This window comes from Eupeodes corollae, chromosome 1, assembly GCF_945859685.1.
Source record: "Eupeodes corollae chromosome 1, idEupCoro1.1, whole genome shotgun sequence".
In the NCBI taxonomy this organism is placed as follows: Eukaryota; Metazoa; Arthropoda; class Insecta; order Diptera; family Syrphidae; genus Eupeodes; species Eupeodes corollae.
The window spans coordinates 169987689-170131867 of record NC_079147.1 but is presented as its reverse complement, the minus strand read 5'-3'; the positions used below and the strand labels follow the sequence as shown (position 1 = coordinate 170131867).

Here is a 144179-nt window from a genome sequence, read left to right as displayed (position 1 = left end):
TAATTTGTGATGAGCTGGGTCGAAATTCTGTAATTTTACTTTTTGACTAATTTTTCGGAAAATAGAGATCGTATAACATTTTGGTTTGCAGTTGTGGGTAGAGCATTTAAATACCTTTCTTTTGATGTGTATTTTGATTGGGTGGGAAATAGTTTTGAAAATACTACTTTTTTCGGCAAGGGGTTAGCCCACGATTTTCTCGAAAAACTGAAAAAAAATCATTTTTGAGACTTATGCACCAATTGAAATGTGGGTCGATGCTCTGTATTTTAGTGAAAACCGCATCATGTTTGGAGGCTTGGTTGAGGAAATAGATCAATCAGAAGATTATTTGTGATGAGCTGGGTCGAAATTCTGTAATTTCACTTTTTGACTAATTTTTCGGAAACGAGAGATCCCAAACCATTTTGTTTTGCAGTTGTGGGTAGAGCATTTAAATACCTTTCTTTTGATGTGCATTTTGATTGGGTGGGAAATAGTTTTGAAAATACTACTTTTTTCGGCAATGGGTTAGCCCACGATTTTCTCGAAAAACTGAAAAAAAATCATTTTTGAGACTTATGCACCAATTGAAATGTGGGTCGATGCTCTGTATTTTAGTGAAAACCGCATCATGTTTCGAGGCTTGGTTGAGGAAATAGAGCAACCGAAAGATAATTTGTGATGAGCTGGGTCGAAATTCTGTAATTTAACTCGTACTTTTTGACTAATTTTTCGGAAACGAGAGATCGTATAACATTTTGGCTTGCAGTTGTGGGTAGAGCATTTAAATACCTATCTTTTGATGTGTATTTTGATTGGGTGGGAAATAGTTTTGAAAATACTACTTTTTCGGCAAGGGGTTAGCCCACGATTTTCTCGAAAAACTGAAAAAAAAATCATTTTTGTGATTTATGCATCAATTGAAAGGTGGGTCGATGCTCTGTATTTTAGTGAAAACCGCATCATGTTTCTAGGCTTGGTTGAGGAAATAGAGCAACCGAAAGATTATTTGTGATGAGCTGGGTCGAAATTCTGTTATTTTACTTTTTGACTAATTTTTCGGAAACTAGAGATCGTATAACATTTTGGCTTGCAGTTGTGGGTAGAGCATTTAAATACCTTTCTTTTGATGTGTATTTTGATTGGGTGGGAAATAGTTTTAAAAATACTACTTTTTTATGCAAGGGGTTAGCCCGCGATTTTCTCGAAAAACTGAAAAAAAAAAACATTTTTGAGATTTATGCATCAATTGAAAGGTGGGTCGATGCTCTGTATTTTAGTGAAAACCGCATCATGTTTGGAGGCTTGGTTGAGGAAATAGAGCAACCGAAAGATTATTTGTGATGAGGGTCGAAATTCTGTAATTTTACTTTTTGACTAATTTTTTGGAAACGAGAGATCGTATAACATTTTGGTTTGCAGTTGTGGGTAGAGCGTTTTAATACCTTTCTTTTGATGTGCATTTTGATTGGGTGGGAAATAGTTTTGAAAATACTACTTTTTTCGGCAAGGGGTTAGTTAGCCCACGATTTTATCGAAAAACTGAAAAAAATATCATTTTTGTGATTTATGCATCAATTGAAAGGTGGGTCGATGCTCTGTATTTTAGTGGAAACCGCATCATGTTTGGAGGCTTGGTTGAGGAAATAGAGCAACCGAAAGATAATTTGTGATGAGCTGGGTCGAAATTCTGTAATTTTACTCGTACTTTTTGACTAATTTTTCGGAAACGAGCGATCGTATAACATTTTGGTTTGCAGTTGTGGGTAGAGCATTCAAATACCTTTCTTTTGATGTGGATTTTGATTGGGTGGGAAATAGTTTTAAAAATACTACTTTTTTTCGGCAAGGGTATAGCCCACGATTTTCTCGAAAGACTGAAAAAAAATCATTTTTGAGACTTATGCATCAATTGAAAGGTGGGTCGATGCTCTGTATTTTAGTGAAAACCGCATCATGTTTGTTATTTATTTATTTATTTATTTATTTATTTATCAATGGACTATAGTCTGCTGATTACATTTAATATAATAAATAAGCTTACAAGATAATAATAGATATTAAAACACAGCTTTGATACAAACAATTAATTGATTAACTAACGGTATGATTATACAGATTTACATATGATAAGTTAAAAAGTCTAATACTTGTCGTTTAAATTGATCCCTACTCACCACAATGTCGACTTCATTGCAGACGGAATTAAACAATGTCAAGGATCGCGAGATAGGCTCATTTAAGCCATAGTTGGTTCTATGATTAGACACATAAAAAAGGACACGTCTGTTCCGAAGTAATCTTTCCGGGACATAGAACTTTATTAGAGACAATAATTCAATTGAATCGATACGATTACATAAAATATCTTTAATAAATATTATGCTTTGAGTATTTCTTCTAACTTCAAGCGTTTTCAAATCGATAAGTGCACATCTTGAAATATAGTTCGGCATATCATCGGTCCAATATAGATTTCGAAGTGCGAATCTGGTAAATCTTTTCTGAATTCGTTCTATTCTTTGTACACTATTCGCATAAAATGGACTCCAAATTATAGAACAATATTCAAGATAGGGGAGAACTAATGAATTAAATAAGGTTTTAAGTGTATATACGTCTCTAAATTCTTTCGAGTTTCGTCTTATAAAACCAAGCATTGAATTACCTTTGGATACAACAAAATCTATGTGCGCTCTGAAATCCAATTTTGAATCTACAAACACACCAAGATCTTTCACCAATTCGACCCTTGAAAGTGGTTCATGATTGAAGTTATATGAATAATTTATAGCATTAATTGACCTAGTTGCACTAAAAATCTTGCATTTTAAAGAATTTAACTCTAGGTGATTGTATTCGCACCAGTTTAAGAAAAGATCAATTTCCATCTGAAAACTTAAACAATCAGTTAAAGAGCGAATGGGATAAAACATTTTTACATCGTCAGCATACATTAAGCATTTAGATTTATGAAAGGTTAAGGGTAAGTCATTAATAAAAATGAGGAAGAGCAATGGACCAAGGTGACTTCCCTGAGGAAGACCTGAGTCAACACTAATAGGATTAGAGTAATACCCAGATATGTTAACGATTTGACTTCTATCAGATAGGTATGACTCTAACCATAAAAGAAAATATCTATCACAACCTAACAACTTAAGTTTTTGGAGTAGTAAACCGTGGTGGACTCGGTCAAAGGCTTTAATAAAATCCGTATAGAGTACATCTACTTGGAATCCCTTTTCGATTTCATTTAAACAAAAATTAGTGAAAAGAACGAGATTTGTGGCCGATGAGCGACCTTTAATAAAGCCATGTTGTCTAGGCGATAAAAACTGTTTCACGGATGCATAGAATTTATCAGTAATAATTTTTTCAAGAAGTTTTGGAATAGCTGAAATTTTCGAGATTGGCCTATAATTTTTAATTAATTGTTTGGGGCCACTTTTATAGATAGGGTTGATAAATGATATTTTCCACTCGTCCACAAACTCTCCTGACAAGAGTGATTTGTTATATAGGAGTGTGAGAGGAAAACAGATAGATGAGGAGCATTTTGATAAGAGAAGGGGCGGAATTTTATCATAGCCTGATTTTTTAGAAACATCCAATTCACATAAACCATCTAAGACTTCATTCACCGACAAATGCGGAAGAACAAAATTTATATCGGCATTAAAATTTGAATACTTAGAATTGAGATCCTCGATTATGTCTTTATTGTAAGATGATTTAAAAAATTTAGCAAAAAGGTCAGTAGAAGATTGTAAATCATTAGATTTTTCATTGCCATATTCCATACACTGTGGAAAATGAGACACATTTTTGCGCTTCGAATTTATAAAAATCCAAAAAGATTTACTATTTTTTCTTATATTTGATTCAGTAGAATTTATGTATTGTTTATATAAAAAACGATTTAAAAAATCAAATTCTCTTCTAAATTGAAGGAAACGAAATCTATCAAAATTTTGCCCCGTCAATTTGAAACGCTTGAAGGCTTTATTTTTTACATTTTCCAGATTTTTTAGTCTTTTGTTATGCCATGGCAGTTTTAATGATGTTTTTTTCTTTGAAATTGGGACAAAAAGTTCTAAGCCTTCAAAAAGAATACTTTTGAAAATTGTGTACATGTCCTTGAGGGAACCATTTTGAAAAATATTTTCCCAATCAAATGCACTATAAAAACTATTCAATGCAATGAAATCGGCATTCACAAAGTTGAAATTTCTGTCTTCAGTAGGTGAAAGAAGTGCAAATTCATAAAATTCAAAATTTAACTCAAAAGCAATATGGTGAACCGAGTTATTTAATAATGGACATTGAACAGTCTCTATACAATATTTTAAATCATTATTAATAAAAACGAGATCAAGTATTCTGCCTAGATAGTTTGTTATATGATTAATTTGAAATAAATTAAGTGAAGATAATGAATCGACAACTAAACTTTCAATTTCTTTGTATGTATTGAACGGAACTAATGTGAATTCATTTTCTATGAAGCACCAGTCGATTTCACCAAGATTGAAATCGCCTAGTACGCAAGGATACTGATCAGTTGTCAATTCACTAATTAAAGAATTTATATTAATAATATGAACAGAATATAAATCTATTGTACTACGTGGTCTTATATAGCTTGCAATAAAATAAAAATCCTTAGAACTAAGACCTTTAGAGCTGACACACACACAGATTTGCTCGATATCATCAGAATCATTTAACAATTTACATTGCTTACTGTTGAACTTCGAATTTACAGCAATCAACACACCTCCACCTCGGTCCATTCCTGTTGAGGTAGGTCGGTCTTTCCGGTATACTTGATAATAATTATCAAAGAATTCATTTGAGAAAAAATGTGGATTCAGCCAAGTCTCCACAATAACGATGACGTCAAACTCATGAAGTGATGATGAAGTAAATAATTGATGAGATTTAGTTCTTATACCTCCAGCATTTTGGAAATAAACTCTCAGTTTAGACGCAGATGGTGATGTACTGTAGTTTACTTGAGGTATGTCGATATTTGCTGGGTTTGCAGAGGTACAACTTATTTCACCTTGGAGTTGTCCTCCTTCTTGGGAAAATTTACAAATTTTTTGATTTGTACATGCACGGGCCAAATTTTTGGGTCTAAGGCCGAATCGAAGATATTAGCAGGAATACCCAACTTAAAATTGACATAACGAAGTGAACTAGAATCAGCATCTTTTTTAATAAGCTTCGTACAACGCAAATAGCTCTTTGGAATATTTAGCTTAAATGCAGCATAATCTATAACATTTTCCACAGTAACTTTGATCTCCAACCGAGAAAGATGTAGAAAACGAAGCCGGGGAACAGATTGCAGTGTAAATTCACCATCACTAACAGCAGCAGTACCAAACAATGTTTTTTTGGATCGATGATCATTTACATTTTTTGTTTGCTTTAAATTTTTGGTGAAAGTACCTTTTTCAACCTCCTTAAAGGCAACATTGGCAACCCCTTCATCATCTTCCATATCAACTTCCTCCACACTTTCAGCAGCATCAACACAACCATCCAGAGTCACAGCAACAGAGCCAGCAACGTTGGTAGCTGCAGCGGCATTAGCATCAACAACAGCGACATTAGTCTCATCGGAGCCGTCGGATAGTGATGTTGGGCCAGCAGCAACGGACGAAGCCACCGCATGTTTTGATGTAGATGGTTTAGCAAGATCATTACTTGTAGAAGAGTTTGAATTACTTGCTGCTTTTGAACTTTTCTTACATGAAACCGGTTTTTTTACTAGGGTTTTATTGTTGGAACCATACTTCGATGCAAGTGACGGAGATAGAGAAGATTTTGATAGCGGCGAGTAAACAAAACGAGGCGAGGAAGAAATGTTTTTTTCTTTTAAGAGTTGTTTGTTGTTTTTGTTTTGAACCGTAGGCACTGACTTAATTTGGGAGCGTGTCATGCGTATTGGTTTCACAATGTTATCAAAATCAGATTTGCGCTCAGTAAAAATGCGATAAAAATCTTTGACAATTTGAATGCAGCTTATAGAAGAAAAGTTAATGCATAAACCGCACTTCCAGAAAATATTTGCATTAGAATTAAGCGTATCACGATCGGAATTAGTCAATTTTGTACATTTAAAATGGAAACCGGATTGGCAAACTCCGCAAAATATTAAATCGCACTTAGAAGCCGAGAAATTACATTCGGAACATTGGATATCCATAATGAAAACAATGAAAATTGAATTATAAAGAAAAGCTTTTAGTCTGTAGTGAGAACCTTCTGTAATGAGAGACTATTGATGAATTATTGGCTATAAGACACAGCAGCCCGTAGATCAATGTTGGACTTTATTAGTCCAAAACCACACTGTTTGGAGGCTTTGTTGAGGAAATAGAGCAACCGAAAGATAAATTGTGATGAGCTGGGTCGAAATTCTGTAATTTTACTCGTACTTTTTGACTAATTTATCGGAAACGAGAGATCGTATAACATTTTGGTTTGCAGTTGTGGGTAGAGCATTTAAATACCTTTCTTTTGATGTGGATTTTGATTGGGTGGGAAATAGTTTTAAAAATACTACTTTTTTTCGGCTAGGGGTTAGCCCACGATTTTCTCGAAAATCTGAAAAAAAAATCATTTTTGTGATTTATGCATCAATTGAAAGGTGGGTCGATGCTCTGTATTTTAGTGAAAACCGCATCATGTTTGGAGGCTTGGTTGAGGAAATAGAGCAACCGAAAGATTATTTGTGATGAGGGTCGAAATTCTGTAATTTTACTTTTTGACTAATTTTTTGGAAACGAGAGATCGTATAACATTTTGGTTTGCAGTTGTGGGTAGAGCGTTTTAATACCTTTCTTTTGATGTGCATTTTGATTGGGTGGGAAATAGTTTTGAAAATACTACTTTTTTCGGCAAGGGGTTAGTTAGCCCACGATTTTATCGAAAAACTGAAAAAAATATCATTTTTGTGATTTATGCATCAATTGAAAGGTGGGTCGATGCTCTGTATTTTAGTGAAAACCGCATCATGTTTGGAGGCTTGGTTGAGGAAATAGAGCAACCGAAAGATAATTTGTGATGAGCTGGGTCGAAATTCTGTAATTTTACTCGTACTTTTTGACTAATTTTTCGGAAACGAGCGATCGTATAACATTTTGGTTTGCAGTTGTGGGTAGAGCATTCAAATACCTTTCTTTTGATGTGTATTTTGATTGGGTGGGAAATAGTTTTAAAAATACTACTTTTTTTTCGGCAAGGGTATAGCCCACGATTTTCTCGAAAGACTGAAAAAAAATCATTTTTGAGACTTATGCATCAATTGAAAGGTGGGTCGATGCTCTGTATTTTAGTGAAAACCGCATCATGTTTGGAGGCTTTGTTGAGGAAATAGAGCAACCGAAAGATAAATTGTGATGAGCTGGGTCGAAATTCTGTAATTTTACTTTTTGACTAATTTTTCGGAAACGAGAGATCGTATAACATTTTGGTTTGCAGTTGTGGGTAGAGCATTCAAATACCTTTCTTTTGATGTGGATTTTGATTGGGTGGGAAATAGTTTTAAAAATACTACTTTTTTTCGGCTAGGGGTTAGCCCACGATTTTCTCGAAAAACTGAAAAAAAATCGTTTTTGAGATTTATGCATCAATTGCAAGGTGGGTCGATGCTCTGTATCTTAGTGAAAACCGCATCATGTTTGGAGGCTTGGTTGAGGAAATAGAGCAACCGAAAGATAATTTGTGATGCGCTGGGTCGAAATTCTGTAATTTAACTTTTTGACTAATTTTTCGGAAACGAGAGATCGTATAACATTTTGGTTTGCAGTTGTGGGTAGAGCGTTTTAATACCTTTCTTTTGATGTGGATTTTGATTGGGTGGGAAATAGTTTTAAAAATACTACTTTTTTTCGGCAAGGGGTTAGCCCACGATTTTCTCGAAAAACTGAAAAAAAATCGTTTTTGAGATTTATGCATCAATTGAAAGGTGGGTCGATGCTCTGTATTTTAGTGAAAACCGCATCATGTTTGGAGGCTTGGTTGAGGAAATAGAGCAAAAATCATTTTTGCGATTTATGCATCAATTGAAAGGTGGGTCGATGCTCTGTATTTTAGTGAAAACCGCATCATGTTTGGAGGATTGGTTGAGGAAATAGAGCAACCGAAAGATTATTTGTGATGAGCTGTTTCGAAATTCTGTAATTTTACTTTTTGACTAATTATTCGGAAACGAGCTATCGTATAACATTTTGGCTTGCAGTTGTGGGTATAGAGCATTTAAATACCTTTCTTTTGATGTGTATTTTGATTGGGTGGGAAATAGTTTTGAAAATACTACTTTTTTCGGCAAGAAAAAAAATCATTTTTGTGATTTATGCATCAATTGAAAGGTGGGTCGATGCTCTGTATTTTAGTGAAAACCGCATCATGTTTCTAGGCTTGGTTGAGGAAATAGAGCAACCGAAAGATTATTTGTGATGAGCTGCATCGAAATTCTGTAATTTTACTTTTTGACTAATTTTTCGGAAATGGGAGATAGTATAACATTTTGGTTTGCAGTTGTGGGTAGAGCATTTAAATACCTTTCTTTTGATGTGTATTTTGATTGGGTGGGAAATAGTTTTGAAAATACTACTCAAATACCTTTCTTTTGATGTGGATTTTGATTGGGTGGGAAATAGTTTTAAAAATACTACTTTTTTTCGGCTAGAGGTTAGCCCACGATTTTCTCGAAAAACTGTAAAAAAATCATTTTTGAGATTTATGCATCAATTGAAAGGTGGGTCGATGCTCTGTATTTTAGTGAAAACCGCATCATGTTTGGAGGCTTGGTTGAGGAAATAGAGCAAAAATCATTTTTGCGATTTATGCATCAATTGAAAGGTGGGTCGATGCTCTGTATTTTAGTGAAAACCGCATCATGTTTGGAGGCTTGCTTGAGGAAATAGAGCAACCGAAAGATTATTTGTGATGAGCAGTTTCGAAATTCTGTTATTTTAGTTTTTGACTAATTTTTCGGAAACTAGAGATCGTAGAACATTTTGGCTTGCAGTTGTGGGTAGAGCATTTAAATACCTTTCTTTTGATGTGTATTTTGATTATGTGGGAAATAGTTTTGAAAATACTACTTTTTTCGGCAAGGGGTTAGCCCACGATTTTCTCGAAAAACTGAAAAAAAATCATTTTTGTGATTTATGCATCAATTGAAAGGTGGGTCGATGCTCTGTATTTTAGTGAAAACCGCATCATGTTTGGAGGCTTGGTTGAGGAAATAGAGCAACCGAAAGATAATTTGTGATGAGCTGGGTCGCAATTCTGTAATTTTACTCGTACTTTTTGACTAATTTATCGGAAACGAGAGATCGTATAACGTTTTGGTTTGCAGTTGTGGGTAGAGCATTTAAATACCTTTCTTTTGATGTGTATTTTGATTGGGTGGGAAATAGTTTTGAAAATACTACTTTTTTTGGCAAGGGGTTAGCCCAAAATTTTCACGAAAAACTGAAAAAAAAATCATTTTTGAGACTTATGCATCAATTGAAAGGTGGGTCGATGCTCTGTATTTTAGTGAAAACCGCATCATGTTTGGAGGCTTGGTTGAGGAAATAGAGCAACCGAAAGATAATTTGTGATGAGCTGGGTAGAAATTCTGTAATTTTACTTTTTGACTAATTTTTCGGAAAATAGAGATCGTATAACATTTTGGTTTGCAGTTGTGGGTAGAGCATTTAAATACCTTTCTTTTGATGTGTATTTTGATTGGGTGGGAAATAGTTTTGAAAATACTACTTTTTTCGGCAAGGGGTTAGCCCACGATTTTCTCGAAAAACTGAAAAAAAATCATTTTTGAGACTTATGCACCAATTGAAATGTGGGTCGATGCTCTGTATTTTAGTGAAAACCGCATCATGTTTGGAGGCTTGGTTGAGGAAATAGATCAATCAGAAGATTATTTGTGATGAGCTGGGTCGAAATTCTGTAATTTCACTTTTTGACTAATTTTTCGGAAACGAGAGATCCCAAACCATTTTGGTTTGCAGTTGTGGGTAGAGCATTTAAATACCTTTCTTTTGATGTGTATTTTGATTGGGTGGGAAATAGTTTTGAAAATACTACTTTTTTCGGCAAGGGGTTAGCCCACGATTTTCTCGAAAAACTGAAAAAAAAAATCATTTTTGTGATTTATGCATCAATTGAAAGGTGGGTCGATGCTCTGTATTTTAGTGAAAACCGCATCATGTTTCTAGGCTTGGTTGAGGAAATAGAGCAACCGAAAGATTATTTGTGATGAGCTGGGTCGAAATTCTGTTATTTTACTTTTTGACTAATTTTTCGGAAACGAGAGATCGTATAACATTTTGGCTTGCAGTTGTGGGTAGAGCATTTAAATACCTTTCTTTTGATGTGTATTTTGATTGGGTGGGAAATAGTTTTAAAAATACTACTTTTTTATGCAAGGGGTTAGCCCGCGATTTTCTCGAAAAACTGAAAAAAAAAACATTTTTGAGATTTATGCATCTATTGAAAGGTGGGTCGATGCTCTGTATTTTAGTGAAAACCGCATTATGTTTGGAGGCTTGGTTGAGGAAATAGAGCAACCGAAAGATAATTTGTGATGAGCTGGGTCGAAATTCTGTAATTTTACTTTTTGACTAATTTTTCGGAAAATAGAGATCGTATAACATTTTGGCTTGCAGTTGTGGGTAGAGCATTTAAATACCTTTCTTTTGATGTGTATTTTGATTGGGTGGGAAATAGTTTTGAAAATACTACTTTTTTCGGCAAGGGGTTAGCCCACGATTTTCTCGAAAAACTGAAAAAAAAATCATTTTTGTGATTTATGCATCAATTGAAAGGTGGGTCGATGCTCTGTATTTTAGTGAAAACCGCATCATGTTTCTAGGCTTGGTTGAGGAAATAGAGCAACCGAAAGATTATTTGTGATGAGCTGGGTCGAAATTCTGTTATTTTACTTTTTGACTAATTTTTCGGAAACGAGAGATCGTATAACATTTTGGCTTGCAGTTGTGGGTAGAGCATTTAAATACCTTTCTTTTGATGTGTATTTTGATTGGGTGGGAAATAGTTTTAAAAATACTACTTTTTTATGCAAGGGGTTAGCCCGCGATTTTCTCGAAAAACTGAAAAAAAAAAAACATTTTTGAGATTTATGCATCTATTGAAAGGTGGGTCGATGCTCTGTATTTTAGTGAAAACCGCATCATGTTTGGAGGCTTGGTTGAGGAAATAGAGCAACCGAAAGATAATTTGTGATGAGCTGGGTCGAAATTCTGTAATTTTACTTTTTGACTAATGACTAATTTTTCGGTAACGAGAGATCGTATAACATTTTGGCTTGCAGTTGTGGGTAGAGCATTTAAATACCTTTCTTTTAATGTGTATTTTGATTGGGTGGGAAATAGTTTTGAAAATACTACTTTTTTCGGCAAGGGGTTAGCCCACGATTTTCTCGAAAAACTGAAAAAAAAAATCATTTTTGAGACTTATGCACCAATTGAAAGGTGGGTCAATGCTCTGTATTTTAGTGAAAACCGCATGATGTTTGGAGGCGTTGAGGAAATAGAGCAATCAGAAGATTATTTGTGATGAGCTGGGTCGAAATTCTGTAATTTTACTTTTTGACTAATTTTTCGGAAACGAGAGATCCCAAACCATTTTGGTTTGCAGTTGTGGGTAGAGCATTTAAATACCTTTCTTTTGATGTGCATTTTGATTGGGTGGGAAATAGTTTTAAAAATACTACTTTTTTCGGCAATGGGTTAGCCCACGATTTTCTCGAAAAACTGAAAAAAAAATAATTTTTGAGACTTATGCACCAATTGAAAGGTGGGTCGATGCTCTGTATTTTAGTGAAAACCGCATCATGTTTCGAGGCTTGGTTGAGGAAATAGAGCAACCGAAAGATAATTTGTGATGAGCTGGGTCGAAATTCTGTAATTTAACTCGTACTTTTTGACTAATTTTTCGGAAACTATAGATCATAGAACATTTTGGCTTGCAGTTGTGGGTAGAGCATTTAAATACCTTTCTTTTGGTGTGTATTTTGATTGGGTGGGAAATAGTTTTAAAAATACTACTTTTTTCGGCAAGGGGTTGATGTATATTAAAACAAGTACTTTCCATATTTACAATAATGTTTATTCATCTAGAGTTCAAGATAGACTGAGAAGCAGAGATCAGCTAGCCACAAGTCGAACTTAATATTAATACATTAATATCTTCTATAATTATAGTTGTTATATAAAAGTGCATGTATATGCCATATACATTACATATATTCCAATACATCAGGGGTTAGCCCGCGATTTTCTCGAAAAACTGAAAAAAAAAAATCATGTTTGAGATTTATGCATCAATTGGAAGGTGGGTCGATGCTCTGTATTTTAGTGAAAACCGCATCATGTTTGGAGGCTTGGTTGAGGAAATAGAGCAACCGAAAGATAATTTGTGATGAGCTGGGTCGAAATTCTGTAATTTTACTCGTACTTTTTGACTAATTTATCGGAAACGAGAGATCGTATAACATTTTGGCTTGCAGTTGTGGGTAGAGCATTTAAATACCTTTCTTTTAATGTGTATTTTGATTGGGTGGGAAATAGTTTTAAAAATACTACTTTTTTCGGCAAGGGATTGATGTATATTAAAACAAGTACTTTCCATATTTACAATAATGTTTATTCATCTAGAGTTCAAGATAGACTGAGAAGCAGAGATCAGCTAGCCACAAGTCGAACTTAATATTAATACATTAATATCTTCTATAATTATAGTTGTTATATAAAAGTGCATGTATATGCCATATACATTACATATATTCCAATACATCATCTCCTTCCTTTAATTCAATACTCATAGGTAACTAAATGTTCAATTCAATTTTCAAGTAAACATAATGTACTTAAAATAAAGATTAATAATTCATTTTTAAATTACTTAAATATAATTATTATGTTATAGTAAACAACCTAAAATAAAAACAAATTCACTATAATATAATATGTATTATGTACCTATGTTACTTCTTAAGTTGGTCTATAGAAGTCTGGCCTTTTGATATTGCGTCCAAATCTAGTAGTGTATGGTGTTTCTTTTACATTTCGCTGCTCATTGATATTTTTTGTTTCGTTACCTCGTTCATTGACCTTTAGTGGTGAAGAAGTGGACTCGGACACATTTATAGGAACATTGGTATTCTTACTATTGTCTAGAGAAATAGGTTCATTAGTTGTTAATATCTGTGGAGCATTGGCTGACTTTCTTAAATGAACTGTACTTCGTCGAATGACATTATTATTTTCGTTGCGAATCCAATATGAGCGAGGTGTTTCATGTTGTGACACTACTTTTGCAGGCTCCCATTTTTTGTTGTGAAGATACACCACATTATCATCCTCTTTCAGCACAAGATCTTTTCTCGGTTGTTTAACATTTGTCATGCGGTCCTGTTTGGTCTTCAAATGTAATTGTAAATCTTTGGGTATCTTTTGAGCTAACTGTTTGGTGTTTATAGGCAACTTAGTTCTTAGCTTTCGAGACATAAGCATTTCTGCATTAGAATAACCTATACCTGGGATTGGGGTTGTACGATAGTTTAATAAAGCTAGATCTAAATCCTGAACTTGGTTTGATTTTCTTAGCATCATCTTAGTTATATGAACAGCTTTTTCCGCCATACCATTGGCCTGTGGGTACCTTGGGCTGGTATATTTAAAATCAAAATTCATTTCATTTGCAAATTTTTTCATAGAATATGAATTAAAAGGCTGATTGTCAGCTATAATTAGCTTTGGAATTCCATGCATTGAAAAAATGTTTGTTAAAAGTTTTATCATTGTATTTGCTGTTTTATCCCGAGCTGGATGTAATTCTATCCATTTAGAAAAATAATCTATTGCTACGAGATAATATCGACCCCCATACTCTAAAATATCAACACCTATTTTTTGGAAAGGTAGTTCAGGTATAGGGCTAGGGTTCAGTTTATGTTTTTTGTTTTGTGACCTATTCTTTTCGCAAATTTTACACTGTGATATATAATTTTCAATGTCTTTGTACATTTGTGGCCAATACATAATTTGCTTAGCTCGCATAATCGTTTTTGTTAAACCCAAATGTGACTCATGAAGTAAATGCAACATTTGGTTTATTAGATTTGTAGGTACAAAAACGCGGTCTTCAAAAAAAACTAAATCATCTTCTACGTAGAGCTTATCTTTAATTTGCCAAAAAGGCTTTAAATCATTGTCAAGTTTGTCTTTTGATATAGGCCAACCACTTATATAAATGTTTGTTAGTCGTTTTAGAATAAAATCTTTTTTAGTTTCCTCTTGAAATAAATGTTTTTTAGAATCACTCATATTAATCGTGTGAACTAGGTCTCTCAATGATTTTTCAGTATCGACAGTCTTATCAACCATTGAATTTCGTGAAAGTAGGTCCGCTACATGTAAAAATTTCCCTGGGACATACTGAAAATCTAGATCATATCTAGCGAGTTTTAATTTCATTCTTTGTAACCTATGCGAATGAACTTTATTAATTTCTTTTTTACTAATGGAGACTAACGGTTTGTGGTCCGTATGAACAACAACTTTGTGCCCGTAAATATATCTATGAAATTTTTCGCAGGCATAGACTATGGCTAGCATTTCCTTTTCAATTTGTGCATACCCAATTTCTGCTTTTGAAAGGCTTTTTGATGCGTATGTAACCGGCTTTTCGTTTTGGATTAGACAACACCCGAGACCGTTTTGTGAGGCATCTGTTTGTACTATTATGGGTTTAGTTGGATCAAACGTATGCAGAATTGCATTTTCTTTCAGAATATTTTTAATTGCTTCTAATATCTTAGAGTGACTGTCAAGCCACAAAAACTCGACATTTTTTACTAATAACTTACGCAAGGGAGCATTCAGTTCTGCAAAATGAGGAATGAAACTACGCAAGTAGTTTAAAGTACCCATAACTTTTTCTAAATCTTTTTTGTTTTCAGGATTTTTGATTTGCATAATAGCTTCAATGCGGTCAGGGTCAGCCGCAATAGTTTTCCCTGTAATAATGTGCCCTAAATACTTCACACTTTCTAATCGATACTGTAATTTTTCTTTATTAAATTTGACATTTATGCTACGCGCCCTGTCAATTACCCTTTGAACATTGGCATCATGTTCTTCTTTTGATCTGCCACCTACCAAGAAATCGTCAATATATATAGCCGTACCAGGCAGATCTCTAAAATACTTCTGATTTAATTTTTGAAATTTTTCTGGGGCTATTTTTAAACCGAAAGGGAGGACATTCCACTCCCAGGTACCAAAACCAGTGCTAAACGTCGTAAACTCTTTGGAATCTTCATCGAGTTTAACTTGCCAAAAACCTTCACGCATATCAAAAACTGTAAAATATTTCATCCCTGCTGTTGCCTGGCACATTTCTTCAACAGTAGGAATGAGGCAGTGCTCATCTTGTAAATGTTTATTTAGCTCACCCGGATCTATACACAAACGCAACGAACCATTCGATTTTTCAACTATAACCAATTGATGGCACCATGCAGATGGTTTATCTTTTCTGCGAATAAGGCCTCGTTTTTCCATTTCACTTAATGTAGTTTTAACTTTTTCATATAAACTATACGGGATACGTCGAGGAGGTTTGCTAATCGGTTCTGTCCCTGGCTTCAAAACTAATTTGCAAGCTTCGGGAAAACAGCCCGGACCCTCAAAAACATCTATATTTTCCGCGATAAATTTTTTCTTGTCATCTTTAGTCACCTCATGAACCTTGCGAATGAGATCAAACTCAATGCATGTTTTTAATCCTAATATTGGTTTCGAGGAACCTGACACTACTACATATTCAACATCTAATACTTTTGTATTAAATTCAGTGGGGATCTTAACTGACCCTAACGTTTTAATTGGAAACCCTCCATACGCCTCTATTTTGGTTCCGTTAGGCTTAATAATAGCTTTTTCCGCTACATTTTTTACTATTTCATGTGTAATAATGTTCACTTCCGCACCACTATCAAGCTTAAATTCAATGGACGATTTGTTAATTTTTAGTTTTTGATACCAACTATTAGTTTTGTTCGCAACGGAATGTAATTCTCCAACATACAACACTGATTCATCTTCAGATTCATGATCAACATCACTATCATAATTAACCTCATTGACTTTCTTTGCATACTTATTTCTATTGTTCTTACATACATTTGCATAATGATTTAGCTTACCACAGGCCAGACATCTTTTACCATGCGCTGGGCATTTCCCTTGCACGTGGTTAAAATTACACCTTGTACATTTATACTGATTTGTACCATGCTTTGTACTTAAACTTGTATGTGGCTGCTGATCCCCTTCCCTTTTAACAAATCTGAAATTAGAATTTACATTTTCAGCGGTTTTATGTCTTTTATTATTTCTAACACTTCCCGATTGTCTTCTTATAGCTGCAACACAACCCCGTTCACCTTCCATACGTTTAGCTTGTAAACCAGCTTCCTCAGCAACTCGACATGTCTCCTTTGTCTTCGCAAGGTCCAACTGATCTGTCTTGAGTAGTTGTAAACGCACAGCATGATCAGTTATGCCAATAACTATACGGTCCCGTATCATGGATTCTTTTTGTAATCCAAATTCACAGTTTTCTGCTTGTTTCGTTATGTCAGAGAAAAAATGCTCCACCGGTTCTCCTTCTTTCTGATAGCGGGAGAAGAACAGATAACGCTCATAAACGATATTACTTCTGGGAACACAGTAATTTTGGAATGCATTGATAACCGGTTCTATCTTCTGTCGACTTTCTGTAGATAACGCAAGAGTACTGAAGATTTCTATTGCCTGTTCCCCTGCACATGACAAAAATCTCGCAACTTGTACCTCTTCGCTTTCCTTGTTTGTTTTTGATGCCACTGTATAAATGTCCCACGTGTTTTTAAATTTTCTCCAATTTTCTTTAATGTTTCCATCCAATAATAATGAATTGGGTTTTATATAAAAATTTTCACTTTCAATTTTTTGTGTGGACATTTTGTTTTAATTATCTTCCAAAAAAAACTTTTTTATTTATAATTTTATAGTATATCACTATTTTTTTTCGTATAACTTTTATTTAGTCTTAAAATTAAACTTTGGCTGCGCCATGATGTATATTAAAACAAGTACTTTCCATATTTACAATAATGTTTATTCATCTAGAGTTCAAGATAGACTGAGAAGCAGAGATCAGCTAGCCACAAGTCGAACTTAATATTAATACATTAATATCTTCTATAATTATAGTTGTTATATAAAAGTGCATGTATATGCCATATACATTACATATATTCCAATACATCAGGGGTTAGCCCGCGATTTTCTCGAAAAACTGAAAAAAAAAATCATGTTTGAGATTTATGCATCAATTGGAAGGTGGGCCGATGCTCTGTATTTTAGTGAAAACCGCATCATGTTTGGAGGCTTGGTTGAGGAAATAGAGCAACCGAAAGATAATTTGTGATGAGCTGGGTCGAAATTCTGTAATTTTACTCGTACTTTTTGACTAATTTATCGGAAACGAGAGATCGTATAACATTTTGGTTTGCAGTTGTGGGTAGAGCATTTAAATACCTTTCTTTTGATGTGTATTTTGATTGGGTGGGAAATAGTTTTGAAAATACTACTTTTTTTGGCAAGGGGTTAGCCCAAAATTTTCACGAAAAACTGAAAAAAAAATCATTTTTGAGACTTATGCATCAATTGAAAGGTGGGTCGATGCTCTGTATTTTAGTGAAAACCGCATCATGTTTGGAGGCTTGGTTGAGGAAATAGAGCAACCGAAAGATAATTTGTGATGAGCTGGATCGAAATTCTGTAATTTTACTTTTTGACTAATTTTTCGGAAACGAGCGATCGTATAACATTTTGGTTTGCAGTTGTGGGTAGAGCATTTAAATACCTTTCTTTTGATGTGTATTTTGATTGGGTGGGAAATAGTTTTGAAAATACTACTTTTTTCGGCAAGGGGTTAGCCCACGATTTTCTCGAAAAACTGAAAAAAAAATCATTTTTGAGACTTATGCACCAATTGAAAGGTGGGTCGATGCTCTGTATTTTAGTGAAAACCGCATCATGTTTTTAGGCTTGGTTGAGGAAATAGAGCAACCGAAAGATTATTTGTGATGAGCTGGGTCGAAATTCTGTAATTTCACTTTTTGACTAATTTTTCGGAAACGAGAGATCCCAAACCATTTTGGTTTGCAGTTGTGGGTAGAGCATTTAAATACCTTTCTTTTGATGTGCATTTTGATTGGGTGGGAAATAGTTTTGAAAATACTACTTTTTTCGGCAATGGGTTAGCCCACGATTTTCTCGAAAAACTGAAAAAAAAATCATTTTTGAGACTTATGCACCAATTGAAAGGTGGGTCGATGCTCTGTATTTTAGTGAAAACCGCATCATGTTTCAAGGTTTGGTTGAAGAAATAGAGCAACCGAAAGATAATTTGTGATGAGCTGGGTCGAAATTCTGTAATTTTACTTTTTGACTAATTTTTCGGAAAATAGAGATCGTATAACATTTTGGTTTGCAGTTGTGGGTAGAGCATTTAAATACCTTTCTTTTGATGTGTATTTTGATTGGGTGGGAAATAGTTTTGAAAATACTACTTTTTTCGGCAAGGGGTTAGCCCACGATTTTCTCGAAAAACTGAAAAAAAATCATTTTTGAGACTTATGCACCAATTGAAATGTGGGTCGATGCTCTGTATTTTAGTGAAAACCGCATCATGTTTGGAGGCTTGGTTGTTGAAATAGATCAATCAGAAGATTATTTATGATGAGCTGGGTCGAAATTCTGTAATTTCACTTTTTGACTAATTTTTCGGAAACGAGAGATTCCAAACCATTTTGGTTTGCAGTTGTGGGTAGAGCATTTAAATACCTTTCTTTTGATGTGCATTTTGATTGGGTGGGAAATAGTTTTGAAAATACTACTTTTTTCGGCAATGGGTTAGCCCACGATTTTCTCGAAAAACTGAAAAAAAATCATTTTTGAGACTTATGCACCAATTGAAATGTGGGTCGATGCTCTGTATTTTAGTGAAAACCGCATCATGTTTCGAGGCTTGGTTGAGGAAATAGAGCAACCGAAAGATAATTTGTGATGAGCTGGGTCGAAATTCTGTTATTTTACTTTTTGACTAATTTTTCGGAAACTAGAGATCGTATAACATTTTGGCTTGCAGTTGTGGGTAGAGCATTTAAATACCTATCTTTTGATGGGTATTTTGATTGGGTGGGAAATAGTTTTGAAAATACTACTTTTTTCGGCAAGGGGTTAGCCCACGATTTTCTCGAAAAACTGAAAAAAAAAATCATTTTTGTGATTTATGCATCAATTGAAAGGTGGGTCGATGCTCTGTATTTTAGTGAAAACCGCATCATGTTTCTAGGCTTGGTTAAGGAAATAGAGCAACCGAAAGATTATTTGTGATGAGCTGGGTCGAAATTCTGTTATTTTACTTTTTGACTAATTTTTCGGAAACTAGAGATCGTATAACATTTTGGCTTGCAGTTGTGGGTAGAGCATTTAAATACCTTTCTTTTGATGTGTATTTTGATTGGGTGGGAAATAGTTTTAAAAATACTACTTTTTTATGCAAGGGGTTAGCCCGCGATTTTCTCGAAAAACTGAAAAAAAAAAACATTTTTGAGATTTATGCATCAATTGAAAGGTGGGTCGATGCTCTGTATTTTAGTGAAAACCGCATCATGTTTGGAGGCTTGGTTGAGGAAATAGAGCAACCGAAAGATAATTTGTGATGAGCTGGGTCGAAATTCTGTAATTTTACTCGTACTTTTTGACTAATTTATCGGAAACGAGAGATCGTATAACATTTTGGTTTGCAGTTGTGGGTAGAGCATTTAAATACCTTTCTTTTGATGTGTATTTTGATTGGGTGGGAAATAGTTTTGAAAATACTACTTTTTCGGCAAGGGTTAGCCCACGATTTTCTCGAAAAACTGAAAAAAAATCATCTTTGAGATTTATGCATCAATTGAAAGGTGGGTCGATGCTCTGTATTTTAGTGAAAACCGCATCATGTTTGGAGGCTTGGTTGAGGAAATAGAGCAACCGAAAGATAATTTGTGATGAGCTGGGTCGAAATTCTGTAATTTTACTTTTTGACTAATTTTTCGGAAACGAGCGATCGTATAACATTTTGGTTTGCAGTTGTGGGTAGAGCATTTAAATACCTTTCTTTTGATGTGTATTTTGATTGGTTGGGAAATAATTTTGAAAATACTACTTTTTTCGGAAAGGGTTAGCCCACGATTTTCTCGAAAAACTGAAAAAAAATCATTTATGTGATTTATGCATCAATTGAAAGGTGGGTCAATGCTCTGTATTTTAGTAAAAACCGCATCATGTTTGGAGGCTTGGTTGAGGAAATAGAGCAACCGAAAGATAATTTGTGATGAGCTGGGTCGAAATTCTGTAATTTTACTTTTTGACTAATTTTTCGGAAACGAGCGATCGTATAACATTTTGGTTTGCAGTTGTGGGTAGAGCATTTAAATACCTTTCTTTTGATGTGTATTTTGATTGGGTGGGAAATAATTTTGAAAATACTACTTTTTTCGGAAAGGGTTAGCCCACGATTTTCTCGAAAAACTGAAAAAAAATCATTTATGTGATTTATGCATCAATTGAAAGGTGGGTCAATGCTCTGTATTTTAGTGAAAACCGCATCATGTTTGGAGGCTTGGTTGAGGAAATAGAGCAACCGAAAGATAATTTGTGATGAGCTGGGTCGAAATTCTGTAATTTTACTTTTTGACTAATTTTTCGGAAACGAGCGATCGTATAACATTTTGGTTTGCAGTTGTGGGTAGAGCATTTAAATACCTTTCTTTTGATGTGTATTTTGATTGGGTGGGAAATAGTTTTGAAAATACTACTTTTTTCGGCAAGGGGTTAGCCCACGATTTTCTCGAAAAACTGAAAAAAAATCATTTTTGAGACTTATGCACCAATTGAAAGGTGGGTCGATGCTCTGTATTTTAGTGAAAACCGCATCATGTTTCTAGGCTTGGTTGAGGAAATAGAGCAACCGAAAGATTATTTGTGATGAGCTGGGTCGAAATTCTGTTATTTTACTTTTTGACTAATTTTTCGGAAACGAGAGATCGTATAACATTTTGGCTTGCAGTTGTGGGTAGAGCATTTAAATACCTTTCTTTTGATGTGTATTTTGATTGGGTGGGAAATAGTTTTGAAAATACTACTTTTTCCGGCAAGGGGTTAGCCCGCGATTTTCTCGAAAAACTGAAAAAAAAAAATCATGTTTGAGATTTATGCATCAATTGAAAGGTGGGTCGATGCTCTGTATTTTAGTGAAAACCGCATCATGTTTGGAGGCTTGGTTGAGGAAATAGAGCAACCGAAAGATAATTTGTGATGAGCTGGGTGGAAATTCTGTAATTTTACTCGTACTTTTTGACTAATTTATCGGAAACGAGAGATCGTATAACATTTTGGTTTGCAGTTGTGGGTAGAGCATTTAAATACCTTTCTTTTGATGTGCATTTTGATTGGGTGGGAAATAGTTTTGAAAATGCTACTTTTTTGGCAATGGGTTAGCCCACGATTTTTTCAAAAAACTGAAAAAAAATCATTTTTGTGATTTATGCATCAATTGAAAGGTGGGTCGATGCTCTGTATTTTAGTGAAAACCGCATCATGTTTGGAGGCTTGGTTGAGGAAATAGAGCAACCGAAAGATAATTTGTGATGAGCTGGGTCGAAATTCTGTAATTTTACTTTTTGACTAATTTTTCGGAAAATAGAGATCGTATAACATTTTGGTTTGCAGTTGTGGGTAGAGCATTTAAATACCTTTCTTTTGATGTGTATTTTGATTGGGTGGGAAATAGTTTTGAAAATACTACTTTTTTCGGCAAGGGGTTAGCCCGCGATTTTCTCGAAAAACTGAAAAAAAAAAAATCATGTTTGAGATTTATGCATCAATTGAAAGGTGGGTCGATGCTCTGTATTTTAGTGAAAACCGCATCATGTTTGGAGGCTTGGTTGAGGAAATAGAGCAACCGAAAGATAATTTGTGATGAGCTGGGTCGAAATTCTGTAATTTTACTCGTACTTTTTGACTAATTTATCGGAAACGAGAGATCGTATAACATTTTGGTTTGCAGTTGTGGGTAGAGCATTTAAATACCTTTCTTTTGATGTGCATTTTGATTGGGTGGAAAATAGTTTTGAAAATGCTACTTTTTTGGCAATGGGTTAGCCCACGATTTTTTCGAAAAACTGAAAAAAAATCATTTTTGTGATTTATGCATCAATTGAAAGGTGGGTCGATGCTCTGTATTTTAGTGAAAACCGCTTCATGTTTGGAGGCTTGGTTGAGGAAATAGAGCAACCGAAAGATAATTTGTGATGAGCTGGTACGAAATTCTGTAATTTTACTCGTACTTTTTGACTAATTTATCGGAAACGAGAGATCGTATAACATTTTGGTTTGCAGTTGTGGGTAGAGCATTTAAATACCTTTCTTTTGATGTGTATTTTGATTGGGTGGGAAATAGTTTTGAAAATACTACTTTTTTTGGCAAGGGGTTAGCCCGCGATTTTCTCGAAAACATGAAAAAAAAAAATCATGTTTGAGATTTATGCATCAATTGAAAGGTGGGTCGATGCTCTGTATTTTAGTGAAAACCGCATCATGTTTGGAGGCTTGGTTGAGGAAATAGAGCAACCGAAAGATAATTTGTGATGAGCTGGGTCGAAATTCTGTAATTTTACTCGTACTTTTTGACTAATTTATCGGAAACGAGAGATCGTATAACATTTTGGTTTGCAGTTGTGGGTAGAGCATTTAAATACCTTTCTTTTGATGTGTATTTTGATTGGGTGGGAAATAGTTTTGAAAATACTACTTTTTTTGGCAAGGGGTTAGCCCAAAATTTTCACGAAAAACTGAAAAAAAAATCATTTTTGAGACTTATGCATCAATTGAAAGGTGGGTCGATGCTCTGTATTTTAGTGAAAACCGCATCATGTTTGGAGGCTTGGTTGAGGAAATAGAGCAACCGAAAGATAATTTGTGATGAGCTGGGTCGAAATTCTGTAATTTTACTTTTTGACTAATTTTTCGGAAAATAGAGATCGTATAACATTTTGGTTTGCAGTTGTGGGTAGAGCATTTAAATACCTTTCTTTTGATGTGTATTTTGATTGGGTGGGAAATAGTTTTGAAAATACTACTTTTTTCGGCAAGGGGTTAGCCCACGATTTTCTCGAAAAACTGAAAAAAAAATCATTTTTGAGACTTATGCACCAATTGAAAGGTGGGTCGATGCTCTGTATTTTAGTGAAAACCGCATCATGTTTGGAGGCTTGGTTGAGGAAATAGAGCAATCAGAAGATTATTTGTGATGAGCTGGGTCGAAATTCTGTAATTTCACTTTTTGACTAATTTTTTGGAAACGAGAGATCCCAAACCATTTTGGTTTGCAGTTGTGGGTAGAGCATTTAAATACCTTTCTTTTGATGTGCATTTTGATTGGGTGGGAAATAGTTTTGAAAATACTACTTTTTTCGGCAATGGGCCCACGATTTTCTCGAAAAACTGAAAAAAAATCATTTTTGAGACTTATGCACCAATTGAAAGGTGGGTCGATGCTCTGTATTTTAGTGAAAACCGCATCATGTTTCGAGGCTTGGTTGAGGAAATAGAGCAACCGAAAGATAATTTGTGATGAGCTGGGTCGAAATTCTGTAATTTAACTCGTACTTTTTGACTAATTTTTCGGAAACTATAGATCGTAGAACATTTTGGCTTGCAGTTGTGGGTAGAGCATTTAAATACCTTTCTTTTGATGTGTATTTTGATTGGGTGGGAAATAGTTTTGAAAATACTACTTTTTTCGGCAAGGGGTTAGCCCACGATTTTCTCGAAAAACTGAAAAAAAAATCATTTTTGAGACTTATGCACCAATTGAAAGGTGGGTCGATGCTCTGTATTTTAGTGAAAACCGCATCATGTTTCTAGGCTTGGTTGAGGAAATAGAGCAACCGAAAGATTATTTGTGATGAGCTGGGTCGAAATTCTGTTATTTTACTTTTTGACTAATTTTTCGGAAACGAGAGATCGTATAACATTTTGGCTTGCAGTTGTGGGTAGAGCATTTAAATACCTTTCTTTTGATGTGTATTTTGATTGGGTGGGAAATAGTTTTGAAAATACTACTTTTTTATGCAAGGGGTTAGCCCGCGATTTTCTCGAAAAACTGAAAAAAAAAATCATGTTTGAGATTTATGCATCAATTGAAAGGTGGGTCGATGCTCTGTATTTTAGTGAAAACCGCATCATGTTTCTAGGCTTGGTTGAGGAAATAGAGCAACCGAAAGATTATTTGTGATGAGCTGGGTCGAAATTCTGTTATTTTACTTTTTGACTAATTTTTCGGAAACGAGAGATCGTATAACATTTTGGCTTGCAGTTGTGGGTAGAGCATTTAAATACCTTTCTTTTGATGTGTATTTTGATTGGGTGGGAAATAGTTTTGAAAATACTACTTTTTTATGCAAGGGGTTAGCCCGCGATTTTCTCGAAAAACTGAAAAAAAAATCATGTTTGAGATTTATGCATCAATTGAAAGGTGGGTCGATGCTCTGTATTTTAGTGAAAACCGCATCATGTTTGGAGGCTTGGTTGAGGAAATAGAGCAACCGAAAGATAATTTGTGATGAGCTGGGTCGAAATTCTGTAATTTTACTCGTACTTTTTGACTAATTTATCGGAAACCAGAGATCGTATAACATTTTGGTTTGCAGTTGTGGGTAGAGCATTTAAATACCTTTCTTTTGATGTGCATTTTGATTGGGTGGGAAATAGTTTTGAAAATGCTACTTTTTTAGCAATGGGTTAGCCCACGATCTTTTCGAAAAACTGAAAAAAAATCATTTTTGTGATTTATGCATCAATTGAAAGGTGGGTCGATGCTCTGTATTTTAGTGAAAACCGCATCATGTTTGGAGGCTTGGTTGAGGAAATAGAGCAACCGAAAGATAATTTGTGATGAGCTGGGTCGAAATTCTGTAATTTTACTTTTTGACTAATTTTTCGGAAAATAGAGATCGTATAACATTTTGGTTTGCAGTTGTGGGTAGAGCATTTAAATACCTTTCTTTTGATGTGTATTTTGATTGGGTGGGAAATAGTTTTGAAAATACTACTTTTTTCGGCAAGGGGTTAGCCCACGATTTTCTCGAAAAACTGAAAAAAAAAAATCATGTTTGAGATTTATGCATCAATTGAAAGGTGGGTCGATGCTCTGTATTTTAGTGAAAACCGCATCATGTTTGGAGGCTTGGTTGAGGAAATAGAGCAACCGAAAGATAATTTGTGATGAGCTGGGTCGAAATTCTGTAATTTTACTCGTACTTTTTGACTAATTTATCGGAAACGAGCGATCGTATAACATTTTGGTTTGCAGTTGTGGGTAGAGCATTTAAATACCTTTCTTTTGATGTGCATTTTGATTGGGTGGAAAATAGTTTTGAAAATGCTACTTTTTTGGCAATGGGTTAGCCCACGATTTTTTCGAAAAACTGAAAAAAAAATCATTTTTGTGATTTATGCATCAATTGAAAGGTGGGTCGATGCTCTGTATTTTAGTGAAAACCGCATCATGTTTGGAGGCTTAGTTGAGGAAATAGAGCAACCGAAAGATAATTTGTGATGAGCTGGGTCGAAATTCTGTAATTTTACTTTTTGACTAATTTTTCGGAAACGAGCGATCGTATAACATTTTGGTTTGCAGTTGTGGGTAGAGCATTTAAATACCTTTCTTTTGATGTGCATTTTGATTGGGTGGGAAATAGATTTGAAAATGCTACTTTTTCGGCAGCCCACGATTTTCTCGAAAAACTGAAATAAAATCATTTTTGTGATTTATGCATCAATTGAAAGGTGGGTCGATGCTCTGTATTTTAGTGAAAACCGCATCATGTTTGGAGGCTTGGTTGAGGAAATAGAGCAACCGAAAGATAATTTGTGATGAGCTGGGTCGAAATTCTGTAATTTAACTCGTACTTTTTGACTAATTTTTCGGAAACTATAGATCGTAGAACATTTTGGCTTGCAGTTGTGGGTAGAGCATTTAAATACCTTTCTTTTGATGTGTATTTTGATTGGGTGGGAAATAGTTTTGAAAATACTACTTTTTTCGGCAAGGGGTTAGCCCACGATTTTCTCGAAAAACTGAAAAAAAATCATTTTTGAGACTTATGCACCAATTGAAAGGTGGGTCGATGCTCTGTATTTTAGTGAAAACCGCATCATGTTTCTAGGCTTGGTTGAGGAAATAGAGCAACCGAAAGATTATTTGTGATGAGCTGGGTCGAAATTCTGTTATTTTACTTTTTGACTAATTTTTCGGAAACGAGAGATCGTATAACATTTTGGCTTGCAGTTGTGGGTAGAGCATTTAAATACCTTTCTTTTGATGTGTATTTTGATTGGGTGGGAAATAGTTTTGAAAATACTACTTTTTCCGGCAAGGGGTTAGCCCGCGATTTTCTCGAAAAACTGAAAAAAAAAAAATCATGTTTGAGATTTATGCATCAATTGAAAGGTGGGTCGATGCTCTGTATTTTAGTGAAAACCGCATCATGTTTGGAGGCTTGGTTGAGGAAATAGAGCAACCGAAAGATAATTTGTGATGAGCTGGGTGGAAATTCTGTAATTTTACTCGTACTTTTTGACTAATTTATCGGAAACGAGAGATCGTATAACATTTTGGTTTGCAGTTGTGGGTAGAGCATTTAAATACCTTTCTTTTGATGTGCATTTTGATTGGGTGGGAAATAGTTTTGAAAATGCTACTTTTTTGGCAATGGGTTAGCCCACGATTTTTTCAAAAAACTGAAAAAAAATCATTTTTGTGATTTATGCATCAATTGAAAGGTGGGTCGATGCTCTGTATTTTAGTGAAAACCGCATCATGTTTGGAGGCTTGGTTGAGGAAATAGAGCAACCGAAAGATAATTTGTGATGAGCTGGGTCGAAATTCTGTAATTTTACTTTTTGACTAATTTTTCGGAAAATAGAGATCGTATAACATTTTGGTTTGCAGTTGTGGGTAGAGCATTTAAATACCTTTCTTTTGATGTGTATTTTGATTGGGTGGGAAATAGTTTTGAAAATACTACTTTTTTCGGCAAGGGGTTAGCCCGCGATTTTCTCGAAAAACTGAAAAAAAAAAAATCATGTTTGAGATTTATGCATCAATTGAAAGGTGGGTCGATGCTCTGTATTTTAGTGAAAACCGCATCATGTTTGGAGGCTTGGTTGAGGAAATAGAGCAACCGAAAGATAATTTGTGATGAGCTGGGTCGAAATTCTGTAATTTTACTTTTTGACTAATTTTTCGGAAAATAGAGATCGTATAACATTTTGGTTTGCAGTTGTGGGTAGAGCATTTAAATACCTTTCTTTTGATGTGTATTTTGATTGGGTGGGAAATAGTTTTGAAAATACTACTTTTTTCGGCAAGGGGTTAGCCCACGATTTTCTCGAAAAACTGAAAAAAAAAATCATGTTTGAGATTTATGCATCAATTGAAAGGTGGGTCGATGCTCTGTATTTTAGTGAAAACCGCATCATGTTTGGAGGCTTGGTTGAGGAAATAGAGCAACCGAAAGATAATTTGTGATGAGCTGGGTCGAAATTCTGTAATTTTACTTTTTGACTAATTTTTCGGAAAATAGAGATCGTATAACATTTTGGTTTGCAGTTGTGGGTAGAGCATTTAAATACCTTTCTTTTGATGTGTATTTTGATTGGGTGGGAAATAGTTTTGAAAATACTACTTTTTTCGGCAAGGGGTTAGCCCACGATTTTCTCGAAAAACTGAAAAAAAAAAACATGTTTGAGATTTATGCATCAATTGAAAGGTGGGTCGATGCTCTGTATTTTAGTGAAAACCGCATCATGTTTGGAGGCTTGGTTGAGGAAATAGAGCAACCGAAAGATAATTTGTGATGAGCTGGGTCGAAATTCTGTAATTTTACTCGTACTTTTTGACTAATTTATCGGAAACCAGAGATCGTATAACATTTTGGTTTGCAGTTGTGGGTAGAGCATTTAAATACCTTTCTTTTGATGTGCATTTTGATTGGGTGGGAAATAGTTTTGAAAATGCTACTTTTTTGGCAATGGGTTAGCCCACGATTTTTTCGAAAAACTGAAAAAAAATCATTTTTGTGATTTATGCATCAATTGAAAGGTGGGTCGATGCTCTGTATTTTAGTGAAAACCGCATCATGTTTGGAGGCTTGGTTGAGGAAATAGAGCAACCGAAAGATAATTTGTGATGAGCTGGGTCGAAATTCTGTAATTTTACTTTTTGACTAATTTTTCGGAAAATAGAGATCGTATAACATTTTGGTTTGCAGTTGTGGGTAGAGCATTTAAATACCTTTCTTTTGATGTGTATTTTGATTGGGTGGGAAATAGTTTTGAAAATACTACTTTTTTCGGCAAGGGGTTAGCCCACGATTTTCTCGAAAAACTGAAAAAAAAAAACATGTTTGAGATTTATGCATCAATTGAAAGGTGGGTCGATGCTCTGTATTTTAGTGAAAACCGCATCATGTTTGGAGGCTTGGTTGAGGAAATAGAGCAACCGAAAGATAATTTGTGATGAGCTGGGTCGAAATTCTGTAATTTTACCCGTACTTTTTGACTAATTTATCGGAAACCAGAGATCGTATAACATTTTGGTTTGCAGTTGTGGGTAGAGCATTTAAATACCTTTCTTTTGATGTGCATTTTGATTGGGTGGGAAATAGTTTTGAAAATGCTACTTTTTTGGCAATGGGTTAGCCCACGATTTTTTCGAAAAACTGAAAAAAAATCATTTTTGTGATTTATGCATCAATTGAAAGGTGGGTCGATGCTCTGTATTTTAGTGAAAACCGCATCATGTTTGGAGGCTTGGTTGAGGAAATAGAGCAACCGAAAGATAATTTGTGATGAGCTGGGTCGAAATTCTGTAATTTTACTTTTTGACTAATTTTTCGGAAAATAGAGATCGTATAACATTTTGGTTTGCAGTTGTGGGTAGAGCATTTAAATACCTTTCTTTTGATGTGTATTTTGATTGGGTGGGAAATAGTTTTGAAAATACTACTTTTTTCGGCAAGGGGTTAGCCCACGATTTTCTCGAAAAACTGAAAAAAAAAAATCATGTTTGAGATTTATGCATCAATTGAAAGGTGGGTCGATGCTCTGTATTTTAGTGAAAACCGCATCATGTTTGGAGGCTTGGTTGAGGAAATAGAGCAACCGAAAGATAATTTGTGATGAGCTGGGTCGAAATTCTGTAATTTTACTCGTACTTTTTGACTAATTTATCGGAAACCAGAGATCGTATAACATTTTGGTTTGCAGTTGTGGGTAGAGCATTTAAATACCTTTCTTTTGATGTGCATTTTGATTGGGTGGGAAATAGTTTTGAAAATGCTACTTTTTTGGCAATGGGTTAGCCCACGATTTTTTCAAAAAACTGAAAAAAAATCATTTTTGTGATTTATGCATCAATTGAAAGGTGGGTCGATGCTCTGTATTTTAGTGAAAACCGCATCATGTTTGGAGGCTTGGTTGAGGAAATAGAGCAACCGAAAGATAATTTGTGATGAGCTGGGTCGAAATTCTGTAATTTTACTCGTATTTTTGACTAATTTATCGGAAACGAGAGATCGTATAACATTTTGGTTTGCAGTTGTGGGTAGAGCATTTAAATACCTTTCTTTTGATGTGTATTTTGATTGGGTGGGAAATAGTTTTGAAAATACTACTTTTTTCGGCAAGGGGTTAGCCCGCGATTTTCTCGAAAAACTGAAAAAAAAAAATCATGTTTGAGATTTATGCATCAATTGAAAGGTGGGTCGATGCTCTGTATTTTAGTGAAAACCGCATCATGTTTGGAGGCTTGGTTGAGGAAATAGAGCAACCGAAAGATAATTTGTGATGAGCTGGGTCGAAATTCTGTAATTTTACTCGTACTTTTTGACTAATTTATCGGAAACGAGAGATCGTATAACATTTTGGTTTGCAGTTGTGGGTAGAGCATTTAAATACCTTTCTTTTGATGTGCATTTTGATTGGGTGGAAAATAGTTTTGAAAATGCTACTTTTTTGGCAATGGGTTAGCCCACGATTTTTTCGAAAAACTGAAAAAAAATCATTTTTGTGATTTATGCATCAATTGAAAGGTGGGTCGATGCTCTGTATTTTAGTGAAAACCGCATCATGTTTGGAGGCTTGGTTGAGGAAATAGAGCAACCGAAAGATAATTTGTGATGAGCTGGGTCGAAATTCTGTAATTTTACTTTTTGACTAATTTTTCGGAAAATAGAGATCGTATAACATTTTGGTTTGCAGTTGTGGGTAGAGCATTTAAATACCTTTCTTTTGATGTGTATTTTGATTGGGTGGGAAATAGTTTTGAAAATACTACTTTTTTCGGCAAGGGGTTAGCCCACGATTTTCTCGAAAAACTGAAAAAAAAAAATCATGTTTGAGATTTATGCATCAATTGAAAGGTGGGTCGATGCTCTGTATTTTAGTGAAAACCGCATCATGTTTGGAGGCTTGGTTGAGGAAATAGAGCAACCGAAAGATAATTTGTGATGAGCTGGGTCGAAATTCTGTAATTTTACTCGTACTTTTTGACTAATTTTTCGGAAACTATAGATCGTAGAACATTTTGGCTTGCAGTTGTGGGTAGAGCATTTAAATACCTTTCTTTTGATGTGTATTTTGATTGGGTGGGAAATAGTTTTGAAAATACTACTTTTTTCGGCAAGGGGTTAGCCCACGATTTTCTCGAAAAACTGAAAAAAAATCATTTTTGAGACTTATGCACCAATTGAAAGGTGGGTCGATGCTCTGTATTTTAGTGAAAACCGCATCATGTTTCTAGGCTTGGTTGAGGAAATAGAGCAACCGAAAGATTATTTGTGATGAGCTGGGTCGAAATTCTGTTATTTTACTTTTTGACTAATTTATCGGAAACGAGAGATCGTATAACATTTTGGCTTGCAGTTGTGGGTAGAGCATTTAAATACCTTTCTTTTGATGTGTATTTTGATTGGGTGGGAAATAGTTTTGAAAATACTACTTTTTCCGGCAAGGGGTTAGCCCGCGATTTTCTCGAAAAACTGAAAAAAAAAAAAATCATGTTTGAGATTTATGCATCAATTGAAAGGTGGGTCGATGCTCTGTATTTTAGTGAAAACCGCATCATGTTTGGAGGCTTGGTTGAGGAAATAGAGCAACCGAAAGATAATTTGTGATGAGCTGGGTGGAAATTCTGTAATTTTACTCGTACTTTTTGACTAATTTATCGGAAACCAGAGATCGTATAACATTTTGGTTTGCAGTTGTGGGTAGAGCATTTAAATACCTTTCTTTTGATGTGCATTTTGATTGGGTGGGAAATAGTTTTGAAAATGCTACTTTTTTGGCAATGGGTTAGCCCACGATTTTTTCAAAAAACTGAAAAAAAATCATTTTTGTGATTTATGCATCAATTGAAAGGTGGGTCGATGCTCTGTATTTTAGTGAAAACCGCATCATGTTTGGAGGCTTGGTTGAGGAAATAGAGCAACCGAAAGATAATTTGTGATGAGCTGGGTCGAAATTCTGTAATTTTACTTTTTGACTAATTTTTCGGAAAATAGAGATCGTATAACATTTTGGTTTGCAGTTGTGGGTAGAGCATTTAAATACCTTTCTTTTGATGTGTATTTTGATTGGGTGGGAAATAGTTTTGAAAATACTACTTTTTTCGGCAAGGGGTTAGCCCGCGATTTTCTCGAAAAACTGAAAAAAAAAAAATCATGTTTGAGATTTATGCATCAATTGAAAGGTGGGTCGATGCTCTGTATTTTAGTGAAAACCGCATCATGTTTGGAGGCTTGGTTGAGGAAATAGAGCAACCGAAAGATAATTTGTGATGAGCTGGGTCGAAATTCTGTAATTTTACTTTTTGACTAATTTTTCGGAAAATAGAGATCGTATAACATTTTGGTTTGCAGTTGTGGGTAGAGCATTTAAATACCTTTCTTTTGATGTGTATTTTGATTGGGTGGGAAATAGTTTTGAAAATACTACTTTTTTCGGCAAGGGGTTAGCCCACGATTTTCTCGAAAAACTGAAAAAAAAAAATCATGTTTGAGATTTATGCATCAATTGAAAGGTGGGTCGATGCTCTGTATTTTAGTGAAAACCGCATCATGTTTGGAGGCTTGGTTGAGGAAATAGAGCAACCGAAAGATAATTTGTGATGAGCTGGGTCGAAATTCTGTAATTTTACTTTTTGACTAATTTTTCGGAAAATAGAGATCGTATAACATTTTGGTTTGCAGTTGTGGGTAGAGCATTTAAATACCTTTCTTTTGATGTGTATTTTAATTGGGTGGGAAATAGTTTTGAAAATACTACTTTTTTCGGCAAGGGGTTAGCCCACGATTTTCTCGAAAAACTGAAAAAAAAAAAACATGTTTGAGATTTATGCATCAATTGAAAGGTGGGTCGATGCTCTGTATTTTAGTGAAAACCGCATCATGTTTGGAGGCTTGGTTGAGGAAATAGAGCAACCGAAAGATAATTTGTGATGAGCTGGGTCGAAATTCTGTAATTTTACTCGTACTTTTTGACTAATTTATCGGAAACCAGAGATCGTATAACATTTTGGTTTGCAGTTGTGGGTAGAGCATTTAAATACCTTTCTTTTGATGTGCATTTTGATTGGGTGGGAAATAGTTTTGAAAATGCTACTTTTTTGGCAATGGGTTAGCCCACGATTTTTTCGAAAAACTGAAAAAAAATCATTTTTGTGATTTATGCATCAATTGAAAGGTGGGTCGATGCTCTGTATTTTAGTGAAAACCGCATCATGTTTGGAGGCTTGGTTGAGGAAATAGAGCAACCGAAAGATAATTTGTGATGAGCTGGGTCGAAATTCTGTAATTTTACTTTTTGACTAATTTTTCGGAAAATAGAGATCGTATAACATTTTGGTTTGCAGTTGTGGGTAGAGCATTTAAATACCTTTCTTTTGATGTGTATTTTGATTGGGTGGGAAATAGTTTTGAAAATACTACTTTTTTCGGCAAGGGGTTAGCCCACGATTTTCTCGAAAAACTGAAAAAAAAAAAACATGTTTGAGATTTATGCATCAATTGAAAGGTGGGTCGATGCTCTGTATTTTAGTGAAAACCGCATCATGTTTGGAGGCTTGGTTGAGGAAATAGAGCAACCGAAAGATAATTTGTGATGAGCTGGGTCGAAATTCTGTAATTTTACTCGTACTTTTTGACTAATTTATCGGAAACCAGAGATCGTATAACATTTTGGTTTGCAGTTGTGGGTAGAGCATTTAAATACCTTTCTTTTGATGTGCATTTTGATTGGGTGGGAAATAGTTTTGAAAATGCTACTTTTTTGGCAATGGGTTAGCCCACGATTTTTTCGAAAAACTGAAAAAAAATCATTTTTGTGATTTATGCATCAATTGAAAGGTGGGTCGATGCTCTGTATTTTAGTGAAAACCGCATCATGTTTGGAGGCTTGGTTGAGGAAATAGAGCAACCGAAAGATAATTTGTGATGAGCTGGGTCGAAATTCTGTAATTTTACTTTTTGACTAATTTTTCGGAAAATAGAGATCGTATAACATTTTGGTTTGCAGTTGTGGGTAGAGCATTTAAATACCTTTCTTTTGATGTGTATTTTGATTGGGTGGGAAATAGTTTTGAAAATACTACTTTTTTCGGCAAGGGGTTAGCCCACGATTTTCTCGAAAAACTGAAAAAAAAAAATCATGTTTGAGATTTATGCATCAATTGAAAGGTGGGTCGATGCTCTGTATTTTAGTGAAAACCGCATCATGTTTGGAGGCTTGGTTGAGGAAATAGAGCAACCGAAAGATAATTTGTGATGAGCTGGGTCGAAATTCTGTAATTTTACTCGTACTTTTTGACTAATTTATCGGAAACCAGAGATCGTATAACATTTTGGTTTGCAGTTGTGGGTAGAGCATTTAAATACCTTTCTTTTGATGTGCATTTTGATTGGGTGGGAAATAGTTTTGAAAATGCTACTTTTTTGGCAATGGGTTAGCCCACGATTTTTTCAAAAAACTGAAAAAAAATCATTTTTGTGATTTATGCATCAATTGAAAGGTGGGTCGATGCTCTGTATTTTAGTGAAAACCGCATCATGTTTGGAGGCTTGGTTGAGGAAATAGAGCAACCGAAAGATAATTTGTGATGAGCTGGGTCGAAATTCTGTAATTTTACTCGTATTTTTGACTAATTTATCGGAAACGAGAGATCGTATAACATTTTGGTTTGCAGTTGTGGGTAGAGCATTTAAATACCTTTCTTTTGATGTGTATTTTGATTGGGTGGGAAATAGTTTTGAAAATACTACTTTTTTCGGCAAGGGGTTAGCCCGCGATTTTCTCGAAAAACTGAAAAAAAAAAATCATGTTTGAGATTTATGCATCAATTGAAAGGTGGGTCGATGCTCTGTATTTTAGTGAAAACCGCATCATGTTTGGAGGCTTGGTTGAGGAAATAGAGCAACCGAAAGATAATTTGTGATGAGCTGGGTCGAAATTCTGTAATTTTACTCGTACTTTTTGACTAATTTATCGGAAACGAGAGATCGTATAACATTTTGGTTTGCAGTTGTGGGTAGAGCATTTAAATACCTTTCTTTTGATGTGCATTTTGATTGGGTGGAAAATAGTTTTGAAAATGCTACTTTTTTGGCAATGGGTTAGCCCACGATTTTTTCGAAAAACTGAAAAAAAATCATTTTTGTGATTTATGCATCAATTGAAAGGTGGGTCGATGCTCTGTATTTTAGTGAAAACCGCATCATGTTTGGAGGCTTGGTTGAGGAAATAGAGCAACCGAAAGATAATTTGTGATGAGCTGGGTCGAAATTCTGTAATTTTACTTTTTGACTAATTTTTCGGAAAATAGAGATCGTATAACATTTTGGTTTGCAGTTGTGGGTAGAGCATTTAAATACCTTTCTTTTGATGTGTATTTTGATTGGGTGGGAAATAGTTTTGAAAATACTACTTTTTTCGGCAAGGGGTTAGCCCACGATTTTCTCGAAAAACTGAAAAAAAAAAATCATGTTTGAGATTTATGCATCAATTGAAAGGTGGGTCGATGCTCTGTATTTTAGTGAAAACCGCATCATGTTTGGAGGCTTGGTTGAGGAAATAGAGCAACCGAAAGATAATTTGTGATGAGCTGGGTCGAAATTCTGTAATTTTACTCGTACTTTTTGACTAATTTATCGGAAACCAGAGATCGTATAACATTTTGGTTTGCAGTTGTGGGTAGAGCATTTAAATACCTTTCTTTTGATGTGCATTTTGATTGGGTGGGAAATAGTTTTGAAAATGCTACTTTTTTGGCAATGGGTTAGCCCACGATTTTTTCGAAAAACTGAAAAAAAATCATTTTTGTGATTTATGCATCAATTGAAAGGTGGGTCGATGCTCTGTATTTTAGTGAAAACCGCATCATGTTTGGAGGCTTGGTTGAGGAAATAGAGCAACCGAAAGATAATTTGTGATGAGCTGGGTCGAAATTCTGTAATTTTACTTTTTGACTAATTTTTCGGAAAATAGAGATCGTATAACATTTTGGTTTGCAGTTGTGGGTAGAGCATTTAAATACCTTTCTTTTGATGTGTATTTTGATTGGGTGGGAAATAGTTTTGAAAATACTACTTTTTTCGGCAAGGGGTTAGCCCACGATTTTCTCGAAAAACTGAAAAAAAAAAATCATGTTTGAGATTTATGCATCAATTGAAAGGTGGGTCGATGCTCTGTATTTTAGTGAAAACCGCATCATGTTTGGAGGCTTTGTTGAGGAAATAGAGCAACCGAAAGATAAATTGTGATGAGCTGGGTCGAAATTCTGTAATTTTACTTTTTGACTAATTTTTCGGAAACGAGAGATCGTATAACATTTTGGTTTGCACTTGTGGGTAGAGCATTTAAGTAAGATTCTAGTCAATTTCATTATTGTTTAGCTTTAACAATTACTCTATCTGTGATATTACTTTTTAAGTTTTATTTATTTTAATTCGTTTTTAAGTTTTAGTTAATTTAATTTCCTTTTAAGTTGTTAAGTGTAATTTTGCTTTTTTTTTATCTTTAAATTGTTTTAATTTCTAGTTGTGTTCGTCACTAATTTCTCTTAATTATAAAAAAAATATTCGGCAATTTCTCGTATAAATTTTTGTTCGCTCTTTTTATCTCTATACATTCTTTATTTTCTAGGTTACTGTTCTCATTGCATCAAGTGTAATTTGGGTACTCATTTTTGTTTGTATTATTGAATGAACTAAAAGATCCGTTTTTTCATTGTCTGTTTATTCCCCTTTCTATTTGCAAGAACAGGGTTTGCTCTTCCTCCTACTCAATGCAATGATAACTCTCTCTTTGAGTCTTTCTGTTTAGCTTTATAATTTCTATTCTCAACATAATCATCCCCCAACTACTTTCGTTCAATATATTTAACGTTTCAACGTTTGCTAAGCATGGTCTAGAACCCAAAATAATACCGATTTCTAACGTTTGCTAAGCAAGGCCTAGAACCCAGAATAATACCGATATCTACCGTTTGCTAAGCATGGCCTAGAACCCAAAAAAATAACAGTACCAGAACCCTGATGCCGGTATTTAGCATGGATCAGGACCCTAGTGATGCCGGTGATGCCGGTGTTTTAGAACCCTCTAGTTACAACTACTTATATGCATACACACATATAATGTCAACTATTCCTAACTATTGAGGGGTATAAAAAAGGGATTAAATATAATCATCGCCACGCCTTTCAGATGTCGCTTCGATCGTTCCTCTTCATAATTTGTTTTTATATAAAAAAATATTATATATTACCATAATTATTTTGTGTTTTAAAAACTTTATTTTTGTAAACACCATTTGACTCTAGTATACAAGAACTTACTAATAAAATAATAAAGTCCAACCATGATCGTATTCTTTTACAAGCCGACATTGATAGTTTCACATTTTGGTGTGGGAAAAATAGCCTTTTACTCAACCCTTTAAAATGCCAGACTATAACTTTCACTAAAAAACTAATCAGTAACGTATTTGACTACTGTATATCACAGCAAAAACTCTGTCGTGTCTCCACATTTAAAGATTTAGGTGTACATTTCTGTTCCAACTTAGAGTTTACACATCAAATTAATTTTATTGTTAATAAGGCAAGTTCTATGCTTGGTTTTATAAAACGCTGGGCAAAGGAGTTCAATGATCCCTATGTTACCCTTTCTTTGTATAATTGCCATGTTCGTCCTCATCTTGAATATGCTTCGCAGGTATGGACTCCCTATTACGAAATTCATAGAAAACGTATTGAATCAATTCAACATAATTTCATTCGCTTTGCCCTAAAAGGTCTTCCTTGGGAAGATCCCTATGATCATTGTTTAGAACCAGTGCTCCACTATCGTAATCGTTCTCATTTTATTTTTGGTTCCGTAATAGTTAAATGCTAATTTTGTTTTGTATTTTGTGCGTGTGTTAGGCTATATTTGTATTATTTTTTACTAACAACTAACACATGCACTTATGATGAGCCTCTGATCGTAGTTTGACGCTTGCTATAAGCTTACTACTTTCTGAAATTCTGAAGTGTAAAAAAAAAAAAAATCCTAAATAGTTTGAGGTTCAGCTGCAAGTACTGACGCAATCAAAATTTAGCTAATCAAGAAAAAATTCTTTTGAAACCAAAAGAGTCCCTTTTAAAGTAAAGGGTGATTTTTTATTATTATTAATCTATTATCTTTTTGGCAAAACTGGTTTAAACATTAAGCACGTTTCGTGTTTTGTTTCACTGTCAAACATCTTCAGTTTGGTCTATAATTGAATCATGAATCGTCTTACAAACGAACAAAGCTTGCAAATTATTGAATTGAAATATTGAAACTTGAGGCGCAGTCAAGGTCAACATTTGCATGAAATAATCTTCAAAAATTAAATTATATGGACTCAGTTGTGTGCGAGCTTTAGATAGCGACTAACGTATATAGCCTATAAACCTGTATTAAGTTTGTTTGTTTTTTTTTGTTCAAGATAGATAAGCGTGCGCGTTCTCCTTCTACTGAGGACAACCTCGCGTCCTCGGGAAAGAAACTCAAAGTTTCAAAGTTTCCAATATCGAAATATAATATGAACAATAGAATGAATAACAATAATTTCAAATCTCCTGGATACTGGAGCCCATTGCAGTGTGTGGCAGACGCTGGCAATGAATGTGATGATATGGATGATAATCAATCCACATCAATACAATCTGTTCCAAAAATAAAAGTGCCCCCATTTAAATTATTGCAAAAGTCATGTGACTATGTGCATCAAATGATGAAAACTATTAAAGTCACTGACTACTGCATAAAAATTATTTCCATTTTTATTAAAATTATGTGTGAATCTATTGATTCTTACAAAATGGTTATTAAAAAACTAAAATTTGAGAACTGTCAATATTTCTCACATGATTTGAAAAGTGAATAAGCTTTTACAGTAATTTTGTATGGCCTTAGCTCAGTTGATACCGCTGAACTAAAATCGGAATTGATAAGAATCGGTCTAAAATGTGTAAACATTAAAAGTGTAACAAAAAATTATGAGCATTATTCCGAAACTTTTTATGTTTGCTTTCTTGAAAGTGGTTCAATTAAAATGTCAGACTTAAAAAAGAACTTTCGATCTGTTTTTCACACACAAATAAATTGGAACTATCAACGAAATCATAAAAATAAAATAAAACAGTGCCGAAATTGTCAGCTGTTTGTGCACGGTAAAAATAATTGTCATGTCAAAACCTACTGTTCCATCTGTGCCGGCTCTCACAAGACTGAAGAATGTGTCAACAAAGACAAATTCAAATGTGCAAACTGCAACGAGAGTCACAAGTCAACCGATTTAATCTGTCAAAGCAGAAATAAATATTTGGTAATAAGAGCTAAGATTGGGAGTAAAACAAGACGCTCTCTCAAACCAAAGCTTACAAATCCAAATGTCACTGTACCATCTTACCTCTCAATTAACGATTTCCCTTCCTTACCTACCCGTCCTTCAAGCAAACATGTAGATAACAATAACAATAATCGAGTATCCAATTCCTGGGTACATACACAACACTTACCATCATCATCATTGTTTCCAGCAGCAGCAGCACCTTCTAACATTCACCAACACATTAGTGCACCAACAATCAACGCCAATATCACCAACAGCAGTGAGTTGTTCTCAATGGAAGAACTTAATTCTCTCGTAATGGAAATGATTACGAAACTAAGTACATGTAAAACCAAAAATCGCTCAGTTAGCTACTAAATTTTTGTATCAAAATGCTATATAAAGATAAGTTACTAAATATAATTACATGGAATGCCAGGGGTGTCCGAAGTAAATATATAGAACTTTTAAACTTCTTAAATTCAAAAAAAATAGATATTGCGTTAATTACAGAGACGTGGTTAGACCTAAATGTTAAAATATCAACTCCCGGTTTTTATTGCTATCATGTTGATAGAATAGATGAAAGAGTTGGGGGTGTTGCAATATTAGTACGAAAATCAATTCAACATTCTGTTTTATTACCTTTACGTACCTTTTGTATAGAAAATATTGGAATTCAACTTAGATTAGGCAACGGTAGACCTATTGACGTAATTTGTGCATACTTTTGGGGAGGATCTTCATCCCCAATAAAGAGACAACACTTACAATCTGATTTAAGAAAGCTCTTAATAAAAAACAAAAACTATATTGTTGGTGGTGATTTAAACTGCAGACACAGAGATTGGGGTTGTATAAGAGCTAATTCTTGGGGCAACATACTGTCGGATCTAACAAATTTATTTCCTTTTTCCATATTGTTTCCATCAGGTCCAACTTATATACCCGCTGGTCAAAGAGGAAGTCATTCAGTGTTAGACCTTTTTTTTTTTTTTTACACTTCAGAATTTCAGAAAGTAGTAAGCTTATAGCAAGCGTCAAACTACGATCAGAGGCTCATCATAAGTGCATGTGTTAGTTGTTAGTAAAAAATAATACAAATATAGCCTAACACACGCACAAAATACAAAACAAAATTAGCATTTAACTATTACGGAACCAAAAATAAAATGAGAACGATTACGATAGTGGAGCACTGCTTCTAAACAATGATTTTAATCCCACTTTATTAAAATTTAAATCTATCGATGAACAGTTTAAGTTATATAAAATGCTCATTCGACTTAAAGCTTCATTCTTGCCATAGTTAGTTCTATGGAAGTCAATATGTATAAAATCAAATGTGCGCAGGTGATGAGTTCCGTCCTGGTAATTCAAATGTACATAAGAAAACAAATAAGGGGCATCAATTTCACCATTAATGAGTTGATGAAAAAATACTAAGTCGTTATTAACACGCCTTTTATGGAGAGATTGCATTTGAAGAAGTATAATACGATGTTCATAGGGAGGCAGATCATAGGGATCTTCCCAAGGAAGACCTTTTAGGGCAAAGCGAATGAAATTATGTTGAATTGATTCAATATGTTTTCTATGAATTTCGTAATAGGGAGTCCATACCTGCGAAGCATATTCAAGATGAGGACGAACATGGCAATTATACAAAGAAAGGGTAACATAGGGATCATTGAACTCCTTTGCCCAGCGTTTTATAAAACCAAGCATAGAACTTGCCTTATTAACAATAAAATTAATTTGATGTGTAAACTCTAAGTTGGAACAGAAATGTACACCTAAATCTTTAAATGTGGAGATACGACAGAGTTTTTGCTGTGATATACAGTGGTCAAATACGTTATTGATTAGTTTTTTAGTGAAAGTTATAGTCTGGCATTTTAAAGGGTTGAGTAAGAGGCTATTTTTCCCACACCAAAATGTGAAACTATCAATGTCGGCTTGTAAAAGAATACGATCATGGTTGGACTTTATTATTTTGAAAATCTTCATATCGTCAGCAAAAATGAGAAGTTCACTTGAGCGTAGACATGACGATACATCGTTAATAGACAGGATGAACAGAAAAGGGCCAAGATGGCTTCCCTGGGGAACACCAGATTGAGCAACAAAAGGTTCAGAATGACAATTTCTAAATTTTACCTCGTAGGATCTGTTTTTAAAGTATGACTTAATCCAAGCTAAGAAACATGGTGGAAAACCAAGAGCCTTAAGTTTAAATAAAGTAATTCCGTGGCTAAGTTGGTCAAAAGCTTTAGAAAAGTCAGTGTATACACAGTCAACTTCATAACCTTGTTCTAAAGCATTTGAACATATGTTTGAGAATGTGAGGAGATTAGTAACGGTTGATCTTTTTTTCACAAAACCATGTTGCTGTTCGCAAATGATATTTTTACTAAAATATGCTACGCTTTCACAAACAACTTGTTCAAATACTTTAGGAATGCAAGAAAGCTTTGCAATGGGCCTGTAGTTGCTTATATCCGACTTGTTACCTTTCTTGAAAATTGGCGTTAGAAATGACTTCTTCCATATACTGGGAAATTTGCCTGTTTTTAGAGAAAGTTTGAATAAAAACGTAAGGGGTTCAACTAAAGCATTACTACACTTTTTTAGTACTATCGGGGGAATACCATCAGGACCGGCTGAGCAGTCATCATTCAACGCAGATAAAAGATCAAGGACCGTACTCTGTAGCACAGGTATGTGACTACAGCTAGTTTGCGAAAAAGTGTGAAGATTATGAAAATATACTTCATCAACTTCTTGAGGGCTATTAACAAATGACTCACGGAAATTCGTTGCGAAAGCGTTGCAGATATCAAAAGTTTTATCTAACGAAAGGTTCTTGTAAGTGAAGTTAACTGGAAAGCCATCTGATTTTTTCTTTAAGTTTACAAAATTCCAAAATTTTTTAGGATTCTCTTTCAAAGAGGTGCCCATATCAGTAACATAACAAGCATATAAATAATTAGAAAGAGATTTAAATTGGTTAAAGAGTTCAACATAAAAAGAGAAGTTGACTGGAGACAGAGTTTTGAGATACGTTTTCCATGCCTTATTTCTTTTGTTACGCAGTAAACGCAATTCTTTCGTGTACCAATGATGGCTAAAGTTTGTATTTCTTGATTTCTTTATCGGTACATTTTTTTCAAAACAACAATTAAGGATCCTATAAAAAGTTGAAACTGCTTCGTCAATGTTAGAAAATGATAGTGTATCAGCAATTCCAGAAATGGTTAAATCTTCAGACAACTGCTGGAAATTGGCTCTTCTGAAATCAAAATTATATAAGAAATCAAAAGAATTACTGTGATTAGTAAGGTGATTACTTAAGTCAAAAAAAATGTCCAAAGGGGGGTGATATTTGTCAATATTAGTAATTCCTGATCTAGACTCTAGAACAAGAGTACTAATAGCGTCAGAAGAAAAGACTAAATCGAGAATTCGATTTTTTGAGTTTTTAATACAGCTTGTTTGCTGTAAGTCAGTAAGGAGGACTTTATCGAGAAGAGATAGTTCCATTTGTGAAGAAGAAGGAGAGGTTTCAAGGCAGGATTCGTCTTCGGATGGAATCCAGTCAATGTGTGGTAAATTAAAATCACCTAAAAGTACGTTATTGGTCTCAGAGCTGGACAAATTTATAAGATAGTCCAATGCCAAGGGGAGATCGTTATAAACAGACTCCAAACTTTTTGGAGGAATGTAAACGTTTAAAATGAAAAAAGTCTTAGTCTGTACCATTATCTTAACACATACAAGTTCAATTGATAATACAAATGGAAAAGATACAGAAGAAGAGAAATGTGTATTTTTTACCGCTATGAGAACACCCCCACCTAAATCCTTTGCATTACCAACATGACGATCGTTTCTGTAAACTTCGAACTCTTGACTAAAAAGTTCTGTGTCGGAAAAGTTTGAATTAAGCCACGTTTCTGTCAAAACGAATACGTCGTGTAGAAATGATTGGGAGTTAAGAAAAATGTCAGTAGTCTTGCTACGAAGTCCCCTTACGTTTTGGTAGAAGAGCGCAAGCCTGTTAAGTTTTTTGATTTGTTTTTCAAAGAAACACCCTGTTTTTGACTTTGAGTAAATGCTTTGACTAAAGTCTCTGCGGGCCATATATTTGGGTTGCAAATAGAATCAAAGTTAGTGGGATTTGTTATTAATTTAAAAGAGGAAACAAAGCTTTTTGGTTTACTGATCTTAGTACACCTGATAGATGAGCTGGAAGGTATGCTCTTGGTAGATACTAAGTGGGAAGTTATATCTTCTGGCGTAGTAGCTGGGTCCAGACGAGATATAAAAATTATTTTTGGTTTGGGGACAGCTTTGATAGGGATGACGTTGTTTATTACAGTTCCTGTAACGGTGTCACTATTGGAAGCTAAATCTGAGGCAACAATTTGAGGTATATTGGGAGTTTCGGTGGGATCTGTAGGTATTGGTGTGATGTTGAAATTTGTTCTTTTTGATGGTGGGGTAGAGTTTCTAGCAAGTTCAGAGTTTTCTCGGCTTCTTTTCTTAGACTTTTTCTTTTGTTTCTCAGGTACACTTTCTGTGTTATTAACACCAGAACCTGATTGCGCAAGAATATCTTCACATGTAGAAGAGAAAGTAGTGGAAATAGGCTGTGCCAAATCATTAGTTGAAGTAGAACTATCTACCATGATGTTGGTTACAGAGTATGCATTTAATTTGCAAACTGCAGTGTTAAAAGACTTCAGTAGCTCTTCAAAATCTTTAGAAAGTTTTAAAATGTCAGCCTTAAAAGAAGACATTTTAAAAGCTAGTTGAGATACAGAGAGCTTACGGCAGTCGTGACAGTACCAGTAAGCAAATTTAGAATTGGCTATTTTTTCAATGAAAGCGTTGGTTGAACCAACGCATTTTGCATGGTAAAGATTACCACAGGGTCCGAAACAGGCAAATAGAGGATTATTATTACAACCCTCTTGGCAGTTTTTATTGCAGCAATCCATATTTCCTAAGGAGTGTTAAAATAAATAATAACAAAAAAATAGATAAAATGGTATTTAAATTAAAAATAATAAAACAAAAAACAAAAATACTGAACACCTTACCGGGGAGAACTTTAGTTTTGAACAAAATATCACAAAATTCAAGAAAATTGAAATTGAATATTTGATAAAATTATTGAATAAAACAAACTTAAGTTCACTTATTCAGTGAAATTTAACACCACTACAAATATTTAAACACGATTTATATAAGAAAAAAAGGATAATATAGAGCCTATAAAAACACGACTAATAATAAGAACCAGTGCAACCACTCTGAGTGTTTTTGTCACTAACACTGCTGACACTGTATCTCAGCCTATAGTTTTTGACGAACTTCCTTCGGATCATAACCCTGTGCTGTTACAAGTTCTTCATTCTTCCCAAGTAATAGAAAAATATTATTATTATTATTTTGATTTTAAAAATACCAACTGGTCAATTTTCAAATCAGATTCAAAACTTAAACTGGAAAATATGCCTACGGAAATAGACAATGTTAGAACCAAAGAAGGTGTTGACTCACTTGTTTCAGGTTTCTCTGATCAAATTCTTAACTCAATAGATTCTTCAGTGCCGAAGTTACTTAGAAAGCATCACATTAGTAACATTCCTGATTATATTCTAGAATATATTCGCGTCAGAAATGGCATTAAAAGACAGTGGCAACGATATCGTTTGCCAGTGCATCGCCATCAGTTGAAGTTTGTTAATAAACTCATTTCTATGGAAGTTCAAAAAAATCGAAATACCCAATGGAACCAAACACTCAGCCAGTTACAGAAAAATGATAAACCTTTCTGGTACATTGCTAAAATTATAAAAAATAAGACAAGTATAATTCCTGCGCTTAAAATATCTAATGAGGTCCTTTATACTGATAGTGAAAAGGCGAATGCTTTCGCTGTAGAATTCAGAAAAAACCATGAGGTATCCCAACAGCTAAGTGACCTAGATACTATAAGTTTGGTAGACGCTGCCTCTTATAGAATTTTATCTTCTATAACAGAAACACCCCAAGATGAATACGTATCTGTTGATGATGTTTCCGCCATAATAAAAGAGTTGCAAGTAAGGAAAACCGATGGACTTGATAATATAAAAAATGTATATCTCAAAAATTTACCCAAGTCAGGAATAAAGTATCTAACGTTTATTATCAACGCCTGTTTGAAGAATCAATACTTTCCTGAGACCTGGAAAATAGCGAAGGTCATACCAATATTGAAAGCTGGTAAGGACAGGGAAAATCCTAGTAGCTATAGGCCAATCAGTCTTCTTAGTAGTTTGAGTAAAGTGTTCGAAAAAGTAATAAAAAAAAACTCAACTTATTAATTGAAGAAAAAGATATTTTTCCAGACCAACAGTTTGGATTAAGGAGCCACCACAGTACTTCACATCAAGTCCTTAGGATTTGTAACATTATCAAAAATAATCGTTCTGAAGGAAGATCTACAGGTATGGTCTTTTTAGATATTGAAAAAGCTTTCGACTCTGTTTGGCATAAGGCTCTTATTTACAAATTAGAAACATTCGCGATTCCAAGTTTTCTCATAAAAACAATTCAAAGTTTTTTTATCAGGAAGATGTTTTCAAGTGTACGTTAATAAATGTATATATATATACATTATATAATGTGTACACGTCTGATTTTCCACAGTTACCTTATTGTGATTCAGGGATTTATGCCGATGACACCTGCATACTCTCTTCGCATGAGTTTGGTCTCAATATTGAGACCAATCTTCAAAATGCACTTCATATTTTAATGAGATATTATCACAAATGGAAAATTAAATTAAATGCTGGAAAGATAAAATCAATCTTTTTCTCGAGAAAAAGAAAGCGATTATTTCTTCCCAGTAATGAGCTGGAAGTCAATGGTGCTACTATAACATGGGAGTCCAATGTGCATTATCTAGGAATAAACCTTGACAAGCGGCTTATCTTTAAGGAACATATCAGTAAAATAATTAAAAAAGTTAATATTGCAATTAAAATGCTGTACCCGCTTATAAATAGAAAATCGCATTTAAATACTGAAAATAAGATAATTATACAAAAGGTTGTGTTTCAAGCAATGTTGTTGTATGGATGTCAGGTGTGGGATAATTGCGCAATCTCCCATATTAAAAAACTCCAAGTGTGTCAAAACAAAATTTTAAAAATTATGCTTAATCTATCCTGGCATTATTCATCTAATGATCTTCATAATCAAACAGGTGTTGAACTGATTTGCACAAGAATTCGAAAATTAACTGATAATTTCTTAATGAACTGTGATATTTCTGACAACCCTTTGGTAGTGCAATTAAACACTTAAAAATGTATTTATTTATTTTTGTTATTTATTACTTACTATTTACTATTTATTGTTTATTATTTTTTATTTGTTATTTATTATTTATTATTTATCATTGATTATTGATTATTTATTATTTGTTATATGTTATTTATTATTTATTATTTTTTATATGTTATTCATTAATTTATATTTACTGAGCTTATTTATTTTTATTTATTTATTACTTACTATTTATAAATATTTATTTATTATTTGTTATTTATTATTTATTATTTGTTATTTATTATTTACTATTTACTAGTTAACACGGGGCATTTCCCACGTATATGCTGAGGTAGCATATTAGTGCATACGACTACGAGGTAAATGCACTGTGTTGTATCAAGGCCAAATTGGAATACGATCTCCATCCGCTGTTCCCATCGGCGGGAAATGCTTATGTTGCAATTTACCCTTGCATAGGCGGAGTATCATTATACTTAAATTTATTATTAGAGTTTAGTGTTAATTTGGACTCGACATAGAACGGTCAATTAAATATACACAGATCCTTAAGATATCAAACTTGTTTCATTTAATCTGTAAGTCGAACTGTTGGGCCGGCCCTCTGGGCTGGCGTTCGCATTTTTTTAATATCCTCGCGAAGGATATCTTTTACTTACTATTTATTATTTGTTATTATTTATTATTTATTATTTATTATGTGTTATTTTTTTTTTTTTATTATTATTAAGTTAGTACCTGCTTTTGGTTTTTAGATTTTGTTGCAAAATAATTTGCTTGTTTATTTATGTATTTACTATTAATTTATATGTTATATATATATATATGTTTAAATAACTTATTTATTTATTTATATTTATTCAATTAAAATTCAACTTTTGTATTACTTTACGTATCCTATGTGTTTTAAAATTCAATCTATTTCTTACTGAAATGTTTGTTTTACTTAAATGAAGGTTTTTATCATATTTTCCTTCAAAATATATATGTTTTCTTTTTGTAATTATAATGTTGTAAAAATAACTTATTCAGTAGAAAGATATATTTTTAATATCTCTGTGTAAACTGAGCATTAGCAAACCAAATATGTTTTAAAGAAAGAAATAAAATATCTATCTATCTATCTATCTAAATTATAATATGGACTCTACTATCGATTCAAATTAAGATTTCATGCATTTTTCTGAATTGTATGTGTTTTTTTAACGTTTCTATATCTTTTAAAAATTCAACCTTAATAAATATATACATACACATATAAAATGGACATACTAATTTTTTTTTTAATTTAAGAGTCATGTCAAAAATAAATACAATTATCAGGAACACCCTATTAAATTGAAAAACAAATATATTATATTAACTACTGTTGTGAAGTTAAAAGTAGATCCCAATCGACAAACTAAATTAAGAAGGCAGAACTCAGAAGTCTTTACAGAACAAGAGTTTATTAGCAAGTGAATAGAAAAATATTATACAAAGATAAGAAAAGATTATATAACAGAATATTTATGTTGAATGTATAAGAGCTTTACGTTACAGTTTTACTTTACAATAGTTCCTCTCAACAAAAATATTAATTAAAAACATAAGCCCATGGCTTCAGTAAATTTCACATGTTTAATTTTTGATAGATTTTTCGTTTGGATGTCAGCTACCATTTTGTTCGTTGAAATATACCTCAGCTCGATCTCATTGTTTTTAATGGCCTCCCGCACATAATGATATTTTATATCAATATGTTTGCTGCGTGCATGGTATACTGGGTTCTTGGCTAGATGTTGTGCGCTGATGTTATCACCGTTCAATACGACAGGTAAGTTATCTCTGTAGAGTCCGGTTTCATTGAGCAGCCTTCGTAAATATATAGCTTCCTTAGCTGCAGCCGAAAGGGCGACATATTCAGCCTCAGTGCTGCTGAGCGCCACGCAAGACTGTTTCTTGGACTCCCAAGAGAAGACACTGCCAGCCAAAAAGAAAGTGTATCCAGAATAAGACTTGCGGTCCAGAGAATTACCGCCCCAGTCGGCATCGACAAAACCATGAATACGACTTCCCTGTGAACGATAATGTAATTTTAAATTAATTGTTTTTGATAAGTACCGCAAAATGTGTTTGGCCGCAGCTTCATGTTCAGCATGTGGGTTTGTATTTCTCTGAGCTAATTTTCATACTGAATGCATTATATCGGGCCGTGTTGTTAGCGCTAGGTACATTAATGCCCCTATGAGTGATTGATATGCGGTGGGGTCAACCTTCCTGCAGCTGTCCTCATCACATTTGACTTGAAAGCCAGCGTCAAGTGGAGTTGCAACGGGGCGACAGTTTTCCATGTTGTACTGTCTCAAAAGATTGTTCACATATTGCTTCTGACTAACAGAAATCGCACCAGTTTCACCCTCGCGTTCAAACTCCATTCCAAGGAAATGTTGAAGTGGACCTTTATCCACTAAATCGAAGTTAGCAGCTAGACGAACTTTGATATCATCCAGTTCCTCTTGATTTGTACTGGCTAAAATCAAATCGTCAACGTAAACCGTAATCAGATTAAAATTACCTTCGCTATTTCTCCTGTACAAACATGGCTCACTTTCACATGGTGTAAATCCAATTTGCCGCAATACATTGTCAAGCTTAGTATTCCAAGCCCGACCAGACTGCTTCAGCCCGTAAATGGCTTTGGTGAGCTTGAGCACACGTTCAGGGAATTTCGAGTCTACAAAGCATTCGGGTTGCTTCATAAACACTTCTTCGTCCAGTTCACTATTGAGGTACGCTGTGGACACATCCATTTGGTGCAGGATCATTCGATGCTCAGCTGCCAATGCAATTACCATTCGAATAGTCGCGTACCGAACGACCGGCGAAAAGGTTTCATCGAAGTTTACTCCGAGCTGCTGGCTACAGCCTTTCGCCACGAGCCTGGACTTAAAGCGTTCGTCACTACCATCGACTGCCCTCTTTATATTGAAAACCCATCGACATCCGATGGCTTTCTTTCCAATTGGCAAATCAACTTGGGTGCATGTTTTATTTGACATCAGAGCTGAATATTCCTTCTCCATCGCTTCCCTCCATTCGTTAGAATGTGTGCATGATAAAGCTTCTTGGACATTTTCTGGAATATTAATAAAATCCTTCATTAAATTTAAAGTGTTATACTGTTTTTGTGGACGCCCAGGTTTCCCATTTCGAATTAATTTTGGTCTTCCTGGCCCAATTTTAACTTCGCTAGCGACTTCGGCTTTAGGTTTATCAAACAGTTTATTTGACGAGTTGGTTGAGCTGGCTTTTGAATCCTCGGCGGCGGCAGTAGCAATGGTTTGTGTCTCAGCATTGGTTGGCGATGTTGGTGGTGACGTCGGCGTTGGTGGTGGTGGTTGCCTTAGGTTCAATTGTGGCTTCAATTGTTTTTTCAGGTGACAGAACATCAGTATGTAAACAAATTAAATCATTTAATTCGCTACTTTTTAGTTTGGCAAGGGTATTTTCATCAAAAATAACATCTCTCCTTTCAACGACCTTACGAGAAACCACCATAGCACTCCACCATAGCCTTAAACAACTTGAATTTTTCAAAAACCTCACCTTTAGACTTCATAAAATATACGAACATGTGTCTAGACATATCGTCGATAAACGTTACAAAATATCGGGAACCTCCAATCGACACTTTGTTTATTGGTCCACATACGTCCGTGTGTATTAATTCTAATAAATTTTTCGAGCGCGTCTGGCTAGCTTGAGGGAACGGTCGAGCACAAATCTTACTTTTCATACAAACTTGAGAATTTATTTCTTTTGGCACATTCGCGAACGCCATTCCGCAAACCAATTTTTTTTCAGATAATTGTTGAAGAGAAGTAAAATTAAGGTGGCCGTACCTGTTGTGCCATTTAACAAAATTATCAACAGATGAAGACGAATAAAAACACGCATCGATTGAATTTCTGAAGACGAATAAATTGCAATATTTTTTGGCTTTAATTACAACTGTACCACGATTATCTCTTATAACAGCTTCTTCTTTGTTGAAAATAACCGTAAATCCGTTACTCACCGCCTTACTGACTGACATAAAATTTACATGTACACCGGGAACATATAAAACGTCTCTCAAAGTTATGTTGCACATAGCTGTTTTGATGATGACGTCACCCCTACCCGTTGATTCGATGGAATTATCACCCGCTAGTTGTATTCTCTCAATGCGATTACAATCCAATGTACTAAACATATTTCGATCACTGCACATATGTGAGGTCGCTCCGCTGTCGATACACCAGCTTGAAGGGGAAAGTATATGCGAATCTGTAGCAGAAAGAAGAGAATATGAAAATGATTGATTTTGCTGTTGTTTTCTCGGTGCTTTGCATTTTGAAGCTAAGTGGCCTCTGTTACCACAATTATAACACTTTCCAAAATATTTTCTTTGTTTCTTTGCGTTGCTATTCTTACTTTCGTTGAAGTCTTTGGTATTTGCTCGAGCTAAAAATGCTTGCTGAGTACCTGATGCAACGTCGTTCAAATTATACTCCCGCTGACACCTACGGTTTGCTTCTTCTATAATTTTAATTTTTAGATTGCTCATAGAAGGCAATTTGTCACGAGTCTCCATCGCAACCACAAAATTTTCAAATGATTTTGGCAAACTAGATAAAAGAATAATTACCAAAAGCTCCTCATTTATTGGAACGGTTATCTCCGCCAACTTATCTACGATGCTGGCAAAGGAATGTATGTGTTGTTGTGCATTGTCACTGTCAGACATACTGAGCTGCAACAATTGTTTGAAGAGTGACACCTTTCTTGCAGGTCCAGATGGTTGGTAGACTTGTTGTAAATTGACCCAGGCATCTCTGGCGGTCTTTGAATGCTTAATGTGAATTATTTGGGATGGCTTTACACAAAGCATTATTGAAGCCAATGCCTTTTCATTTTGAATGTCCCATTTTAATCCATCCTCTGCCGACGTAGCTTCAGTCTTAACTATTTTCCCACTTACTATTGGCCATTGTTCTGAATGTATGAGCACGCTCTGCATTTGGACAGACCAGGAATCATAATTGCTGTCGTCCAGCTTTTCTATTTGGTAAAGAGACGAACTCATATTAAATAGATTACTAAATAATACCTTCTTATTTAATATATGGGTCCTGGGCCCATAACCTGTTGTGAAGTTAAAAGTAGATCCCAATCGACAAACTAAATTAAGAAGGCAGAACTCAGAAGTCTTTACAGAACAAGAGTTTATTAGCAAGTGAATAGAAAAATATTATACAAAGATAAGAAAAGATTATATAACAGAATATTTATGTTGAATGTATAAGAGCTTTACGTTACAGTTTTACTTTACAATAACTACCTACCGCAAATAATACTCTTGCGGTACTTTTTGGTGTTGTTATTGTTGCTCTTATACTTTTTCTATTTCTTGCCAAAGCATAAACGTAAAAACTTTCCTCTTTAAGTATAATATGCATACACAGTACACACATATAATGTCAACTGTATAAAAAAAGGGATTAAATACAATCATCTCCATGCCTTTCAGATGTCGCTTCGATCGTTCCTCTTCATAAGAGTACTATAATAAATATATATACAATGTTTTATCGCTGCCACCATTTTATTTTAGTATGCGTTAAAAATGATATAAAAATTGGTCGTTTGAATAGGAAATGAAAATGTTTTCTATCCTCAAATCGTTACAAGCATACAATTCACATCGCGATTCCATTTTTTTTTAAGTTTTGCATATCAAGAATTATAGTAAAAAATATACAAAATGTGAAAAGGGCTACAAACAATGTGTTTATATAAAATACATATGATGATTTACAATTACTACGATTATTGGTACAATTGATTTTGACGGATGTTTATAATAAAACCATTTGAACAACATTATTGCTCATGTTCTGCATTTCACTTATTGAGAACACACTTTGCGAAGTGAGTTTGGGTGTTCCACAATTCGTTATTTCGAATTGGATTTTCGAACATGCAAATGGATATTCTGTAATTCGGTTTGTCCCATTTTTTGATCGCATTCAAATCATATTTTTTATTTCTGTGAATTGATCTTTGATACGTTCCTTCTGCTAGGAATCCAAGGGTTGCAGCAAGTTTTTGAAATGAAGGATTCGATGAAGGTATTATAAAAGGTTCTATTTCCCTTAGAACATATTAAAAATCCTCTTTGATTAATCTAAAATTATAATTAAAGCTTAAAGGAGAAATCAAGAATTTACTTTATGTATCCGAACAATTCTACATAATTTTCACACACTTACATTGTGTTAGGTAAATCCATTATATTTGATTTGTTTGGAAAAGTTCGTCTTTTTATTTTTTCTCTTAAATTGTTTTTACTTAAAATTGTCAGTAATATTTCATCCATCTTCAAAACAACAAAAATTTTACTTCAGAAACAAAATAAAAATGGATGATCCTTCAGTTCTGACAGTTCGAAGTTTTCGAAATCGATCGAATTGAAGAACATGCAAATTCATTTCACGTGAAATTGAAAAGTGATTCAATTTTCTTTCGATCGAAATTTGGAACATGGGCGTATGTGAAGCTTTTAAAAGAGGATATAGTAGATTTATTTATTATATACATATGTAATTAAATATACCTCACGCAAAAGGAAATGGAGACCATTTTCTACGTACAATACCAATATTTTTAATTTTTGAAAAGCAATTTGAGTGGAAAGTAAATTTTTACCAAGTTTTAGTATTGTCAACTGTCAATTCGATTTTTTCAAAATTTGATCGAATGTTGAAAACAATATTTCTTATAAGATAAAATTGGTTTCAAGAAAATATTTCAAATTTTTGAAAAGATATTTGAGTCAAAAATCAATTTTTCCCACCTTTTTTTAAATTTTTTTTAGGTTTTAATTTTATTTGTACAAAAACTGTCATATCGTTTTTTTTTTTTAAATTTACTTAATGTTAACAACCATATTTTTTAAAAGATAAAAGTAGTTTAAAGCCAATATCTACAATTTTTGAAAAGATATTTGAGTCGAAAATCAATTTCTACCAACTTTTATACATTTTTTTAGGTTTTTATTTTTTGTAAAAAAACTGTCAATTTGATTTTTCTCAACATTTTCAGATGTTTTTCGAAAGTGCTGGAACATATGATGATATCATCTATATATATAAGTATAAGTACATCAGTTAGCGGAATGCGGAATCTATCCATCATCCTCTGGAATGGCATGCGATTGAAACGAAACATTCCAAATGGTGTGATGAATGCCGTCTTGTCACAGTCTTCTTCAGCTATTTCGATTTGATAGTATCCAGATTGTAGATCTAGTGTACTTTTGAATGATGTATTAGATGTTGAGTGAAGCAGGTCGTCGATCCTTGGTAAAGGATACCTATTCGGAACTGTGACGCTGTTCAATTGTCGGTAATCGATGCAGACGCGAATACCTTCATCTTTTTTGGGGACCAAAACGACGGGTGCTGCAAAAGGAGATTCACGTTCTTCGATTATCTTTTGCTGTAGCATTTTATCCAATTCAATTTTAAGCTGTTCCTTTCTGGTTGGTGACAATCTATAAGGTGTTATAGCTATCGGATTGTTCTTGGATTCTATGAATGGCAAATGGCGTTGGTTCTTCTAATGGATCAAATACAGTGTTATACTGTATGAGGAGATTGTTAAGCTTTTCTCGGTCACTTTCGTTTATCTCAACAGCTTTATAAGATCGGAGCTCGATGTCTATGGAAAGGATTTCTGTGAAGAAAGAATCGGGATCAAAAACTTCTTGAGCACGCACCAAACTTGGAAATAGGTTTTCTTTTTCTAGCCTGCGATCTGGAGTAAGATCGGTGATTCTCAGAGTATCATCAAATATCTTTTGAATGGAGTTAGGTGAATAATCATTCTGCGCTGATGAAATCATAAATCTTTTTGGCAGAATCTCTACTAACTGAATATGAATTTTATTTGCAGGTATTGGGGAAATAGGTTCATACCAATACAAAAATGCAGATGAACGCTTCATTGATTTAGGTGACGTTTGTTAATTTTGATCGGCAAGTGGACTGCCTGTTTTAACGAATTCTGGGATGTGCTTTGAGGTTGAATGAGCTTTGGTATTTTAGCGAGTGGTGAGATGGGTATAAATTTGGTCAACGTCATCAAATTTGCTATTAAAGTTTCTGGCGAGGGCTTGCGTAGAACTTTCGTATGAGCTGTGTCATAGAAATCATCATCCGATTAGAGTTCCATTGTCAGTTGCTTTGGGAAGAACTACAAACTTGATTGGGCGTAATCGAGTGCCAATTATTATGTTTGTGTCTGCAATGTAAATTTCTTGATTTGAAGATCCTCCATCAGCAAGAGTGATAGTGGTGTCTGCTTTTTGAAATTTTGAACCGTTCCGGAGGAGATGCAAAAATAGTTCTCTTCCAGCGACGCTCGTTCTGGCAGCAGTATCGAGGTATTCTAAACCAGTTTCACCATGTGAGGTAATGGATATTGTTGGGAGATCTGTGCCCAAGGTAGTCTTAAGGCAGTTGAACGATATCGTAGATGGTCCTTTCGGTAGATCCTTGCAAGTTGGACAGTTAAATCGAATGTATCCTGGCGCTTTACATTTGTAGCAGTGAAGCTTGGATTGAATGGTCGGTGCTACCATCGTTGCTTTCTTTGCGAGATCTAGCTTTTCTTTTTTTGTTAGTGTTAATTCCTTTTTAGCTTTCTTTTCAGCGATTGAAAGTTCAACAATCTTTGCTTTTGACAGAAGGTCCTTGAAAGTTGTAATACTTTCTCTCAATACACCGTCTCTTATTTGAAGGCTTAGTAAACCATATAACAGGTATATCAACATTCGTTCTTTTGGGGCTGGCTCGGGAAGCTTCGATAGTAAGGCTCGCTTTTTACAGATGAAGTCATCAGTAGATTCGTCAGGTTTCTGCTTTGTTGCGAAAACTTCCATGTAAATACGATAGGTGTAGCTGGAGCGTAAGCACTTTGAAGCAACGACAAGACATCACTCCAAGTTTTAGTTTCTTTTTGAACACCCTGCCACCAGTTGACCGCATTATCTTCTAGAAGTAAAGGGATACCTTTCACGGCGCCTTCATCGTCAATTCGGTGGATGTCCTTAAATACGTTAATTGTAGCAATAAAACCTTCCACCGCTTCTGAATTTCTCTCTCCCTTGAACCTTGTCGTACAGTTGGAAAAATTTCCTTGTGTGGGCTGGTTTTAATTTTGGACAAGTTCCATAAATTTTTTGAACTGTGAGTCTGTGAAGTGTGTCATTGTGTTGACAATTTGAGTTGTATTTAACTTTTGTGAAACAGCTCCACTTGTTGGGTGCCAATTGTAAGAGTTGAGGTTCTTTACTTTAGTAGTTTACTATTTTGGTGGGTATGGCTACACTGATCATACGTAGCAGGTAGCAGCAGCTCTCGTTTAAGCTAGCCATACACGATGAACATGTTCGGCGAACATGTTCGTTTGCGTTAGCCCACACACGACAAACACAACGACGAACATTCATTTCGGGACGATTGTTCAAGAGAGAAGGATGTCTAAAAGAGAAGCGCAAGTAGTTGCCCTTATGGCAATTTATTTATGTGAAAAAAATAAAAACAAAACAAAAAACAATAAAAGGTTGTGGATGAAAGACTGGCTTCAAAAACGTTATATTCGTTCTCATGTTAATTTATTGAGAGAACTGGAGGTAACATCACACGAAGATTTAAAAAAATTTTGAGAATGGAAGCCAAAACGTATAGAGAGCTTCTTTACAAAGTTACACCTTTAATAATATATATAATATAATAAAGAAATCCATGTTATTGAAGTACCATAAATTTGGCACGTATACTTCTTCGGGACTTGCTCCCGATTTTTCACTTTTTTTATTTTGCTTAGCTCCCTTCTGTACGAGGATCTAAGCGCGTTATATTTTTTTTTTACAATGTCCAAAGTGGCACTTTTGTCAAAATCCTTATATTTTTGTAGCAGGTTTTCCCAAGCTTTGTTTTTTTCAATTTTATTTTTATATTTTTCGCTTTTCGTATCTCAGATAGCAACCTCATTGTGCAGTAATTCTAAAAACTCCTCTATAAAAATGTGACTTCCAGTTGCCATCTTCCGCGATGTTCACTCGACAACATTCATATGAGAAATGAGAATTTGTTCGCGAAACGCGAACATCGCCATATACGACGAACATGACAGCTAACGAACATGAAAAAATCGAAAATTTTCGCCAACAGCGAGCGGTTCGCATACAAGCCCATACACGAGAAAACAAACAGCGAACACGAGCAGGTTCGCCGAACATGTTCATCGTGTATGGCTAGCTTTATTCAAACGCAACTCTCTCTCTCTCTCTCTCGTGTCTCTTTGTTCCTCTTTGTTCAACTCTATGCCGTGCTTATGCTGTCAAAAGTGACCGCAGTAAACGTTGAGCCATAGACAAACCATATAAAGACCGGAAACAAATCTGTCATTCTGGTTTGCCTACAAGCTGAAACGTCTACTTACACGCACCCTTAGGTCTAACATCAATTCACCGCTGCTAACATCAATTCACCACCCTCTAAAGTCAATTCACCACGAAAATAAGGAATAGTGCTGAGAAATTCTTTAGGGGTGGCACCTAGTGGCTACGGCGACATTAGCTATTGCATTTTTTGGGAAGAGTACGATAGCTCCGGCGACAAAGTTTGATGACGGATTTGTATAGAACAGTTAAAAACAAGTATTTTTTACTATGGGAGCGGGTCTGTTTCCCCCCATTTAGGAGGTAGGGACATTTTAAAAAAAATATGTAAGTTAAATGGAAACAAAATAATGGTAATACTTACAACTAAGTTTTATAAATTTTTCAAAGCCAACACGAATGAGTTCTAATGTTCGTATTTTCCTATCGAAAATGTTTAAAAATGCAAACATTGGAACTCATTCGGTCGTGTCCTTGGTACAATAATGTACCTACAGGAATGGTTTATACCTTCCTGGAATCCTTGAAGTGTGAGTAGGAACTTTGCGTTCATACTTTTTAGTAAAAAACAAAACAACTTAAAAAAGCACCTCCGAGTGAGTTCCAATGTTCGTATTTTCCTATCGAAAATGTTTAAAAATGCAAACATTGGAACTCATTCGGTCGTGTCCTTGGTACAATAATGTACCTACAGGAATGGTTTATACCTTCCTGGAATCCTTGAAGTGTGAGTAGGAACTTTGCGTTCATACTTTTTAGTAAAAAACAAAACAACTTAAAAAAGCACCTCCGAGTGAGTTCCAATGTTCGTATTTTCCTATCGAAAATGTTTAAAAATGCAAACATTGGAACTCATTCGGTCGTGTCCTTGGTACAATAATGTACCTACAGGAATGGTTTATACCTTCCTGGAATCCTTGAAGTGTGAGTAAGAACAATGCATTCACACTTTTTTGTAAAAATCTAAAAAACTTTTAAGAACACGACCAAGTGAGTTCCAATGTTCGTATTTTGCGGCATTTTAGTAAACAAAACAATTCGTCGTAGAAGTCAAATTCTCACCACAGCTATTTTAACATCGCATCGAATTGTTGTTGCATTTAAAATTTCAAAATAGACGTCATGACAAATTACAAATACAACAATGTAAACAAATGGGTGTTGGAGGGTAAAACGTACGAAAGATTCCGGTCTTTATATGGTTTGTCTATGCGTTGAGCGTGCAACCGAACAAGGAAATTAAAAAAAATAATCTCTGTTGTTCTCTCAGAGCTTATGCTGTGTAGATCGCGCTGTGGAAGCAAAACAAAACAAAAAATATCAACAGTTAACAAAGAAGTGGAATAATAGGAAAAAAACGTTGTTGTATTTTATAAAAAAAGAAATGAAACAATTTTATTAAACGATAAAAAGAACTTAAAAGTAATACAAAAAAATGGGATTTAAAAGTAAATGGAAAAAGTATTATAGCATAGGCAACCATAAACTGCGTTGAGTGGTCTTTGAAATATTTTATGCGATCCGGGGGGAAACGGCAGTAAAACATACAAACAAAACTAAACGCTATGTAGCAAGCCTCAAAATTATATCTCAAGCCTCTGGTGTATAATTTTTTTTTTGGGACTGTATCGAGAACAAACCTTCGCTCAACGAAATAACAAACAAGAGTGATTTTCTTCGCATCGTGTTCTTCCTTTTATACGCTCTGAAAGGAGCTTTTCCTTAGTAAAGCTTTATACAGCTGTTTGAGCTCAAAAGTCATTTTATAGTAGCGCAGTTTGTGGTGCCAAATTTATTATTATTAAGATTGTTTACACATGTAAGTGTTTTTTCTGTTTTATGAAAATAAAGTAAAATTAACAAAAAAAATAATTTACAAAATAAGTAAAATACATGAACATAAATGAAAATGAATGAATGTATGAATTTATGAATTACAAATATTAGGAATAAATGATTATTTAATAAATGGGTGTCTTATATAATGTGTTAAATTATTATGAACGCAACCCTTATAATTGTAAATTAAACTTCCTGCATTTTGAAGATATTTTTTGGCAACAAGCTTGCCATCGATGGCTCCTATGCAGTTTGGTAAGTTCCACTGAATGTTAAACTGGTTTGCAATTTCTACAAAATGCGGAGCATCCAATTGCCGTATATAACCAGCCAAGACCTCGCATAGAGCAATGCAAACGTCATCCAAAATCTTACTAAAATGCTGCTTGTTAATTCGGTAGACTGATGAGACATGCCTTTGGATACTACCACTTGCTAGATATCTAGAAGAACATTATTAGTATAACTTTATTGTGTAGGTATAATTAAAATAAATTATTTACTCAATAACAATTGCAAAATTCTCTAATGGAGTCATTTCATCTTCTGATATTTTGTTTCGCACCGCACACAGCTTTGGTTCAACTAATGAGAATAGTTCTCGAAATATATTTGGTGGCATATGGAAATTTTCCTTGAACACCTTTTCATTTGCTTACATGTCATTAAACTATAAATTATATTAAGTTATTTAAAGTTATTTGCAAAAATTATTAAAACTCACATCTGTAGCATGTTGTGGATGCCTTCCATTAACCGCATCCTCAATCCTAAGGTGGTAAAATAAAAAAAAGAATAGTTAAATAAGAAACAAATAAATCTCATACTTACCCAAAACTTGTTGACTCGTTGGATGTTGTTTATTTTGTGTTGTAGCTGTCACTTGCCTCATTGTTGGTCTCCATGGAAACTCTCCATAACTCAGTGGAGAGAAATTCCATGGGAAAGCAATGGGTGCGTTCCGGAAGAGATCTGGGTTTGGTGTATTGTCGTTTAAGTTGGTTGAATTGTTAAGTTGCATGTGAATGAAACTTTGTTTTATGTCCGTGTTTAGTTTTCAGTATTGACGTTTAATGCATGTCATTGCAGTGGTTAGGTGATTCGTATTCATACGTTTTGTGGTTACTTTGTCATTATGTGTATGGATTTTTTTTAAATGTTCTGGTTTCATGTGGTTCGGTGTTACAGGTCTCTCCGATTTCGACCGTGGAACACACCCTTAGTTCTTGGGACACCGATACCCCTATTCTGTTGGAAGTGTTCTAATACCTACGTGGTTTCCCACTATTTGAGTGTGATGATGTTGGTTGGGGGTATATGTATGGATAGGTGGATCGGATGATGTGTTCCTGTTAGAGATAGAATACATCATCCGAATATTTTTTTGCCGGTGTTTGTGGGATGATAATTTCAGCCCTCCCTCATTTGGCCATCTACCACACAGTGGATTAAAAAGTGAGTGATAGTGGTAGAATTAAATTCAAATATTAAAAAAGAAACAGTTGGACCACCAGATTCTAAAATAGTTAGTTTTTTTAATTAATTTGTTTTTAACGCGAATATGTATAAAAATTAATTCTTTATAGGAAAGAAAAGATATTTAAGAAAGTGAAATAAGTGGAATGTTAATTGGTGCCAACAATTTTGGATAAAGAAACCCAGCAAACAACAAGAAAAGGTGGTGAGTCTGTTAATTTAGCGAAGAATAGGAATTTACTTAGGATTATTTTTTTTTTATAATAGTTTGATTCCCGGCGGCCCGAATTAAATTATGGAGAGCGGGGCCGCCGCCCAAAAAAAAAAAAAACAAAAAATTTGAAATTTAATAAAAATTCAAACAAATTTTGAAATTGGATAAAATTCAAAAAAATTTTGAAAGTGAACAAAATTAAAAATTGAACACAAATTTGAAATTAAATAAAATTTAAAAACTAAAACCCAAAGAAGAAAAATTTGAAATTAAAGGAAATAAAAAACAAAAATAACTTGAAAGAAAAGGAAATTTAGACGGGAACCAAATTGAAGGAGAAAAAAGCAATCAATTTATAAATTATATAAACATATGCGTACATCTCCATATCATACATATATTTCTTCGTACCTAACCAGTGGATCTTTTTGTGTTTGTGATTGTCCTATATTTAAGTTTTTTTTTTGAAATCTAACAAATTAATTTATCGGCGTGGAAGTTATTATTTTTTTTGTTTATTTCCATAATCTTGTTCTTTTTTTCGTCATATTTGATTGTGAGGTGTGAAAAAAAAAGGTTGGTGTTAATTTCGTGTTCGGTACCATAATTTTTTTGTTGTATAGGGTCCTAAAAGATACCTCCACAGAGCTCTTTAGGGGTAAGGAATTAGGGCGCCGATAATCGTATCCGCTTAACAAAAAAAGAAAATACCACAAAGGGTTCTTCTACGTAAAGGTAGAAACCAATAAAGACTTAGGACTACCAACCTGACTTTTTTGTTACCAGTTTTTTTTCTTGTTTTTTTGATGTTAATTTTTTTGTTAATTTATTTTGTTTGTAAATCTGATGATTAAGCTGTCAATTAAATAAAATTAAACTTCCGACAGAAACGCCGGAAATAGAAAAAAAACGTTTTTTTATGTTTCGCCCAAGCGAAACGATGAGAGCTTAAGTCTTTTTTTTCAGGGGTGTCAAGGGTAGCGGAGTAGACGTGGAGTTAAGATGACCTGAACCCGATCATCGACCAACAACAATTTTGGGGGTATCCAAAACTGGCCACGGATACCTAAAGGTAGGGTGGGTAATGGCCTCACTGCACTAACATCCGCAGTGCCCTGATGTGCCAATAGTCCGTCCGTATATGTTTCCTTCCTTTTCCTCATTCCTTGGCCTGATATATGTTTTTGTCTGCAGGCGAGGTTGAGTTTCGGGGGCAAGATCCCCCCCCGTCCGACGAGCTGACGCCGTGCATCGCAAGCAGGCCGCGTCCCCCGGATCTCAACAATCCCACCTAACCTATTCCAACTCTTCCTATCTCTTTTTCCTACCTCATCCTTATCCTACCCTTCCACTTCACCCACCTCCACACCTCCTCTTGCCTCGCAACAAAATGGCGCCCAACGTCATTAAAGGGTGTTCCAACCCAGTTGGAACATTTTTTTTGGCGAATTAGTTTATGTTGTACTAGTTTCAGATTTTTTTATGTTGTATTGTCCTAACCAAACTTGCTGTGGATTTTTAAACCTCGTATGTCTGCGTCAGGAAGGCCACAGGCGTACCTAGTCGTATCGCGACGAGCGTTTGAAAATTCACAGTGACCGCGGTTAATGAATGTAATGTTTTTTCTGAAATTACTGGAGTTTTTGCAAAGGGCGTATGTCTGCACCAGGAAGGCCACAGGCGAACCTAGGTGTATCGCGACGTTCCTTTGCGAAAGCTTGAGTAAGATCAGTCAGTACATTTTTCGTTTTGTCTTTTACCTATTCCCATCCTAACTTTTTTTTCTTTTCTTTCTTTCTAATTTTTCAATTTTCTATTCCTAGTCTTGTTTTCTACTTGGACGATTGAATGTGCGAGACGTGTAGTCCAACATCATCGTTCGAAGATTTTTGTAAGTTTTATTCTACCGTTTCATGTCTTCTAGCAAGGTCCCTTGAGACTGTCTAGGATCGCGGGAACGGTAGGGGAAAACTTTGTCACGTAAATTGTTTGTGTTTCTAGTAGTTTTCCTATCCCATTATAGTCACATCAGGGGAAGTTTATATCTGTCCGTCTGATGTCTTTTTTTTTGCAGCGATGTCGTCAGTAAGGTCGTACCATGTCGCTCATAAGCTACCTAAAGCACCCCGTATGTTTATGGAAACCTGAAATTAACTTTTCGTTAGTGAGTAACAAAATCGTTTACATAAATCCTTTTGTTTCAATTACTAACTTTATTACATACATATTTTTCTTTGATTTATTTTTTTTGTACATTTTTCAAAGTTATTCTGATATTTTTTCTTGATTTGATTTTTCGTTAATTTTTTTTGTGTGTTATTTATTACAAAGTTATTGAAATTTTACATTTTTCTTAATTTTTTTTTGTTTTCTTAGTTTGTTAAGTTTGTTTTTGATAATTTTTCTTACTTTATAGAGTTAATTTGTTTTCATTATAGAAAACTAATTTAATTTTTTTGGTAAGACATAAAAATAACTTTACAAAGTTTTCTAAAATATTTTTTTTTAGAATTACATTTGTTAAAAGGTTATCTATTGTTTTTTCGTTTTTCGTTTTTCATTTTTCATTTTTCTATTATTATTATTATTTTTTTCTTATCGTTTCTTAGTACTTTTCGTGAGTAATTTAATTAGAAAGTTATTTTTTGAGTTACTTATTTATTTACAGTTAAATAGTTATAGTTTTTTGTAAGTTTAAATACAGGTTTTGAGAAATCAGTTATTTATTTAAAATCATTTTCTTTTCTTTTTTTCGTTTACATTATTTATTTACTCGTTTTCTTTATTTAGTAAAAATTTCTTTAGTTATTCATTATTTTTTTTGTAGTTATTTATTAAACTTTTTTGTTATTTATATATCCTTTTGTTTCAATATAAGGTTTTGTTTAGTTCAAGTTTACAGTTTTTTTTTCTAATTTATTTATTTTTTGTATACAGTTTTCGATAGGTTTACATTTTTTTTTTTGTTTGATTAATTTATTTTCCTTAATTATTTTTTTCAATTTATCTTTTTCTTTTTTTTTCTTATTCTATTTTCTATAAATTTACATTTTTTTTCATTGTTACATTATTTATTTATTTTTTTTTTTGATATTTTTATTTTCGTAAGATTAGTTATATACATGTAGGTTGCAGATACCAATAGGTGTTTTTCTAAATAGAGAATTTTTTAGTATTAGTGAAGAAATTCAGTTTCTTAGATAAAGTACTTATTTTTTTTGCAAACTCACCACTCTTGTTTTGTTGTTTTCTATATTCTTTGTTGATTGTTGAACCGATAAACGATGGCTTATTCCAGTAAAGAAGAGGAAGAGCGCATAAACCGCCTTATAAGGAATGCTGAAATAAATCAACCAAGATTAACCAGGTCGGCAAGTCAAGGGTTAGACCATACCTCTAGACAGCATATGATGTATTCTCCTCTTATTTCTGATAGGCAAATCCGAGCTGAATCCAACCAACCAGCTAGGGCTAGTATTCCTCTAGGTCGCGAGGAAACCTATAGCACAGTCGATTCAGTTTCTCCTCCCCCGTTTAGTCAACTTAGTGGGGTGAGAGAGGAGAATGTGTACGATAGGGAGAGTATCGGATCGATGAACGATACTGTGCGACCAGCGACAGGTTTTGTGCCTGATACTAGTAATAGGCCAGTATCAGTCCAGGCAGGTGGCTCAGGTAGTTCTAGGGACATCTTGGAGAGCCTAGCTCAAAGACCGCCTCCTTCTGTAATAAAACCAAAGGAAAAAAGATTACTACCAGAAGATATAAAAGCTTACATTAACTTGGCAATGGTAGAGGGTTTGTCTACTACCCGCCAAGTAATGCAAAGGGAAATGACCAATACCTTAAAGAGTGAGATTCAAAATCAACTTGGTGAATTCCTTAGGAATTTAAACATAGGGCCAACGAATCGTTCGTCTACCGATCAGACGTCTAGACCCGTGCCGGCGACCCAGCCACCAGTGCAGCAGTATCCTCCAGTTGATCCAGGTGGAAGCGCTTTTGTACCGGTTAATCAACCGAGTCGCCGAATACATGACCCGACGAGAAGACCTCAAGATAGGGGTAATCTTCCCGCTGGGTATGAGGAAATCCCGCCAGATCCTTATGTCAACTCTTATCCTATGCGAACTCCTAACCCATACGGCTGCCAACCGGAGTACTATGGTCCAACTCAGCATCCGAGACCCCAGGGTCCAATAAGATTGGATAGATGGGGTTTGAAGTTCGATGGCCAACCAACGACTATGACCGCTGAGGATTTCGTTCTTCGGGTTGAGATCCAGCGGAACAAGCATAGATGTTCCTGGGGCGAAGTGTTAAGAGATTTTCATTTACTTCTCTCAGGAAATGCTACCGAGTGGTACTGGCAGTTTCAGCGGACAAATTACCGTCATGACTGGCCAGCTTTGAAGGATGCCTTGCTGCGTCAGTATAGGAATACTCGCTCAGACTTCGAGATAATCCGAGACATCATGGATCGCAAGCAGCATTCCTGGGAGAGTAGTGAAGATTTCTTCATGGCAATAAACAGGATGAAATTCCAGTTAAGGGTCCCAATACCGGATGTAGAGATGGTGCGAATCCTGAAAAGAAATCTCAATGAAAGAATAGGGAAATTAGTTTACCCACAGGCCATCTTTACCTCGGATCAGCTGAGGACTGCGTGCAAGGATGCGGAAGTGGCATTTCCGAGGAAGGAATTGCCAAAAACCTTTGCTAAACCACCAGGCAAATATCCGGTTAACGAACTGGAATTGGAAGAGGAGTACCAACCGACTGATGAACAGCTTGCTGCTTATCAGTTCGGTACGGCTCGACCAAAAATTTCGCCTCGCAAATACGCGGACCCTACAAAATTAGAATGTTGGAACTGCAGAGTGCAGGGCCATACTTACTTTGATTGTGAGTCTGATGTGCGAAACGTGTTTTGCTACAAGTGTGGTCTAGAAGGCGTAATAACTCCACGTTGCCCACGATGCAATCAGGGAAACCGGTCTCGGGACGCGAAGGGTACGGGGGAATCGCGTGCCAATCCAAATCCGAACCCCCAATAGATTTTAAAAATTCCACCTCCGCTGATGGAGTGATGGAAACCCCTCTTTTGCAAGAGGGTGAGATAAAAATACAAATTTTAAAGCGAAAAGAAAAAGGAGAAATTATAAAAGAAGTAAATGAAAGAAATTTATACAAAATCAAACCGTTACATGTCCGTCTTCAGGAATATGAGAAAGCTCGTGCAAGAATTTTTAACGGTGCAATTAGCACACCTTCGAAAAATATTTTAAAGGCAAGGGCGAGATTCAAGGCCCGTAAAGATACATCAAAGAAGATATCTTCCACTATTTTAAATTTAGAATCCGATCCTCGGCCTTATGCCAAAATTAAAATAGGTTCGAGAGAGTTTTTAGGCTTATTAGACAGCGGTGCTAGTGTAAGCATATTAGGGAAAAATTGCGAACAATTGATTAAACAACTTGGTTGTCCTATTACACCCTTCAGTTCAGGAGTTAGGACCGCTGACGGAAAAAGACAATCAATTGTGGGCAAAATTTCCATTAGAGTCACGTATAAGGATAAAGAAGAGATTTTGACCTTCTTCCTCGTTCCCAGCTTGGACCAGGAGATCTATCTTGGAGTTGACTTTTGGAGAGTGTTCCAGTTAGCTCCGGGAATTATAAGTAGTATCTCGGTTGACGAACTATCAGATTCTCCAAATGCTCACCAGTTAACCTCGGATCAACAAGCCAGGCTGGATGCTGTCAAAGATATATTTTTAAGTTTTGAGCGCGATGGTCTTGGAAAGACTACCATGATGGAGCATGTCATCGATACAGGAGATGCTCTCCCTGTGAAACAGCGTCACTACCCTGTCTCTCCAGCGATACAAACACTGTTGTACGATGAGTTGGATCGGATGCTGAAACTCGGTGTGATTGAGGAGAGTGAAAGCCCGTGGTGTTCGCCAGTGGTACTCTTACGGAAACCCGGCAAAAACCGACTCTGTTTGGATTCCCGTAAGGTCAACGCACTGACGAAGAAAAATGCGAACCCTCTTCCCCACATTGAAGGACTCACCAGCCGATTTCCCGACGCGATTTACATGAGTAGCATCGATCTCAAGGAGGCCTTTTGGCAAATTCCGCTGGAGAAACAGAGTAGAGAAAAGACTGCCTTTGCGGTACCGGGAAGACCCTTGTACCAGTTCACTGTGATGCCGTTTGGGTTGTGCAATGCAGCTCAACGGTTGAGCCAGTTGATGGACAAGGTGATTCCTGCACGACTTAGGGAGCGCGTTTTTGTGTACCTCGATGACTTGCTTATCATGGCACCGGATTTTGATACCCATATCAGCCTGCTAAGCGAAGTAGCCGAATGCTTACGTATAGCCAATCTCACCATCAACATGAAGAAATCAAGGTTTTGCTTCAAAGAGTTAAAATACTTGGGCTTCATAGTTGGTGGTGGGAAATTTAAAACGGATCCGGCGAAAGTAGAGGCGATCGTGGATTTCCCGATCCCGAAAACCCCTAGGCAGATCCGTAGGCTGCTTGGAATGGCAGGCTGGTATCGGAAGTTCATAAAGGACTTTTCAACTTTGACTGCTCCTTTGACTGACCTGCTGAAGAAGAGAAGCGAGAAGTTCTTCATGACGGATGAAGCGCTGATGGCATTCGAGAATCTGAAGAAAGCGTTGATCTCAGCGCCGGTTCTTTCGCGCCCGGAGTTCACAAAAAGATTTTACATCCAATGTGATGCTTCTGACGCCGGGATCGGTGCTGTACTGGTTCAGTTGGACGAGGAAGGAGAGGAGGTACCGATCGCGTTTTTCTCTCAAAAATTTAATAAAAGTCAGAGGAACTACAGTGTCACCGAGAAGGAGTGTATGGCCGCGGTGATGGCTGTGAAGAAGTTCAGGCCGTATGTCGAGGGAATGGACTTTACAATCATAACGGACCATTCCAGCCTTAAATGGCTGATGAGCATGAAGGACCTTAGTGGCAAGCTTGCCAGGTGGAGTCTTTCGTTACAGTCCTATACCTTCGACATACAGCACAGTAAAGGAAGTCAACACGTAGTACCGGATACTCTTTCTCGGGTACATGTGGACTCTCTGACTATCGAGGACGTTGCCCCGTTGATTGACTTGAAGTCAGCGGAATTCCTTTCCGATGAATATTTAGACCTCATCGAGACGGTTTACAACCATAAAGACGAGCTTCCCGACTTAAAATACGAAGACGGATATGTTTATAAAAAAGTTTTTTAAAAAATTAGGCGAAGAAGAAATGTGGGAACATTCTTGGCTCCTTTGGGTACCATCAGGTTTAACCGAGGAAATTATAAAGAAGGTTCATGATCCTCCTAAATCCGCACACGGCGGCATAGCTAAAACTCTAGCTAAACTTAGAAATTATTTCTACTGGCCTAATATGACCGTGCATGTGCGTGAATACGTCTCTAATTGTAGTGTGTGTAAACAAAGTAAAGCGTCGAATCAAGTATCCCGTCCTCCTATTGTTACTTCATATTGTAGTAATCGTCCTTTTGAAAAAATATACATTGACTTTTTAGGACCATATCCAAGGTCAAAATTAGGAAATGTATACGTGTTTGTTGTATTAGATCATTTGTCCAAATTTGTGTTGTTGAAAGCGTTACGAAAAGCAAGTACTTCAAGCGTCATTAAATTTTTAAAAGAAGACGTCTTTAATATGTTTGGAGTACCAAATATCATCCATTCCGACAACGGAAAACAATTTGTATCCAAGGAATTCGAATCGATGATGGCTAAATACGGTATAAGGCATTTTAAAACCGCTCACTATGCACCGCAATCGAACGCGTCGGAGAGGGTGAACCGCTCCTTGTTGGCTGCTATTCGATCGTACCTAAAAGACGATCAAAGGTATTGGGATACGCACCTTAGCGACATCGCGTGTGCGTTAAGAAGCGCGGTTCATAGCTCTACCGGTGTGTCACCTTATTATGCATTATTCGGCACTAACATGATGACGCACGGTAGCAGTTATGAACTTGCCAAGAAGTTGCATGCGCTGGACGATAGCGAGCTGTTAACTCTTCCCCGACATGGTCGATTGCAGTGCATACGAAATCAAATTCGCGAAAACATAATTAAAGCCAACGATAAATCCTCAAAAATTTATAATGTCCGTACTAAAAACGTTCAATTTTCACCCGGACAAGAGGTGTATCGGAAAAATTTTGTGATGAGCGATTCGTCGAAAGGGTTATCAGCGAAACTCTCACCCAAGTATATTAAATGCCGCGTAGTTAAACGAATAGGAAATCAAATGTATGAGTTAGAAAACTTAATCGGAAAAAGACTTGGAATATATCACGCCAAAGATTTAAAACAATGAGCAGAATGCTTCAAAAACACGTTCGTTTGTTTTAAATACAAGCCGTAATTATCATTGTTGCTAATTCGTATCGTTTCTGTTTGTTATTTATTAATGTATTAAATTATCCGTGAGTATAACTTATTATATTTATTTAGCAACAGTTCGAAAAAGAAAAAAAAACAACCTATAACCACAAGTACCTGGAACTGTTTCATAAACACGGATATTTTAAGTATATATGTATTTATTATATTCATTGCATGCCTTATGTTCTAAATGTTACTTAATGTTAAATGTTCTTATTTATTTATTAGGATTTTAACTTATTTTATTAAACATTTGTGATAAAATGGTTCAACCATCCCATCTGTGATATTTTTACTCATTTTATTAATTTTACTAAGACTAATAGCTTTTAAATTTTTCTTTATCTGTGATAAAATGGTTCAACCCTTCCATCTGTGATATTTTTACTTACTTTATTAATTTTACTAAGACTAATAGCTTTTAAATTTTTCTTTATCTGTGATAAAATGGTTCAACCACCCCATCTGTGATTTGATTTTTTTTTATTAATTTTACTTATGCTAATAGCTTCTAAAATTGTTCTTTATCTGTGATAAAATGGTTTGACCATTCCATCTGTGATACTTTTAACTAACTTTATTAATCCTACTAAGACTGATAGCTTTAATTTTTTTTTCATCTGTGATATTTATATTTTCTTTTTTATTTTAGCTTAAGTAACTTATCTTTTAAAACTTGTGATACTTAATTTACTAATTTTACTAACTTAAATACTATCCGCAATGATTGAAAACTACGATCTGTGATATTTACAAAAGTTACTGATTTAACTAATCTATCGGCTATTTATTTATTTATTAATTTATTTATTAATTTATTAATTTTTATGTTTAACTATAATTTAACCAATCCAAAATAAGGTTATAAAAAAGATCACTCACCAACAATCACTTGTATGATGTAACGTAGAAATTCGTAGTGGTGGCGGATAGAGATGGGGGACATTAATGATAAGTGTTGATTCGTTGCATAGCAGGATTCATGAAAAACAAAATACATTTAAATTAGTAGGTACTCCCAATTAAATATAGGTAGATAGTTTTTTTGTATACACTTTAGGCTTAATAGAAGACATAGGTACTAGCTCGGCTTTTCTCGCAAATCTCTGACGAGCACCTCCGATCCACATATCTAGAAGTGTACCTCCCAGCATCCTTAACTTTGGTACACCAGACGCTCCAGCAGATGGGGGTTTCAACAAAATCCTGAAAAAGGAATGCTTATTGTTAAATGTGTAGATAGCTATGTATATATGTGCAATTTCAGGTGTCTAGTTGAATAATTACTAATTATAAATAAAAAGTAATTCGTTTTTCCTTTGACTAACGTTGAGGTAGGTCGGCAACCTACGCTGGTTATTGTTAGGGTCATTGACCTTCTATCTATAGAAAGAAAAAACAAAATGGAAGCCGACTTAATTTTATAAAATTAATACTAACCTCTACTTAATGGTAGTACAAAAGTTTGCCCGGCCTAAATCGTGGGTTTTTCCCCACAATTATCAAAAAACTCCCTTAATCTAGGAAAGAAAAATCAAGCAAATAAAATCCAATAAAACTAATTGTGTATTTCAAACACTCACCCATCTCAGCATCCCTTGTACCTCCAGTTCCTCGCCTACATCCGAGTCCCATTCCACTTCCCAGGCATCCAGAATCCTTGTTTTTTGCTTTTTATTGAGAGTATATCTCAATAAACAGCAAATTTTGTTGTGGATGCCTTCCATTAACCGCATCCTCAATCCTAAGGTGGTAAAATAAAAAAAAGAATAGTTAAATAAGAAACAAATAAATCTCATACTTACCCAAAACTTGTTGACTCGTTGGATGTTGTTTATTTTGTGTTGTAGCTGTCACTTGCCTCATTGTTGGTCTCCATGGAAACTCTCCATAACTCAGTGGAGAGAAATTCCATGGGAAAGCAATGGGTGCGTTCCGGAAGAGATCTGGGTTTGGTGTATTGTCGTTTAAGTTGGTTGAATTGTTAAGTTGCATGTGAATGAAACTTTGTTTTATGTCCGTGTTTAGTTTTCAGTATTGACGTTTAATGCATGTCATTGCAGTGGTTAGGTGATTCGTATTCATACGTTTTGTGGTTACTTTGTCATTATGTGTATGGATTTTTTTTAAATGTTCTGGTTTCATGTGGTTCGGTGTTACAGGTCTCTCCGATTTCGACCGTGGAACACACCCTTAGTTCTTGGGACACCGATACCCCTATTCTGTTGGAAGTGTTCTAATACCTACGTGGTTTCCCACTATTTGAGTGTGATGATGTTGGTTGGGGGTATATGTATGGATAGGTGGATCGGATGATGTGTTCCTGTTAGAGATAGAATACATCATCCGAATATTTTTTTGCCGGTGTTTGTGGGATGATAATTTCAGCCCTCCCTCATTTGGCCATCTACCACACAGTGGATTAAAAAGTGAGTGATAGTGGTAGAATTAAATTCAAATATTAAAAAAGAAACAGTTGGACCACCAGATTCTAAAATAGTTAGTTTTTTTAATTAATTTGTTTTTAACGCGAATATGTATAAAAATTAATTCTTTATAGGAAAGAAAAGATATTTAAGAAAGTGAAATAAGTGGAATGTTAATTGGTGCCAACAATTTTGGATAAAGAAACCCAGCAAACAACAAGAAAAGGTGGTGAGTCTGTTAATTTAGCGAAGAATAGGAATTTACTTAGGATTATTTTTTTTTTATAATAGTTTGATTCCCGGCGGCCCGAATTAAATTATGGAGAGCGGGGCCGCCGCCCAAAAAAAAAAAAAACAAAAAAATTTGAAATTTAATAAAAATTCAAACAAATTTTGAAATTGGATAAAATTCAAAAAAATTTTGAAAGTGAACAAAATTAAAAATTGAACACAAATTTGAAATTAAATAAAATTTAAAAACTAAAACCCAAAGAAGAAAAATTTGAAATTAAAGGAAATAAAAAACAAAAATAACTTGAAAGAAAAGGAAATTTAGACGGGAACCAAATTGAAGGAGAAAAAAGCAATCAATTTATAAATTATATAAACATATGCGTACATCTCCATATCATACATATATTTCTTCGTACCTAACCAGTGGATCTTTTTGTGTTTGTGATTGTCCTATATTTAAGTTTTTTTTTTGAAATTTAACAAATTAATTTATCGGCGTGGAAGTTATTATTTTTTTTGTTTATTTCCATAATCTTGTTCTTTTTTTCGTCATATTTGATTGTGAGGTGTGAAAAAAAAAGGTTGGTGTTAATTTCGTGTTCGGTACCATAATTTTTTTGTTGTATAGGGTCCTAAAAGATACCTCCACAGAGCTCTTTAGGGGTAAGGAATTAGGGCGCCGATAATCGTATCCGCTTAACAAAAAAAGAAAATACCACAAAGGGTTCTTCTACGTAAAGGTAGAAACCAATAAAGACTTAGGACTACCAACCTGACTTTTTTGTTACCAGTTTTTTTTCTTGTTTTTTTGATGTTAATTTTTTTGTTAATTTATTTTGTTTGTAAATCTGATGATTAAGCTGTCAATTAAATAAAATTAAACTTCCGACAGAAACGCCGGAAATAGAAAAAAACGTTTTTTTATGTTTCGCCCAAGCGAAACGATGAGAGCTTAAGTCTTTTTTTTTCAGGGGTGTCAAGGGTAGCGGAGTAGACGTGGAGTTAAGATGACCTGAACCCGATCATCGACCAACAACAATTTTGGGGGTATCCAAAACTGGCCACGGATACCTAAAGGTAGGGTGGGTAATGGCCTCACTGCACTAACATCCGCAGTGCCCTGATGTGCCAATAGTCCGTCCGTATATGTTTCCTTTCTTTTCCTCATTCCTTGGCCTGATATATGTTTTTGTCTGCAGGCGAGGTTGAGTTTCAGGGGCAAGATCCCCCCCCGTCCGACGAGCTGACGCCGTGCATCGCAAGCAGGCCGCGTCCCCCGGATCTCAACAATCCCACCTAACCTATTCCAACTCTTCCTATCTCTTTTTCCTACCTCATCCTTATCCTACCCTTCCACTTCACCCACCTCCACACCTCCTCTTGCCTCGCAACAAGCATAACAACCTTTTGTCTGCCTGTTCTGCAGATATGGACTAACACGGATAGATGGAAGTTTTTTTTTCTTTTCGTTATTATCGATAAAAACACAGATCAGAGGCGATAATCATAAATCATCTTCGTCTTCATTATTGTTTTGAAAATTAATTTTTAATAATAAATAATTTAATAAACTCGAACTCGAAAAAACTTTTTCACTTTTGGTTACAGCAGCTGACTTCTCAATTGTTTTTGACAGCTGACAGAACTCTCCACAAATATTTTTCTGCTGTAGTTTTCGTTTTAATTTCTATCTGCACTTGGAGACCGCCGAAAAATTTCGTTTCGCATCAGCAGCGTACTAGGCTTAATACTGAGTTACGTAGCTGTCAATTGCTTCGTTGTTGGTCTCCATGCCTTAGTGGAGAGAAATTGAACGGGAAAGCAATGAGTGCGTTCCGGAGGAGATCTGGGTTTTGTGTACTGTCCTTTAAGTTGGTTGAAGGGTTAAGTTGCATGTGAATGAAACTTTGTTGTATGTCCGTGTTCAGTTTTCATTACTGACTGTTATTACATGTCATTGCAGTGGTTAGGTGATTTTAATTTATCAAAATCAAATGGGTTGGCGCAACAGTCCGTTGTTAACCATTGCCTAGTGACTTACAACTCTCAACCATTCCTGTGTGCGAGTACTGTTGTTAGGAATGGTAGGGTACTACAATTTTAGGTCGAATCCGAACGGCTAGTTTGAGAAAGCACTTTTTCATGACAAGAATTACTCTTGAAGGATTTGTCAATTCCTCGCAAGAGGCAGTACCCGCGAAAATTATTTTATTTTTTTTAAATTAAGGTGGCACAGGCAGGGATTGAACCCAAGACCCCTTGCATGACAGTCCAACGCACTAACCATCATGCCACGGGTACTACGATTTTAATTTATAGGTTTTGTAATTATTTGCATTTTGATTTTTATAGTGTTCTCTTCCGTTGTAGTTTTCTGTTTCATTTATTCCACTCGCAATTTTGGAACGCACCCTTGGTTCTTGGGACACTGATACGCCTATTCTGTTGGAAATATACTAATACCTACGTGGTAATATTGGTTGGGGTATAGACTGTGTGGATAGATGGATCGGATGATGTGTATAAATAGAATACATCCATCATCTGAATATTTTTTTGCCGGTATGGGTGTGATGATAATTTCAGCACTCCCTCATTTGGCCAGCTACCACACAGTGGAGTAGAAAGTGAGTGATTAAGATAGAGTGATTGAAATTCATATACAAGATAAAAAGAAAATAAGCAGTTGGACCAGCAAACAAAGACTTCTGGAAAGAAAAGTGACTAGTGAATTAAGACTAGTAAAATCTAAGTTTAATTTTAATTGGAGCCAACAACTCTGGAAGATTGAAGAAAGCCGTAAATAACGAAAGTTGGTGAGTCCGGTGAATTTTAGTATAGTAAGTTGATTATTGTTATAGCGGAAATAGCGATTATATATAATATATATATTATTTATACATATATAACCATTCATAACCTGTGGATCTTTTTGTGTTTGCGATTGTCCTATATTTAATTTTTGTTTTGCTGTTTTTAAATTATTTCGTTAATTAATTCATTAAGTTTAGATCATCGGAGTGGGAATTGTTTTTTTGTTTTTAATATTTGAATGTGAAGTGCGAAAAAAACGGTTGGTGTAAGTTTCGTGTTCGGTCCCGTACGTTTTTTTATAGGGTCCTAAAAGCTTCCTCCTGAAAGCTCTTTAAAGGTAGGAAATTAGGGCTCCGTTGATCGTTTTGGATTAATAAAACAAAAAATATCGAAAAGGGTACTTCTACGCAAAGGTAGAAATGAAGACGTAGGGCTACCAACCTGGCTTTTTTTTGTTACCATTGTCTTTTGTTCTTTTTCTTGTTTTATGGTGTTAATTTTTTGTTAAGATATTTTGTTTATACATCTTTTTTTTGTTATAACTATTACAAATCTAAACTATGATTACTCTGTCATTTAAACAAAAAAAATTCCGACCAAACTCCGGAAACAAAAAAAGGAAAAAAAACAGTTTTTTATGTTTCGCCCAAGCGAAAAAATGAAAGATTAATTTTCTTTTCAGGGGTGCCAGGGGTAGCGGAGTGGGCGTGAAACTAAGATGACCTGAAACCGATCATCAACCAATAATTTGGGGGTATCGAATACTGGCCGCGGATACCTAAAGGTAGGTTGGGTAATGGTCTCACTGCACTAACATCCGCAGTGCCATGATGTGCCAATAGTCCATCCGTGTATGTTTCCTTCCTTTTCCTTATTCCTTGGCCTGATATATGTTTTTGCTTGCAGACGAGGTTGAGTTTCAGGGGCGAGATCCCCCCCGTTCGACTAGCTGACGCCGTGCACCGCAATCAGGCCGCGCCCCCCGGAGCTCAACAGTCCCACCTAACCTTTTCCAAATCATCCATCTCTTTTTTCTACCCTTCCACTTCACCCACCTCCGCGCCTCCTCTTGCCACGCAACAAAATGGCACTCAAAGGTGTTAAAGGGTGTTCGAATTAGGTATGTGGTACTAGTTTAACCATACTTACTGTGGATTTTTAAACCTCGTATGTCTGCGTCATGAAGGCCACAGGCGTACCTAGTCGTATCGCGACGAGCGTTTGAAAATTCACAATGACGGCGGTTAATGAATGCAATGTTATTTCTGGAATTACTGGAGTTTTTGCAAAGGGCGTATGTCTGCACCACGAAGGCCACAGGCGAAGCTAGGTGTATCGCGACGTTCCTTTGCGAAAGCTTGAGTAAGGTCAGTCAGTACTTATACCTATTCCCATCCTTATTTTTTTTTACATTTATTTGTTTCTAATTTTTCAATTTTCTATTCCTAGTCTTGTTTTCTACTTGGACGATTTAAGGTGCGAGACGTGTAGTCCGACATCATTGTTCCAAAATTTTTGTAAGTTTTATCCTACCATTTCATGTCTTCTAGCAAGGTCCTTTGAGACTGTCTAGGATTGCGGGGATAGCAGGGGAAAACTTTGTAACGTAAATCGTTTGTGTTTCTAGTAGTTTTCCTATCCTATTATGGTCACATCAGGGTAAGTTTATTCTGTCCGTCTGATGTCTTTCTTCACAGCGATATCTTTAGTAGGGTCGTACCATGTCGCTCATAAGCTACCTGAAGCACCCCGTATGTTTTTGGAAAACCGAAACTAACTTTTCATCAGTAAGTGAGGAAATCGCTTAAATCTTCTTGTTTGATTATTATTATTTTGATTACATATTTTTTTGATATATTTTTTGTGTACATTGGTGAGATACTTTTCAAAAAGTTATTTTCTTATTCTTTTTGTGTTTGATTTTTTTTGTTATTTATTTCTATTTACATTTCATTACAAAATTATTGGAACTTTATATTTTTTCTTAAATTTTTTCTTTTGTTTTCTTAGGTTGTTAAGTTTGTTTTCGATAAGTTTTCTTAATTTATTGAGTTAATTTGTTTTCATTATAGAAGTCTAATTTAATTTTTGGTAAGATATACAAATTTAAAAATAATTTTACAAAGTTTTCTAAAAAAGTTTTTTAGAATTACATTTGTTAAAATGATATCTATTGTTTTTCCTTTTTCTATTAATATTATTATTCTTTCTTAATCGTTCTTAGTATTTTTAGTGAATGATTTAATTTGAGTTATTTATTTATTTACAGTGACATGGTTACATTTTTTTTTTTTGTAAGTTTAAGTACTGGTTTTGAGTAATTCGTTATTTATATACAACATTTTTCTTTGCTTTTTTCGTTTACATTATTTATTTACTAGTTTTCGTTATTTATTAAAAATTTATTTAGCTATTTATTATTTTGTTGGTTATTTATTAAACTTTTTGCTGTTTATATATCTTTTTGTTACAATATAAGGTTTTGTTTGGTTCAAGTTTACCATTTACAGTTTTTTTTTTTCTTATTTATTTATTTTTCGTATACAATTTTCGTTAAGTATACATTTTGTTTTTGTTTGATTAATTTATTTATCTTAATTTAGTATTTCGAATTTATTTTGTTCTTTTTTTTTTTATTCTAGTTTCGTTAAGTTTATATTTTTTCATCAATACTTTATTTATTTATTTTTGTTTACATTTTCGTTTTCGTGAGGTTAGTTGTGTGCGATACTGTGCGACCAGAGACAGGTCTTGTGCCTGATACTAGTAATAGACCGGTATCTGTTCAGGCAGCTGGCTCTGGTAGTTCCAGGGACATCTTAGAGAGCCTAGCTCAAAGTCCACCTCCTTCTGTAATGAAACCAAAAGAAAAAATATTATTACCAGAAGATATAAAGGCTTACATTAACTTAGCCATGGTAGGTTTGTCTACTACCCGACAAGTTATGCAAATGACCAATACCTTAAAGAGTGAAATCCAAAATCAACTAGGTGAATTCCTTAGCAATTTTAATATAGGGCCAAACAATTTCTTCTACTGATCAGATGCCTGGACCCGTGCCGACGACCCAGCCACCAGCGCAGCAGTATCCTCCAGTTGATCCAGGTGAAAGCGCGTTTGTACCGGTTAATCAACCGTGTCACCGAATACATGACCCGACGAGGAGACATCAAGATAGGGGTAATCTTCCCGCTGCGTATGATGAAATCCCGTCAGATCCCTATGCCAGCTTTTACCCTATGCGAACTCCTAACCCATACGGCTACCAACCGGAGTACTACGGCCCAACTCAGGATCCGAGACCCCAAGGTCCAATAAGATTGGATAGATGGAGCTTGAAATTCGATGGCCAACCAGCGACTATGACCGCTGAGGATTTTGTACTTTGGGTTGAGATCCAGCGGAACAAGCATAGATTTTAATGGGCAGACGTATTAAGAGATTTTGATCTACTTCTCTCAGGAAATGCTACCGAGTGGTACTGACAGTTTCAGCGGACAAATTACCATCATGACTGGCAAGCTTTGAAGGATGCCTTGCTGCTTCAGTATAGAAATATTCGCTTTGACTTCGAGATAATCCGAGACATTATGGATCGCAAGAGGCATTTCTGGGAGAATAGCGAAGATTTTTGTATGGCTAGAAATAAGATGAAATTCCAGTTAAGGGTCCCAACACCGGTTGTAGAGATGGTACGGATTCTGAAAAGAAATGTAAATGAAAGAATAGGGAAATTAGTTTACCCTCAGGCCATCTTCACCTCGGATCAGCTGAGGACTGCTTGCAAGGATGCAGAAGTGACATTTCTGAGGAAGGAATTGCCAAAACCATTTGCCAAACCACCCGGCAATTATTCAGTTAATGAACTGCAATTGGAGGAGGAGTACCAACCCGCTGATGAACAGCTTGCTGCTTATGCGATGTACGATGCAATCAGGGAAACCGTTCTCGGGACGCGAAGGGTACGGGGGAATCGCGTGTCAATCCAAATCAAAACCGCCAATAGATTTTAAAAATTCCACCTCCGCCACCCTCTTGCAACAGAATGAGATAAAAATCCAAATTTTAAAACGAGAAATTATAAAAAATTAGGTAACAGAAAGAGAGAGGTATGAAATTAAACCGTTACATAATACATGGGCATCTTCAGGAATATGAGAAAGCTCAGGCAAGAATTTTTAACGGTGAAATTAGCACTCCTTCGAAAAATATTTTAAAGGCAAGGGCGAGATTCAAGGCCCGTAAAGATACTTCAAAGAAAATATCTTCCACTATTTTAAATTTAGAATCCGATCCTTGGTCTTATGCCAAAATTAAAATAGGTTCGATAGAGTTTTTAGGCTTACTAGACAGTGGTGTGGTGTAAGCATATTGGGAAAAAATTGCAAACAGTTGATTGAACAACTTGGTTGTCCTATTATACCCTTTAGTTCAGGAGTTAGGACCGCTGACGGAAAAAGTCAATCAATAATGGCAAAATTTCTATTAACGTTACTTAGGCCCCTATTATGGTTGGCGAATCGAACGTTCGACGTGAGATGTTTTCATTGGCGAACTAACCCATTCGACGTATTACGGTTGGCGAACTTTACAATTCGAGTTCGAAATTCAGTGCTACCATACAAAAAAAAAAATAACAGTCATAATAAACGTCAACTCATGAAATTTCAAAAAAACTGTTGTGTTCATTAATTGATAATTTTCATACGAGTATTTAGTACCCGTAGCATGATGGTTAGTGCGTTGGACTGTCATGCAAGAGGTCTTGGGTTCAATCCCTGCCTGTGCCACCTTAATTAAAAAAAAAAAAAATAATTTTCACGGGTACTGCCTCTTGCGAGGAATTGACAAATCCTTCAAGAGTAATTCTTGTCATGAAAAAGTGCTTTCTCAAACTAGCCGTTCGGATTCGGCCTTAAATTGTAGGTCCCTTCCATTCCTGACAACAGTACTCGCACACAGGAATGGTTGAGAGTTGTAAGTCACTAGGCCCTGGTTCACAACGGACTGTTGCGCCACCCCATTTGATTTGATTTAATAAAATTACAAAATAAACCAAAATGATAAGCAATATAGATTTGTTTTTTGGAGAAAACGAAAATAACAGAAACAAAGTAAGAATACTTCGACTGCGCAAGAATATTCGAGACAACTCTAATGTATTGGAACTCCCTAATCATCTGTAAGTAGAAACAATATTTTGTGCAGGAAGTTCTTTTAATTCTAATAAATTCCTTAAGTTTCAGATCATATTTTCGACTGAATAAGGAAGCGTTTGTTTTCGTATTAAACAAGTTGGAAGGCCAATTTAAAAATGCAAGCACCTCTTCAATCCCTGCTGTACTAAAATTAGCTTGTGCCCTTAGATTTTTTGCTAGTGGGAGTTATCAAAGCAGCGTAGGAAATGATTTTGAAGAATATTAAAAGAAGTTGTGTGTGCAATCGAACATAAATTATGTCCAACCTGGATCAGTCTCAACATGTCATCCGATGAGAAACAAAATGCACGAAACTATTTTTTTTCAACGTCCAGGTTACCAGGAGTAATTGGATGTGTTGACGGGATCCATATAGGAATCGTTGCTCCGATTGAGTTACGTCATCAGTATCTTAACCGAAAAGGATATTACAGTTTAAACGCAATGATAGTAAGTGTTTTCCTTGAGAATAGCTTTTGTTTTTTAATGCAAGTTTTTAAGGCGTGTGACCATAACATGTGTATTCGTTATGTTGACGCAAGATATCCTGGATCGACCCATGATTCCTTTGTATGGAACTGCAGTAATCTTAAGTCAGTTCTTGAAACGTGGTACCAAAGAGGAGAACGTTCAATGTTCCTTGGTAGTATTTATATTTTTATTTTTATTTCGTCGTTCAATAATTTCTTCTTATTTTTAGGAGACGCCGCCGGTTACCCACTATCGTCTTGTTTGCTCACTCCTTTCAGAAACGTAAGTTCCGGTTCAAGGCAGTCTTTATTCAATAAGCAACACGCCAAAGGCAGAAATATAATAGAAAGGACTATTGGCGTTCTTAAGAGTCGATTTCGCTGTCTTTTAAATGAAAGGAAAATGCATTACGCTCCTTCAAAGGCAAAACAAATTGTGAATGCATGCTGTGCCTTGCATAACATTTGTATAAAATACCGAGTTACAGATCCCGAGATTGTAGAAGAGGAAATATCTTTACCAACAGAAGGAATACAACTCGAAACTCCAAGCAGTGCTGAAGCCGAACGCAGAAGAAATCAAATAATGGAATCTCTGTAAATAAAAAACAACATTGGGATGAAATTCAAGTTCAAGTTTATTTTGCTTTCATAAATAATAAAAAATATATTTGATTTAAAAATTAAGTCGTAACTCTTTATTAACAAGAAAAAAAGGAAAAGAATTCATTCATAACTATAAGAAAAGTACAAGGAAAAAAAATTATTTTAATTTTTTAAATTAAATTTAAGCATCTCCAATTCGTGCTTTTTCGTTTCCATTTCCAGATACTCAGCATGGCGACGGTTTTTATCGAAATTTTCTTTTTCTTTCCTTTTTTCTGCTGCTTTTAATAGAGCAAGCTTCTCTCTTTGAATTTCGTAGCTTTTTCTGGAAAATCTGGCGATGTCGGACAGAAAACTTAACTTTTCTTTTTCGATTTTTACCAACTCTGTCTGTGTTGCAGTTTGGCCTTGTAACAAGCGAAGGCGTTCTTTTTCAGAATTTTCATTCATTGTGGTTCTTTTCATTGCTGGTAGTGGGGGCGGGGGTGATTTTTGTTTATCGGCTTCACCAGGGTCTTTTTCGTTGAGCACTTCAATGTCTTGTAAGCCGATAATTAAGTCCTCTGAAATTTGGTGAGATGAACCAAAGCACATACCTTCTGGCCTTACAGCTTGCTCAAGTCCAAGCAGCTCATCCACAGCTTGTTCCAAAGGTGTTAAGGAAACTTGAAAGTATTTACCTCCACCAGTTGCCACCACTTCGGCTTTATTCATCGAAAGTTTCCTTTTGATTTTGAGCTTATAATCCAGCCAAACCTGTTGAATGAATACCAATTTTATTCGGAAAGTTTTTTTTTTCAAATTCACATTACCTTGTGCCATTCTTTTCCATCACGAGTAGGTGGCCCAAGTGAGTTGAGGGTTGTAGCAAATTGGTCCCAATATTCCTTTTGGTTTTTTTTGGAAGAACCAAACTCTCCAACACCTCTCGCTAGATTTGGGTTCGATTCCATCAGTTCGACTAGCTTTTCGAACTGATTTTTATTAGTTCTCTTGCAGCTGAATAAAAAAAATTCATTGATTCATGTTATTTTATAAAAGAAATGAAATAAACATATGTACTTACATTGTTTTATTTTCCGACATTTCTTTTGCATAAGCTTCGACCTTTTCTCACACAATATGAACGTTCAACAAAAAATAACTCGAATGACGTTCAAATTAACGAACATTCGATAACGACAATAGAGTGAGACCAAACTTCGAAAAAGTAATGACATTTAAGTCGAATCAACGGTTCTCAATTCGCCAACGGTAATACCAATTTCTCACACTCACACGTTTATTCATTCGACTCGCCAATGGTAATAGGGGTATTATACAGATAAAGAAGAGATGTTGACTTTCTTCCTCGTTCCCAGCTTGAACCAGGAGATCTATTTTAGAGTTGAGTTTTGGAGAGTGTTCCAGCTTGCTCCGGGAATTATAAGAAGTATCTCGGTTGACGAACAATCGGATTCTCCAAATGCTCAATATTTAACCTCTGATCAACAGGCCAAGCTGCATGCAGTCAAAGATAAATTCTTATGTTTCGAGTGCGATGGTCTTGGAAAGACTACCATGATGGAGCATTTCATTGATACAGGAGATGCTCTCCCTGTGAAACAGCGTCACTACCCTGTCTCTCCAGCGATACAATCACTGTTGTACGATGAGTTGGATCGGATGCTGAAACTCGGTGTGATTGAGGAGAGTGAAAGTACTGTTGGAGTAACAAACAAGTTCTATCACTATGATTTTACAAACAGTTCTTTTTGTAATTGCATATTGTACTAAAATAAAGTTATCTCTTTTATTCTCAAAAGGATCATAAAAAAACAAAAGCTTTGGTATCTAACAAATCTAAAACTTATCATTTTGTAAAACGCGTGCACATAAAGTAATTTCTTCTATTTGCATTTATAATAAAAGTCTTAAATACAAATTATCTATTTCTTTTATTTTATTGGAATACGGAAAAAGTAAAGAGTATAATAAACTTCAACAGGCTATCCCTTTACCGCATATAGACCCTTATATGGTTCACCAAATTCAACATTATTTATTTCTATTATTATTGCACGAGTGGTACAGAAATGCAATGTAGGATTAAACTAGGTCTATTTTACTATGATAAAACGGTTTTTATTTTTCGCCAGAGATCTGTCACTCTCCAATAAGCTCATTCTTTAAAGAGCACGTGCCAAGTGTATTTCCGTGAAAGAAGTTCGATTTTTGATACAGTTTTTTTTATAATAAACAGCTAAGTTCCACAAAATAAAAAAAATGTTTCTTATGTATTTATAGTTCTTTTTTAAGTTTATTATCTTTTTTTTTTATTTATATAAGTAAATATGCCTTTTTTATTGGCTTTTTCTAAGAGACCATATATGGACCTTCATGCATTGTAGGCTTTTTACTTTCTTTTCGTTAGGACCACATGTGGTCTTATATGCATTGGTGACTTAACAGACTGAGTGATGTAAAAATGTGTATTTTGCTTGTAGGATAAATTTAAAGAGTTTTTATGGCAATAATAAACTTGTCAGTGCTATACCTGGCGATGGCTGTCAAAGCGATGACGATCTAGCTTCGGATTCTGGTGATGAATATGTACCTCAGAGTGAACATCGAAGAAGTTCAGTGGTAATCCCGGAGACAGATAGCAATTGTTCCGATGACGAACCCGAAATAATTCTTCCGAACACAACAAAATCGATATCGAAAAAAGCAAAGCCTGCTTAAGTTAAATGGGTAACGCAACATTTAGACCCCTTTGACGGGGAAAATTTTAAATTTACAGGAATAACGCAGTTACCTGAGTTTATTGAAAAACAGGAATCACCTGCAGATTTTTTTTTATTCCTTTTTTCAAATGAGCTTATCGACACCATAGTAGAGCAAATAAATCTAAAATCTGTACAAGATAACATTAACAAACCAGCAAACATTAGTCAACATGAAATGGAAAAATTTATTGGAATGATAATTTTCATGTCAATAGTAAAACTAACTGCATCGCGGCACTATTGGAACAAGACTATTCGACAATCACAAATATACGAAATTATGACATGTAACAGATTTGAAGCCATAAAAAAAAATTCACTTCAATGACAACCACAATTGTATTCCCTATGGCAATCCAGGACATGACAAGTTTTTTAAAGTGCGACCACTTTTGAACGGCATTAGGCAGCAACTTTTACTTGTGCCAAAAGAAGAATTTTTAGCAGTTGATGAACAAATAATTCCCACTAAAGTTAGACATAACCTCAAACAGTACAATCCCGCAAAACCTCATAAATGGGGATACAAAAATCAAGTCTTGAGTGGGGTATCTGGATTTAGTTATGATTTTGACATTTTCGCAGGTGATCAAAGTAATACCCGTCCTGAAGGCGCTCCTGACTTAGTGGAAATGTCGTAACTCGTCTCACGGCAACTGTACCTAGAAATGTCAACCATAAAATCTTCTTTGACAATTTTTTCAACAGTCCTAAACTTCAGGTTCGTCTTACGAAAATTGGTCTATTGCTATTAGGTACTGTGCGTCTTAACCGTGTTCCCAATTTAGAAATGCCTTCAGAAAAAGAACTTAAGAAAAAGGGAAGAGGATTCTACATTGAAAAAGTTGCTGTCATAGAAGGGGTTCGGATAAGTGCTGTCACTTGGTTTGATAACAAGCCAGTTCATATGCTTTCAACATAATATGTAGGAAGCGAACCAGCTACTACAAAAAAAAAGATATTTTAGAAAAGAGAAAATGTTTAAGGATAGTAACTGCCCTCAGGCTATAACAGTTTACCATCAGCATATGGGAGGTGTGGATTTATTGGATTCTATGCTTGGCTTATATAGAATTCATTTACGGTCCAAAAAATGGTATAAGAAACTTTTTTTTTCATATGGTGGATATGTGTGTTGTCAATTCTTGGAATCTGTGGCGAAGGAATAATCCAGAATGATATATGGCTCTTTTTGACTTCAAGCAAGCAATCTCCGAACACCTATGCAAATCCGGAAAAACTGTAAGGGCGCCCTACAATTTTGGGTACTGACCTAAGCAGAGATGGAACTCCACTACATTGCGAAAGTCATTTAGTCAAGGAAGTCCAGCACCATCTAATTCCGGCACACCAACTCGACTTAAAACACCGACAGCAAAACGAGTGAGAACTGACAAAGTTGACCACATGCCTAAATGTAACGTGTTCTTATGCTACAATGATAAGAGGAACTGTCCGGCTAAATTCCACGAATAATAATAATCATTCATCATTTAGCCTTTAATGCATAATAAACCATATATGGGCTCTTAATTTTTGATTGAAAATGGCCTTAGTGCATGATGACCCATATATGGGTTCTTTATGTAAAACATAATATAATATATACATACATATATAAAAAAAAAAACTATTTAAAACTGAAGGGTGTTCCGGTATCTCTTTGGCTGGCATGCTTGCAATGGGCTCAGCTCGTCGAAAATGGCTGGGTTCTTGCCAAGGGATACCAAAACGTGTGTTACGTAAAATCATGCCGAGTTGTAGGTATAAAAACACAGATAATACAAAATAATTTGGATCTAAAAAATTTTAGGACCATAAATTCATCCTTAAGAAAAACAAATGAATTACCATTCGAATTTCGACAAATTGAAAGGATTGATAGAGAAAGAAATTTCAAGTAACAACCTTAGAGAAGGAAGGATCGATGTTATGTCTATAAGAGGTATATATATCTCACCCACGCATCAGTATAATGTGGTACGTCCTTGGCTACTGCTTCCTCGATGTCCTTTGCAGTAACCCCCTAACTTCGTATGTGATGAGTTGATGACTTACCGAAGGTTTTCTAAAATGGTCGCATTCACCCTATGAATAATATTCTAGTAATCTATGAAAATTACTAAGTCGTAAAATTCATCTCTTTATCAATTTAAAGTCGTAATTCATTAATTTTTTTTTAAACGTTATAAATTTTATTTTATTTTGGAAAGAAAGTAAATAAAATATGCATACATATGTAAAGGTGATAAAAAACATCTACATATATAAACTAAAGAACAAAAATGAGATGAAAATAATAATATGCAAATAGGATGAAAACTATCAGTCTTATTTAAAAACGCTGTATAAAGCCTACATAAAGTTATGTAATCTCTATAATGCCGCTAAACGCAAAAATGCTATTTATGAAACTTATACAAGGTTGCATAGTCCTATAATAAGCTAAACGCGTTTTGAGGTTGGATAGAGCCTACATAATGAAATTTTTTTTATTATTATTTCGTAAATGTCATTTTGATTTCTCTCCGCTCTTTTTGAAATTAAAATAAAAACAATAATGCCTCTCCAGTTTAGCTCGTGAGCCGAAGAAACGAAGAATTAAAAAAATATAGATTTTCGAAAGAGAATATCATAAAAATAATTGGAATTATTTTGTTATATTTTAGTTGTTATGACAACAAGCTGATTTTATAGACATTTTGGTACTTTTTTTGATATAGGCATTGTATAACTAAAATTTATAGCAGAATTTTTTATAAATAGGAATTTTCGCAACGTTACATAGAGCCTACATAAATCCTTATTCACTGTATAACTATTCATCTGTTTAGCGAATTCTATTAAATAAGACTGTATATGTCTAAATCTTATGTTATTTTATGTATTTTATAAAACTGTTTTTGTATTCGTTTTTAATTTCTTCTTTTTTTTATTTCGCAGTCCTTTTGTATTTTCTTATAATTTCAGTTTTTTGTTTTGTTTTCAAACTATGTGTGTATTGAGCGTATATTTCAAAGCAATTTCCAACAATAAAATTCACGATCAAATTTAAATAAGTAAAAATCACTTACCAAGCTTTCTCAAACGTGTAGAATTATAAAAAATTTAACCTTGTTGTTATTGTGGCGATCAATGGATTTTGTTTTTGTTGTTTCAGCCGTCGAGGTGGTGCACCGCTTGCTTCGAGGATAAGCATACAATCCAAAGTAATGATCGTTGAACGATAAAAGTGTACCTATTTTCAATAAGATTTATATTGAAAAATTGCTTTAATTTTTTTTTTGGATTTTAATTAAATTACTTTAGTTTAATTGTCTATTTTGCTATATTTTTTTTTTCTTTAGATTTAAGTTTGATATTTTGTTACTCTTGACTTAAAATTTTAATTTTTTTTAAACTTTAGTTTCTCTTAGTCTTACATATTATGTAATGACCTAAACACAAAAAATTGCAATAATAAGATAATGATAGATAACATAAAATTGGATAACCTGGTACTTAGCTTTTGAGTGGTTTTGATTGAATTCTGGACTTTGTTGGTAAATGGAGCACGGTATAGATGGTCGTATATACTTGCTGTTAGATGTTGTGCGTGTGCGGATGGTTGTATCTTGCTGTTATTACGAATAGAGTGAATGTGGATGGTTCTATGATTTTGCCATTTCTGTTGTGCACTTTTGCTGAGGTGGTTGTATGATTTTCCTGATGTGGATGAATGGATTGTGGTGTTGTAGTGTTGTTTTTGGTGATACCTGGTTGGATGTTCCTGTTGTTGCGGATGGATGGATTGATGGATGGTTGTTTTGACCACTTGGTTGTTGTTGGTGTCGAGTAATGGTAGATGATCGACGTAGTTTCGACGATGATTTTGTTGGCTTGTACGAGCTTTCTTTGACCAAATGGTTTAGTGGCGTTTCTTTTGCCCAAACGTCGTCAAAACGTCTTAAAATTCCTGGTCCCTCGTGGCGACTAGACTATGAGTCTTGTTGGATGACTTTTCTTTTTAAAAACGATTTTAGAAAAGAATGTTTTTTTTTTTATTATTATTATTTCAAATTTTTAGGTTTCACTGAATTATATATGTACCTTTTTAAAAATGATGTTATTCTTTAATCTTAATTCGTCTGCAGTTGCTGTTTAAACTTCACTTTGAAACTTTTTTACTATTTTTTTTATTTCTTGTACATATGCATATTTTATTTACTTTCCTTCCAAAATAAAATGAAATTTATAACGTTTAAAAAAGAAAAAAATAGTAAATTACGACTTTAAATTGATAAAGAGATGAATTTTACGACTTAGTAATTTTCATGGATTGCTAAAATATTATTCATAGGGTAAATGTGACCATTTTAGAAAACCTTCGGTAAGTCACCACATACGAAGTTAGGGGGTTACTGCAAAGGACATCGAGGTAGCAGTAGCCAAGGTCGTACCACATTATAGTGATGCGTGGGTGGGATATATATACCTCTTATGGACATAACATCGAGTCCTTCCTTCTCTAAGGTTGTTACTTGAAATTTCTTTCTCTATCAATCCTTTCAATTTGTCGAAATTCGAATAGTAATTAATTTGTTTTTCTTAAGGATGAATTTAGGGTCCTAAAATTTTTTAGATCCAAACTATTTTGTATTATCTGTGTTTTTATACCTACAACTCGGCATGATTTTACGTAACACACGTTTTGGTATCCCTTGGCAAGAACCCAGCCATTTTCGACGAGCTAAGCCCATTGCAAGCATGCCAGCCAAAGAGATACCGGAACACCCTTCATTCCTGCTTACAGGACTGGACTATAGCTTCCTGTAGACTATAGTTCATAGTGTGAACTTAAAGGATGAAGGGTGAAACCTATAGGATTCGTTACAAACCAAAAGTATTGAGGTCTGACCGTGGTGGTGAGTATACGGGATATAAGGTGCAACAATACCTAAGATGTATGCTAATTGATTCGAACTTAAGCAAGGAGTTCTGGGTAGAGGCAATACTGACAGCCACATACATACAAAACAGATTACCAACAAGAGCAACTGCAACAACACCTTTCGAGCTCTGGTATGGATCCAGATTTTTTAACAATTTTGTACATTTGGTGAAATATGCTATGCACATATTCACAAAGAAAAAAAAAAGTGGGACAACAAGTCGAAATGTTTAAATTTTGTTGGTTATGATGCAAACTCGAAAGCATACCGACTTCTAGACACCAGTACGAAAAAGATAATTATTAGCAGAGATGTTCATTTTTTGAAGTATTCAGCCAAAGTGGAGGCAAGTCCAATTAAACATCATAGCTTTCCAGAAGCCAACAGTAAAAAGAAAGATGAGGTTTCTCAAAGTAATAGCGATGATGGCAATTTCAAATTTGTAATCAAAATCAAACGCAATAAAGATGAAGAGGATGATCATTTGGACACACATTCGAATTCTGAAAGTATATTTTACGGTTTCGATGAATCATTGGCAGAATGAACGTGAAAATGAAGCACCACAGCAAAGAACATCAGCCAGAACAACAAAAGGAAAACCACCAAGCAGACTAATCAATGAGGTAAATGTACTTAAGACTATTAAAGAATTCGATCCGAACAGTTTTCAGGAAGCGATATCTTGCGACAAAGCTCAATGTTGGAAAAGCGCAATGCAGGATGAAATGAACGCTGTATCGGATAACAATACATGGGAGCCGGTGGACCTACCTGCTGGCAAAAAGGCAATCGGTTGTAAGAGGGTGTTCTATTTTAAAGAAGATTCAAGAGGAGAACTGATTTACAAGGCACGTTTGGTAGCGCAAGGGTTTCTCCAGCGCCATGAACTTGATTACGATCAAACATTCGCCCCAGTCGTACGGCAAACTACTGTGCGAACGTTATTAGCTGAAGCGGGTCATAGAAAAATGCATGTATTACATTTGGATGCTAAAACTGCGTTCCTCAATAGCGACCTGTTTCTTCAAGGTCTACATGCGACAGCCGATGGGATTCATTGAAGAAAATAAAGAACACAAGGTATGTAAACTAAATAAACCCATCTGTGGGCTAAAGCAGTCAGCAAGGGCGTGGAACCAAACTATCAACAATGTTCTCTTGGAAAATGGATATTATCAAAGCAAAATTGACCAATGTCTTTTCAAGTCGGTAGGTGAGTTTTCAGTTTATGAACTTGTATGTGTCGACGATTTATTAGTCATTAGTAAAAATAAAAAATTAAACGATGACAACGAAAGCCTGCTCAAATCAAAGTTCAAAATCTCGGAACGATACAAAATTACGTAGATCTTGAGTTATATCGAGATGAAGAAGGACATTTTTCCAAAAGCCAAACAGCATACATAAATAAAGTTATTGGGTATTCGGACGCCAACTGAGCAGAAGACGAAAATCTAATTCCGGCTACATTTTAAAAGTTTTCGGTGGTGCTGTATGTTGGTGCTGTCGTAAACAAACCTGTGTAGCATTGTCCTCGACCGAAGCAGAATTCATAGCGATGGCTGAAGCAAGTTGTGAAGCAGTTTGGCTGAAGATGTTACTTGCAGATATAAACGAAGAATTTACGGGACCTGTTCATATCTGGGAAGACAACCAAGGCTGTCTCAAGCTATTAACCAGTGAGAAGCAACAGATTCAAACATATCGACGCCAAGTATAACTTCGTAAAAGATTATATCAATAAAGGAATAATAACATCACAATATTGCAGCAGCGAGGATATGTTGGCTGATTTTCTAACCAAGCCTTTAACATCTAATAGAGTCTTGGAGTTAAGAACAAAATGTGTACTAATAGAACCAGTTTCTATCACTATGATTTTACAAACAGTCCTTTTTGTAATTGCATATTGTACTAAAATATAGTTATCTCTTTTGTTCTTAAAGGATCATAAAAATCTAAAACTTATTCTTTTGTAAAACGCGTGCACATAAAGTAATTTTTTCTATTTGCACTTTTAATAAAAGTCTTAAATACAAATTCGCTATTTCTTTTATTTTATTGAAATACGGAAAAGGTAGAGTATAATAAACTTCAACAAGTCCGTAGTGTTCGCTAGTGGTTCTCTTACGGAAACCGGCAAAAACCGACTCTGTTTGGATTCCTGCAAAACGAACGCATTGACGAAGAAAAATGCCAACCCACTTTCTCACATTGAAGGACTCACCAGCCGATTTCCCGAAGCGATTTACATGAGCACCATCGATCTTAAATAGTCATTTGGCAAATTGCGCTGGAGAAACAGAGTAGAGAAAAGACTGCCTTTGCGGTACCGGGAAGACCCTTAACGGTTGAGCCAGTTAATGGACAAGGTGATTCCTGCACGACTTAGCGAGGGCGTTTTTGTGTACGAAGTAGCCGAATGCTTACGTAAAGCCAATTTCACCATCAACATGAAGAAATCGAGGTTTTGCTTCAAAGAGTTAAAATACATGGGCTTAAAACCGTTTTTTAAATATATGGCTGTTCATAAAAATAGCAGTGCATGACAATGTACTGGATCCATTACGTAATAAATAAGAAAAACTGTAATAAGTTGTATAAAAGTATACATATAATGTTAGCTTACAATTAGTACTTTGTTGCATAACCATTGTTTTTTATGACTGCTTTGCATCTATGTGGCATCGAGTCCACTAAAACCTGACACCTCTCGATTGGTATTGCGTTCCACGAATCACACACTGCTTCCCACAATTTTTTCGAACTCTTGGGTTTTTCTTTATGAACTGCGTGCTTCTCCGTTTTTATAGTGTACCGAGGATCGTTTGCTGCATTTTGGGGTCTTCTCACATATTCTCGACAATCCTTGGATCCAAAAAGGACGACTTTGCTTTCATCGCTCCACAGAACATTCCTCCATTTTTCTTTTCCCCATTCTCTAAGCACTTTGGCAAACTCCATTCTCTTTGCCAATTGCTTTTTTGTCAAAAATAGTACCTTGCAGGAACTTCGTGCTGATAACTGCGCTTCTCAAAGACGTCTTCGTATTGTGACAGCGCTAACAGACACTTGAAGTCCATTTCTTATTTTCCTAGAGCCTATGGAAGGGTTCTGTTTTGGTAACTGAACAATTTTTCTGTCAGTTCTTTCAGTAGCCATCTTTTTTGGTCCTCGCGTTTTCGGTATATTTTGCCATTTTAAGACGTTACTGACCATTTTTGCTGAGCAGCCTAGAATGTCTTGAATATTTTGGTAGGTTTTTCCCTCCAAACGCAGTTTTCTAATAAGTTTTCGAATTTCTTCGGTGCAGTGTTTCGACCGTCCCATTGTTTATTTTTGATCTAATATTTATAATTTTTGTATATGCTAGTATGTAACAAATACTTAAAAATGTATATAGTAAAATATTTAAGAACCGAAAAATAAAAATGAATTTTTAACACTTTTTACTTATAAAGCACGGCTATTTTTATGAACACTCTATATCCAAAGAGTTTAAAATAATGTGTGTTCACCGGGAGTATAACTTCAAGCTAAAAGTCTCTAATATGAAAGTAACAAGTTAATTTTTGTGTAAGAATTTCCGTTATTTAAATAATTGACAATCTAATAAAATGTTACCAGCACTGCTATTTTTATGAATACAACTGTATATAACCATTCATAACCTTTGGTGTTTGTGATTGTACTATATTTAAGTTTTTGTTTTGCTATTTTTAAATTAATTCGTTAATTAATTCATTAAGTTAAGATCATCAGCGTGAAAGTTGTTTTTTGTTTGTTTCTGCAATCTTATTTGTTCTTAATATTTGATTGTGAGGTATAGCGAAAAAGGTACTTCTACGCAAAGGTAGAAATAAAGACGTAGGGCTACCAACCTGGCTTTTTTTTGTTACAATTTTCTTTTTGTTCTTTTTCTTGTTTTATGGTGTTAATTTGTTTGTTAAGATATTCTTTTTATACATCTTTTTTTTGTTATAACTATTGCAAATCTAAACTATGATTACTCTGTCATTTAAATAAAAAAACTTTGGACCAAACGCCGGTAACAAAAAAAGGAAAAAAAACAGTTTTTTTATATTTCGCCCAAGCGAAACAATGAAAGATTAATTTTCTTTTCAGGGGTGCCAGGGGTAGCAGAGTGGGCGTGAAACTAAGATGACCTGAAACCGATCATCAACCAATAATTTGGGGGTATCGAATACTGGCCGCGGATACCTAAAGGTGGGGTGGGTAATGGTCTCAGTGCCCTGATGTGCCAATTGTCCGTCCGTGTATGTTTCCTTCCTTTTCCTCATTCCTTGACCTGATACATGTTTCGGGGGCAAGATCCCCCGTTCGGCGAGCTGACGCCGCCGTGGCTCAACAATCCCACCTAACCTTTTCCAAATCTTCCTATCTCTTTTTCAACCTCATCGTAATCCTACCCTTCCACTTCACCCACCTCCTAGCCTCCTCTTGTCACGCAACAGCATATTATACTTGAAGAGGTAAGTTTTTACGGTTATGCTTTGGCAAGAAATAGAAAAAGTATAAGAGAAACAATAACAACGCAAAAAGTACTGCAAGAGTATTTTTTGCGGTAGCTAGTTAGTATGATATGCTAGCTGCGTTGATTCATGTGGATACTTTTGTATAGATTCATCTTTTTCTTCAATTTTCTAAAATCTCCACGAATACATTTGTCTGTTTTATATCTTTTTAAACGTAATGAATTGTTGTTGACTGGTGTGAATTGGAAGATGAGGCACCTATGTATGTCCAATGCACATGTATTTTCCTCATTGTACATAATGTGGCAACAATTAAAATAATATTTTTTTGTCTAGTTTGAAAATAACTGATCTTATTTTTTTTATTTAAAAAGATAACTTCCTTAAAAGTGGACCAATACATTTTGTGCAGCAACAAATAAAATATGTAGGTACTGTTTTCTGTTCAAATAAGGGTCTTCTTGTAGATTTGTATTGCCCCTGATTTGTATGTTTCCTTGACATAACTGTATACAAAAAAACGTATTTCCATTTGATTTATTAACTTCTCATAGGAAGTTGTTGTAATAGGTCCGATTTGCAGACGTTTCAATGTCCCTAGAGTCGAAATAAAAGATTTTTGGGAAGATGAATGTGCGTGCGTATGTACGTACGTTCGAGACGTTTTTTTCGTCGTCCATACCTCAAGAACCAGTATACAGATAATAATGCAGAAAGATGCATAAAGGACTCAAAAAATTTGCTCGGGTGGTTTATTTTTCAAAAACTTGAATGAAATGTTATATTATATATTGTAACGTGATACCAAGTATATTTTTGGAAAAAGAAATCCAATTAACGGTTTTTTATAAATCAAAAAACTGAAAAAAATGTTTCACCTCAAAAATTTTATGAACGAAAAATGGTTTTATCTCAAAAACAATTTTGTGTCGTTTAAAGCTTTCCACGTGTTCGCGAAATGCAATCAAATCAAATTCTAAAGAAATAATAGAAGGCACAGAAACCAAGTCATCTGCACATTCACTTGCCCACACAATATTCTCGTACATCAATACACAAGCAACTTCTTCCATTCTCCTTACCGGACACCTAACAATCTAACATTCACGAAAAAATAAACAAATAATCGCACCAACACGCGCAAACAAAATGAAAAATGAGAAGAGAAAAAACTTCAAAAAAAAGTATGAAAGGCAAAAAGAGCTTTCTCAGCTTTATTTTTAAAAGCTTCTGTCTGTTAAGGCTTGTCTGTTAAGAGAAAAAAATGTTTCATTTTTTCCTGCAGGGATGAGACATCTGTGTAAATTTATTATCTGTGGTACTATAGTAAATATATATACAATGAAAATGACTTCATCATAGCATGTTACAAAAAAAGAATATGAAAAAAAGTTTTTACAAATTTAATGATTTAAAAAAAAATATTCCTGATAATTAACAAGGATGCTTTTGCAGCCAGTATTTGCCGCTATTATTGACCAATCTACGGAAACCCCATTCGCTCACTTTGGACTCCACCTAGTGCCCAGTGCCGGAAGGCTTGACTTTTGCCTACAATGATTCACACAAAAAAAAAAACAAAGCTAAACCAAGAATTAACAATTCAATTTGTTATACTCAGCAAAAATTGTACGCGATTATTTTGTTTACCAGCAAACGACATGGTTAGTGCAAATTACAGATGATGAGTATATGCAATCAACTGGACTTAATGTGCAACACAAACGAGCAACGCAATTATCGGTTAATAAAAACGACCGATAATGAATAATATTTACATTTATTCAAATGAAGATTTCTTCACTGAGTAAACGATTAGTGTATTCTTTTTTTTTTTGGTTTTTCAGATTGTTAAAACTACTTTGTTAAGAGTTTTTTTGCTTGACCATTGATATCCAAGAACCGTTTGTTTTGGGGGTAACATACCTTCTAGGTGTTTATTACGAACGTCGGGAGCGGCGAAATCCTTTGGTTGCATACCCACACTTTCTTTTCCATGAATCAAAGATGGGTATACTTTCTTTTACATATAGCAAACATTCCATGATTTGAGATTAAAAGTCGTTTATATAGAAGAAGAAAAGAGCTTTATATTAATGGATAAATAATAAAATAAAATAAATTAGGTGGCGATACAGTCCGTTGAGAACTAGGCTCTAGTTGCCAGTGATGGAGGGGACCTACAATTGTAACGGCTAATTTCAGAAAGAATTTTTCATGGCAAGAAGAACTTGTCAATTCGTCCCAAGAAGCAGTACAAGTTAAAAAAAAACTTTAGATAGCACAGGCAGGGATCGAACCCAAGGCTTCTAGCATGACAGTCCAACGCACTTTTTTTCTTTTTTTTTAATTCATTTTTATTCATTAACCTATCTTAAAGCTAGACAAATATTCATAAGACTAGCTTAGTTAACCATAACTTACAACTAACTTACTGGTCCCATAGGAACACTCAAAGTTAAACAATAATACTTAATTCTAATGCCTTTCGGCCCTAAGATCTATATAACTTCAATTCAATTGTTTATTTTTGTATTCATTAGAAAATTTAAAAAAAATAATATCTATATCCTTTTTATTTTTACTTAAAGACTACTTAAAAATAGGTCCTTAAATAAAAAAACTAACTTAAACTACCTATTCTACCTATAAGCTACTTAAAACTAGAACAACCACAGCAGCAAATCTAACTATCTAACACTTGTTGTTGTCCTTTTTTTTCTTATTCCATGTTTGTTTTTATATATTTAATTAATTTTTTTTTATATTTTGGTTTGTATTTTGTACCGAATGAAGTCACCAAAACTGGTTCTCCTGCTTCACCCTTTCAATTCGGTCCCTTTCGGACACAGCCCTAATGAACCGAAGAAGCTCTGCTCCGCCATGACGTCCCGACAGCCCAACACACTAACCTTCATGCCCCGAGTACTAGCTGATATTAATGGATGTGGTGTTATTTTGCGGTATACAATTGTTGTTTTTTTTTTTCAGAAGCTTGTCTTCATTCATGGCTGTGGTAAGCTTCTGTACCGTGCAAATGAATGACGTCGATAACCAATGTACGTTTAGGAAATAGGGAACATTTCTAAATGCTCATCTAGCATTTCCACTATAGGAAAATCAATTACTACGAAATACTTTAAACTAAATATATGTGACAACTCTCAACCATTCCTGTGTGGGAGTAATTTTATCAGGAACGGAGGAGAAAGTAAAATAATAACCTAGACTTCAAAGTTGATTCCAATCAGAAAATGTGTGTCCAATGACAGAATCAACCTCTCAAAAAAGTTCCAATGATTGGTTTCAATGATGAAAACCAATGATATCTACAACAAGTGACAATTCAAACCTTAAAATGGTTAAAAACTTTGAATGAAAAATAATTATGCAACATACATAAATATTAGGATAGGTATTCGTATCAACATAATCAACATATTTTCAGCACAATTCCATTTAATGTCTTTTGTATAAGACTTCCTTGTCAAATGGGAAAAGGAATAAGAAATATTTGTTTAAAATAAAAAATACAAGTAAAAATGGACTTGTAGCTTGCTTGAGAGGTTTTTTGTAGATAGTTGTGTTCTTAGTAGTTTTCGCACGATCAATTGAAAGAAGAGGTTAATGACTTGATCAAAATGTACGTTCAAAGAATACAGTTGACTGCAAAAGAAGTCCCTTATGTTGGTTAAACCTGCTTATTGTCTAGACCTTAAGCTGATTTACTGTACAATCTGCATACAAGTGATAGGTTAGGTAGGTATATACCTTTACAATAAATAATTTAAATGCTGTCTTGAGGTGCCGTAAGGTTTATGAGGCAAAACTATTATTTATTGTAAGTTTATTCAAAAAATGTTTTTATAGTACAATTTACCACAAACTTGTATAGTTGGAGTTGTTATTTTTGAATTGATTATTCTGCTCTAAAGATACTACTCCCACTAGCACAGTCAATGTTGAAATGAATAAGCTGATTTGCTTCCATATGTTCCTCAGAATCAACAGCGGTTTTATTTGTTTTCACATGTTGTCGATCATGCTTTCCTAAAACTACTTCATCATCTGCCATATGAAATATGTCTAACACGGGTGATAGTTGTTGTTTTTGTTTTTCAACTTCTTGTGGTTTTTGAATAGCTTTGTATTTATGAGTTTTCATATGTGATCGTAAGGTGCCCAACTGCTGGAACTTCATTGTACAGATATTACAAGTATGCCGGCGTTCTCCTGTGTGCGTTCGCATATGGATGCTACAATCGCTTTTTTGGGCAAATGCTCGCGAACAAAACTTACAACTGTAAGGCTTCTCACCTGTATGAGTACGTCGATGATTTTTAAGAGTATTCAAAGCAGTAAAGCGCATTGGACAGAAGTCACAAGAGTATGGCCTCTCGCCAGTGTGAATTCGTTTATGTTTAACCAAAGAACTAGAAGTTGTAAAAGCTGATGAACACGTGTCGCATCGAAATGGTTGATCACCGTTGTGACTTCGAAGGTGGGCATAAAGTTCTCCTTTGCTTACAAATGTTTGATGGCACTTCTCACATCTAAAAGGCTTCGTTTTGTTGTGACGCATAACATGTTGCTTGAGATTTGCATTTTGGCTGAAGGCTTTACCGCACAGATCACATACAAATGGCTTTTCCCCGGTATGAATACGCATGTGGTCCTTAAGAGTTGAACGCATAGTGAATACTAAAAAAATGTAAAATAGAATCTTTAATGATGTCTTATTTTTTAATATTATATAGGTATATATAATTATAACACTTTATCTACTTTATGAGGTATTTTCTTTTTTAATTATTGTTAACAATCGTTAGCTATTATCGTTTCTAAACGTTAAGATTGTTACAACATATAACAATAAAACGTCACTACATCGTTTTTAAACGCATTGTTGAACTCTCAATTTTTTAAGATTTGTAACAATTAGCAATTCATTGAACTGTCAAAGTGATTTATTTACTAACAAGTCATTTTTTTGTGGTTTGGGAGAAAATGATTAACTTAAAAGCAATTTATATATACAAATTGGACCAAAAATGTTCATTACAAAAATGAAAACAAAACCAGATACCTTGAGAAAATCAAAAATATGTGCAGTTGGAATTCATAAAATCTTTAAGTACAGTCCAAGTCACCAAATGAAAACATAATTAAACCTTTTCCCAAAAAGCCAGATAAAATTTCAAGTACAACAAAAAGTTTAATTGAAGAAGAAGAAAATCTTCGTCAGAAAACATATTTAGATGAAAACGACAAACAAACTCTCAAATTATTGAGAAAACGTATCAAAACAATGTTAAAGATGACATTTAAATAAGAAAATATTGAAAATGTACTTGGTAGATAACAAATCAATCAAAAAAGCAAAAGAACAATTTTCTAAAGTAAAAGAATGGATGATTGCTTTAGATGACAAAAAAACAAAAAAAAAGAGATAGAAACGAAATAAAAAATATGTCCGTCGCAAATTTGTTCAAAGACCTATACCAATCAAAGTTTACTTTTTGACCAAACCACTTCAGAAATGCCAGATTTGGATCACTATGATAGCTTTCCAATGTTTTTGAAATCGGAAGTGGAAGAGTCGATCAACAAACTGAAGTCAGGAAAAAGCTTTGGAAATGCGGAAATGCTTAAAATTGGAAAAAGCTCGATCTTAAATGCTTTAACATTTATATTTAATCAAATTTGATACATGAAGAACTACCATATCAATGGACAGAAACAAACATAATCCCCATTCACAAAAAGGTTAAAAAAAGATGATATTAGTAATTATAGACCAATAAGTATTATATCAATAATATACAAAGTATACGCTAAATGTCTATTAAGAAGATGTAAAGATACATTCAACAGAAACCAACCAAAAGAATAAGCAAGTTTTCGATCGGGATATTGTACAACAGACCATCTTCAATCAACCAACCAACTGATTGAGAAAAGTGTGGAGTATAACAAAGATATTTATGTATATAGCATTTGTTGATTTTTATGAAGCATTCGATTCTGTAGAAAATATTAAAATATGGCAAGCCTTAAAGCAGCAAGGTATCCCACAAAAATTATAAGAATCTTGAGAATCTTATACATGAAGAATACATCAAAAATAGCAACTGAAGTGAAAGGTCCAACGTTTACAATAGGCAGAGGAGTAAGACAAGGAGATCCTCTTTCACCAGCACTTTTCTGTGCATTGTTGGAAAAAATATTTAGAAGCACAGACATTGAAAACCTTTCGGGTTTAACGTATGGCAGTAGTTTGAAATGAATAGAGAAGCATGGAATATTTTGGGGGAGGCTTATACTCTTAACATATTATGAAGAAAATTAGCACTCGGAATATACAGTCCCTGGCCATATTATTAGACGCACTTTAGATTTTATGCAAAATTGTAATTTCCAACTATTTTAATCAGGTTTTCGAATATTGTAATGCATTTAAATTATTTTGTATGCATAATATAACGTACTTCCTAGAAATAAAGCAACAGATTCAAAAAAAAATGTTTAAATTAATATTTTTTTCAATATTTTTTTGAACCTCCCTTTGCTTTAATAAGAGTCTCAATTTTTCGCGGCATACTGTCAATGCATGATTTGACTGTTTCCTGCATTTGTACGTGGTGATTAAACAAGTGAATTACTCTACTCCCCTCTTCATCAGCTCCCACACATTTTCAATATGTCAATCAGGGCTGTTTCCCGGCTAGTCCAACAAAGGGATGTTTTTTCCCTCAAATAAGTTTTAATGGACCGGACTGTGTGGCATGGAGCTCCATCTTGCATAAAAATGTAACCATACATCCATTCTTGAACGTTAAAAATAGTGCGTATAATATAAAAAGTATAATATAAAAATTCTGCAGTCTAATAATATGGCCAGGGGATGGTCAAAATCTTATGTTTGGTTGTTAATTTTTCTCACCAATTCTTTTTAAGTTCGTTTTCATTTCGTTCCCTAATACTTATTCCTTACTTAAGTTTTTTTCATTACCGACAATGAAATTTGCTTATGAAATCTTAGGGTAAATTCACAAACGTTAAATTTTTTGGTAGTGATTAGGCACCACTGCGTTTTTGCGATGCTGATCGTGGCGCAGATGATTACGATGCGATGCTGATCGTCAAAAAGTTTTACGATGGATCTATTTACATTCATTTATGTATTAAATATGATGATACACAAATATATTATTGTAACATGAATAAAAGCCACAAACTTCATGTATACTCAGCGTATACCTGGATCTGGATCAATACAAAACTATTTTTTTTCTATTGAAAGAAACCAGATTAAGAAAAACTAAAATTAAAGACAATTTAAACAAAAATCTATCGGAAAGTTCGGACGTTATAGTGGAACCACTTTTTTCGAATTCATTACCATCGAAATGCCATGTTTGATTTAAATCTCGAGTTCGAAATTTTTACGAATGCAAAACGAACAGAAAAAGGCTTCTTTACATAGATCACACGAAGAATTTTTTTCTCGAACCGACCGCCAAGGTGCTTTCATACGCTTTTGTCATAGTCCATGCTTCTGCACCGTATAGCAGGACGGGGATGATAATGGTTTTATATAGCAACACTTTGGTCCCTCGAGAAGGGACTTTTCCACTCAATTGCTTTCTTAGTCCAAAGAAACAGCGGATAGCAAGAGTTATTCGGCGTTTGATCTCAGCGCTGTTGTTGTGTTCTGCGTTTACAGCGTAGCCTAGGTAGACGAAGTCCTTGACTACCTCAAAGTTACGTCTGTCGATGGTTACGTTTTGACCAAGACGTCGGTGTTGGATTTCCTTTCTTGACGACAGCATGTACTTTGTTTTGCCCTCATTAACCGTTTACCCCATTTTTACCGCCTCTGCCTCAGTACTCAAAAAATCACACGACCGCGCATCACCTTGTCTTTTTTGACATCGAAAGTTGTTTCCAACCTTTATGGAGCAGCGTGAATTCTCCATGGTCATCCTGCACAAACGGACGAGTTTGGCAGTCGGAAAAGGATTTGGCGATCTCTGGCGATTGTAGCCGTTCGACGTTGTACCTTCTCCCAGCACCTCCCTGTTTTGCCTTGGGTCTGGAAATCCGAAGTGCTGCCTTGGCTACAACGAGGTAGTGGTCCGAGTCGATGTTAGCTCCTCGGAAAGTTCATACATCCATGATGCTGGAAGCGTGTCTGGCATCGATCGCAATATGGTCAATCGCTAAAGACTTCTTGCCTAAGTCTGGCTCCAATGACGAAGCCGCATCCAAATAAGCGCTGTTGGTTTTCCTGGTAGCAGTCACCATAGTAAATATCGCAGTTTTTCATACTCCTTTTGCCCAGCCCATCCCATCGTATTTCCTGGATGGCGGTGTTGTCTGCTTTATACCGGTCTAGGGCCTCCACTAATTCTTCGACCGCACTTGGTCTGTTTAGGGACCTAACATTCCACGTGCATATCCAAAGTTCGTTGTCCTTAATTTATTTGCGTTGGTTGTCAACAGTAAATCCGTCCGTATCAGAGGCTTGTTGGTGCTTCGCAACTATGAAAGCTTTTAAGTAGCCAGGAAGTCACCCCGGCGGCACAACCCCCAACCTGGAGGGCCAGATCCTAAGTATAACTCCAAGGATGGGGAGCCGGATAAAACCGCTCCTTATAGACCTGGGCACCGAATAAGTCGAAGAAGCCCTATAAGGTGTTCACTAAGTAGTTCAACCTTACTGGAACTGTAGACGCTACCGTTGATTCTATCTCGGGAATTCCTCCGCTGCCGTCTGGATAAGAAGAGGTGCCTTAGTGGAAACACCTCTCCCCTCCTCTCTCGTTTGCTGCCACCAACAACTTTCCACTGGGGTTGGAACCCAATCTCCAGTTGAGGTACTAGGCACCCGATGTTCACCACGGGGAGGTGAGAGTAGGAGTTGATAGACAGAGGTGGGATTTGAGAAAAACTTGTGGACGCTTGTGTCCTCTTGAATGCACATGTCTACCATTTGAACATGTGTTGTACATCTCGTTGTTAATTTTTTTAAAAGCGCGAGTCAAATATGTCATTTCATTTAAAGAGACACATCCAAATCACATCACAGAACTTCATACTATGCTTAACAGTAGGAACCATACACTCGGGAAGCATATTTTGTTCAGCGTTGAGTCGAACGAAACCCCTACGATTTTGTACCAAGTACCTCAATTAGATTTATCCCTCCGTAAATCTTTGCTGAAATGTTTCTTCATCCAGCCTTTACGCTTTTTTGCCCAATCTAAAAGTTTCACCTTGTTTTGTGGTCGAAGAAGTATTTTTTGAACTGCAAATCGACAAGTCCAGTATAGTTGTATTTATTTCGGCACGTGTTTTCGGTACTCTTTATCTCCTGTTTCGTTTGCTGGTTGTTACTATAAGCACTTCCTCTTGCTTGAAGATCTGGGTCGCCCTGAGTAGTTTATCCTCAAGAACTCCAATTTCAGCATACCGCTCAATGGCACCTTTAACTCAGCCTTTAGAAATATTTAACTGCGAAACCGGTCTATCAAATACAACACCCAATTTTACAGATTTAGTTCTTATGAAGAATAACGGAAGAATAACGGAATATTGTTATTTGGAATATCAAACTGTTTAGGCATGTCTGTTAAAGTATGGCATTCAAGGCCAAATCACGTTCGCTGGAAAAAATGTATTTTTAAGGTTTTTTTTTTTATGTAATTTCGTTCCCATTCATAAAATGAAAATGATGTTGGTGCTTGCATGTAATTCGATATGATGATGATTTGTGAGTTTCGTTGTGTTTTCTTCAATTTTGTTATTAGTTTGATATGATTTGGGATGGGTTTATTTTCAAATTTCTTTTTTTTTTTCTCAAAACATTATTGGGATAATAGACTAATCAAACTTTACAGTATAAAATTGCAAATGTACATACATAAGTAGAGGTAGGTATATTGTTTAAGCTAAAATTAGGTAGGTAATTAATAATTACATATATGTATGTAGGTATTCATATACACAAATGGAGGTTAGTAGGTTAATATGTATAACATAAGATGGGGACGTAACTATTAGGTTTTTCAATTATTTTAGTAGTATTTTAAGCAGATTTCTTTGCTTTAAAACAAAGATTCTTCAAAACCTTTTTGGATCACCAGTCCACTGTGCGTAACACAAATAACATAACATTTTTACTCGCGATGTTGAATTTTTGTATATACATTTTGTAGTAGATAGGTATATGGCTTTTAGAATTATTTTTTTACTTTGTTTTTTCTTTACGTATTTTGCTTTGGTTGCCGGTTGCATGGAAGTAGTTTTTAATTTTTTGTAATCGCATATGTACGTACGTTCGGACGTCCGAATCGACATTTTTTTATAAAAAATAAAAACCTAAAAAATGACTAAAAGTTCGGGCAAATTGATTTTCTACTTAATTAATTAAACTGTTTCATTATATGCAAAATATTGTTGGACATTTTTAAATGTTAAGAATTATTCAGCTGACAACTTTTTTACGAAAACACGAAAACCTACAAACATTTTGAGCAAGACAAATTGGAAGACGGGATAAGAAGTTATCAGTGTGAGTCCCATGCCAGCCTCTTTTTATAATAATGTCTTGCGCCAACCTTGAACAAAACATAATTATATTTATTTGTTTGAAATTAGCAAAGGTATCTATAAAAGTTAACCTTCCCTCGGAAAAGGCAGTACCTGAGTATAATTTGACAAAATTTTGAACACAAATATTGAGGGAGGTATACCTCATTTGTGTGTGTAGTACCCGTGGCATGATCGTTAGTGCGTTGGACTGCCTTCCCAGATGGAGAAGTTTCGGGTGTTTGAGCGGCAGTGTTTACGACGCTGTACCGGCTTATATCGAACAGCCGAGTCTTCTTATGTGCATTATTTTTCCAACGAGGTCCTATTCAACGGAGCTCGAATCAACAGAATTGACAATTTCGTGATAAAACTCGTTCGAGGTCACATTGCAAGAGCTATGTCTTCGACCAACAATTTAATTTTCGGGCGTTCTATCCGAACGACGAGTATTTTGAGAGTGCACGCTTGAGCGGCTTTATTCCACCAGAGGCATTCCTCTTTTTAGACAAATGCGGTCTGATATAGGATAGATTGGCAGTCCCGTTAATCTACCACGTCAGACGAAGAACCGTGGATAGGCGACTCCCGTACAATCGGGACGTCATGGCACAAGGTGGAGCGGAGTTCCTTCGTTTCAGTAGGGCTGTGCCCGAGCGGGACCGAACTGATAGGGTGAAGCAGGAGAACCAGTTTTGGTGGCTTCAATCGGCACTTGATAGTGGGTAGTCGGGATGGGGTCTAAGCCTTGGCCGGCTTACATACTTGTTTTATAGTTTTAGGGTTTAGTTTTAAGTAGAATAGGCATGGTGGCAAAAAAATAAAAAAAAAACATGGAATATAAAAAGAAAACAAAATTAAAAAAAAAAGACTGTAAAATATAAAAACAAAAAACGTTAGATTTGCTGCTGTGGTTGTTCTAGTTTTAAGTAGTTTATAGGTAGAATAGGTAGTTTAAGTTAGTTTTAAGTTTTATATATTAGGGACCTTATTTAAGTAGTTTTTAAGCAAAAATAAAAAGGATATTGATATTAGTTTTTTTTTAATTTTCTAATTAATACAAAAATAAATAAAATTGAATTGAAGTTAAAATAGATCTAAGGGCCGAAAGGCATTAGTAGTTAGTGTTATAGTTTAACTTAGAGTGTCCGTATGGGACCATTAAGTTAGTTGTAAGTTATGGATAATTAGGCTAGTTTTATGCATTTTTGTCTAGCTTTAAGATAGGTTTAAGAATGAATTAATAAAAATGAATTATATAAAAAAAGTGCGTTGGACTGTCATGCGAGAGGTCTTGGGTTCGATCACTGCATGTGCCATCTAAAAGTTTTATTCACGTGTGCTCTTGCGTGGAATTGACACATTCTCCAAGAGTAATTCTTGTCATGAAAAGTGCTTTCTCAAATTTAGCCGTTCGGATTCGGCCTATATACTGTAGGTCCCTTCCATTTCTGATAATATTACTCGCACACAGGAATGGTTGAGAGTTGTAAGTCACTAGGCCCTGGTTCTTCATGAACTGTTGCGCCACCTAATGTATTTATTTTTTGTATACCTTATTTGTAGATTTATATCACAATATGTCTACTTTAAATACCAGTTGAATAGATAAAGGTTATCAGTAGGTGTATGAATGAAATTAATTTGAAGTTAATATTTTCCGAACCGAACATACATTTTTACCAAACGTATGTACTATTTTTTGTAGATTTTATTTTTTATGAAAAACCGACTGTTGGATTTTTACGACGCTGTACCGGCTTATATCGAACAGCCGAGTCTTCTTATGTGCATTATTTTTCCAACGAGGTCCTATTCAACGGGGCTCGAATCAACAGAATTGACAATTTCGTGATAAAACTCGTTCGAGGTCACATTGCAAGAGCTATGTCTTCGACCAACAATTTAATTTTCGGGCGTTCTATCCGAACGACGAGTATTTTGAGAGTGCACGCTTGAGCGGCTTTATTCCACCAGAGGCATTCCTCTTTTTAGACAAATGCGGTCTGATACAGGATAGATTGGCAGTCCCGTTAATCTACCACGTCAGACGAAGAACCGTGGATAGGCGACTCCCGTACAATCGGGACGTCATGGCACAAGGTGGAGCGGACCTCCTTCGTTTCAGTAGGGCTGTGCCCGAGCGGGACCGAACTGATAGGGTGAAGCAGGAGAACCAGTTTTGGTGGCTTCAATCGGCACTTGATAGTGGGTAGTCGGGATGGGGTCTAAGCCTTGGCCGGCTTACATACTTGTTTTATAGTTTTAGGGTTTAGTTTTAAGTAGAATAGGCATGGTGGCAAAAAAATAAAAAAAAATAAAAAAAAACATGGAATATAAAAAGAAAACAAAATTAAAAAAAAAGACTGTAAAATATAAAAACAAAAAACGTTAGATTTGCTGCTGTGGTTGTTCTAGTTTTAAGTAGTTTATAGGTAGAATAGGTAGTTTAAGTTAGTTTTAAGTTTTATATATTAGGGACCTTATTTAAGTAGTTTTTAAGCAAAAATAAAAAGGATATTGATATTAGTTTTTTTTTAATTTTCTAATTAATACAAAAATAAATAAAATTGAATTGAAGTTAAAATAGATCTAAGGGCCGAAAGGCATTAGTAGTTAGTGTTATAGTTTAACTTAGAGTGTCCGTATGGGACCATTAAGTTAGTTGTAAGTTATGGATAATTAGGCTAGTTTTATGCATTTTTGTCTAGCTTTAAGATAGGTTTAAGAATGAATTAATAAAAATGAATTATATAAAAAAAGTGCGTTGGACTGTCATGCGAGAGGTCTTGGGTTCGATCACTGCATGTGCCATCTAAAAGTTTTATTCACGTGTGCTCTTGCGTGGAATTGACACATTCTCCAAGAGTAATTCTTGTCATGAAAAGTGCTTTCTCAAATTTAGCCGTTCGGATTCGGCCTATATACTGTAGGTCCCTTCCATTTCTGATAATATTACTCGCACACAGGAATGGTTGAGAGTTGTAAGTCACTAGGCCCTGGTTCTTCATGAACTGTTGCGCCATCTAATGTATTTATTTTTTGTATACCTTATTTGTAGATTTATATCACAATATGTCTACTTTAAATACCAGTTGAATAGATAAAGGTTATCAGTAGGTGTATGAATGAAATTAATTTGAAGTTAATATTTTCCGAACCGAACATACATTTTTACCAAACGTATGTACTATTTTTTGTAGATTTTATTTTTTATGAAAAACCGACTGTTGGATTTTTACGACGCTGTACCGGCTTATATCGAACAGCCGAGTCTTCTTATGTGCATTATTTTTCCAACGAGGTCCTATTCAACGGGGCTCGAATCAACAGAATTGACAATTTCGTGATAAAACTCGTTCGAGGTCACATTGCAAGAGCTATGTCTTCGACCAACAATTTAATTTTCGGGCGTTCTATCCGAACGACGAGTATTTTGAGAGTGCACGCTTGAGCGGCTTTATTCCACCAGAGGCATTCCTCTTTTTAGACAAATGCGGTCTGATACAGGATAGATTGGCAGTCCCGTTAATCTACCACGTCAGACGAAGAACCGTGGATAGGCGACTCCCGTACAATCGGGACGTCATGGCACAAGGTGGAGCGGACCTCCTTCGTTTCAGTAGGGCTGTGCCCGAGCGGGACCGAACTGATAGGGTGAAGCAGGAGAACCAGTTTTGGTGGCTTCAATCGGCACTTGATAGTGGGTAGTCGGGATGGGGTCTAAGCCTTGGCCGGCTTACATACTTGTTTTATAGTTTTAGGGTTTAGTTTTAAGTAGAATAGGCATGGTGGCAAAAAAATAAAAAAAAATAAAAAAAAACATGGAATATAAAAAGAAAACAAAATTAAAAAAAAAAGACTGTAAAATATAAAAACAAAAAACGTTAGATTTGCTGCTGTGGTTGTTCTAGTTTTAAGTAGTTTATAGGTAGAATAGGTAGTTTAAGTTAGTTTTAAGTTTTATATATTAGGGACCTTATTTCAGTAGTTTTTAAGCAAAAATAAAAAGGATATTGATATTAGTTTTTTTTTAATTTTCTAATTAATACAAAAATAAATAAAATTGAATTGAAGTTAAAATAGATCTAAGGGCCGAAAGGCATTAGTAGTTAGTGTTATAGTTTAACTTAGAGTGTCCGTATGGGACCATTAAGTTAGTTGTAAGTTATGGATAATTAGGCTAGTTTTATGCATTTTTGTCTAGCTTTAAGATAGGTTTAAGAATGAATTAATAAAAATGAATTATATAAAAAAAGTGCGTTGGACTGTCATGCGAGAGGTCTTGGGTTCGATCACTGCATGTGCCATCTAAAAGTTTTATTCACGTGTGCTCTTGCGTGGAATTGACACATTCTCCAAGAGTAATTCTTGTCATGAAAAGTGCTTTCTCAAATTTAGCCGTTCGGATTCGGCCTATATACTGTAGGTCCCTTCCATTTCTGATAATATTACTCGCACACAGGAATGGTTGAGAGTTGTAAGTCACTAGGCCCTGGTTCTTCATGAACTGTTGCGCCACCTAATGTATTTATTTTTTGTATACCTTATTTGTAGATTTATATCACAATATGTCTACTTTAAATACCAGTTGAATAGATAAAGGTTATCAGTAGGTGTATGAATGAAATTAATTTGAAGTTAATATTTTCCGAACCGAACATACATTTTTACCAAACGTATGTACTATTTTTTGTAGATTTTATTTTTTATGAAAAACCGACTGTTGGATTTTTATGAAAAATTAACTGAATGTCGAAAACAATATTTCTTATAAGATACAATTAGCTCAAAGCCATAAACTTTAGATATTTGAGTCGAAAATCAATTCTTACCAACTTTTAATAATGTTTTTTTTTTAGGTTTTAATTTTTTATAGAACAATAGTCTATTTGATTCTTCTCCAAATTTTACCAGATGTCAAAAATTAATTGTTGCACAAATTACACACGTTACAATATATTATTTAAATTTTAATTCAAGTCTCTAGCGTTATTGGTTCGTGAGATATTCTGGGTTAACTAAAATTTTTAAATTGCTATGGTAAGAAGACCACCCACTAAATTTTGCATTTTGTTGTATAAAAAAAATTATTTGAAGTCGATATCTCTACTGTTTTTTCAGCGATGGACAACAAAAACAACTTCTAAAAAACTTTTTAATTCAACTCTAGGGACCTTGAAACGTCGAAAAATGTCAAAATTTTCAATTCGACAAACCGGACCGATTACAATAACTTCTTATGAAAAATTAAAAATACCTATTTCTACACTACATATACGAAACTATACTTACCAATAGTTAATAAGTAAAGAAAAAATACTTTTAATTGGATTTTTCTTTAAGTCACACATCATAAAATAGACGAGCTGTCGAAATTGTATCAAAGGTAATTACAACAGCAAACAACATACCAACCTACCTAAATATAAACTATAATTTTATGTTATTTATGTCCTTTAAGGTTTATTGTTATTAATTATAATTATACCTACAACAAAAGTAGGATTGGAAAATAAATAAATGACATACATTTTAACTATCAAATTATTCAATTACATAGACCAACATAAAGAATTAATTCTGGTTTGTATTTCAGACTAAACATATTTATAAATACTGTACCTACCTATCTACTAATCTCACACAAAGTGCTGAGCGTAGGATATTATCCATGTCCGATTGATATTAGGAATTCCATATGAAATTTTATGAAATACCTACCTACCTATACCCTTATATCTAAAATTTGAATTTGAGATCAAACCCACATTCTGAAAAAATCACCAACCAACCAAAAACAAACTCGACGGAAAACTATATTTTCACTAATCACAATTATTACACAAATTGGTCAATAAATTAACTCAACCTATTGATATTTATCTACAAAAAAACTTTAAAAGTCAAACAAATCTAATCTTCAAATATTGCAGAAAAACTTAATGCCAAATAAAAGCAAAATACCCACCAGCCAAAATATACATAACTATAACCAAACGTATAACTACCCCCATATTCTTTCTTTTTATATCACAATATGTCTACTTTAAATACCAGTTGAATAGATAAAGGTTATCAGTAGGTGTATGAATGAAATTAATTTGAAGTTAATATTTTCCGAACCGAACATACATTTTTACCAAACGTATGTACTATTTTTTGTAGATTTTATTTTTTATGAAAAACCGACTGTTGGATTTTTACGACGCTGTACCGGCTTATATCGAACAGCCGAGTCTTCTTATGTGCATTATTTTTCCAACGAGGTCCTATTCAACGGGGCTCGAATCAACAGAATTGACAATTTCGTGATAAAACTCGTTCGAGGTCACATTGCAAGAGCTATGTCTTCGACCAACAATTTAATTTTCGGGCGTTCTATCCGAACGACGAGTATTTTGAGAGTGCACGCTTGAGCGGCTTTATTCCACCAGAGGCATTCCTCTTTTTAGACAAATGCGGTCTGATACAGGATAGATTGGCAGTCCCGTTAATCTACCACGTCAGACGAAGAACCGTGGATAGGCGACTCCCGTACAATCGGGACGTCATGGCACAAGGTGGAGCGGACCTCCTTCGTTTCAGTAGGGCTGTGCCCGAGCGGGACCGAACTGATAGGGTGAAGCAGGAGAACCAGTTTTGGTGGCTTCAATCGGCACTTGATAGTGGGTAGTCGGGATGGGGTCTAAGCCTTGGCCGGCTTACATACTTGTTTTATAGTTTTAGGGTTTAGTTTTAAGTAGAATAGGCATGGTGGCAAAAAAATAAAAAAAAATAAAAAAAAACATGGAATATAAAAAGAAAACAAAATTAAAAAAAAAGACTGTAAAATATAAAAACAAAAAACGTTAGATTTGCTGCTGTGGTTGTTCTAGTTTTAAGTAGTTTATAGGTAGAATAGGTAGTTTAAGTTAGTTTTAAGTTTTATATATTAGGGACCTTATTTCAGTAGTTTTTAAGCAAAAATAAAAAGGATATTGATATTAGTTTTTTTTTAATTTTCTAATTAATACAAAAATAAATAAAATTGAATTGAAGTTAAAATAGATCTAAGGGCCGAAAGGCATTAGTAGTTAGTGTTATAGTTTAACTTAGAGTGTCCGTATGGGACCATTAAGTTAGTTGTAAGTTATGGATAATTAGGCTAGTTTTATGCATTTTTGTCTAGCTTTAAGATAGGTTTAAGAATGAATTAATAAAAATGAATTATATAAAAAAAGTGCGTTGGACTGTCATGCGAGAGGTCTTGGGTTCGATCACTGCATGTGCCATCTAAAAGTTTTATTCACGTGTGCTCTTGCGTGGAATTGACACATTCTCCAAGAGTAATTCTTGTCATGAAAAGTGCTTTCTCAAATTTAGCCGTTCGGATTCGGCCTATATACTGTAGGTCCCTTCCATTTCTGATAATATTACTCGCACACAGGAATGGTTGAGAGTTGTAAGTCACTAGGCCCTGGTTCTTCATGAACTGTTGCGCCACCTAATGTATTTATTTTTTGTATACCTTATTTGTAGATTTATATCACAATATGTCTACTTTAAATACCAGTTGAATAGATAAAGGTTATCAGTAGGTGTATGAATGAAATTAATTTGAAGTTAATATTTTCCGAACCGAACATACATTTTTACCAAACGTATGTACTATTTTTTGTAGATTTTATTTTTTATGAAAAACCGACTGTTGGATTTTTATGAAAAATTAACTGAATGTCGAAAACAATATTTCTTATAAGATACAATTAGCTCAAAGCCATAAACTTTAGATATTTGAGTCGAAAATCAATTCTTACCAACTTTTAATAATGTTTTTTTTTTAGGTTTTAATTTTTTATAGAACAATAGTCTATTTGATTCTTCTCCAAATTTTACCAGATGTCAAAAATTAATTGTTGCACAAATTACACACGTTACAATATATTATTTAAATTTTAATTCAAGTCACTAGCGTTATTGGTTCGTGAGATATTCTGGGTTAACTAAAATTTTTAAATTGCTATGGTAAGAAGACCACCCACTAAATTTTGCATTTTGTTGTATAAAAAAAATTATTTGAAGTCGATATCTCTACTGTTTTTTCAGCGATGGACAACAAAAACAACTTCTAAAAACCTTTTTAATTCAACTCTAGGGACCTTGAAACGTCGAAAAATGTCAAAATTTTCAATTCGACAAACCGGACCGATTACAATAACTTCTTATGAAAAATTAAAAATACCTATTTCTACACTACATATACGAAACTATACTTACCAATAGTTAATAAGTAAAGAAAAAATACTTTTAATTGGATTTTTCTTTAAGTCACACATCATAAAATAGACGAGCTGTCGAAATTGTATCAAAGGTAATTACAACAGCAAACAACATACCAACCTACCTAAATATAAACTATAATTTTATGTTATTTATGTCCTTTAAGGTTTATTGTTATTAATTATAATTATACCTACAACAAAAGTAGGATTGGAAAATAAATAAATGACATACATTTTAACTATCAAATTATTCAATTACATAGACCAACATAAAGAATTAATTCTGGTTTGTATTTCAGACTAAACATATTTATAAATACTGTACCTACCTATCTACTAATCTCACACAAAGTGCTGAGCGTAGGATATTATCCATGTCCGATTGATATTAGGAATTCCATATGAAATTTTATGAAATACCTACCTACCTATACCCTTATATCTAAAATTTGAATTTGAGATCAAACCCACATTCTGAAAAAATCACCAACCAACCAAAAACAAACTCGACGGAAAACTATATTTTCACTAATCACAATTATTACACAAATTGGTCAATAAATTAACTCAACCTATTGATATTTATCTACAAAAAAACTTTAAAAGTCAAACAAATCTAATCTTCAAATATTGCAGAAAAACTTAATGCCAAATAAAAGCAAAATACCCACCAGCCAAAATATACATAACTATAACCAAACGTATAACTACCCCCATATTCTTCTTTTTCACAAAGCTCTGCAGAACCAGAACCAAAATCGCATCGTAGCTTTGTATACATATTACAAATCATTTTGCATAGATGTACAAAGATCGCACACAAGGAGAAGCAGACTTATAAACAAAAATCGATAAAAGATCCTTAACAGCTGATGCAAGCATACAAAAATTTCATTCGTCCCCTTATTAGACGCAATATTAAGATATTTTTCTTTGCTTTGACGTTTTAAATATAACAGTGCTTTGATACAAAGAAAAAACAAAAACAAATTCATCGACCTTGATATGGAAGCTTAGTATATGAAAACATATATAAGGATAGGCTCCAATATAATGAAGGAAATTTTGTCTACTTTTTTGGTGGAAAATTAATTATCTCCCTTATTCTGCTGGCTGCTTATGGGAATGGAAATAATATTTTTCTGTCTCTCCCGCTGAATTTCTCCACTTTCAATACTAGCGCCTAACACTCGGCATCCAGTTGCCCTAAAAGTTTTTGTTCATGAGAGTACTATAGTTTTCATATACAAAAATAAAAGCTACTAATGGCAATCACTGGATGCTCATAAGGCGCATGGTCGTTTGAGCAATGTTCGATGTCCACATCTATTTGTAAGTATTCAATGCTACTATTTATTATCAATTGATCAAAACTAGTATTATCCTTCAGGGTTTTGTTGCTTCCCTTAGAAGAGGGCGTCCTCAAGTGTGTATAGAGGGTTTGGGGGAAATTACACGTGGACCAAAAAGCATCTATGTGAAGGAACACAGAAAAATAAACTGAATATGAACAAAGAGATTATGAGGAAAATTGCGATCTTTCAGAGGTGCGTATGCGGTACATGGGACGTCGTCAAGCAACGACTGTAAAAAAAAATAAAAATAAAATGTGAACTCATTCTTGGGAATGTCACATTTCGTTTACTAGCTTTAGTAACCGCCAATTGACATGGGTCCGGATAAAGAACCACCGCTTATTGAATTTAAAAAAGATGGAGTATTTAAGGAGATATCAAATTGTAGGTCCGCATTGTACACAATGAAAAGTTCTACAAATTGTTGGCTTACAATATAAAAATGAGGAGCTACGCATTGTAGGACAAACAAACTAAAACTACTTTGGAAATACGAGACCTCGATAAACTGACTACAGAAGAAAAGGCATGTCATATCAGACTACATAAAAAAAAACAGGAATTTGTTTCAAGTGTGAAAAGATCATAAAAACATTCAGATGCAGAGTCCCAAAGGACTATTTATACGCAAACTTTGAAAACCAAAGTAACATGTGCCGGGACATTGGAAGAAACAAAGGAGGGCCTCCTTAAAATGATCACAATCCTCCAAGCAAACGGCAACAGGAGTCGAACGGAGGATAACCTCTTGTTCAAGCTTATAGATGAACTATAATGAACTACGCCACCATCTTTAAGCAAAATAACTTTAACCACGTCTCATATGTATTATGCGCACTAAGGTAGGCATAAACTGGCATACTAACATGATAAAACGCCTATTCAAGAAATGTTGGAATGTCTTAATGCATTTCTTTCCAAAAGTCCCTCATAACCAGCTGAAGTAATTTTTGATTTTACGACCTCAAGCTTAATTGCTCCATAATACCTCTTTTTATTTTTTCAATTTATATTGTTTTTCGTCTGAAAAAAACACGTGATACCATTCGTTTTCCAGCTAATTGAAGCTCTAATCGCACTAGATTCTGTTATTCGTAGAGTAATGTGGTTTTTTCTTAAATATTCGTTAAATCTGAAATCTGTTGAGCGCATACAGGTAAAATTTCGGTATCTAAGCTTATTAACGATAGTTTTTTTAAAAACTGGCCTCCTTGCCAGTTTTCCTGAAATTTTAGAGTAGGAAGTGAAAACACTACAATTGTTGGTTAAAACTGTCCAGCACTTGAAAATGCTGGTTTTGTTTGATTCATTTGAGTTCAAGTTAAAGCTATTGAAAAACAGGAAACTGCAGATGAAATATCCAACGCAAGCCAAAATAAGGATTCAATGACAGAGTCAAATGCTGATGATGGACTGTTATATGTAAGTGATGTTGCTATGTTTCGAAACGGGGCGGGTCGTCTTGCAAGAAAAAAGAAAAGAAAAAGAATGAAAGTTGGACTTGGCGAAATGAAAAACTGGAAACTGTTAAGGAATATAAATACCTCGGTGTTTGGATTACTCAAACGCTATCATTCAAAAATCATTTACAAGAAAAACTTACAGAATCCAAACGCGCGATAAACTGTAATTGGAAAACAGTATTCTGCAATCGAAATATAGCTTCAACTGCAAAATACAGAATTTTTGAGGCAGTAGTCAGATCAATTATGTGTTATGCGGCACAAGTTTGGGGTATTCTCGAGTTTGAAGAAGTAGAAAAACTCTTACGTTTTTTCTTAAAAAGAATATTCAGACTTCCAGAAAATTCACCAACCTACATTCTGCACCTCGAAACTGGTCTACCTTCACTGTATTTGTACACTTTTGATTTACACTTTTCATATATAATAAAGACCTTGAAACTCCCTAATCATCGCCTCGCAAATAAAATCGCTTTGCATCTCAAAAACAGAAATGAACAATTTTTTTCGGAATGGAGAAGACTGAGCCTAGAGCATGATGTTCCACTCCAACTAGAAAATGAAGATTATTTAAGAATAAACCTGCAAACCCTTTTAAGTAAAATTGAAGACTAGAAATGCTTTCATCGATCATTGTCAACAAAGTCAAACAAGATGCTCGTATAAGCTTTTAAACCATTTAATGGAAGAAAATAATTGCTTTAATGACCAGAATAGTCTAGATGTTATCAGTACTATCTTTAAAGCGAGAGGCGAACTCCTCAGACTTAATTACGTACCCTACATAAGCGAGCAAAATACGGAATGCACCTTGTGCAATATGAGAACTAGGGAAGACATATGTCATTTCATTGGCATATGTCCTATTTTAAACTCAATCAGAAGATCAATCTGGAGAAAAAAAAACTCTTAATGGAGATGAAATTCAGGGTATTCTTAATGGCAAAAATTGGACACTTCTTTACTGCTACATCAAAACTGCCTATAAATATCGAAATCAAATCATAAACGAATCTTTTTGATTCTGCCTTTAATTTTATAATCAAATAATTCATTTTTATATTTATTGTATTAGTTTATCTACTTGTTATTAATGTCAACTTTGCGTTAAATTAACTCATACTTTGTATTAAGAAATATTATTGCTCTCTTTTCGGCTGACGGCACATGCCAATGCTCTTTTGTGATAACTACCAAACTATGTCATTACTTCTTATAAATGTAAATAAAAATCACACTTACTACTACTAGACAAACTTAAAGATGATATAAAAAATGTATCTGAATATGAACAAACTGAAATTAAATACGGAAAAAACGAAAGTATTGATTTTGCCCAGTAATAGTGAAATAAATTATATTGAAGAATTCGAATGTGTAAAGGAAATTAATATTAATAGATAGTAATTTAAACTTTGAAAGGCATTTTGAAAGTATGTATAAAAATATATCTAAAAAAATCGGTTTCTTTCGAAGAATAAGAATGAAATTAAGTACTTCAATGGCAATAAAAATATACAACACTATAATTAAACCACATTTTGAGTGTTGCCCAACAATACTATTATTGGGGACTAATGGCATGATTCAAAACCTTCAAATATTACAAAATAAAGCTATGAGGTCGATATTGAAATGTAATAGATATACACCCATAGATATAACATGTTAAGTATTTTAAACTGGTTAAGTATTAAACAAAGAATAATTTTTTGCACATTACTGTTTATATACAAGATTAAAAATAATTTAACGCCAAACTATCTTCAAAGAAAATTGACGAGAAGAGCTGATGTTCAGCCACATAACCTTAGAAAAAATAACAATTTAAATGTACAATTTTTCACAAATAATAGAACCCAAAATATGTTGTTTTATAAAGGATTACAAATGTTCAATAGTCTGCCAAATGATGTACAAATCGAAAAAATACGCTAAGATTTAAAAATAAAATATCACAATTTCTCAAACACAACTACTAAGTTATCATAAAAAATTGTATATACTTTTATTAATTAAATTATTTTGTCCTTTTTTTTGTATTATGTAAGTTGTTTTAAGTATTAAAATTGTAAAATAGCGTTGTTAATGCTAAATAAACATCAATCAATCAATCAAAAAAGAGACAATTCCTAGTTGTTCTGAATGATGTAAGACGAGATGGAATACATTTTTCCCCTTAATTGCCCTAAGGATTGGCAAGGAAAATATGTATACAGAAAAACATTTGTCACATTAACTATTGTCGCTATGTATTATATTTAAATGATGTTTGGGTATTTTATAAGATTCATGCGTTTAATGATGTAATGTGTTGTTATATAATTAGTATACAAGAAACAATAATATATGAAAGAATATAATATAATTCTCAGAATTACTAACCTTTTCTGCAATTAGGACATTGGTGCTTTCGATTGATACATTCATGTTCTTCACGGTGTTTGTCTAATTCGAGTTTACTGTCCAAATTTTCACCGCAAGTCTCACAAAAAGGCTTGTGTGCTTTCATATGTTCCTTTAAAGTAGTCATTGATATAAAGACCTTCATACAATCTCCACAGGTGAACTGCGGTTTTGTGCATTTATTTAATTTAATGTGTATATTCAAAGAAGCCTGCACTGCAAAGAGTGCTCCGCAGCGTGGACAACGTAATTCTGTTCCATGTGGTTGTACATTCTGGCTAATAAGTTGAGATTTCTGTTTAACAATGCTCTCTCCGATTTCTTCAATCAAATTCAGTTCGTATTCTTCTTCATCGCTGTTGTTGATTTCCTCTTGGCAACATTGGAGAACTTCTTCGTGCACGGGTGGTTCAGTAGATGTTAACTCGTTGCAACTATGTACTTTGATTACATGCTTTTTAAGATTTCTGGAATGAACAAAAGACATTGGGCACATCGAACACTTTGTTTCCTTTGACGAACATTCGAGCATGAAAGTAGGCGCAGACTTTTTAGCAATAGCATCGTCATGATTTATCAAATGTGCTTCCTCATATTGAGTTTCATGGACGAATTTTGTAAAAATGATGCTGTAGTCGTTGGAATTTTGGTCATCATCTAAAATGTCTCCGTTTTTATCTTTATCATTTATTATTTCGTTGTTCTCTGTTTGAAAAGGGGAGAAGGCAGATTCTACATCTTTAATCTGACCAGATTGAATTACATTGCTTTCAATCACTAGGGAGGGGTATAACCCCTTTACATTTTCATTTTCTTCCGAAACTCTGTTCTGTATTTCGTCTTTATTTTCTTCAAATACTTTAGATGCAGGTTTTGACTCAATAATTTCAGACGGACTTGAATTTGATGAGAGGACTTTCTGCGTTATTAATGGATCTTTAGGAATATTGAGAAGTTGTCTTAAAGTTCTATCAGAGTTCTCACATTTTATTTTAAAGGAAAAACATCGATTTATTTCGCTGATGCACATAAGACACACTTTTTCTGGCAGACCATCTGTAATTTTAGCCTATAATAAATATAATTTGTTGAAAAAAATATATTAGTTAGCACATTTAAAACTCACTTCGACTTTCATTATGTCTCTCAACATATCAGCCACACATCCGCTGCCCATGGACCCTTGGCTATCATATATGGAAAGTAAATTTCCGTCTAATCCTAGACAAGTTCGACATATTTTTGCTACTTCAATTGACATGGTGTCTTGTTACTAACCACATAAATCGGTTTATTAGATAAAGTTGAAATTTAATAAACTTATTGAATGGCTATTTTTTGATGAAAATATTGTATTTGTATACAATAGCTGTGTTCCAGACATTTCTCGCACTAAAAGTTGGTCAAATGTCAAATTTGAGGAGTAGGGATGAATGCTCTCAGAGAAAGCAAAATCTAAAAATGTCTGGAACGGTTTTCGCACCAATTTGTACCAGAGAGAAAAAAACTAAAACTAGTTTTTTCTCTCTGTATGTACTAGTAGGGAACACTTTTTTAAAGTAAAAAATTAATACAAATTTCTTCTTCACTTCTTCAGCAACAGTTTTATATTCCTACCCTCGCACTAAATGTAATCCTGGCGCGCTCTCTATTGTAAGCATAGACACACCATATAAAGATCGGAATCTTTCGTACGTTTTACCCTCCAACACCCATTTGTTTACATTGTTGTATTTGTAATTTGACATTACGTCCATTTTGAAATATGAAATCCAACAAAAATTCGATGCGGTGTATTTACTTGTTTTGACAGATGTTTTTTTTAATTAAAATAGCTGTGGTGAGAATTTGACGTCTACTACGAATTGTTTTGTTTACTAAAATGAAAATGCAATTTTATATTTCAATTCAATCAATTCAAATCAATTGATTTGAAATTGTTTATTATATAGCTAAATTAATTTCTTTATAAACCCAAGTAACAATACGGTCGATGGAACTGTTGGTGGGACATTTACATAAATAAAACTATAAAATATTAAACATTTGTGTGCTTTGAATATGGCCGCCCATTTCAATCAACTTTCATTCAATAAAAGATTCTTTTTGAACCCTCCTAAGTGTGTATGAAATTTGTGTTAAATTGTCCATCAATTATGTACTCAAAGTACATTCCAACTTTCTTCAATGATGGTTTAAGTTTTCGTATGATAGGTATGCGGAAAATCATATTAATTTTGTGGCATTAATATTTGGCCCGACATGTTGATATCTTTAGCGTACAACAGTGATGAACATTGATTGTATTGCTATTCTTATTTTTGGTTCTTGATTTTAATCAACTCCCATTGTTTAGAAATAACTAATAATTTTTTTCAAAAACTATGCAATCAACACACGTCATTAGTAATTAGAAAATGAGAACCAAAATATAATATTAAGCAATAAGCACGATACTCTATTAAATATTATGTTGCATTTCAATACAATCAGATAGGAACATGTTGTTTTCCTTATAAGTGATTAATGTCTAAGAAACTATAAATTCTTTGTTTAACCATATTTGATGACAGTTTACAACAAAAATGTTTTTCAATGTTAGTAAGTTAGCATCTGAGATGATCTGATAAATAAATATTTTTTAAAAATATAATATCTCAACAGTCTATTTTAATTTGCATAGTTTTGACTTGATTTAAAAACAAGCTAATAGACAAAAGTGTTGGCTTTAACGAAATTTAAAAAAACTTAGTTAAAAGTATTACAATTATTTTTTTCCATTTAGAGTACATATTTTTTAAAATAAAATAGACCCCCTCCTATAGTAAAAAATGCTTGTTTTTAACTGTTCTATACAAATCCGTCATCAAACTTTGTTGCCTGAGTTATCGTACTCTTCCCAAAAAATGCAATACCTTATGTCGCCGTAGCCACTAGGTCAGAGAGAAAAAACTAATCGAGAGAGCCAAATTTCCTCGTCTTCGTCCCTTTGAAACCTCTTGATCTCATTTTTTGTAGCGTGTTGAATTCGTATCGGTGTGTACATGTTTTCACCTCGAAAAGCAGAGAGAATCAAGACATTTGATATTTCTTTCTCTCTCTGGTTTTCACAAATTAATTCTAGCAAACAATTTTCGTTTGTCAAAAAATTACGGTAAACGTAAAAACCATTGACATACTATACATATAACGGTAGATTGTGGTGAATTTGTTTTTCTTTGCTCTTTTTTTGAGTTACAGATAGATGGCATTAACAACCAAAACCGGAAAAATGTGTTCAGAAAGATTGTATAACAAGGTTAAGGTTTTTTAGACTAGACTTTATTTGTTTTGAACAAGTACATGTTTTTTATAAATGTATGTTATGTTTGATTCAATAGTAATACCTTAACTAATAACTTAACTGCTGTTTTTTCTAAAATATACTGCATTGAATTATTTTACATCGAATTAATTATAATTGGTATAATATTTATATAAAATATCCATATCTTCTGTAATTGCGGTATCAATCGATATTTTCTGAAACTTAGTGTTAACGTAACATTTATTTGTCATGAATTAGTCTTTCAGCTGTTTTATACACCAACAAAATTAATTTTGAAATTTGGCTGCGATAATAATTACTTGAAAACAGCATTTTCTATATTTATAGTTATTCAGGTTTAGCCCTTAACTTAGATTTGCATTTATTTATGAATAGCCTAAAAAGTTTAGCAAACATCTATGAATAACCCACAGTGCACTTTCAGAAAAACTGTAGTTAGAAATTTCCCTCACAGATTTTTCCTTGTCGCTATATAACTGAAAGATAAGATATAAATAAATAATAGAACTGGAAAACTTATAAAAATGATGCATAAGACTTAAATTTTGGTTGAAGAACAAATTTTTATATTCTCTTCACAAAACCACTGACCTAGCGAGAATACAAATACTTTTACTTTTGTACAAAAGTACTTTTCGGCTTAAGTTTCTGCGTTGTTTTATTTTAATGATCCATGTTTACATTCTTTAACTCTCGTTGTCAATGTTCCAGCAACTCTCGCAGCCAAAATTAAGTCGATGAACGGTGAAAATTGAAATAAATCTGATTTTTTTTTGCATTTTTCAACGGTCTGAGCGAAAATTAAACGCAGCTAATAATAAAACAAATAATAGTTGTAGTGCTTGCAGAGTTTTATGTTTCTAGGTCCTAATTCTCACCACCTAATCTATTTTACTTACCTAATGATTAAAAATGGCTTCAAATAACTAACTAATATTTGTCTAAATGCGTAATTTAGAATTGTTTCTAAATCTTCATTGTTCTGGCACCTAACAAGAGTATTTAATTTCACTTCATATTCGAATGATATTACTCCCAAAGTAACACAATGAGAGTACCAAACAATTGTTCATCCACAATTTTGAATTTTCTTTGAACACCTCTGAACAGCATGGCATCCGCCATTTTTCGAAGGTGGACTCCATTTTTTTTAATGTGGGGAGTATGCACATCTTCTTGCATAAGTATTCGTTCCCCACATTTTTTTTATATGGAGTTAATACATATGCAAGTTAATGTGCAAATCGCAGCTTGTAGGCAAAAAGAGAGCAACCGTCGAAGTTGGTTCTCTCGTTTAGTTTTTTTCTCTCTGACTAGGTGCCAACCCTAAAGAATTTCTCATCACTATTCCTTATTTTCGTGGTGAATTGACTTTAGAGGGTGGTGAAGTGATGTTAGCAGCACCTAAGGGTGCGTGTAAATAGACGTTTCAGCTTGTAAGCAAACCAGAATGACAGATTTGCTTCCGGTCTTTATATGGTGTGTCTATGTTTGTAAGAATCAACACAACTTTTAAAGTGTGGAACGACTTCGAACTGAAAATGACAAACTTTGAGCCTTAAACTTACCCTGGTCACAACAAGAGATCGAGGAATCGAATTGAGTTTCGATCCAGGTATATGGTGGCCGTCAGACTGTGGCCATAGAGGAAATATATTATCTAGAGTCCCGACCGGTACCCGTCCTACCTTTAAACACCCTCAAATTTTATTCGAGGTGAACTCTCTCAAATTCCCTATCGGTGAATACATGTGAGTGGTAAAAAAAGCAAAATGGGAGATTGCGTTAAAAAAATGGAATTTTTGTGAGCTGTCAAAAATTTCAATCAATTTTGCAAAAAAAAACAATGGGTTTCGGATTTTCAGAGTAAGTATTTGTTAATTGTTCTGATTTTTAATATAATTTGATATTTTTCAGACCAAAAACCTTTATAATGAAGAGAGGATGTACAAGTTCACTCAATTGAATAAAAAGTAAGTCAAATTGAAGTAAAGGAGCTACAACAATAATCGATTTATTTTATGGTCTGTCTTTTTATTTTAGATAGTGCCAATAACATATATTTTCCTTGAAGAAATCTGGGAGATAAATCAAACAAGGTGCTGATTTGCAGGCAAGTTTTGTGTATATTATATTTCTCTTAAAAAATAAAATCTTTGTTTTTAACTACAGATACTGCCCATTGTGTTCTTAATGTACATAGCTGCCGCAGGTGTTGACGGTGGAGGTCATCAAAAACCATCAGCAAAAACACCACCAAGTCAATGATGCAAGAGGAAGTTTTGCCATGCAATAGTCGACCGCTAACGCCCTTCTCCATCAATTTTGTACGTATCGAAACAGTCATATCGTTGCTAACTAGCTTAAACTTCATCTTCTAGGTGTAAAGAGTACTTCCAGAGACGCAAGAAAAACAAGAATACAATCCAAAAAGCTTCAGCATTGACTGTAAATCAAGTGAATTTAAATTTGAAAATTACAACGAATCCATTAATTTTGCTCGTAAGGATTCCACTGGCTTAACGGAGGCAAATGGGCTGGCCTGACAAGAATCCCCAAAAAGTCAAACAGATTCAGATCAGTTTTTCGGCGACTACTGACGATGCCGGCGTGTTAAATCCATCGATTTTCACAAGAAAGTAAACAGTAAGTCAACTTCCAATTGAGATTTCCTTATATAATGAAAATTAATTTGTTTATAGTCACGAAAATTCAGCAGCGTCATGGCCAACCTGCCGATTAAGCCATCTCTATTCGCAGTGGAAGTGTTTGTGGATCAAGCGATCTCTGCGTTGTCAACAATGCGAACGCAATGTCATTAGGCCGGAGTACCAACCAAGGCTCTTGTTTTGCAAAAGCGCGAGAAGATCAGTGTAAGTGCGATGCAGCGGCTACTGCTGCCGCTGAGGCTGACACCGCCTACGAATGCCGGCTGAGAAGGAAATTGTTGTTACATTATAGAACCTCCTTAATGACTGGAGTCATAAGTCATTGGTAAGCCTCAAAAAATAAATTATAAATAAAATAAATACAAAACAATCTCAGCAGTTTTGTATTTACTATTTTAGAATTCCCTGCAATTTTAAGAAAATTGAAGACTAACGAAATGAAGCTGAATTCCATGAAATCATAATGCCTATTAAATCACCAAAGCTTCTGTTTAGAATTAACTGGAAACGACACAAGAATTCCCCTACAAACTGCCCTTATTATGTTCCAAGAGTTGCTGCGCGAGCCGGCAACCTTCATATAGTGAAAATATCCAATTGGAATTTGTCAACCCAAACGACTTAAGAAGCCACATGTTTTCAATCAATGTTGTAACTTACCATATTCCAGAAGTGATAAAATTACAACACTTCAATTAATACAACTTTATTGACCAGAAGGCTCATTATGGCAAGTCTACTTCACAGTAAGTTTCACATTAACAACAAAACAAAAGCACTAATTGATGTTTTTTTTTAGCTAAAAATCAAAACGAAGCTTAGAAGTCGATATGCCGTACAGTTGGTTCAACAATATCTTCGAATCTCATCCATTGTTAAGTAAATCTCAGACTTGACTATTTGGCAGCATTGTATGTATGTTTGGTAACATTTTTATTCGTTCGATGAGATGAAAATTAAAAAAAGTTAAGTTAAGTTAGTCTACTAAGAAAATTTGTGTCGAGCAGTAGCCTCTAAAAAAGACAATTGAATTTTGATAAATAAAGAATAATTAAAACGTTTTTGTGTAATAGATTTTTTAAGAAAAACTTTTACATTGCTGGTCCTTCGAAACAAATTAAACCAGTTTTTAAGATATACAGTAAATTTAAGATGAGTCTTCCAGAACTTACACCACGCCGCAGCACCAGACAGACAAAAGGGAATCCACCAGAACGCTTTGGATTCACAAAAAGTGACTTTGGCGATGAAGCGGTGGCAGATAAAAGTTTGGAGTTGACGCAAATCCGAAGAGAATTAAAGGCAACAAAACTTCAACTCGAAGTAACATTGCTTCAGAATAAAGAAGCCAATTTGGTTTCAGATATCTTCAGGGCAACAGATAGACAGGAATCCGTTAGGAATTCAAACTCAAAACGGAACAGTGTGTGTGGAGATGCAAATCCTTTGGAAGTATATGTGCCCCAAGACGACGGCGAATATATCCCACGACGTGATATATTATGTACTCCTCAAAGAGAAAACACATACAAGCGTGTTCATATGGTGAGTAGTCTACCGCACATTTACATAGACAAATTGCAAAACCAACCCCTGCCAAGCACAAGCAAGCAGATGTTAGATAGAGAAGTATCTAGATACGATGAAGACGAAAATTTCATTGAGCGAGACAGACATCTGCAAAGTGAAATAAATGTACATCAGTGGCTTCAGTTAAACAAAGCCACCCATAGCACACCGTTTGCGAAAAAAGACAGAGATACAAATGAAAAACAAACAGATCGTTTACCTGTCCTGTCACAAAAAATTGCATTTTTAGAAGAAGAATTAAGAAAATGCAAATTGCATCAAAAAGAACGCAATGCTAAAGTCATTGGTCACAAAGACGACGAAAGCAGAAATAACCTGCAGTATCTGGACATGATGAACACCTTTGTTGCTCGACAGACAAAGATGGATTTACCAAAGTTCAATGGTAATCCGGAAGATTGGCCACTCTTTTGCAGTGAGTTTGTACGAACGACTGATTGTGGAAAATTCACCATTCAAGAAAATGTGACACGATTGAGAGCAGCTCTTAAAGATGAAGCGCTAGAAGCAGTAAAATCCCTTCTCATCCTTCCAGACAGTTCAGATAGGATTATGCAAATATTAGAACGACGATTCGGACGTCCTGATTACATCATTAAATCTCTTCTAGGCAAAGCCAAGACGATTGCAGCACCACGAGAAGATAATCCCTTGTCAATCGTGAAGTTCGCCACTTGTGTTGAAAATCTTACAGTAATGCTAGAACTGATGGGACGTCCAGAGCATCCTGAACTTTTGGAAGAACTAGAGGGCAAATTGCCACCAATATTTAGCATCTTATGGTCAGAACATATTGTCGAAAAAGAAAAAGTAAATTTGCGTGTTTTCTGCGATTGGTTGGAAAGGAAATCCCATGCAGCGAGTCTCCGAACAACCCTGTTCCAACTGCAACAACAACCCATTGCACAGAAAACAGAAGTCAAGCGAACAAAGGGCAAAGTAAATGCAGCGTCCATCGAAAAAGTCATCGTAGAATCATCAAAGTGCAGCGTTTGCAAATCCAATTGTAATTCTCTAGATACATGCAAAAAGTTTCTTGAGATGAGCGTTGACGAAAGATGGCAAAATGTACGCAAATTATCCCTGTGTTTTGCATGCTTGAAGAAAAATCATCAGACCAGAATGTGCCGCAAAAAGAGTCCATGTGACATCAACAGTTGCCAGAGAAATCACCACCGATTGTTGCACAATCATCAACAGAGATTGTCAACTGAAGCTCCAGTTTTCCAACCACCGAATCCACAAAGCCACACAGCTGTAGCAAATGGATTCTGCACAAATGGAAGTACTGTAAGCAGGAACACTACCAGGCTCAGAATCTTACCGGTAAGTCTCAAAAACAATTCAGTGGTAGTAAACACTTTTGCCTTACTAGATCCGGGCGCTACACTGACCTTGATAAGTGAAGCAGTTGCAAATAAACTGCAAATGGACGGCAAACTTGCACCTCTATCAATCCAGTGGGCTAATGGTGACGTTGCAAATGAAGATGAATCCAAAGTCGGTTCAGTTCACATCTCTGGGACATTCCTGAATGCACGAACATATGCTCTTAATGACGTCAGAACCGTGAAACACTTACCATTACAACGCCAATCGGTTGATAGAGAACGGCTTATCGAAAAGTGGCCATACCTGAAAGAAATAAACTTCGAGAGCTATGACAATGTACAACCAACAATTTTAATTGGTGAGAATAATGGATTACTGACTGCCACCCGACAATTAATCCATAATAAGAGCAACAATCCCATCGCTAGTAGAACTTGGCTAGGATGGACGATTAGTGGAAATGATGGCAGCGATAAAGCAAGCGAAGTCAACCTTGTTTACATGATGCAAGAGGCCCACGACGACGACCTACATGCATTGGTAAAATCTTCATTCCAACTCGACGATAGTTTAACTATTGGTTGTGACCGTAAACGATCTCGAGAAGATGAAAGAGCCTTGAACATCATGAAGACGACGACGACAAAATTAGAGGACTGCAGGTGGCAGACCGGATTGTTATGGAAACGTGACGATACCAGACTCCCGGACAGCAAGTTTGCAGCTCGCCAAAGATTATATCTATTGGAGAAGAAACTCGACAAAGATCCTGTGTTAAAAAAGGCATACGGTGACATCATAGACGACTATCTGCAAAAGAAATATCTTGTTAATGCTGAAGATAAAGACCTGATTGGAAGTAAAACCTGGTATTTGCCACACTTTCCAGTAATCAATCCAATGAAGCCACACAAGATAAGGATTGTGTTCGATGCAGCAGCGAGATCAAATGGAATTGCACTTAATGATGAACTCATCCAAGGACCTGACCTGCTACAATCTCTACCAGGTGTTTTGTTCAAGTTTCGCCAAGGACAATTTGGATTCACGGCAGACATTAAAGAAATGTTTCATAGAGTGAGAATACGAGACGAAGACAACAACAGCCAATTAATTCTATGGCGAGGTGAGAATCGAACCGACAATCCACGGATCCTGAAGATGACAGCAATGATGTTTGGGGCAACATGTTCTCCAAGCTCAGCTATTTACGTGAAAGACCTAAATGCAGATGAATATTTGGATACTTATCCCGAAGCCGTATACGCCATCAAAAATAATCACTATATGGATGATTATTTGGGACACGCAGACGACGAGGCAGCAGCTACAGCTTTAATTGAAGACGTTATTAGAATCCTCAGGCTAGGTGGATTTCACATCACAAATTGGAGAAGTTCTTCTAAATCCGTTCTTCAAAACATCCCAGTGGACGAGTTAGCAAAAGTCGCTGATCGAAAAATCAACATCGACAAGAACAGTGAAAGTCGTATATTGGGAGTCCTTTGGAATACGCAAAATGATTCATTTACGTTTGCGGCAAAATTAGAAAAGATTGACGACAGCCTTCTAAATGACCAAAAGATTCCGACCAAAAGACAGGTGTTGAAAATAGTTATGTCTGTTTTTGATCCTTTGGGGTTTGTGGCACATTTTGTTATTGTGGGCAAGATGTTGCTGCAAGCTATTTGGAAAACATCTATAGACTGGGACGATGAGCTGACTGAAGACTTAGTGCCACTGTGGAGCAATTGGGTTCGTGATTTAAATAAGATTTCATCGGTGAACATTCCAAGATGTTACTCACCACTTTTTAACCTGGCACCTGAACTGGAACTTCATGTGTTTGTTGATGCGAGCGAGTCTGGATATGCAGCAGTGGCTTACGTAAGAATTGTTTTCGAAAATAATATAAATGTTTCTTTCGTTGCAGCTAAAGCAAAGGTCTTACCTCTTAAGCCAATTATGACGATACCACGAGCAGAACTGCAAGCTGCTGTTTTGGGTTCTCGTCTCGCAAACACAATCAAATCGCAACATGACAGGAAATTTAAAAAAGTTTTATTTTGGACTGACTCGACTACTGTCTATCATTGGATAAAGTCTGAGGCAAAACGATTTAAGCAGTTTGTAGCAAATCGCTTGAGTGAAATTTCTGACCTGACGAATATAGCCGACTGGAATTGGCTGCCGACAAATCTTAATGTTGCCGACGACGCAACTCGAATGACACCAAAAGAGTTTGAAGCTGATAGTAGATGGTACACAGGACCTTCCTTTTTGTATGAAGACGTTTCTATGTGGCCCAAAATGAAGACAAATAAAATGACCAGATTTGACGAGGAAGATGAGACGAATGAGTTTGTTGGAACAATTTCGGTACCAGCTAGATTCGTTTTACCAAATGTGATGAGATTTTCAAATTGGTCTCGACTGATAAGAGCTACTGCTTGGATCATGCGATACAAGGAAAATCTCAAAATAAAAGGCCGAATTACCCGAGGTGATGAAGATGCGGTGTACTACCAAGGTGAACTGACGACTACTGAAATTGAATGGGCGAATAAACTGTGGATAAGACAATCTCAACAAAATTCTTTCCACAAAGAAATTGTTGAATTAAGGAAGAATAAAGTTGTTAGCCGTTCAAGCAAATTATATAACATCATTCCACAATTAGACGACGAGGGCATCATTCGACTCAGAGGGCGTATGTCGAATATAGAGGGTGATCAATGGCTGAAGACACCAGTGGTTCTCGACGGAAGAGATAAGTATACCGAGTTGCTTATCAAGTACTACCACGACCAAGCCAATCACATTGGTCATGAAGGCGTTATGAATGAGATCAAACAGAGGTACTGGATATTGAAACTTAAACCAAAACTGCGACAGAGAAGAAAATTATGCAATACTTGCAAGATTAGATGCGCAAAGCCCGAGAACACTATTATGGGACAATTACCTGCGGTAAGACTTTTGTCAAATAATCCAGCATTTACATTTACAGGTGTCGACTATTTTGGGCCGATAAATGTAAAAGTTGGCAGACACCTTGAGAAACGCTACGGTGTATTGTTTACATGCCTTACAGTAAGGGCAATTCATATAGAGGTTGCATCCAGTTTGACCACCGACTCCTGCATCATGGCGCTTAGGAGATTTATTGCCAGACGTGGATGCCCAAATGAATTATTCTCGGATAATGGCACGAACTTGAAAGGAGCTGACACGGAACTCAAGAGATGTCTAAAGGAGCTTGACCAGTCTGCAATAAGAGGTGCACTTACTAAGCATCGTATCAAATGGCGTTTCATTCCTCCAGCAGCACCCCATATGGGAGGATGCTGGGAGAGACTTGTGAGATCCGTCAAGACATCATTATACGCAATTCTAAAAGAAGTAAATCCATCGGATGAGACGCTGAACACCTTACTTGCTGAGATCGAACAGATAATTAACTCGAGGCCTCTAGTTGAAGTTCCATATCACCCAGACGAACCTGAAGCACTTACGCCAAACCATTTTTTGATTGGCAGATCATCGGCTTCCGCCCCAATAAGTGATTTTGACGACAAGGATCTGATCTTACGAAAGCGATGGAGAATGACACAGCGGCTGGCTGATCATTTTTGGAACCGATGGAGGAAAGAGTTTTTGCCAAATCTAAATCAGCAGAACAAATGGAAGACGCAAAGTGGTCGAGATGTACAAGTAGGAGATGTCGTTCTTCTTTTTAACGACAATGAAGTCAGAGGAAATTGGCCAAAAGGTATCATCGACAAAGTTTTTCCCGGACCAGATGGAAAAATTCGAGTGGTAGAAGTTAGAACTTCAAGTGGAACCTTTAAGCGCTCAATTGTCAAGGTATGTGTCCTCGATTTGGAAGATGGTAAAAGTGACGAGGTCCCAATACCAGAGGGGAGAATGTTAAGTAAATCTCAGACTTGACTATTTGGCAGCATTGTATGTATGTTTGGTAACATTTTTATTCGTTCGATGAGATGAAAATTAAAAAAAGTTAAGTTAAGTTAGTCTACTAAGAAAATTTGTGTCGAGCAGTAGCCTCTAAAAAAGACAATTGAATTTTGATAAATAAAGAATAATTAAAACGTTTTTGTGTAATAGATTTTTTAAGAAAAACTTTTACATCCATGATTAGTAAAGATTCGTCGTTGCGTATCTAATTTTTAAATGAAGTTGTAATTTTTCAAAATTGTTTGTAATTGAGCATATTTTTTGTTTTTAAAATTCAATTCCACAATAGATTGTAGGTTTTAAAATGTATATTACAGCTAGGTTCCCAAATCGAGTGAAATTAAATCTAAGTATAAATTGAAAATAAAGTGAAATTGTTTTCAGGGTTCTATCATTATATGAAATTGTGTATCAAAAAACTTTTTGATTGACTGTTATAAATTGTATAATTTATTTTGTTTTCTTCTTTTAATTGTTTTAATTTTGTTTAGTTATTTTAATTAAATAAACAAACAAATCATTAGTATTGTATTTGTTTACCAGTCTATATTTAACTTGTCATTGTGTTATGTACTTAAATTTACCTATCCTATTATTGTGAATTAATTTTGTATTATTTTGTTAACGACTTAACTTGTAACCCATTGTTATTCTTTGCTTCGTCATTTATTCTTTCGTTAAAAATTTCGTCGTGCATTTTGTAAAGCCTTTGCCGTGGCTATCACGGCACAATAAAGTTGAATTCAAACGAGAAGGTCGTAAAAAAGCGTTTTTCCTTTTCTTAAAGCGAAGATTATAAATTATAACTAAAAGACGATTTAAAAATACAGTCCACATTTAAACGAACTTTACATTTGGTCCTTCGAGCCGGATTTGCAGATTTCTCATGATAGGGACAGACAACAGACTAATGCTGGGCAGAGACAGAGGCCCGTGTAAGTATTTACGAGTCAGGGTTGCGGGTTCATGAGGGGCTGGATAAGTTCCTCCTCTAGAATGACAGACAATGAGACATATTTAGGTACTGAAATATTCGTACAGTATTCATTTCTACCGTTTTGCAAGTTCGAAGTTTAAAAGTAAAAAATAAAAAAAAAGAACAAGCTGTATAAAGTATTTTTTCTTTATTGAGGCATTAAAAACATAATATTTATAATCCTTATTCCTCTTATGTTTTTGGTTCATCACGTCCGTGTGTATTCTTTCGCAATTTCATGTGGTTAACGGACTCATGAGTCTTGATTTGACTCTACCTAAAGTTTTTGAATTTTAACATTGGTATGGTTTTAAATAGTTCGTTAGTTAATTGTTGATGCTGATTACAAAAACGATCTTCGATTTTAGCTACAGAACTATTTTTCAAAATTATTTTTTTTTTTTTTTTAATTTACTACAGGAACTTGTGGTACACTTGATGACTAAAAATTCGTTATAAAAAGTACGAAACAAATTTAATCGGAATATTGAGAAAAGAAATTGTAAGTTTGGAAAAACATCACACATTTATTTAAAAAAAAAGCTATTTCATGACTTTAGATAGCCTCATAATGTATTATAAGGTTGGGTGCCGAATAGAATTTAAAAACATATTTTTACTAATTCCGCTTTATTTTAAAAACAAATAAGCATGGTTAACAAATCAAAAAGTCTACATATTTAATGATTTAAATAATTCCTTATAACAGAAAAAGAATACAATATTATTATAACACAGTGTAATCCACTCTCGTCCTTATAATGAGGACTTCTATGTGCTAGCAGTCCTTTTTATCTAGCACTGCGGTCATAAGGATCTAAATCATCGTAGATATTTAGTGGTTTTCTTCAGGAAGCGAAATCAGACTGGTTGTTTATTGATGATTCTGATGTCTTGGATATTGTGAAGCAACCTTTAAATGAGTAAATAAAAAAATACAAATTTGTTTTGGATTTTAAATAAACTTACAGCTGTGCTCCCTTCAAAACATTCCTCTTATTCGTCTCCAAATTTAGGACATCCTTATCATGCTTTAAGCTTCGCAAATTTTATCGTGAACTTACGACCGGTTGGTTCTTGATTACTCTGATGTTTTGGATATTGGATATTGTGGAACAACCTTTAAATGAGTAATTTAATAAATTCGAATTCCTTTTGGATCTTGAATTAACTTACTTCTGGTGGTGCATGTAGCTGTTCTTGATATAGTAGTTGTCTTTTTTAAAATCCAACTTGTTAGCTTCTTACTCCTTCTTCTTGGCATCTTCGAGATAGATTTTATCCTGTTCCTTCCTTCCAGAGACCTACAATTTAAATTAGAAAAAGCAAAAATTAAGATAGTTCTTATTTTATTATTTATAAACACACCAAATCACATTTAATATAAAGTCAGTTTTTCAAGACAGTACCTACCACCGAGGATTGGCCAATTGTTCTGTTTCACTATGTTCTTTTTTGTAGAAAATCACATTTGAATATCTTCATTTTACATTTTTTGGCAAACTCTGTGATGTATTTGGTGAGGATGTGTTTATAAATAATGGAATAAGAACTATCTTAATTTTCACTGTCTCTAATTTAAATTGTTCATTCATGATTTATTGCTTTCGACGCCGTCAATATCGTCAATTCAATTCAATTCCGAATCCAATCTATCAATTTAGGCTCTTGAGATATTATTCTGTTTGTAATTCGAAAGCTATTATATACATACATAAAAGTCTTTTCGAAGCTATCAATTTTATAAAATAGTTTTTTTTTCAAAAAAAATGTTTGATGATTATCAAAATCTATAATATCTGCCTTCAATATTTTCTTCCTTTAAAATATTTTACTATTTCCTATAACGAATTTGTAGTCTTAAGATTATTACATCAAGTTCTTGTAATACATTGAAAAAAATACAAAAATAAATAATATAACATAAAATAAAATTGGAGTTGGGTTTCGTAATCAGCATCAAAAATTAAACGAAGTATTTATTATTTATAACCACACAAAAATTACAATCTAGTTTTTTTCAAAACTTCAGGTAAAGTCAAATAAAGACTTATGAGTCTTTCATAAATAATAAGAAATTACGAAAACTAAGTGAAATAGCAAAATGATTTGAACTGGAGCTAAAAGCAACGATATGTACTTTGCAAAATAATCTTGCAATTTAAAGTTAATAGATACCCCATGCTTTTTGAATGAGGTTCAAAGTCAGGATATCTTAATCCTTTCAAAAAAGAACGAGTTTCTGACTAATGCTATTGACCACATGAAATCACAAAGAAATACATACGAACGTGATGAACCAAAATATAGGAATAGTATTAAAAATACCAAGTTTTTAATTTTGTTAGATTAAACATATGTCTGAATAAAAAAATAAAATCTACTTAAAACAGCTTATTTGTTTTTTTATTATTATTTGCTGAAAACGAAACAAAAAATAAAAAAGGAATAATCCACTTTGATAATTGACCTAAGCAGATCAAATTTGGAAAGAAGCATTTTTCTTTGAAAAAAGTACATTTAATATCTTTTTTATTTATTCAAAAACAAGAAGTTACATTTTAACATACAGATATTGTTTTTTAAGTGAAAATACATTATTAGCGTTGAATTTAAAACAAAATTAAATTATACTAAATTACATACAATTTTGAAAAATAATTACAAATGTATTTAAAAACTAGCTGCGCCGCGAACCTTGATTATTAAGGATGAGATTTAAAGCATGTCGTCGACTATAATCATCTTCACTTCAGGATTTGTTGCAATACCGCTTCGATTTGTTGCTGAAAAAACACATCAATTAGGTAGTGCTTTCAAAGTTTGTGGTTTGTGTGAAGCTTACTTCGTAGTAGTCTTGCCATCATAAGCCTTCTATACAAAGAAATTAATTTTCATTATATAAGGAAATCTCGAATCGAAGTTGACTTAAGGAATTCTTAAATAGTACATACAAAACTGCTCAGATTATTTTGTATTTAATTTATTTATAGTTCATTTTTTAAGAAGGCTTACCAATGATTTCCGACTCCCATCATTTAGGAGGTACTATATCGTCGCAACAAGTTCCTTCTTCGGTGTCAGCTTCGGCAGCAACAGTAGCCGCTGCCTCACATTTACACTGATGTCCGCGCACTGTTGCAATACAAGAGCCCGGATTAGTACTCCGGCTTGATGACATTGTGTTCGCATTGTCGACAACGCAGAGATCGCTTCCGCTACGAATAGAGGTTGTTCACTGTGAATGGTTTCTTGCAAAAAAGCTATTGGTAATAAATGCGGTTTACAACCCAGAATCACGCATTGGCTGTACACATCGGTAATCAGACCGATTTTAACGTACGGTGTGGCAGTATGGTGGACTGCTTTAGAGAAAGGTATAAACAGGGATAAGTTAAATAAAGTCCAACGTTCAGCCTGCCTATGTATAAGCGGATCGCTTCGCACGACCCCGTCTGCGGCACTGGACACCTTGCTCTACCTTACACCTCTTGACATATTTAACAAACAAATAGCTGCAAGCTCTGCTATTCGCCTCAATGCTTCGTCGCAGTTTACTAACAACAACATTGGCCACTCCGTATTCTAAGGTACTTAGAATTAATTCCAAAGCACTCAGACTACACCAACCCCCAACTATAATTCGGCAGAAACTTCCAGATTTCTATACCTACCAGACCTTTTTGGGAGGATAGGACATTCTTGGAGGATGAGTCAATCCATTTTTACACAGATGGCTTAAAAACCAAAGAAGGGGTTGGTGGAGGTTTGTACTCTGAACGACTGAAATTAAGTCTCTCATTTCGCCTTCCCAATCATTGTAGCGTGTTCCAGGCGGAACTTTTGGCGATTAAGGAAGTCTTGTCTTGGCTCAAAGAAAACGTGATATCAACATCTGATATCCATATTTTCTCTGACAGCCAGGCAGCTATCAAATCTCTGGACTCTGTCTCTACAAACTCTTTAACAGTCCATAACTGTCGATCATCTCTAATGGAGAGGGCGCAACAGTTTAATATTCACCTTTGCTGGGTGCCGGGCCATAGAGACAATCCAGGTAACTGTAAGGCAGGTGAACTCGCCAGGAACGGTACAGTACAACCCATCCTACCACGTTTGGCAAGTACTGGCATACCAATCGCTACTTGTAAACTGCTACTAATGCAAGACGCTGTGAGGAGGGCAGGCACCAGGTGGACCAACATCACCACGTGTCAAGCCACAAAAAACATCTGGCCAACACTGGATTTAAAACGTTCAAGGTGCTTGCTCTCTCTAAGCAGATCGCATATAAGCTCGATAATAGGTGTCGTAACCGGACACTGTCTAATAGGAAAGCACGCCACGAGACTAGGCGTATTCTCGAATGACTTTTGCAGAAACTGTATGGACGAGGAAGGAATGGTTCTTCATCTTCTCTGCACATGCCCTGCGCTAACTCGAAAACGCAAGAATTCTTTTTTAACGATCTAAATCATATCAGTATAATCAGCCTCTCACGTTTCGTAAGGGACTCTAACTGGTTCCATTGAGCTTTGGAGGAAGCCTTAAGATTCATGTGGTATCACAATGGGCCATTTAACTGGCCTAAGTGTGTCCGTTTCCATCTTGGACAGCCACTATAACCTAACCAGTATACTTATTTATGTTATTATTTATATATTCATGTACATTTATCTTTTTTACGCTGTTTTTATTTTATTTAAGAGTTTTGACAAAGTCTTGCAACTAGAATCTTGCAAACAAAATCAATTTACATTTTTTTTCAAGCAAAACAAAAATTACTTAAAATTGTTTACTTTACCTTTAGGTATATGTTAGTACCTTACTGACCTAACTCAAGAAAACAACTCAAAACATATAACATAATATAACACCATAATGTAATATACCTATGTAAATTGCATACATAGGTTAACTAGGACCTAGATATAAATATGTATGTACCAAACCAAATTTTGCACTTTTCAAATTGAAATATAATGAACCTGCTTAACTTAACTACTGATAACCTTCATCTATTCAACAGGTATTTTAAATAGACATATTGTGATATTAAAAATATTTTTCATTTTGCATTCTAAAGCAATATCGTAGGGATACTACGAAAAACCATTTTTGCTTTAATGGTTTCAGAAATATCTACTCTCACAATGTACCTAGTTCAAAAAGTTATATGTAAATATTTTTGCGTAGAGCATAATACTACGCTGATTCGGCTTTTAGTGTCACGTTAGTGTAAGTAAAGTTCATATTCCATCAAGCGTGCTTGTTTTTGAGTTTGTGATTGACTTACAAACAGAAATAAATACCACAGATTTGTATTTCAGTTTCGTTAACACTTCACAAAAAATGCACTTGATCTCAATTAAACCCAGATTGCATAAAAAGTTGTTCGCAATAACTTGACACAAAAACCATCCAAATCGCATAAAATCTGAGAATTTCCGATCCGATCGGGCCATATATTTCTAAGAATTTTCTCATTCGGAAAATAAAATAAAAATAAATTTCTACTACAAGGACCTGGAGGCGATAGTTGACTTTTTAGTAAACAATTTTTCATATATCATTTCAACTGAAAAAGTTTGTTTTCATTTGAATTTTCTTGGCCACCCGGCAAGGGAATAGCTGAAAGTCAAACATTTTGTTGACATCAGTTTTTATTCGAAATTAAGCAGATACTACGACCCAAATTCGCTCGGCTGAAGCTGAATTTGATGTAATAGTGTTTTGGTTATCACTCCACTCCCCAAATTTGCCGGTTCTGAAACTTTCTCAATGAACCTCATAAATTTAAATTTCCAGTATTTGAACACTTTAACTAATTAAAACTGCATCTTCTTACACAAAAAAAACTCCATACAAATATGAAATTTCTTGTTTAATTATATCCACATATAAACACTTCCTATTCAAACGACGATCATGTTTTCTATCGTTTCCCTCCCACTCTTGGAGCAGATTTCTGAGAAACCTTGGCTGCCTTCTGTTTAGGAGCAGACTTAACTTTTGCTGGTGTTGGTGCTGTAGCTTTCTTCGCAGCTTTGGTGGCGCGCTTTTGTTCCTTGGCAACTTTGATTGCTTGGTCTCGCTGAGCTTTACGTACTTCAGGCTTCATGTTCCGCTTTGCCATAATTTCTGCCAGAGAAGCACCAACAATAGCGCGTTGGAATTTCTGTGTTCTGCGGGTACGCTTTTTCTTGAGCTCCTCCTCAATTCCTTTCTTATGCTTGCGTCTATAAAGTACGGTCCAGGTTACTTTACGTGGATTACGTTTCATTAAGTACGAACGCTCGCACTTTTTATCAAGGAAAGTGAAGCTCTAAAAAATATTAATTTCGTCAGTAGGTACTCTTGAAAATTATGTTCATTAAAAAGTATTTACCTTCCCGTCAATTTTGACCATGGTTTTTCCATGACCAGGGTAAATTTTATACCCGCTGAATGAACACAAACCGATTCTGAAAAATTAAAAATATGTACATCGATTAAACATTGATTTTATTCGGAGGTTGAACAGAAACATAAATTATAAAAAGATATGCAGATTACATGAAAATTAATAAATGTTTTTTTTTTACTATCAGAATACCTACTTCATCTTGCTAATGTTCTTGTTAAAAAGAAACGGAAATGGGTGAGAAATAATAAAGATATAAACGTCAAATATAATCTGTCTTTCGTTTGTAGTGACATCTGGTAGCGAATTTAGAAGCTCTGATAGATATGTACAGTAATGGAAGAAAATTTATATATTTATGAAAACATTTTATGGGAACTTATATAAAAGTACTACCATCAAGTAATTTTGTTTACTGCTTACATTTTGCAACAGCAGAGGAGATGGGTTACCACTATAATGTTGAATTTTAAAGATGGTTTTTTGATTCAGATCTCTATAAGTTTTAGGCTCATAATTATTATGGAAATTGTGTATTTCGTCTATATAGAACAAAATTAAAAATTTTAATTTGCTGTCCCGAATGTTATTTTCCCCAAAACATTTAGTTGTAGTATTTTTTGTTTACAAAACAAACTTACATGAATGTCTAAGAAAAATAATACCAGAAAGTATAGAAAACTCTTTTTTATTTCAAATATTTATTTTAGATTCCATTAAATTTTCTCAGTGAGATTGACGAAGTAGGAAAATATAAACAAATTTACTATTTATTCTTACTTAGGAATGAAATTAGCTTTTGCATTTGTTTGCTTCTTTTTTCGAATCAAATCTTAAAAAGTCTATTTTCAGATTTCTGAAAGTAAAAACGAACAATTTGTAAGAGAAATTTTGTTAATTCATCTGAATGCAGACATCATTATATCTAAAAAATATAAATTGGACAAAAATATAGTACAGTGAGACATTGTCAGAAAATCAATTCTATACTTGAAAGTTGAAACAATTGAATATTTGTCAGAATAAATTAAAACAAAAAAAACGCTGTGGAAAATGTTGCCAAATTTAGACCGAAAATAATTGCAAACAATTATTAAGATGTATTGTTATAATATCAGGAATACTTTATATTTGATTATTTTTTATGATTTCCATTTGCAAATTGAATCCGAAAGCAAAAAATAAGAAGAAATAATAATAATAAAACATAAAAATAACTAATAAGAAATTTTGCAACACAAATAGTAGTAACAATTGTGGGAAACTTGGTGTAACATTTTTGATACTTGATATTTAAGCTCATTAATTTATTACTCTGAAATTTATTTTGTGAGAAACATAAAAGATATGGACTGCTAGTAGGTAACAATTCTCATACAAAAGAGTAGACGTGGGAGAAAAATTATAATTAAGTGTGAAACGCCATCGGCATTTCTTTGCCTCAGAAAGCTTTTTTCGTCAAAGAACAAAGGACGTAAATTATTATAAAGTTTGACAAAATAAACAAACAAACAAAAATCGAATGAAAATTGTCTCCATAATTCCGTTCAACCTACAGAAGTGCCAGTAGGATTAGCAATAGATGCCAAGAACGTAATTAAGTAGCCTATCTCGAGCGACCCAAGTCTCGCTATAGAAGACCCTCATCATCCTCGTCCTGCTATACGATGCAGAAGCTGGACTATGACAGAAGCGGATGAAAGCATCTTGTGTCGTTTCGAGAGAAAAGTTCTTCGTGTGATCTACGGTCCCATAAGCATAGAAGGTGAAGGAGAAAAAAGGAATTGGGCTAAAAAGAAACTTATGGAATTTTTGTGACCTGTCAAAAATTACAGTTCACAATTTCGATTTCAAAAACATTAAATTTGATATTCTACGAGTAAGTTTTTGTAAATTATTTTGTTTTGTCTAAATATTTAATAGAATCTATTTATTTTCAGATCAAAAACCTTAATAATAAAGAGCTACAGTTGTATTTAATTGGGAAAACAATAGAGCAGAAATCAGAAGATAGTAGTGAGACTTATTCTACTCGTAAAGAAAAGAATATTTTAGTTATCTTTTAAGATATGGATTATTCAAATAATATATTTGACTAGCCCCAAACTGCTAATGTTCGTGTTAAAAAGAAACGGAAATAGGTGAGAAATAATAAATACCGCGTTTACAAGGAGAATTGAATCCGAATTGAATCAGGATTTAGCGCCGTATATACCTGGAAGATGTGAATCGAATCGACAATTTGTTTGTAAACCTGAATCGGGGAATCGAGTTATTGGTGTGTGAGGTCTTGCTTGTGTGCGTGCGATAAGTTTTTTCCCTCTTGTTTGTTCTAAGCAAAAATTCTCCATTTAAATGGAGTATTTTTGGTTCTAAGCTGAATTTAATTTGGCGCTCGCATTTGTGTTGAGAGCATTGTTATAAAATTTTAAAGTTATTCACGTAGCAGTACGCACACAAATACAACCCAAATGTCATTTCGATTCCATTTGAATTCGATTCCTCGATTCAGTGCCACCATATACCTGGATCGAAATCTCAATTCGATTCGATTCCTCGATCTCCTCTTGTAACCAGGGTAAAGGTGGCCATAGACGACGAACATGCTCGCCGAACATGCTCGTGCTCACCAGATATTCGTAGTGTATGGGCTAGTTCGCGAACGGCTCGTTGTTGGCGAAACATTTCGATTTTCTCGTGTTCGTTGGTTTCAATGTTCGCCGTGTATGGCCATGTTCGCGAGCAAACCTCATTTTTGCTGTAAACTTCGTTGAGTGCACATCAAAAAATAAACACATGGCCACAGCCAGCCGCGATTTTATTGAAGAATTCATCGAATTCTTACGAAATGAGAGTGCTATATGGGACTCCAAATATGAAAATTATAAAAATAAAAATGAAAAAAATAAATTATCATAAGAGCAACGACTTGCTCCTTATCGCACATGATGTTTACTCTTTGAAGAATCGGAACGAAATGAATGTTCGCGAACAGTGTTTGCCGTGTAGGGGGAAATGCAAACGAGCATGTTCGGCGAGCATGTTCGTCGTCTATGGCCACCTTAAAAGAAATAAACGTCAAATACCATCTGTCTTTCGTTTATTGTGACACCTGGTTGCGAATTTAGAAGCTCTGATAGATATATACAGTAATGGAAGAAAATTTATATATTTATGAAAACATATTATGGGAACTTATATAAAAGTACTACCATCAAGTAATTTTGTTTACTGCTTACATTTTGCAACAGCTGAGTGGATGGATTACCACCATAATCATAGAGGAAATATATTATCTAGAGTCTCGACTTAATGGGTTTGCTCTCTTTCGGCCTACAAACTAAATTGAGAGAATTTTGCCCGTTAGAATAAGCATGTGTTAGTTCTCCCGTGCATTTCTTATGGGAAAATCCAGATTCTATGTAGTTGTTATGGGCTTTTGGTGATGTTTGCACAATTAGGGGGAAAACAATATGAGGTGAACACAGCCGTTCAAAAAAGAAATCCGTTGAATTCAAAAATTGAAAAATGATTGCAATATTTTTAGAAAAATGAATTTTACAACTTCTTTTTAGTGAAAACTGTGGTAAAAATAATATTTGAATGCTTTTGGCACATAAATTCTATGGTTTTTATAAAAAATTTCGCTAAAAACAGAAAAAATCGTGATGAAAGTATAAGCGCACCCTATAACTTTAATGCGAACATGGCCCAATTTGAGTTTTGTCAAGTTTTGACAGATTAACAGCGAGGTGAGTTGTTTGACAATTCTACGAAAATGTAAACAAAACAAAATTCTGTATCAATGCAAATGAAGGTAAAACAAAAATATTAATTTATTAAATAAAAATATATAATGAATTTAATTTAATCCTCAGATAAGGAAGAAACCAAGGATAACGTTGCAACAAGAAAAGTGGAAGCCCGAGTAGGAAGTCAGCAACGCCGACATATTTATTCTGGAGTGAATAGGTACAAATTGAAGGTAAATGTGTTCATATTAATTTTAAATTCAAATTATATGAATATTGTTTTGTTTTTTAGTTAAAATTACACTTCTCAACAAGACTTTGTTCATGACAATCAAATCGCTCTATTCTAATGGTTTATATCCTCATTTTTAATCCTGTAGGAATGAGAAAGGTCGATTACAGCGAAGGGATCGACGTCGTAGAAGACTGAAAAGCTTTGCTTTGCTATACAAGTCGAGAGTTGCTTTAAAGTTGAGGAATCTTTTAACTTGGTGGTCATTCATAGCCAAGCCAAATACAAGTTGAATCAATTGCAGCGTGTGATAGCAGTAGCACATTCACGTAATGTGTCACCATCTTTGCAATGCAAAGCACTTCTTTCAGCCAGCTACGGATAGACGAAAGATCGCAGTGTATGCAAGTCCTTCCTCATCATGTGAACAATAGTTAATTTAATCTACAGTCAGTTTTTCAAGACAGTACCTACCACCGAGGATTCGCCAATTGATCTGTTTCTATGTTATATTTTGCAGAAATTCACATTTGAATATCTTTCTTTCACATTTTTTGTGGAACTCTGTGATGTATTTGGTGAGGATGTGTTTATAAATAATAAAATAAGAACTATCTTAATTTTCGCTTTTTCTAATTTAAATTTTAGGTCTCAGGAATTCAATTGAAATATCTTCCTTCATTCATGATTTATTGCTTTCGATTCTGTCAATATCTTCAATTCAATTCAAATCCGAATCTATCAATTTAGGCTCTTGAGATATTATTCTGTTTGTAATTCGAAAGCTATTATATACATACATAAAAGTCTTTTCGAAGCTATCAATTTTATAAAATAGTTTTTTTTCAAAAAAAATGTTTGATGATTATCAAAATCTATAATATCTGCCCTCAATATTTTCTTCCCTTACAATATTTTACTATTTCTTATAACGAATTTGTAGTCTTAAGATTATTACATCAAGTTCTTGTAATATATTGAAAAAAATGCAAAAATAAATAATATAATATAAAATAAAATCGGAGTTGGGTTTCGTAATCAGCATCAATAATTAAACGAAGTATTTATATTTATAACCACACAAAAATTACAATCTAGTTTTTTTCAAAACTTCAGGTAAAGTCAAATGAAGACTTATGAGTCTTTCATAAATAATAAGAAATTACGAAAACTAAGTGAAATAGCAAAATGATTTGAACTGGAGTTAAAAGCAAAGATATGTACTTTGCAAAATAATCTTGCAATTTAAAGTTAAGATATATGTCATGCTTTTCGAATGAGGTTCGAAGTCAGGATATCTTAATCCTCTCAAAAAAACGATTGACTAATGCTATTGACCACATGAAATCACAAAGAATTACATACGAACATGATGAACCCAAACATTGGAATAGTATTAAAAATACCATATTTTTAATTTTGTTAGACTAAACATATGTCTGAATAAAAAAATAAAATCTAATTAGGTAAAGCAGCTTATTTGTTTTTTTTTTATTATTATTTGCTGAAAACTTAACAAAAAATAAAAAAGGAATAATCCATTTTGATAATTGACCTGAGCGGATCAAATTTGGGAAAACCAGAAAGAAGCATTTTTCTTTGAAAAAAGTACATTTAATATCTTTTTTATTTATTCAAAAACAAGAAGTTACGTTTTAACATCCAGATATTGTTTAAGTGAAAATACATTATTAGCGTTGATTTAAAACAAAATTAAATTATACTAAATTACATACAATTTTGAAAAATAATTACAAGTGTATTTAAAAACTAGCTGCGCCGCGAACCTTGATTATTAACGGATGAGATTTAAAGCATGTCGTCTACTATAATCATCTTCATTTCAGGATTTGTTGCAATACCGCTTTGATTTGTTGCTAAAAAAAAACACATCAATTAGGTAGTGCTTTCAAAGTTTGTGGTTTATGTGAAGCTTACTTGTAGTAGTCTTGCCATCATGTCAATGGACACACAATTAAATTGTAGCCAGTTGATTGGTTTATAATTATAAAATTCCTGCTGGTAATTCGATCCATTGATTAAAAAATTGTGGCAGTTCCTGTGGTCGATGGTCTTCTAAGTGATTCCAGTTAATTCTTGATTCAATAAGCATTGCGTATTTAGGAATTCCGCTTCTATTTTTTCTGTCTATATAAGAAAATTTTAAATTAGTGCATACGAAAGGACTTCAAAAGACTTACTAATGGTTTTTGATTCCCGTCATTTAGTAGGTGTCCTCCCAGCAGGTTGCTTCAATGTCGACTCTCATTTCATCATCTAAGTGGTCTGCGTCGGCCTAAAGCGGCCGTAGAAGCCGATGACTCGGTCAGCAGTGTCTTTGCCGTTCTTTAGCGAGATATTTGGCGTTAAAAGCATCGATTTGTATCTAGAAGGTGAAGATTAAGCAAGTTAATCACGATATCATTGTTTCGATCTGTACATACAAGATGTTGCCTTAGTTGCAGCTGCAAGAGTCGTTTTTTTCGGCTTGTACCATACTTCTTGGCAGCTGATGAACGGGAAAAGGACGTTGGAAATCCTAAAGAACCATAGAATTTAAAATATCCGTGTTAAGATAACTAGTAAGTATATGAATGAACTTACCTGATTTGCATATTTGCAGAGACGTTGACACCTCTATCGTCAACGCCTGCGCCCACCTAAGCCGCTGAAACAGATCGCAACGGTCATGATACAGCAGTAATTGAGTGTAGAAATATATATTCATATAAATATAATATAAAATAAATTCACCTGGAGACTAGCCCCCTTGTTTTGAGCAAACCTTCCAAATTTCTTGAGAGAAATTGCTTTCTATATCATGGTTTGTAATCGGCAGAACCCGAAATGAAAACACCAAGGAGATGCCAATAAAGTCGATTTTTATTCCTATGTACATCTTCTTGAATTGGTAGTAAAGTATATTATTGGAGCAATCAATACCTGAAACAAAACAACAT

General features: G+C 34.6%; 5 protein-coding genes and 9 long non-coding RNA genes across 16 annotated transcripts; 7 read left to right on the top strand and 7 right to left on the bottom strand.

Annotated features, from left to right (window-relative positions):
• Positions 1-59581: 59581 nt before the first annotated feature.
• On the top strand, positions 59582-60937 carry LOC129941756 (uncharacterized). Its single transcript, XR_008780925.1, has 3 exons — positions 59582-60314; positions 60376-60467; positions 60533-60937. It is a non-coding gene; the product is annotated as an uncharacterized LOC129941756 (long non-coding RNA).
• An 8986-nt stretch (positions 60938-69923) lies between these two features.
• LOC129941655 (uncharacterized) lies at positions 69924-71253 on the bottom strand. Of its 3 annotated transcripts, XR_008780904.1 has the most exons (4): positions 70737-71253; positions 70515-70675; positions 70372-70451; positions 69925-70137 (listed from the first exon to the last, which is right to left on the bottom strand). It is a non-coding gene; the product is annotated as an uncharacterized LOC129941655 (long non-coding RNA). The 3 variants fall into 3 exon arrangements; XR_008780902.1 differs by having other exon boundaries at positions 69924-70137; positions 70515-71247; XR_008780903.1 differs by lacking the exon at positions 69925-70137 and adding an exon at positions 70144-70314 and having other exon boundaries at positions 70515-71248.
• A 23-nt stretch (positions 71254-71276) lies between these two features.
• Positions 71277-72969, top strand: LOC129941657 (uncharacterized). Its single transcript, XR_008780905.1, has 3 exons — positions 71277-71430; positions 71492-71583; positions 71649-72969. It is a non-coding gene; the product is annotated as an uncharacterized LOC129941657 (long non-coding RNA).
• Positions 72970-74148: 1179 nt separating this feature from the next.
• On the top strand, positions 74149-76483 carry LOC129941778 (uncharacterized). The gene is made up of 3 exons (XR_008780930.1): positions 74149-74407; positions 75088-75189; positions 75855-76483. It is a non-coding gene; the product is annotated as an uncharacterized LOC129941778 (long non-coding RNA).
• A 181-nt stretch (positions 76484-76664) lies between these two features.
• Positions 76665-79092, bottom strand: LOC129941777 (uncharacterized). Its single transcript, XR_008780929.1, has 3 exons — positions 78167-79092; positions 77368-78107; positions 76665-77255 (listed from the first exon to the last, which is right to left on the bottom strand). It is a non-coding gene; the product is annotated as an uncharacterized LOC129941777 (long non-coding RNA).
• Positions 79093-79862: 770 nt separating this feature from the next.
• LOC129946915 (putative nuclease HARBI1) lies at positions 79863-80675 on the top strand. Its single transcript, XM_056057298.1, has 3 exons — positions 79863-80054; positions 80106-80247; positions 80305-80675. The coding sequence occupies exons 1-3, from the start codon at positions 79887-79889 to the stop codon at positions 80673-80675; spliced, it is 681 nt and encodes a 226-aa protein (XP_055913273.1). The 5' UTR covers positions 79863-79886.
• Positions 80676-80688: 13 nt separating this feature from the next.
• Positions 80689-87690, bottom strand: LOC129941776 (uncharacterized). Its single transcript, XM_056050502.1, has 5 exons — positions 87538-87690; positions 86523-87450; positions 81747-82382; positions 81493-81679; positions 80689-81436 (listed from the first exon to the last, which is right to left on the bottom strand). Exons 3-5 carry the CDS (start codon positions 81764-81766, stop codon positions 80843-80845), a joined length of 801 nt encoding a protein of 266 aa, XP_055906477.1. The 5' UTR covers positions 81767-82382; positions 86523-87450; positions 87538-87690; the 3' UTR covers positions 80689-80842.
• An 8987-nt stretch (positions 87691-96677) lies between these two features.
• Positions 96678-118561, bottom strand: LOC129938687 (zinc finger protein ZFP2-like). The gene is made up of 3 exons (XM_056046377.1): positions 118086-118561; positions 116939-118028; positions 96678-97579 (listed from the first exon to the last, which is right to left on the bottom strand). Exons 1-3 carry the CDS (start codon positions 118218-118220, stop codon positions 96798-96800), a joined length of 2007 nt encoding a protein of 668 aa, XP_055902352.1. The 5' UTR covers positions 118221-118561; the 3' UTR covers positions 96678-96797.
• Positions 118562-122480: 3919 nt separating this feature from the next.
• Positions 122481-123356, top strand: LOC129943033 (uncharacterized). The gene is made up of 3 exons (XR_008781150.1): positions 122481-122614; positions 122669-122933; positions 122990-123356. It is a non-coding gene; the product is annotated as an uncharacterized LOC129943033 (long non-coding RNA).
• Positions 123357-124108: 752 nt separating this feature from the next.
• LOC129946907 (uncharacterized) lies at positions 124109-129829 on the top strand. Its single transcript, XM_056057287.1, has one exon. The coding sequence runs from the start codon at positions 124109-124111 to the stop codon at positions 129827-129829; it is 5721 nt and encodes a 1906-aa protein (XP_055913262.1).
• Positions 129830-133338: 3509 nt separating this feature from the next.
• LOC129943407 (uncharacterized) lies at positions 133339-133906 on the bottom strand. The gene is made up of 3 exons (XR_008781238.1): positions 133848-133906; positions 133678-133770; positions 133339-133618 (listed from the first exon to the last, which is right to left on the bottom strand). It is a non-coding gene; the product is annotated as an uncharacterized LOC129943407 (long non-coding RNA).
• Positions 133907-136701: 2795 nt separating this feature from the next.
• LOC129941988 (60S ribosomal protein L24) lies at positions 136702-137514 on the bottom strand. The gene is made up of 3 exons (XM_056050781.1): positions 137432-137514; positions 137221-137296; positions 136702-137157 (listed from the first exon to the last, which is right to left on the bottom strand). The coding sequence occupies exons 1-3, from the start codon at positions 137434-137436 to the stop codon at positions 136768-136770; spliced, it is 471 nt and encodes a 156-aa protein (XP_055906756.1). The 5' UTR covers positions 137437-137514; the 3' UTR covers positions 136702-136767.
• A 3597-nt stretch (positions 137515-141111) lies between these two features.
• On the top strand, positions 141112-142040 carry LOC129943049 (uncharacterized). The gene is made up of 3 exons (XR_008781153.1): positions 141112-141220; positions 141280-141797; positions 141868-142040. It is a non-coding gene; the product is annotated as an uncharacterized LOC129943049 (long non-coding RNA).
• A 949-nt stretch (positions 142041-142989) lies between these two features.
• LOC129954094 (uncharacterized) lies at positions 142990-143667 on the bottom strand. Its single transcript, XR_008782638.1, has 3 exons — positions 143421-143667; positions 143158-143367; positions 142990-143096 (listed from the first exon to the last, which is right to left on the bottom strand). It is a non-coding gene; the product is annotated as an uncharacterized LOC129954094 (long non-coding RNA).
• Between the last annotated feature and the right edge of the window lie 512 nt (positions 143668-144179).

What these genes read in the sequence shown, in the direction of transcription:
- LOC129946915 (XM_056057298.1), top strand. Translation starts at nt 79,887, where the DNA reads ATGTCATCCGATGAGAAACAAAATGCACGAAACTATTTTTTTTCAACG. An exon ending in ACAGTTTAAACGCAATGATA is followed by an intron (nt 80,055 to 80,105) that starts GTAAGTGTTTTC and finishes CAAGTTTTTAAG; the next exon opens with GCGTGTGACCATAACATGTG. An exon ending in AGAACGTTCAATGTTCCTTG is followed by an intron (nt 80,248 to 80,304) that starts GTAGTATTTATA and finishes TCTTATTTTTAG; the next exon opens with GAGACGCCGCCGGTTACCCA.
- LOC129941776 (XM_056050502.1), bottom strand. Translation starts at nt 81,766, where the DNA reads ATGTCGGAAAATAAAACAAT. An exon ending in ATGTCGGAAAATAAAACAAT is followed by an intron (nt 81,680 to 81,746) that starts GTAAGTACATAT and finishes TTTTTTATTCAG; the next exon opens with CTGCAAGAGAACTAATAAAA. An exon ending in ATGGAAAAGAATGGCACAAG is followed by an intron (nt 81,437 to 81,492) that starts GTAATGTGAATT and finishes TTCATTCAACAG; the next exon opens with GTTTGGCTGGATTATAAGCT.
- LOC129938687 (XM_056046377.1), bottom strand. Translation starts at nt 118,220, where the DNA reads ATGTCAATTGAAGTAGCAAAAATATGTCGAACTTGTCTAGGATTAGAC. An exon ending in GAGACATAATGAAAGTCGAA is followed by an intron (nt 118,029 to 118,085) that starts GTGAGTTTTAAA and finishes TATTTATTATAG; the next exon opens with GCTAAAATTACAGATGGTCT. An exon ending in ATGTCCTAATTGCAGAAAAG is followed by an intron (nt 97,580 to 116,938) that starts GTTAGTAATTCT and finishes ACATTTTTTTAG; the next exon opens with TATTCACTATGCGTTCAACT.
- LOC129946907 (XM_056057287.1), top strand. Translation starts at nt 124,109, where the DNA reads ATGAGTCTTCCAGAACTTACACCACGCCGCAGCACCAGACAGACAAAA.
- LOC129941988 (XM_056050781.1), bottom strand. An exon ending in TGGTCAAAATTGACGGGAAG is followed by an intron (nt 137,158 to 137,220) that starts GTAAATACTTTT and finishes AATATTTTTTAG; the next exon opens with AGCTTCACTTTCCTTGATAA.